Source organism: Lactuca saligna, chromosome 9, assembly GCF_052625555.1.
Source record: "Lactuca saligna cultivar CGN05327 chromosome 9, ASM5262555v1, whole genome shotgun sequence".
Lineage (NCBI taxonomy): Eukaryota > Viridiplantae > Streptophyta > Magnoliopsida > Asterales > Asteraceae > Lactuca > Lactuca saligna.
The window spans coordinates 5,220,140-5,342,035 of NC_136425.1; the positions used below are offsets into that span (position 1 = coordinate 5,220,140).

At 34.0% G+C, this 121,896-nt stretch overlaps 14 protein-coding genes and 1 long non-coding RNA gene across 22 annotated transcripts in view; 4 read left to right on the plus strand and 11 right to left on the minus strand.

Moving 5' to 3' along the window:
- The window catches only part of LOC145015523 (putative F-box protein At2g36090), a 2,519-nt gene extending 850 nt beyond the window's left edge, over positions 1–1,669 (plus strand). The window contains exons 2-3 of one of the 3 annotated variants that reach the window (XM_078974007.1): positions 88–652; positions 899–1,669. In XM_078974007.1, the coding sequence (XP_078830133.1) occupies positions 121–652; positions 899–1,491 (1,125 nt within the window). In that variant the 5' untranslated portion in view covers positions 88–120 and the 3' untranslated portion in view covers positions 1,492–1,669. The remainder of the gene's footprint in view (positions 1–87; positions 653–898) is intronic. The other 2 variants (XM_078974006.1, XM_078974008.1) reach the window with 2 other exon arrangements.
- A 1,875-nt stretch (positions 1,670–3,544) lies between these two features.
- Positions 3,545–4,484, minus strand: LOC145017530 (uncharacterized). Its single transcript, XM_078975549.1, has 2 exons — positions 4,001–4,484; positions 3,545–3,913 (listed from the first exon to the last, which is right to left on the minus strand). The coding sequence occupies exons 1-2, from the start codon at positions 4,430–4,432 to the stop codon at positions 3,743–3,745; spliced, it is 603 nt and encodes a 200-aa protein (XP_078831675.1). The 5' UTR covers positions 4,433–4,484; the 3' UTR covers positions 3,545–3,742.
- A 5,021-nt stretch (positions 4,485–9,505) lies between these two features.
- On the plus strand, positions 9,506–12,627 carry LOC145017738 (uncharacterized). Of its 3 annotated transcripts, XM_078975709.1 has the most exons (5): positions 9,506–10,061; positions 10,137–10,641; positions 10,720–11,040; positions 11,581–11,715; positions 11,793–12,627. In XM_078975709.1, exons 3-5 carry the CDS (start codon positions 10,822–10,824, stop codon positions 11,985–11,987), a joined length of 549 nt encoding a protein of 182 aa, XP_078831835.1. In that variant the 5' UTR covers positions 9,506–10,061; positions 10,137–10,641; positions 10,720–10,821; the 3' UTR covers positions 11,988–12,627. The 3 variants fall into 3 exon arrangements, with proteins under 3 accessions (XP_078831835.1, XP_078831836.1, XP_078831834.1); XM_078975710.1 differs by having other exon boundaries at positions 9,506–10,641; XM_078975708.1 differs by lacking the exons at positions 9,506–10,061; positions 10,137–10,641; positions 10,720–11,040 and adding exons at positions 11,141–11,270; positions 11,345–11,485 and having other exon boundaries at positions 11,793–12,625.
- A 24,023-nt stretch (positions 12,628–36,650) lies between these two features.
- LOC145016574 (uncharacterized) lies at positions 36,651–37,762 on the minus strand. The gene is made up of 3 exons (XR_013666242.1): positions 37,475–37,762; positions 37,148–37,198; positions 36,651–37,054 (listed from the first exon to the last, which is right to left on the minus strand). It is a non-coding gene; the product is annotated as an uncharacterized LOC145016574 (long non-coding RNA).
- A 1,391-nt stretch (positions 37,763–39,153) lies between these two features.
- On the plus strand, positions 39,154–42,213 carry LOC145015367 (protein trichome birefringence-like 10). The gene is made up of 4 exons (XM_078973833.1): positions 39,154–40,060; positions 40,649–41,038; positions 41,131–41,289; positions 41,369–42,213. The coding sequence occupies exons 1-4, from the start codon at positions 39,663–39,665 to the stop codon at positions 41,736–41,738; spliced, it is 1,317 nt and encodes a 438-aa protein (XP_078829959.1). The 5' UTR covers positions 39,154–39,662; the 3' UTR covers positions 41,739–42,213.
- A 6,597-nt stretch (positions 42,214–48,810) lies between these two features.
- Positions 48,811–53,211, minus strand: UVH6 (RAD3-like DNA-binding helicase protein). Its single transcript, XM_078974233.1, has 12 exons — positions 52,521–53,211; positions 52,037–52,317; positions 51,853–51,935; positions 51,376–51,779; positions 51,113–51,306; positions 50,863–51,043; positions 50,670–50,794; positions 50,093–50,182; positions 49,564–49,642; positions 49,385–49,461; positions 49,174–49,282; positions 48,811–48,978 (listed from the first exon to the last, which is right to left on the minus strand). Exons 1-12 carry the CDS (start codon positions 53,052–53,054, stop codon positions 48,865–48,867), a joined length of 2,271 nt encoding a protein of 756 aa, XP_078830359.1. The 5' UTR covers positions 53,055–53,211; the 3' UTR covers positions 48,811–48,864.
- An 839-nt stretch (positions 53,212–54,050) lies between these two features.
- LOC145017302 (non-structural protein) lies at positions 54,051–57,186 on the minus strand. Of its 2 annotated transcripts, XR_013666463.1 has the most exons (8): positions 56,938–57,186; positions 56,101–56,158; positions 55,734–56,039; positions 55,197–55,245; positions 55,017–55,111; positions 54,763–54,890; positions 54,391–54,599; positions 54,051–54,305 (listed from the first exon to the last, which is right to left on the minus strand). XR_013666463.1 is itself a non-coding variant. In XM_078975354.1 (7 exons), the coding sequence occupies exons 1-7, from the start codon at positions 57,072–57,074 to the stop codon at positions 54,542–54,544; spliced, it is 831 nt and encodes a 276-aa protein (XP_078831480.1). In that variant the 5' UTR covers positions 57,075–57,186; the 3' UTR covers positions 54,051–54,541. The 2 variants fall into 2 exon arrangements, 1 of the variants encoding a protein (XP_078831480.1); XM_078975354.1 differs by having other exon boundaries at positions 54,051–54,599.
- A 1,435-nt stretch (positions 57,187–58,621) lies between these two features.
- SCY2 (SecY protein transport family protein) lies at positions 58,622–62,379 on the minus strand. The gene is made up of 13 exons (XM_078976359.1): positions 62,134–62,379; positions 61,217–61,720; positions 61,052–61,140; positions 60,901–60,980; positions 60,717–60,812; positions 60,563–60,654; positions 60,384–60,467; positions 60,172–60,310; positions 59,955–60,071; positions 59,654–59,783; positions 59,423–59,546; positions 59,189–59,295; positions 58,622–59,076 (listed from the first exon to the last, which is right to left on the minus strand). The coding sequence occupies exons 1-13, from the start codon at positions 62,216–62,218 to the stop codon at positions 58,987–58,989; spliced, it is 1,737 nt and encodes a 578-aa protein (XP_078832485.1). The 5' UTR covers positions 62,219–62,379; the 3' UTR covers positions 58,622–58,986.
- Positions 62,380–63,591: 1,212 nt separating this feature from the next.
- On the minus strand, positions 63,592–65,664 carry LOC145018081 (Pentatricopeptide repeat (PPR) superfamily protein). Its single transcript, XM_078976006.1, has 2 exons — positions 65,292–65,664; positions 63,592–65,034 (listed from the first exon to the last, which is right to left on the minus strand). Exons 1-2 carry the CDS (start codon positions 65,595–65,597, stop codon positions 63,778–63,780), a joined length of 1,563 nt encoding a protein of 520 aa, XP_078832132.1. The 5' UTR covers positions 65,598–65,664; the 3' UTR covers positions 63,592–63,777.
- A 10,113-nt stretch (positions 65,665–75,777) lies between these two features.
- On the minus strand, positions 75,778–80,327 carry FZL (FZO-like protein). Of its 2 annotated transcripts, XM_078973102.1 has the most exons (11): positions 79,741–80,326; positions 79,078–79,619; positions 78,910–78,978; positions 78,431–78,628; positions 78,230–78,361; positions 77,991–78,077; positions 77,440–77,859; positions 77,192–77,359; positions 76,676–76,906; positions 76,382–76,497; positions 75,778–76,179 (listed from the first exon to the last, which is right to left on the minus strand). In XM_078973102.1, exons 1-11 carry the CDS (start codon positions 80,243–80,245, stop codon positions 75,894–75,896), a joined length of 2,754 nt encoding a protein of 917 aa, XP_078829228.1. In that variant the 5' UTR covers positions 80,246–80,326; the 3' UTR covers positions 75,778–75,893. The 2 variants fall into 2 exon arrangements, with proteins under 2 accessions (XP_078829228.1, XP_078829229.1); XM_078973103.1 differs by lacking the exon at positions 76,382–76,497 and having other exon boundaries at positions 75,969–76,179; positions 79,741–80,327.
- Positions 80,328–83,120: 2,793 nt separating this feature from the next.
- Positions 83,121–84,949, minus strand: LOC145014279 (GRIP/coiled-coil protein). The gene is made up of 6 exons (XM_078972663.1): positions 84,806–84,949; positions 84,597–84,716; positions 84,387–84,509; positions 83,921–84,148; positions 83,669–83,833; positions 83,121–83,587 (listed from the first exon to the last, which is right to left on the minus strand). Exons 1-6 carry the CDS (start codon positions 84,851–84,853, stop codon positions 83,303–83,305), a joined length of 969 nt encoding a protein of 322 aa, XP_078828789.1. The 5' UTR covers positions 84,854–84,949; the 3' UTR covers positions 83,121–83,302.
- Positions 84,950–89,650: 4,701 nt separating this feature from the next.
- On the plus strand, positions 89,651–91,630 carry CSP41A (chloroplast stem-loop binding protein of 41 kDa). Its single transcript, XM_078974341.1, has 6 exons — positions 89,651–90,082; positions 90,174–90,295; positions 90,441–90,543; positions 90,740–90,878; positions 91,023–91,300; positions 91,375–91,630. Exons 1-6 carry the CDS (start codon positions 89,711–89,713, stop codon positions 91,555–91,557), a joined length of 1,197 nt encoding a protein of 398 aa, XP_078830467.1. The 5' UTR covers positions 89,651–89,710; the 3' UTR covers positions 91,558–91,630.
- A 253-nt stretch (positions 91,631–91,883) lies between these two features.
- On the minus strand, positions 91,884–94,366 carry RANGAP1 (RAN GTPase activating protein 1). Its single transcript, XM_078974340.1, has 2 exons — positions 94,209–94,366; positions 91,884–93,677 (listed from the first exon to the last, which is right to left on the minus strand). The coding sequence occupies exon 2, from the start codon at positions 93,664–93,666 to the stop codon at positions 92,038–92,040; it is 1,629 nt and encodes a 542-aa protein (XP_078830466.1). The 5' UTR covers positions 93,667–93,677; positions 94,209–94,366; the 3' UTR covers positions 91,884–92,037.
- A 1,106-nt stretch (positions 94,367–95,472) lies between these two features.
- Positions 95,473–97,276, minus strand: CYCP1;1 (cyclin p1;1). The gene is made up of 3 exons (XM_078972525.1): positions 96,967–97,276; positions 96,021–96,400; positions 95,473–95,944 (listed from the first exon to the last, which is right to left on the minus strand). The coding sequence occupies exons 1-3, from the start codon at positions 96,988–96,990 to the stop codon at positions 95,650–95,652; spliced, it is 699 nt and encodes a 232-aa protein (XP_078828651.1). The 5' UTR covers positions 96,991–97,276; the 3' UTR covers positions 95,473–95,649.
- A 4,325-nt stretch (positions 97,277–101,601) lies between these two features.
- On the minus strand, positions 101,602–106,702 carry LOC145017488 (ARM REPEAT PROTEIN INTERACTING WITH ABF2-like). Of its 2 annotated transcripts, none has more exons than XM_078975511.1 (19): positions 106,347–106,702; positions 105,618–105,778; positions 105,277–105,449; positions 105,078–105,198; positions 104,920–104,994; positions 104,717–104,811; positions 104,559–104,634; positions 104,315–104,422; positions 104,138–104,213; positions 103,742–103,794; positions 103,583–103,651; positions 103,391–103,450; positions 103,182–103,305; positions 102,974–103,116; positions 102,639–102,702; positions 102,464–102,543; positions 102,205–102,387; positions 102,002–102,126; positions 101,602–101,902 (listed from the first exon to the last, which is right to left on the minus strand). In XM_078975511.1, the coding sequence occupies exons 1-19, from the start codon at positions 106,591–106,593 to the stop codon at positions 101,824–101,826; spliced, it is 2,112 nt and encodes a 703-aa protein (XP_078831637.1). In that variant the 5' UTR covers positions 106,594–106,702; the 3' UTR covers positions 101,602–101,823. The 2 variants fall into 2 exon arrangements, with proteins under 2 accessions (XP_078831637.1, XP_078831638.1); XM_078975512.1 differs by lacking the exon at positions 106,347–106,702 and adding an exon at positions 106,061–106,142.
- Positions 106,703–121,896: the final 15,194 nt, after the last annotated feature.

Below are 121,896 nucleotides of genomic sequence, written 5' to 3' on the forward strand. Positions count from 1 at the left end.
TGTGCATTGTTGAAGTGAATAGTGATTGTTGGTACTTGAAGAATTAGAATCAATTAGCTTTCTTACGACTTGTTATTGGTTTTTTAGAATCTGATTATTTTTGATAGATGAACTACAAAAATGTCAGTGGCACAAATTGAAAATATGGGCACATTAAGCAGTGATCTCTTCTACGACATACTAAGACGCCTCGATGGTGCGACCCTAGCAAGTGCATCATGTGCATGTGCAGCATTTAGTTCCATGTCAAAAGAAGAAAGGTTATGGGAAGATGTATGTTCTTCAATGTGGCCTTCAACAAAAAGAGATGATGTGAAAAACCTGATATTATCAATTGGAGGGTTTAAAAAATTCTATGGAGATTGTTTCCCTCTTATTGTAAACAAGGAGGTTCCCGAATTTAGATGGAGTGATTATCCCGAGTATACAGAAGAACTGACTGAAGCCGAATATTATGGGGATTTTGATGAATTTGAAAATGTTTCGCCTTCTGATTTTGTTTCGATGGTGGATATTAAATATAAAGATAAAATAATCTGCTCCAAGGTTATTTGGGGCATACCGAATGCAAATGGTTTTGATGGCTGGTTTTCTAATTGTCCGTTTCGGATCGATTTGTTTGACTTCACGGGTCAAGGCGATGACCACACGGGTATGCTTGCAACATACTTACATTTCTTTCTTTACCGATAATGCTTATCTGCTTTATTTCTCACCTGTAAATTATAATTGCAATGTACTTGCATTTTGCTACCAATATAATTGCAATCATTTCATTCCTTCTTCCCTCATACCATATAGACAGTATACATATACACCACCCAAATCTTCTTATTTATTTATTTATTTTTAAATTTAACCCGTGATGAATATTATGAACTTGAAATGAATGAATCAGGTGGAGTTACTCTTTCTGTTACGGATGGTTTGCCTGTGGTGACCTCAATGGAAAGAGAGAGAAAAGACGGGAAACTTTGGAAACAGCTTTGCGATGGAATCAGGCTGAGTTGGATAGTGGTCAACACAAAAGTCAAACAAGCAGCCAATTTATCAAGCTGGAGTCCGTTGACCGGTCAAAGACACTGGCCCACAGACAAAGATTTCATGCTAAGATTCGGGTCGATCCTCCCAGCCAAAGACATTCTTCCATGTCAGATGGTGGAATGCATCCTCGCCATGAAGTTTCAGGTGACCGAAGCCACCACCGCTGGGGCCCACACGACCCTGAAACTGACTGAACTTTGTATGCAGTTAGAAGACATGGAAGGTGCGCATGTTAATGGGAGGAACAGTTTGCTTGTGCTTAAACAAGGGTTGAGGTGTGATAGAAGCAAGAATTATAGCTTGGCGCTTGAGTCTTGCTATTTGTATTCCAAAGCGCAGAGTGAGATTAAAGAAGAAAAGCTGCGATATGAAAGTTGGTTGGATCGATTGTGGATTTTTGGTGGCATCACCACGTTTTTCGCCTTCTTATGTTGCTATTTCATGTGAACTCCGAGGTTTGTTGATTGGGATTTCTTTTTGTTGTAAATTTCAAAATTTTATTCTTTTTCATACGATTTATCCCGCTTTTTAACATGTTTTTGGGGTTTATTGTAAGAAAGATAATATATATATATATACTAGCCGTTACCCGCGCACAGCAGCGGGGACAAATAGCTTCTTTCAACGATATTTTTTTTAAAGAAAAATGTTATGTTCCAAAAGAAAGTTCATGTCGTGGGTGAGAGGAAGGGCGGTAGTCATGATAGTTGTTAGTTGAAGGCGGAAGGAGGCAGAGCGGCTGTGGTGGTGGTGGTTATATTGTCTTGATTACTGGTTAGGGTTCTTCCAGAGAGTGTGTGTATATTTCTTACTTTGAAGGGATTATAAAGATAGATATTATGAGATGGCTTGTTACCAATGTGAGAGAAGAGATCCTCTATAAATTGTTGACATTGACCGCTTTAAATGGCTGAAGTGTTGAGATTGACGGGTTCAATTTACAAATGAATTCTTATATTAATTTGATACCAGATTTTTAGGGGATAAAAGATAGGGTTAAAGTTTTAATATTATTATATTATAAATGGGTTGTACTTCAAGCTTAATAGTTTGGACGTCTTAAAAAAATAATATTATTATATTCAATCTATTTATAGAAATAGTTAGATTTCTTTTATATATATATATATATATATATATATATATATATATATATTACCTTCATCAAAAGGGATAATGTCGCTTATATAAAGGGATAATGTCGCTTATATAGGACCAACTATTTTGTATGTATCCAAAAAATTATTCCTTTTTGCATGCGATAGCCGATAAGTTCAATTTTTTGTTATGAATTTGTTTTTGTTTAATGTTTATACAACTTTTTTCTGAAAATTCGCAGTGTATAACTTCCTTTTTTTTTTTTTTTTTTTTTTTTTACAAATTCATTTTTTAAATAAATGTTTTTATAACTTTTTATCTTTTCTTATAACCATCTTTAGAACTAAAAAAACGTTTCTACAAATTTGTTTTATGAATTCGTTTGCAAAAAGAATTTAGAAAAAATATGAATTTTTAAAAAATTATAAAACTAAGACAAAACTTCAAAAATGGTCCCTGTGGTTTCCAGAAATATCAAGTTTAGTCCCTAAGTTCAAAAAACCTCACAGATGGTCCCTGTGGTTTCAAAACTTTTAACAAATGGGCCCTCCGGCTCACTCCGTTAGCATTTCACCGTTAACTCATTTTTTAATAAAATATTGCAGGGGTAATTTCGTCATTTCAGTTGTAACTTCCACTCTTTAAAAGAAATTGCATGTCCGATTTTTGGGCAAATCCTTTAGCTTCATCAGTCGATCATCTCTCCTCCTTTCCACTGTTGCTCGACCGTTGCACCCTTCACGACATCCAATCGCTTCTGATTCAAAGATGGTGACTTGCAGATGTGGGAATGAAGCAACGAAGATCACTTCATGGACGGATCGTAACCCTGGAAGGCAATTTTGGAACTGTAAAAGATGTGGTTTCATTCGATGGTCTGATCCCCCTATGTGTGCTAGGGCATTGGTGGTGATTCCAGGTTTGATAAGATCAATGAATCGATTGGAGGAGAGGGTCGCCACTTTAACTGCAGAATTGTGGAACTACCAGCTGATGTTGTTTTGTTCATGGGTGTTTTTTTTTTGGTATTATTTTAATCTCTAAATATCTTCTGAAGGTTTGGATGGTAATGGAGTTTTGGTTTTTGGTTTGTAACCATTGCAGGGTTTTTTTTAATTTTAATCGGATAGGGGTTTTTTTGCTTTCAGTTTATGTAGGTGGTTTTGGAATTGGTGGTGTTGTATTTGGTTTATGTATCAGATTAATGTGTAATGCAGTGGTAATGGTAATGGTAATGGAATGTAGTTTGTTATAGTTCATTGTTCAATTTCTTGAATGTTTTTGAAATGTAATTGTTAAGTGTATTGTAATTGCATCTTGAAGATGGTTTTCATTTGCAATTGAAATGTACATTGTTATTAATTGATCTGTGAAGTGAAGGGTAGTACACAAAACATATTAATTCATCACCAAAAAGTGCATACACACCATTACATTCAAAGTTATAAAGTTCTTAACACAACCATGATCCAAAAAGTGCATACACACCATTACATGCAAAGTTTTCAAGTTCTTAACACATCTTCAAACAAGTACACATTACATAAGTTTCTAAATACCTACAACACCAACATCCTAATAACCACTAAAAAGTCAATTTTCAGCCTCCTCCAACTTCACCACTGCCTCCCTGCCCTTTACATGTTCTGGAATTGTGCCCTTTGTTATGACACTTTGAACAAGTGACTGCCAAATATTTCCTGCTCAATCTACCAGCTTGGCTGTTTGGCTCATCAACACCCCTTCTTCTCTTCTTCTTAGGCCTCCCAACCTACACATGTTGATATACTATAGTTAAAATTGAATTCATTCCATGTTCACATGTATACTATATATTTTGTGTACTTTAAATACAAACCTGTGTCTTATGTTTTGGTGGAAGTAAAGTGAATGGGCAGTCACTTTTAGGCCACATTGTACGTCCATTCAATGGATCAATTTTGTTGAAATACATGGCTTTCCATGTTGATAACCTATAGCAAGGATGGACCCATTCATCAACATGTGGGGCATTTTCACCATTTTCAATTTTGTCCCATATAGCACAAACAGCATGTCTACATGGGAAACCTGTAATCTCCCAAAACCTACAACTGCAACTGTGATCATTCAAATTTACCACATATTGGTCTTGCCATGTGCTTGCCACTTGGTACTTCCCTGCCCCATTGTATTTAGCCACATACTTTGATGCATCAACCTTAATCTTTTCAAACAGTGTAGTTGCAGTAGGGGTTAGAAGTCCTTCACACTTATCTATTTCCTTTTGCACCACACATAACCTCTTCATGAGATACTCTCTAATATACTCTAAGCAAGTGATAATAGGTTTATCCCTACCTTCATCTAGCTTTGAATTGAATACCTCACAAAGGTTATTCAACAAACAATCAGTATGTACCCTTCCTGAATAATATATATTAACAGAAGACAATTACACATATAGTAAACACACAAAAGGGAAGATTAAAAATTCTCAATAAATTTCTAGAAACTTACCACTAAAGTGAGATTTAGCCCAAGTGTTTGCTGGGATCTTAAACACCCAAGCATGAGCCTCTGCATTGATCTTCTTCAACTCATCCATTGCTCTGTTAAAATGATTGACTGTTGTTGCTCTACCACACTCCCAAAGCTGGTCACTTAAGTCTTTTCCTTTCCATTGCTTCTTCATGTTTTCCTGGATATGCCTCAAACAGAACCTGTGTTCTGCACTAGGGAATACTTTCTCCATTGCTGGTATTATTCCCTAAACAAAAGTCAATGTAATCAACATTAGTTAACCAAATGTATTTAGTAAAGGTAATAAAAAAGTTAGGTGGTACACACCTTTTGTCTATCTGAAATGAAGGTAAAGTTTGAATTTGGTCCCAGATCCAGATCTTCTCCTAACAGTTCCAAGAACCAGGTCCAGCTACTTGTTGATTCTGTCTCTACCACTGCATATGCTACAGGGTATATGCCATTGTTTGAGTCCAACCCTACAGCAGTTAACACTTGCCCAGGGTAAGGGCCCTTCATGAAAGTACCATCCAGACCTAGAAAATCTCTTAATCCAGATTTGAATCCTAACTTCAATGCACCTAAACAGACATATATTCTTCTAAAAGTTCTTGTGGTAACAGACATGGAGGTTTCTGGATACACATCAATCCTAACTGTTGTACCAGGATTAGTGTTGAGTAGCTCCAACACATAATCCCTCAAAAATCCATACTGTACTTGGTAGTCCCCACTAATGATACGCTCAGCCATTGACTTTGCCCTAGTGACCTTTTGCAATGACATTCCTACCTCCAGTTTCTTGCACAACTCTTCGTGTAAAGCTTTCACTGGAATTTTAGGGTTACTCTGTATTTGTTGAACAATTAAGTTTGCTACGTATCTGGAAGTGCAAGCTTTAACCGCCCTTGTTTGCAAACATTTATGCTCATCCTGTACTGTTTTCACCAACCAATCCTGATTTTCATTAGCCCTCGATATTTGGACTGCCCATGGACATGTACCTTTATTGGCAATTACATCTTTACCCTTGCACTTTGCCCTACTTCTGGTTGAGGGCCCACCACTATCAACTCCTGTAGAAGGCTTACTTACAACACCTTTACATTTCACCCTAATCCGGATTTTGTCATTTTTGGCTAGGTATAAAGACCTCCTTGTTGCTACAGCATGTGAGTTCATGTAGTTTTTAACATCAACCTTGGTTTTGAAGACCTGACCAATCTGAAATGGTTTAACATGAACCTCTCCATGTGAGCATGTACTTGACTTACTCAACTCTTTTAGCAGTCTCTTCCTATCATCTTCATGAAATCCTGCAAATTGATAATCATCAGTGGCAATAACTTCCAACTCATTATCAAAGTCAACCACACCAATCCCATCATCTTTTGAATGATTGTTCAAGATTCCATGTTCATCTACATCAACAGCATTATGGAATTCACTCATGTCTACATCTACATCAAATTGTATGTTAGACTCATCCACATTGTATTCACTGTCATCAGAATCATCTCCACTATCCTCAGAACCATGGCCACTCTCAGAGTAAAAAGCATCTCCACTATCATCACTCACCATACCCTCTAGATAATCCACTTCTGGTTGTTTTTCAAATGAAGTTTGAACATTAAACTCAGCATCATAATCAGCATAAAGTGAGTAATCCTCTACAAATGGTTCATAGTCATCAACTGTTGTAGTATTAGCTCCATTATCAGCTTGGCAGCTTGGTTCCTGTACATGGTAAGTTCCCAATTGTTCTTCAGTTTCAACTGCACTAGTGATCACTTCTTCTTGAGTTTCAATTTCATGATTCACCACTTCCTTTTGAATGACATGACTTTGTTTACCTTGTGACCTTATAAATGGTACAATACTCTTTGAGTAATCATGGCCTTCATCAACATCTAACACTTGTGACTGCTCATAATCAGGGTTCATAGACTTGTTTAGATCAAGCTTTCTACTACATGAGCCTGCTTCTCTCCTACAAGGTTTCTTTCTATTCATTTCAGGTGACACACTATCAGGCTCCAACTCTTCAATAACAACTTTAGAAGGAGACTTGTAATAACTACCTACCCTTGTCTGACCAGTTTCAATATACACCCTAATAAGTCTGTCTTTAGGGACATATGATACCATTTTAAGTACATCTTGATCATTACCTAAAGGCATTAAGCCATAGTCCAAAGGGTATTCAGGGATACAGAAATGGTAGTAAAGGGTTTGCTCAGTTTTGTACCCTAGTTCTCGAACCATGTCGTCAAGCTCATGAACTGAAAATAAATCAGTGTCAACATAATCTACATATGCTACAACACCATCAACGTATTTCCTTCCAGGTGCTTTGGTGAAGACACTACTGTAGTGTATCTTCAACGTGAAATAGTTCTCATAACCTTCTGTAAACACAAAAAAAAAGAAAGAGTAAAATCAATGATTTCCTTACGTCAACACAATAGACCAAGAAAAAACAAGTTTTGTTGTAGTATTGTACCGTATGTTTTTCCTAAGTCCTCCACGGTTACAAATTTTTCTCGAAAACACCATATTGATAGCACCATTGCAATTTCTGCAGCTTAAAACCCTAAATCCCAATTTCTGTTCTTGCTTCTACGATGGGAATGAACCCGATGACTAAACCTGTAACTGGTTATCTTCTTGGGAGAGGGACGGGTAGTGATGTGCAAGCAAGTAATCATTTCATATTAAAGAGAGGAGGTTACAACTGAAATGACGAAATTACCCCTGCAATATTTTATTAAAAAATGAGTTAACGGTGAAATGCTAACGGAGTGAGCCGGAGGGACCATTTGTTAAAAGTTTTGAAACCACAGGGACCATCTGTGAGGTTTTTTGAACTTAGGGACTAAACTTGATATTTCTGGAAACCACAGGGACCATTTTTGAAGTTTTGTCTAAAACTAATTTGAAAAGATTGAAATTATTAAAATGGTTATAAAACATGACTTTTTGGATAAATACAAAATTCTAAGTTTAGCGTGGTTATAAAAGGTGACTTTTTTACATGAACACAAAATTCTTAACTATCATAATATGTTTTATGTTTACTTAAACTAGCAACCTACTTTAATTTCTTCAAATGCTATAAACGGATAATCCTATAACAATCACCGACTTTTAAATCCTGATTGGACGCCGTCCATTGGCGACTTATGATGTCCATTGGCGACTTATGATGTGGCGTATGTTTTAACACGTAAGCATAGTAACCGATAGAAAATAGAGAAAAATACAAAACTAATCATTTTTCCTAATTACTTATCCAAAAATAGCAAAAAAAGAAAAAAAAAACTCACTTAGCCAAAAATAGCCCACAAAAGAATAGTCAACTTTAGGTTGACTACAGAGGATGACTATTCTTTTGCCCTAATGGGCTACTGTTTCAAGGGATCGTTTACTTTTTCGTGGCCTATTAATCCAAAGTATATAATGATTTTTTTTCTTTTTAAATTAGGTCATTTTCATATTGTTTTTTTTTTTGTTTGGCTACATTTTTCTTTCAATGAAGCATCCGAAGAACAACCACGTTTATCAATTCTTTTTAAAATTTTTACCATGTCTGTGATTAGGTCATTAGGAGTAGGTTGTGTTTATGGGGATAATTTTTTTTTTGAAAAAAAAATATAAAACCGTAGGTTTCATATGAAACCTACGGTGTACAAGTGCCCAATGCACTGTTTGTGCAGTGTCGACTTGTACAACGTAGGTTTCATATGAAACCGTACGGATGTTTTTTTTTTTTTTTTTTTTAAAAAAAAATGTATCAATAGAATAGGAATTGGATGTATTTTTTTGTGGTATAATTTTTTTATCAAAAAAAAGGGGAAACCGTAGGTTTCACAACAAAACCATTTTTTTTTTAAAATTTAATAGCCAATAAACATTTGTATCCCCTTGTGTGTATCTTATAATTTTTGTTTGGAAAAAAATCATAAGTTTCCTAAAATGTATGGTTATATATATATATATATATATATATATATATATATATATATATATATATATATATATATATATAGGGAAAGGATCAAATGAGTACACCTAAAAGGTTGAGAACGCGAGAACAAGTATATTCATTTATGATTCCATGTATTTATTTGTGGCAAAATGATAAATTTTTATGCACAATCAATATGAATATGCTTTTTCTTTTCAATTGAATTGAAGCCGTAAAAATTTATCATTCCTCCTCCACAAATGAATACATGGAATCACAAAAGAATATACTTTGTTCTCGCTTTCTCAACCTTTTTGGTGTTCTCATTTGATCCTACTCCTACATATATATATATATATATATATATATATATATATATATATATATATATATATATATATATATATTCAATTTTCTTAAAAAAAAATTATTTAAATGTATTTGTAACGATTGTATCCCCTTATATGTATCGTATGATTCAATGTTTTGCATGTTGTTAAAAATGATGTTATTTTCTATGTCTCAATTATAGCATACAATAGCAATGTACTATCTATGTCTCAATTATAGCATACTGTATTGATAAAATAACATTGTGTTTTGATAGTTTTGGGTTTATTATAAAATATGTTATTGTCACTTATACAAGTAGAATAGAAAAGACAAAAATTTGTGTGAAATAATTTACTTTGGTATTTTATAGAAAGTAAATAAATTATATGAAATGTTTAACTGTTTTATTGTGTGATACTCCAACACTGTTTATATATATATATATATATATATATATATATATATATATATATATATATATATATATATATATATAACCTTATTTAACTTTATTTTTTATTTATTTTGTAGCTTCCTAAAAAAAGATGACATGCAAAATATATGTGAAAGCTTCATGTCACAAGTTGCATGAAGTTTTGAATCTGTTGAATGGGCCGGTTCGAGAGATATTTTCAAGGACTAGCTTTGGTTATCTCTTGGATCTACTAACTCAGTCCGAAGACAGACTACTTATTCATGACCTATTACTTCACATGTTGCGTCCTACCCCTGAAAGTGATGCTGCTGAGCATCTACATTTCATGTTTTCTAGACGTTATTTATCATTTGGGCCGGAAGAGTTTTGTATTGTCTCGGGACTTTACATGGGCCATTTTCCTATTTCAAGGATCGAATTTTCAACCATTTATAATCACAGATACGGTGATAATACATTTCGGTCCAAAGTCTTCCCGTGTCGCACGGCCACTACGTTACTTGTAAAACATTTAGAGCTACTTATCTTGAACCGACGGTTCAATGAGATATCGACTGACGATGTTGTCCGTGCGATTTTGCTATATATCCTCAATCAAGGTTTTTTGGAAAAAGAACCCAAAGACAAAGTCACGAAGAAAATTTTGTGGGTGGTGGAGAACCTGGATAAATGGAACATGTATTTATCAATTTAATCTTATAAAAAAAATACTATTTTTTATACGTTTAACTAATAGTTTTGCACATAATATAGGTTCTCGTGGGGGAGTTACCTATGGAGTAAAACATACCCTAGATTGTCGGGTATGTTTAAGAAATTTGAGGATCATATGTCCAAACATCCAACAAAACCTTGCGTGTATACACTATCCAATTTTGTTATTCCGTTGAAGGTAATAATATAATTTTAAATTTTTTTGTTTTTATTTTTTCATAATCCCTGTTAGTTATTGCTAACTCTTATATATTAATGTATATTTATATTTATTACATGATATGGATATGAGAGATGTTCCCACTAGCTCGGGGGAATGCTGCGTTACGACGAAACAATTTATATCCTCGTATGTTGCGGTGGTTTCACCTTAGGAGGTTAGCATGGGAGAATGTTTGCAATCTTTTCGACGTTGACCAGGACGAGGCACATCAACCGAAAAGAAAGATGATTGCCTCTGAGGTCGAGTCATCTACTCCACATTACTTGACATATATTACTAGTCTGAATCCAGAAGTTTGTACGCTACAACTTTAGAAAATATGTAAGTAAAATACTAAAAGTAGTATCTACTATATTAAAAATTTTCAACTATTGTTGATATATAAAAAAATTTATATAGGGAGCATCTTCATCTGATCCATCATGTGGAAACAGCCGATCTACCCAGTCCACCGGAGAAACTCATACGGTGGGAATTAATAGGAGAACAGCCCGAGAAATAATGGCAAGACTTCAAACTCATACGGTGGGAATTAATAGGAGAACAGCCCGAGAAATAATGGCAAGACTTCAAACTCATACGGTGGGAATTAATAGGAGAACAGCCCGAGAAATAATGGCAAGACTTCAAAGCTTGGAGGAAGAAATCCGAGGAATAAAATGTAAAGAGCGATTTGAAAACTGGGATGACAATAATGAATTTTTTGACGCAACGTTTGGGGTAAAATATTTCATTTTATAAATTTACTATTAATTCTTAACGAAGGTTTCGAGGTAAAATAATTATTTGTTAAATTATTTTTCCTTTAAATGTTGGGGAATGAAGATGTGGGAGGTAGTTATTGGATGACAAGCCTGGTGAACGAACAATTCGGTAGTCCACCGAATTCAAATCGAGTAAACGAGGATAATGATGTTGGTCGTAGAAAACAAAAACAACACGTGAAGGAGGTTATAATTTTTTTTGTATATTACTTTTTATATTTTTTCAAAGTATATTAAATAAATTAATATGTATTTTGTAGAAGAAGAAAAAGAAGATTGTTGCCAACAACATCGTGGATGCGGAAAATCATATACCCATGCCTCCTGTTGCAAAACCACGTTGTCCGGTTAGGGTATTGAAAAGGGATGACAATAATGAATTTTTTGACGCAACGTTTAGGGTAAAATATTTCATTTTATAAATTTACTATCAATTCTTAACGAAGGTTTCAAGGTAAAACAATTATTTGTTAACTTATTTTTCTTTTGAATGTAGGGGAATGAAGATGTGGGAGGTAGTTATCGGATGACAAACCCGGTGAACAAACAATTCGGTAGTCCATCGAATTCAAATCGAGTAAACAAGGATGATGATGTTGGTTGTAGAAAACAAAAACAACCCGTGAAGGAGGTTATAATTTCTTTTTTGTATATTAATTTTTATATTTTTTTCAAAGTATATTAAATAAATTAATATGTATTTTGTAGAAGAAGAAAAAGAAGATTGTTGCCAACATCGTGGATGCGGAAAATCATATACTCGTGCCTCCTGTTGCAAAACTAGGTCGTCCGGTTAGGGTATTGAAACCTTCTCAATATCTTTGCTCTCCATATGTTTCTGTAAGTTTGTTTAAAATAATATTTACTATAAATTTTTTTTTAAAATATATGGATACTTATTGACTACGTGTATACTGTATGTTCAAAATGCTCCCCGATATCGTCCGGTGGGGTAATACGCAATGAACCACCACCCCCCGTTTCTTTTATCGATATTCGTAAGCACTTCACGAACATCAATGCTTAGTCTAGAAAAATTTGTGCAAAATTTGACAACGTGTAGGATTTTAATGTTATCCAGAACAAAGTTTCCAATGATTTTTCAGAGCCTACTCTTGTGCGTAAATAGTTTTGCACGCTCTTACAAGTGTAACCACGATAAGAATCACTGAAAACATTATCTACGCAAGAGCTAACGCCATTGTACATATTGGATATGAACGCTATTTCCCTACCCTCTCCGAGACATTCTTTTAACCTCATCAGGAACTAGGTAGAATTTACCACATTATTTTCAACCGCCATACCAAACGCTATAGGGAAAGTCAGATTGTTCCCATCTTTAGCAATAGCTACAAACATTGTTTTTAGGTAGTCCCCTCTAAGAGGGACGGTACCTATGTAGAGGACATGTAAGAAATAATGCACGAAGGGATGGACCTGTAATTTTTATTAGTGCACACCAATTACTTTAAATGTACAATCATTATCAAATGTAAAAACACAAAACGGATTTGGAAAATAATTATACCACCCATCCAATAGCCACAAAATAAGATTGGAGACGATCCATCAAATTCGTTTTGATGTGAGTGTGAGTATGCAGGTTGGTTCGCCTTAGGTTATGAAGGTAAACAGGCAAGTTGTTGAAGCTTTCTTCATGGTCAGTGTCTGAGAAACTCATTTCGTAAGAATTGTAAGAGACAATTAGCAATTACTTAGTGTGCGTAAGGTTGTGTGGGTTAGGGGCTTTCCACATGCGGACACCTAAATAAGCAGGAGCTGTAAAGGCAAGGTCAATAATGTATCGTCTTTTTGAACAACATATTTGTCGTTTCAAAAAGTATCTCCGTGTAAGGTATCTGACAATCGGACTACTCTTTGACATTATTTTACTACGTTTCATAGACTTTGACTAATACTTTGTAGCCTGCATAATGTATTGTCTTTTCGAACAATATATGTGTCGTTTCAAACAATATCTCCGTGTAAGGTATCTAACAATCAGACTACTCTTTGACATTATTTGACTACGGTTTCATAGACTTCGACTAATACTTTGTAGCCTGCATAATGTATTGTCTTTTCGAACAATATATTTTTCGTTTCAAAAAGTGTCTCCGTGTAAGGTATCTGACAATCGGACTACTCTTTGACATTATTTGACTACGGTTTCATAGACTTTGACTAATACTTTGTAGCCTGCATAATGTATTGTCTTTTGAACAGTATATTTGTCGTTTCAAACAGTATCTCCGTGTAAGGTATCTGACAATCGGACTACTCTTTGACATTATTTGACTACGGTTTCATAGACTTTAACTAATACTTTATAGCCTGCATAATGTATTGTCTTTTCGAACAATATATTTGTCGTTTCAAACAGTATCTCCGTGTAAGGTATTTGACAATCGGACTACTCTTTGACATTATTTGACTACGGTTTCAGACTTTGACTAATACTTTGTAGCCTGCGTAATTTATTGTCTTTTCGAACAATATATTTGTCGTTTCAAACAGTATCTCCGTGTAAGGTATCTGACAATCGTACTAGTCTTTGACATTATTTGACTACGGTTTCATAGACTTTGACTAATACTTTGTAGCCTGCATAATGTATTGTCTTTTCGAACAATATATTTTTCGTTTCAAACAGTATCTCCGTGTAAGGTATTTGACAATCAGACTACTCTTTGACATTATTTGACTACGGTTTCATAGACTTTGACTACTACTTTGTAGCCTGCATAATGTCGTGACAACTTGATATTTTTCAAACCAATGTAACATTCAAAAAGTCAAACATAATGAACTATTTAGAATCAAAGAAATCAACATAAAAATGAAGTGTTCTAAAATCTAAATTGGGATGCATAAAGTGTTAGATATCGTGCCAAGGTTTCCAAAAATATAAAGAACACTCAAACCTGAGTTATAACAAAAAAGTTATGATCAATCGAAAATCCACGACACACCTAGTAAAACACTGATAAACGTAAAAAGTGAAACTTCAATAAAATACTTTTTAGCCCTAGACACCTAAACGAAAATCGTAGATTACGTTAAACCGTGAGCATGCATAAAAATAACACCCAAATCTGACTTCGTATGAAGAAGTTACAATTTTTCTAAGTTTCGGAACAACGGTAGACAAACCCAGTACAAATTTACAAATCATTTATGGTGACAAACCCAGTACAAACCGATATACTTTGTCACGAACGAGTTGTTCGCCTCAATCTACCAAGCGGCAAAACTCTTGTCATTTATGGTGACAAACCCAGTACAAATTTACAAATCATCTCCTGCGTCAAAGCCCAAAAATACCTTCTCAAAGAATATCATGCCTTTCTAGCCCACGTGGTAGACAAGAAATGAGAATCGAAAGACATTAAAGACATTTCGGAAGTCTGCAATTTCCCTGACATCTTCCAGGAGTCCCACCAGGAAGTAGAAACATTAGTATCTTTCATCTCAACATCCTCAGTTGGCCCTAATTGTTCTGTCTTAACTGAAGCTGGAGCAAGGGTTTGGCCATACTGAGCAGACATTTCTTCCTCATTGGTCTCAAGGGGTGGGTTCTAGTTTTCATTAAAAGGAGGTGGCACACTGTCATACCCTAAACCCTTGGTTTGATTATCTTTAAAACTCAATTGTTTTTCTACGAAGGACTCGAATGTCTTACTTGACACGGTATAATTTTTGAAACTAACATCTATTTTTCCCCACTTAATTTTCAAAGTGTTAACTTCTTCAGTTACAGCAGCAAGTTTGCTTTTAATGAGATCGTAATTTTTACACTTATTGTTGTAATCTTCCTGAAGCTTTCGGAAATCCTTGATTTTGGCTTCTAATTGAGCTTTTAATGGTTTTTGACATTTCATAAGTTGATATCTTTCGTATTTTAGGTCCTCATTTTCCCTTTTTAGCAAATCAATTTGTTCGCGAAGAAATTTAATCGTAGCTTCACAAGATAGAGTACATGAAACTTCATTTACCGGAATAGATGAGGAACTCATTTTTATAAAAAAAATATGCCCTTTGACTAAAAACTCAAAAGTCAACCTTAAAAGTCAAATTTAAAAAGTCAAACTTGAAAAGTCAAACCGAAAAGCTAAATGAAATTTGAAAGTTAAATGAGAAAGTCAAAGTTTAAAGTCAAAGGTCAATCTTGAAAGTCAAAGTTAAAATTTTAAGTAAAAAGTCAAAATTAAAAGTCAAAAATTAAAAACTAATTTTGTTTAGAAAATGGAATTTAAAAATAAAAGAAATTTGAATTTTGGGCTAGAAGTGTCAAATTTGCGAAATTAGGTGCGAATTGGAATGGTTTAAATTAAAATCAGAAGGATTAAATCAAAAGGTAGCTTGGCCCAAGTGGTAACATGTGGTCATCAATAGAGAGTAGACACGGGTTCGAACCCCGACACCCCTAATTTCGCTTCCCTTTTTTTAATAAGATGTTGCTGGGAAGCTTGTTTGCGAAGACGCTGAGATGCGAGGACGAGAACGAAGCGATGCGATGCGACACTGAGAGCGAGACGAGGTGCGAACCGGAAACGCTGTTGGACCGCAAACTCTGACCGTACACGTGCGAGCTGTAAACTTACCGGGTCGTAAACTCTTCGCAGATTACCCCCTTTTTGCTTCAAAACTCGATCAAAAACTCATTTTTTATCAAAAACACGAAGAACAAACACCCCCCTATTTTTCCAAAATCTATCCAAAAACGCAAGAATCCTTCCAAAAAAAGATCAAATAAGCTCCAGATCTGACAAAATTAACTGATACAATCCAAGCTCTGATACCATTTGTAAGTCCCCAAATTTGCTTTTGTATCAATCAGATTCGTTTGATGGTGCTGAATCCCAATCAAACAGATGATGCCAGATCAAAATAGAAGAGAACGAGAAGAACAATAACTGGAATCTATGATGTATTGAAAATATGAATGAAGATCCTTATAATATATTCACACACATTCTCTCCTTCTGTCTTGTTTCTCTCTCTAGAACACACCTTAGAATACACACACTTAAGCTCCTTGTCTGTACTCTCCACACTTATCTTCTCTCCTCACCCTTACACCTATATTTATATGGAACATGGGCCAAACACGAGTTCACGGCCGTGAACGGGTTTACGGCCGTAAACCCGTTTATGGCCGTACACACCAACCTGTCCATGAACACAACCCCAAACACATATTCCACTATAGACAAATACAGTTGCCTAGAAAAGCAAAGTATAAACCATAATTTTGATCCAACACCTCCTGTTTCTGGAACAAGCTCCACGAGGAACTGGGCACGTGGCTGCATTTTAGCACAGTATATCATCCGTAGACCAACGTTCAGAGCGAGCGGACCATTCAGACCCTCGAGGACATGTTGAGGGCGTGTGTCATTGACTTCGGAGGGAGCTGGGACTCCCACATACCCCTTGCATAGTTTGCCTACAACAACAACTATCATTCCAGCATTTGCCCTCCACCTTTTGAATTGTTGTATGGGCAGAGATGTCGCACCCCGATCTGTTGGGGTGAGGTTAGACATAAGGTGATGGGACAGACCGAGGTAGTCTTGCAAACTACCGAGAAGATTCAAAAGATTAGACAACGAATGCAAACCGCTTAGATTCGGCAAAAGAGTTACGTCGAAAGACGCCGATCTAAGTTAGAGTTCCAGGTCGGTGACGTGGTACTCCTGAAGGTCTCGCCCTGGAAGGGTGTGATTCGCTTCAGGAAGAGAGAAAAATTGGGTCCCTAATACATTGGGCTATTCAGGATCGTTGCCAAGGTTGGCAAGGTGGCATACATGTTAGAGCTACCAGAGGAGCTTAGTCGGATCCAAAACACTTTTCACGTTTCACAATTGCGAAAGTGCGTTGTGGATCAGGAGTCAGTAGTATCGTTGGATGATATTCAGGTCGATGAGCATCTGAATTAGGTGGAGAGGCTTGTGGCCATACTGGAGAGGAAGATAAAGGTTCTACGGAACAAGGAGATACATTTTGTAAAGGTACAGTGGGAGTATCGGAGGGGATCCGAGTGGACGTGGGAGCCCGATTCCGAGATGCGGGAGCATTACCCGGATCTATTTATTGCAGCAGACTTCAAGGATGAGGTCTAGATCAATTAGGGGAGAATTGTAACATCCCGAGATTTTGCATATATTCTGAACCCTCTTTACTATCATTATTGGTCATTTGTAGTCCTTGGGGTTGGAAGTGTAGAGCCAAGATAGGTTTAAGGGCTAAGGTTGCAACCTTGGATCAAGAGGGAGTACGTTGAGCATGCATAAGAGTAAGCTAAGCGTACTAAGGTCCGCCTTAGTACGCTGGGCGTACTTATTTCAGGATGAAACCCTAATATTTAGGGTTTAGCGGCTATATAAGCAACATTATGAGCACATAACCCTCCCTTACCTTAGCCTACACTACTTAGAGTCGTTTTCCCCAAACCCAAGCCATTTTCTTGAGTGTGTGAGCTTATAGAGTGTATTTTCAGTGTTTTGAGAAGAAGGTGTTGCATCAAGGAGTTGGAGAAGAATATCAAGCTTGTAGATATGAAGTTTGTTGGTGCCCTAGAAGCTCCAGAAGGTAAAAAAGCTTCAAACTTTATACATGTATTTTGTAGATTTTGCTATTTTGGCTTTAAGGAACCATTTCTTGTCCCAAAATTCCCAACATGGTGCATGATGTGATTTGGACAAAATAAAATGCCCTTCTAGACTCATAAAGAGGTTTTGAGTGATAAAAATGAGGTCCCAATCGCTTAAGATGTCTCATGCATGGACTAGGAAGGTCTTAATGGATTAATACCATGTATTAAAAACTTTCTGGAAGTCCAAAGTGATAAAGTTCGTGACTTTATGGGTCCTAGGCACATTTGGTCACTGGATCTGAAATTTGGGCTTAAGTGCTTAAGCCATTAAGCACTTATTAAGGTTTTAGCAAATCATTACGTACACCCAACATATATCCAGTATGCCCAGTGCACTGGGTTAACCACCCCGATGGTGGTCAACACTAGGACGAGTACGCCCATCATACGTCCTCTGTTAGGCTTTTGACAATCGGCTTCGGGATTTGGGTTGTTTATAGACTAGTTGGATTTGGGCCTTTTCTGGACTTTATGAATATGGTGTTTTGGGGAAGTTTTGAATATGGAGCTTGGAATGAGGCCCAATTAGGGAGTTGGGCCCAATTTGGAAAATTAGGCCAATAATGGTGTAGCACCTGGTTTCCGGTATGTGAATTTTGTTTGAGCATTGCCCTATTTTAGCCTTGGACTCGGCGAGCCATAAGGTCCGACTCGCCGAGTAGGGACGAGACTCAGGACACGTTTAAGTGGGCGACTCGGCGAGTCCATATCCTGGACTCGGCGAGTCACCGCTGCTGGATGAAACCCTAAGTTTCAAGGGTTTGCACCCTATTTAAACCCTCATTCCGACCCAACTCGTCCCCATTCACCCCCAGAACTCCCCCAACATCGTTTTCCCTTATTTCCTTGAGAGATTGAAGTGTTCTTGGTGTGTTCTTGAAGGTTTTGAGGAGAAAGAGGAGTAGATCAAGAAGAGGAGAAGGAGATCAGCCATCCTTGTGTCATTTCAACATTTTCCTTGAGGTATATCTCGTTTTTCCCCTGTTTCTATGCTTAGGATTTCATTGGGGACACTCTTGAGCAATTCTCCAAGCTTGTTTGTGCTTAATGATTCGTAATAAGTGGATTAACCTTTAGATCTAGGCAGGATTGAGCTCCAGGAGCTCAGATCTGTTGGCTTTATGGCCCCATGTGGCTTGTTCATCCTAGATCTACCCTTTTGAGGCATTTTGCACCCTAAAATCCACATTAGTGAATATCCACACGTAAAGTTGGAAACTTTACGTGTGATTTGTGTCCTAGAAGTCCAGATCTATGAATGGCATGGACTGAAATCGAGTAAATCGGTGTATTTGGTGGATGCATGGCGACGACTCGGCGAGTCGTATAGGTGACTCGGCGAGTCTGGTCGCGAGTCACCGATTTGGTCCCTTCATGATGTGTCGAGTTGAGCTGTGAGTCACAGGGGGTGACTCGGTGAGTTGGGAGCTGAACTCACCCACGTTAGGACTCGGCGAGTCAATGCCCTGACTCGGCGAGTCCAAGGCAATCTTCATAGATCAAGAACAGACTCGGCGAGTTGTTCATACAACTCGGCGAGTCTTAGCATAAAGTGTTCTTCGGATGAAGATGAACTCAACGAGTTGTTCATACAACTCGGCGAGTAGGATGAAGGAGTTGAATGACAGTAAGAAGGTGAACTCGTCGAGTCATAGCCCGACTCGACGAGTAGAACCAGGGACCCATGACAATAGTTTGCTAGGGACTCGGCGAGTGGAGATCCACTCGGCGAGTCGGGTCAACTGAAAGTTGACTCTAGCTTTGGCTTAGAGCTAGACCGGGGGTAAAATAGTCATTTTACCTAAAGGACAGTTAGCAGTGTTTGATTGAGTATGTTGTGGGAATTGCAGCCGGAGGACTCCCGGAGCAACAGCAGTCAGTTAGTTCCCGATCAGTTCAGCAGCTACTTTGAGGTGAGTTACCTTCCAGTAGCGGTGGGTCTAAGGCCACAATGCCGGTCCACCAGTAGGAGACGTATGATAGATGATTGTCTTTGTGAAATCATCTAGGTTTGCTATTACCTGTTATGTTATATGCTATCATGATACGTTATATGCAATAGTAGTAGAGTTCGGTTGTTAGGACCGCTGGGTAGTCAGACACCCCAGAATTATCTGACTGTATGTGATGGTATGCTTGTATGTTGGTCTGTTATGTTATGCGATAGAGGTAGCGGGAGGGGACCAGTCCCCGAGGATCGGTTGTTAGGACCGATGGGTAGTCAGCACCCCAGAATGGCTTGACATGGGTAGTCAGCACCCCAGAATGGCTTGACCCGGGTAAGACGGCACCCCAGAATGGCCGTATGGGTAGGTCGGCACCCCAGAATGGCCGCACCGGGTAGTCAGGCACCCCAGAATAGCCTGGCAGTACGTATGTTATGTGTTTGTATGGTATGTGGTATGTTGGGGGAACTCACTAAGCTTTGTGCTTACGTTTACAGTTTTGTTTTCAGGTACCTCTGCACCGAAGGGGAAGGAGCCGGCGCGGTAGCGGCACGTCATACACACACTCTTCGGTTTCCGCATTTACGAGATTTCCTGGGATTGTACTCTGATATTTTGATGGGATGTATGGTTTGGCCTTTTAGAACATGGTTACGATGTGTTATGGTGTGATCAAACAATGTATTTATTTATTAATGTTTTCTAAAGTAATATTTTAAAATGAAATTTTCGGACGTAAAAATTGGGTCGTTACAAATGGGCTTTGCATAAGGACTTTCAAGATTATGGATTTGGCATTGGGACTAGGCCCAATAAAGAGAAAGGATATGATGGATTGTGTGGACCCTTAGTCAAGACTGTTATTTTGTGTATTGACTTGGTATTTATTATGTGATAGTTTGGGATTTCCGGTGAGACAGCGATCAGAGATTTTTAGTACTTCGGCACTACTTGCGAGGTAAGTTATCCTCACTATACTTAGGGGTCTAAGGCACCAAGGCGGACCCATTGGATATGATATCCTTGCAGTTGGTAGTATGTTAAGTATGAGTTAGTGTTTCATGCTAGTTTCTATGTCAGTTAGGTAGATCTGTAGGACTACCTGTATTATTATGTGATTATTTGTATGTGCATTAGTGGTGTTATATGTCGACATATTATGTGGGTTGGGTTGAGGTTTTATTGCATCGGGCGGTAGCCAACAAACCCTAGAGTATTCTAGATATGAGCTGAGGGCCAGGTGGGGCATGTTAGACTCGTACTAAGGGCTTGGGAGCATTCCAGATACGAGCTGAGGGCCAGGTGGGGGATACCAGACTCATACTGTGGGCTCGATGGCAATCCAGGGGTGAGCTGTGAGCCCAGAAGGCAATCCAGACTCACATTGTGGGCCCAGGGGTAATCCAGTATGTAAAGTTGTGGACCCAGTACAAGCTGTTATTTGTATATGTGTTATGTGCAATGTATCAGTATTTTGGAGGAACTCACTAAGCCTCAGGCTTACAGATTCAGTTTATTGTTTCAGGTACATTAGGTGATCGTGGGAAGGCAAAGGCATGATTGTACATCTCTTCATATTTATGTTTATGTTTATAGGATACTCTGATATTATACATTTTAAAAACAAGTTTTGTAATGATTAATGGTTTTGAAATGTTTTTAAAAGTTTAAATAAGGCATGATTTTTATGGGTGTTACATCATCGATGGATACGTATGGATATAAAAACGCCGAGAATGGAGCTCGTATGAAGAATATACGAATTTTTGAATAATATTAAGTTTTCGTGCACAGATAAGGTGCGCAACGCTCACAGACAGCCCTATGCAAACTGCCCTAAAAACTGCCATGTGTCAGCATCCATATGAAGCTACGTCACACTTCCTCGACAATGTGTGTGACATGCCTCCTAGGAATTCCTATGAATTGAAGCGCATGCCGGCCATTTCACTCACAATATTATCCGATCTCTTTCTCTAGAGAATTTCTATGAAAGTTCCGAAGTTTTAGGGTCTTAAGGGTTGGAAAATCCAACAAATAGAAGTTATCAGGTCAGAGTTCCGCTAGTATAATTTTCGGATTTTTGTGAGGAAAATCTCCGCTAGTCAAGCTACACTTATATCACTTTCAGTGTAACTTATATTTATATTTATAATTGTTATTATGAACCTATAAACAAGATTTATCAGTGATACCAAGACATTAAATTGATTGATCTACTTACGGGAGTGGAGTATAGGCTGGATTTTGTAAGGTGTTTAAAGTGGCATTTCGAAACAGTATACTCTATATACCAAACAGACCCTACCTTATTTATAATCTTACATGGTTATTCCTTACTTTATAGATCTTGATGTAGACATTGGGACTGTTGAGGAATCTAGATTGTCGTTAGTCATGAGGAATATCCTAGGTAACGTCAAAGGTGTAACAGACTGATTTTTACCATAAAATTGTTCATTTTTATAATAATAAGACCACCAATATCATAGGGACCGTGTCATAAAAATCCTAGGTACATCAATACAGTAATCTAATATCAGAGTATCAAAATCATGAAAATCATAAAATCTGCAAGTTTGAGTGTACAATTAAGCCTTCTCCTTTTTGCAATCTTCTGAAGTACCTGAAACACATTTAATCCACAACTATATGCACAAGGCTTAATGAGTTCTTAGAATATTACATACAGCTCAACAATATAAACAATTATAGGTTATCAACAACCCTGTGGATTGGCAATACATTTCAGGGTTATCAGCAGTCCCATGGACTCGCAACAATCCAAGAGATATCAGCAACACAATTTCAAAAATAATATCAGTCAACAAATAAGACCTAGGTAGTCAACATGCATACACTACTACACATGTAATATAGCTAGGAGACTCACCTTGCGAATAACATTTAGAACTAAAGCAGGTATCATACATGATAGACAGGTGCAACAAGATACTTAACAACAGTAGAAACATACCCCTTTCAGCCTACACCCTTAAACCCCAACTTGAACCAAAACTTAACCATGGTACAAAATTCAACCCTGGTCAAAAAGTCAATATTGGTCAACTCCAGGCTGCCATCACGTCGTGACCAAAAACATATCACGTTGTGACCAGTGAAAGACAAAATAGTTGTGACCAACTAATCTCATGGCATGACATGCTAATGCTCACGTTATGAGAACTTATCTGGATAGTTTTGAGCATTAAGCTCTTAATCCCTTAGGCTACTCTTTGAGGCTTTCTAGAGGTTCTTCCCCAACCCTAGAGACTATAAAATTCATGGATTTTCAGTCATGTAATTCCAATGCATGACTTGGACACTAGTTAGGTCAATAAGAAGGAAAATGGGATCAAGACTCATGATTGGAGTCTAGAACCAACACCAAACCTCATATATTTGAAACATATCCTAGAGAAAATGCCCCTATGATCCATAAAGTTGCTAACTTTATGGATCTCATGCATGCTATCCCACCAAAATATGAAAAGAGAAGCATAAAACTTAGATCTAGCATGCATAAGAGATAAATGCAATAGATTTAGGACTTATAAAGGTCTAAAAGCACTATAAGATGAATAGGTAGATGCTTGATGGCCAAAAGGATGCACCCACCAAGTCTTATTTTCTTCTAAGAGCCAAAAACCACCAAAATAGCTTTAAAGATCAACAATGGGGGCTAAGAACAATTTGGGTAGGAATGAAGTGATGGAGGCTGAGGGTGTGAAAACCTAGCCTCCCACTTCTCTTAAATAGGGATAAAAACATGGGATTATGGTTTTACCTGATCTCACATCGTGAGCCTTAAAATGGCCACATGTCTCAGACTGAATTCACATCGTGAGACCCTATCTATCACATCGTGACCTTCAAGCTTCGGGTTTTTCATTCTTTATTATCCTAAACATTGAAAAATCGAATACCTATAATTAATGTTACAAAGGGAAACGTCAATGTGCTAGGTGAAACGTTGCTTAAATTTCTAAGACATAGTTACTTTCAACTTACACATAGATATGAAGATCTTTATATGCTATATGTGCTTTTTATCTTTGTTCTTGATATACATGCTATATGTAATAATATTATATGATGTTACTGTATAAATTACTTTATCATATTTAAACTGGAATTGGGTTGTAAAAGGGTTTGGGAAGATAAAATAAGAGTGAGAGGCCAAACATTGTACTATATGTACTATCGAGACCAACCATCTAACAGAGTATATATGATAACCACTGACTATTCTAGGTAACCCACTGGAAAGCTAGCAGGTTCAACACTTGTAGGGGTAATGATCATACTTTTTAGGTGTTGGGATTAAAACCGTGATTGTGATTTGATGAACAAGATGCGAAAAATAAGAACAAACACAATAAAGAAGATATGTCAAATGATCACTCGATTTATTCAATATATGAAGAATAAATTACACTTTCAGAATAGACTAAAGAATCTAACTCTACATAAGAAACCTCACAATGTTTGGCGGCTACATTTTGCCTATCTTAACACTAATTATGAATAATACATGACTATTTATAGGGAAAAGACAAGTCTTGGGTTTTTAACCTACACTTAATTAAGGGAGTCCATTGCCATAATCCATGGAGTACTTTGAAATCCAACATTAGGGAAAAATGAAAGTTGTTTATTTGGGTACTCTATCCCCCTCAGGGTTGCCTTATTGACACATATTGTTACCGATTCCCCGAAGCAGTATTGTCTACTCACAAAGATCATGTAGGGTAGGTATCTCCAGATTAACATTTTATATTAGAGAGGGAGAATAACATAAATAAGTAATCGGGTTAATTTTTTTTTTTGAGAAAAATAAATAATATTATTTTAGGTTGAAAAACCTATGTGCTCACGAGGTTCCCATGTCCGACCCACTCAGTTTCTTTTTACCATAGGTAGTGGTATGAAGGTATAATCCACTGAGAGGTTCTAGGAGTCTAGGCTATTAGCACAATAAGTTAATGTAACGCATGTAAAGACTATATTCATGCTTATGTTTTGTATAAGTTATGACATCCCAAGTTTTAATAATCACTAGAAATTATTTTTTCGTAAATACTTTTATTAGACAAATTCTACACTTATAAAGAATAATCTATTTTAAAATAAGCATAAATAAAATGTTTTTTCGGATCGTGAAATTGGGGGATGTCACACTTCTTCATTCTCTGAATCCCGATTGTTTAGGGGCGGTGGGACCTCAACTGAAACGACATGTGTTTGACTGTTTTCCACTTTTCTAGTTTTAAGTTTTTCGATTTCCATTATCTAATTATCTTCTAGTTTTGAGTTTTCATGTTTTCTATTATCTCCTCATCTGTGATTGTGATAGATTAAGACCTCGTACTTTTGTGCACCTTATCATATCTATTTAAAGAGAAAATTATTACCAAATGTCACATACATAACACACCTCATCTGATAATTATTATTTCTTGATTCTAGTTGGAGCGGACTTAACTTTCACATACATAATGCACTCTATTCAAATGTCACATACATAATGCATATTCGCTACATTGATTCATGCATATACATTGATTCTAGTTGGACTCGATTTATTTATTTATTTATTCTTTCAGTTTTAGATATTTATGGTTGGAACTTGGAACACATTTGGATTTTTAGTTTTGAGTTTTCATTATCTTCTATACTCAAGGTTGTCAAGAACTCAAGTATCGCCAACTCATTGTGTCAAGCAGGCAAGCAACAGGTTTTTCCATCAATCCATAATCCATTACTTCCATTTACTATTTGTTCATTTGTAGTTGTCTTGTGATTATTATTATTAATCAAATAATCAATAATCATGTCTAAAAGGAAATACGAATCAAGGGCTTTATAAAAAGAAAAGAAAAATACAAGAAGTTTTCATAGAATAACAGAAAATATCATTCTTATCATTTTTACCTACAAACAAAACTATTGATAATGAATAAGAACAAACGAATCTTAATAATAATATTCATGAACAAACTAATATTGAAATCTAAAGAAATCTACAGAAAAATCTCAAATTTTTGGAAAAAAATTTAAAAAAATCATAATTTTTTTTAAAAGAAAAATCTCATTATTTTGAGAAAATCATATAATTTATCATTTGTTGTTTAAATATATAAAAAAAAAAAAAGAACTTTTTGTTAATTTGGACAAAATGTTAAATAATATGGACTCTTTTGTTCAAAAAAAACTTTAAGAATTTATTGAAACTTTTCCCAAAAATTTGAGATTTTTCTACGGATTTCCTTGAAATTATCATAATAAATAAAAATCATTTTTTTCCAAATGTCATATTCTCGTTGAATTTGACATATATCATTTACTAAGATTTTTTGATTTATTGTTTATCTAATTATCATTCTACGGTTTTTTTCATTTTATTAAATTTTACATGTCTTAATTGTTATAAATATAATAATAAATCTCCCTCTCCTAATAAAAAAGAACTGTAATATGTCACATGCCTCTATTCTACCATTACATATTGACACATGGTACACTTCTAAAAAATTCTTTTATTTCCCAAAAAAGAAAATAATAAATCCACAATTGTATTAAAAGAGTACTTTTAATTCCTCTATATATATGTCCCCTTTCTTTGGAAACAATATCAACGGGGTTCATTTTTTTAAAATACAAATCCTACCATTTTTTGAAATTTCTTTAATTTATCTATTTCAAAATCATAAATCGAGAATTATTAATAGTGACCCCGAAATTATATAAAAATACTCGAAATACATTCAAAAGCTTTTGTGGTAACAAAAGAAAATGCCATTAATTTTTGAAATTCAAATCCTATTTTATTTTGAATTTTAAAATTATTAAAATAATAACATTTTAAATCTTTCAGGATGTCAGTTAATCCCAAAATACAAATCCTATCTTATTTAAAATTTTGAATTAATTTCATTGCTTTTTTTTTATTTTTATGGTTATTCATTTTTTTGTCCATACAAAATATTTAATTACATCAACCGTGGTTTTTATAGATTTTAACATAATACATATCAATTTAATCAATGCAAGTTTCCGTTTAATTTTTAAGTTTTCTTAATTTAATCTAATTATTTCGTTTGCTTGTTTATTTAAATTATTTGTTTGAATAAAAAAAAAATCAAAATAACAAATTGAACATTATATTTTAATAACTCTATATATATATATATATATATATATATATATATATATATATATATATTAGTTATAAATTCAAAATTTCTACGGTGTTGTTTGTTTTTTTCTGAAGCAAAATGTTTGCAGTCTGCGGACCACATCTGTAGACATCTGCAGTAGAAGAGGTGGACCAAACGTCTGCAGTCTGAAAAAAGAAGACTGTTTGTTTTTTTTAACATCTGCGGGCTATTAAAATAAACTGAAATCTAAATAAGATGATTTTTTTAAACTTTAAAGTGATTTTTTAATATTTTTATAACTTTGTTAAAAATAATTAACAAATTTTGAACAACTTTTATGTATTATTATATAAAAAATAAAAATAAAAATGGTATGAATTAACGTATATATTTGATAAAAAACAACAACTTTGGTTGCAACGTTATAACTAAACATTATAATTAGTGATAAAAATTTTGATTCATAAATGGATGGAAATAAATTTCGATTTTTTTCAGTTAAATCCATTAAAAACGTATCATAAATATGTTCTCGAGAAATTGACGATATTGTACTAAATAATGTTTTATAAAATTTGGCAAAAAAATATAAGAATATATTATGATTTTTTTTTTATATTTCTATAAACAACTCCAAACGACTATTATTGTAATAAAATTTTTATTTATAAATTTGTTAAAAAGATCATTTTTGTAACGTCGAACGTTTTTTTTTTTTTTTTTTTAAGTTTTATAATTTTTTTTTCAAACTGTTTATCATTAATAAAGTTAGAAAAATTATATATTAAAAAAAACTTAAAAAAAGTAAAGATATATATGCTTTTTTTTAGACTAGAAGATGTCTGAAGATATTAGAAGACTCTAGTCCACATCTGCCCCAAGAAGAGGGCGCGCAAACATTTTTAGGTCTACAGTCTACAAAAAATCAAACAGTCTGCGAAAGCTAATGTCTACGCGTGGTCTGCGCAGCGCAGACAGAAGAGGTCACGCAGATCTGCAGACAAAAAACAAATACCACCTAATTTTGTTGATCTTTTTTTTTTTTTAATAATAAACACGTGTAGTACACAAATATGATAATTAGTTGATAGTGAACAAACAAATATCGAAAATGATAACGAACAAATTAATATTGAAAATAATAAAGAACAACTTAATATTGAAAATTATAAAGAACAAACTAATATTGAGTATAGTAAATGTCAAACCCGGATAAATGAGGAGAATTTTTAAAAGAGTAAATTACGCGAATGGTCCCTATAGTTTGGGTTAATTTGCACGTTTGGTCCCTAACTTATTTTTTTAACTCGGAAGGTTCCTACTATTTGTTATTATTACACATTTGGTCCCTATTATTTGTTTTAGTTACGCGTTTGGTCCCTATCTTACGTAAAAAGATAATTATTTAAATAGAGAAAAATGATAGAGTAGGTAAGGTAATGAGAGAGGATGAGATTGAAGGTGTATTTATTTAAATAAATTAAAAAATCAAGGGAAAAGTAGACTTTTTATGTAAGACATGGACCAAGCGTGTAACAAAAACAAGCAGTATGGACCTTCCGAGTTAGATTAAAATAAGTTAGGGACCAAACGCGCAAGTTACCCTAGACCATAGGGATCATTCGTGTAATTTACCCTTTTTAAAATTAAATATAGTAAATACCAAAATGCCCAAAATTTAAAGCCTCCAAATTGATTGATGCCCCTTCTCCTTTAGTTTGTTATTGTTTATAATTTGTTCTTATTAAATTAATAATAAGCAGACTTGAATATGCTAATGCTATCTGTATTGTATTATTTTTATAGGTTGGTAGAACCGTAGAAGTATAACGATTCTATCATTATTTTTGTATTATTTTGAAATGCGATTTGAGTTTCGTATGTCAACAAGAATATCGAATTTCATTGACATTTCAAGATACATTATACTATTATTTCTCATTTTCATTAGTCAACGAATTAAATGAATTACGACCGGTAGTTTCTTCTTTATTTCCGTGTTCGATAAAAAATAAATAAATAATTGATCAATGATAGAGTCAAAGTTAACAATTATAGATATGAGATGGTTCAAAAATGAAAAATGAGACTTATAAATTGGAGCCAAACAAAGGCTTCCATCAAAATATAATCGTAACGCATGAACAATGATTTTAACTAATAATTATTTTCATTAGTTCATGTCTATAACTATTTTACGTCGTATTTAAAACCAATTCAATCTTTAATGTATGATTTAATATTGTTAGATATGGGTTTTCAATGCAGGGGAGATGTTAAGATGACGGATTTTCACGCCGTAGCCATTCCTGGGAACACCGCCCTCTTAACACCTCGTTTGAGGATGATGAAATTGCAACGGAAACCACGCCGGGTCGAGGAGAGTCTATTTTTTTATAAATATTTTAACCTATAAATATTGATGTATCGTGAGTTGTGACTAACTATCGTTTCTTATGAAAGAAAATAAAGGAGTAAATTTCACGAAAGGTCCCTATGGTTTAGCGTAATTTGTACGTTTGACCATTAAATTATTTTTTTAATTCGAAAGGTCTCTATTGTTTGATTTTGTTACGCATTTGGTCCCTATCTTACCTAAAACTACTACTTTGCCCTGAATTTTTTTATTTATTTAAATAAACACACCCCCAACCCCGCCACCCTCATCTTACCTTACTCACCCCATCATTTTTTTCTATTTAAATAATAGTTTTTTTAGGCAAGATAAGGATCAAGCGCGTAACAAAAACAAACAGTAGGGACCTTCAGAGTTAAAAAAATAAGTTAGAGACCGAACGTATAAATTACCCCAAACGATACGGACCATTCGTGTAATTTACTCAAAATAAAATGATATGAAGAATGATATACCAATTTGGTTCACAGTAATGTAAAATATATGACTAATAATCATACCCACGAAACGTAATTCAACCTAATTTGTGGCTCTTCAATTCAAACTTAAAGGTTTTTTTATTACATATGATTCATAACCCAGCTTACTCCCAGATCCTAACCAAAGTCCATCGCTCCGTGTGTGTCTTTCTCGTACTAAACATTTATTTTTAAAAAAATTAGACATACTTTTAATATGAATTCGGTTAAAACTCATTTAACAGTTTACTAACTTTTTTGTTTTAATTTTGCTTTCATTTTTTTTTTATAATTTATAGTTGTTCATTTTAAATTTTTTATTCCAAACTTTTACTTTAGTTTACAACTGTCTTTTATATATATATATATATATATATATATATATATATATATATATATATATATATATATATATATATATATATATATATATATATATATATATATATGTTCAAGTTCATTTGAGACCATTTTAATTTTATGAGACCGTGAGACCATTCTAAAAATAATTTTAAAATGCAAAATAAATGAAAAAATCCAAAAATATTTTTTTTAAATATTATTTTCGGAACTTGAATTAACTAAAACATATATAAAAAAATTTAAAAAAAAATTAAAAAAATCCGTTTTTTTTTTTTGAAAAATACGTGAAATATTCTAAATAGAATATTACACTGACATATTCTAAAAAATAATTTTAAAATGCAAAATAAATGGAAAAATCTAAAAATTATTTTTTTAAATATTATTTTCGGAATTTGAATTAACTAAAAAATAAATAAATAAATAAATAAATAATTCTATTTTTTTTTAAAATACGTGAAATATTCTAAATAGAATATTACACTGGACATATTCTAAAAATAATTTTAAAATGCAAAATAAATGGAAAAATCAAAAAATTCTTTTTTTAAATATTATTTTCGGAACATGAATTAACTAAAAAAAATAAAAAAATACGTCTCACGGTCTCACAAAATATAGGTGATCTCAAATGAACCTAACCCTATATATATATATATATATATATATATATATATATATATATATATATATATATATATATATATATATATATATATATATATATAGAGAGAGAGAGAGAGAGAGAGAGAGAGAGAGAAAAGTAGGCTCATGCGAAAATATAAATATATTGCGAAAACGCAAAAATAGATTTTATCTTATAAAAATCAAACAAATGTAGTATAAAAAAATAAATTTATTACTAATAAATTAAAGATAATAAGTTTGTATTGGATGTGTTACGGTAATATAGATTTATAGACGGTTTTAATACATTTTTTTCCACGTCCTTAATCATTTTTAAATTCATGTTTTCATAAAAAAAATGTTAAAAATTATACTTTGCTAATATGAAACAATTTCTCATCTATCATCGATTATCATCATGTATTTCAAAGTTTAGATGAATTATTTTCCACAATATAATGTTGAGGTGACACAATATTATAGTTTTTTTCTTATTTTTACGTTTTCGCAAATTATTTGCATTTTCGCATAAACCCTCCCCTATATATATAAGTAAATTCAAATAAAAACAGTAAATAATAGAAAAAACGTAAAAATATTATGTTTATATTATTATTCTGCAACGAAGTTTGATTATTCGTATATTTATTATAATGTTATTATTCTATTATAAATTTATGTGTGTATATTTTTGTAGTAAATTCTAATTTTGGTTTTAACACGTGAGTATTCATTTATTCAATGTTAAATAATAACATAAAATTGTGCATATAGAATTCATTGCAAAATAATAACATAAAAATAATGTTTTTACGTTTTCATAATATTTATGGTTTTTATTTTAACTATTATATATATATATATATATATATATATATATATATATATATATATATATATATATATATATATATATATATATATATATATATATATATATATATATATATGGGAAAAGTGAATATACCCTTCAGGGTATATAAACTTAGGTACCCAAACTCACCATAGTACGTCGTTTTGTATCATATATATACATTGTAATTGTCTAATTTCTTATAATTCAACTTGTAACTTGATTTCATTCAAAAAAAATTTATAAATTTCACATTTATTTTCTTTTTACATAATTTTCACTTTGAACTATAATATATATAGCCTAATTGATGTTCGTCGAAAAGATGTAATGTAAGAGTAAGATAATAATGAAATTTTGAAAATCTTTAAAGTAAATCAAGTTAAGGATTCAGGTTGAAGAACATTATAATAAATATATCAAACAAAACGACGTATTATGGTTAGTTTTGGTACCTAAGCTTATATACCTTTAAGGGTATATTCACTTTTCCCTATATATATAATTTTTGGCATATGAACGGGTGTGTGTAGGGGGGAGGGGGGTATTATTGATATATATATATATATATATATATATATATATATATATATATATATATATATATATATATATATATAATTTTTCGCATATGAACGGGTGTGTGTAGGGGGGTATTGTTGTTGATGGATGAGGAGAAAGACCAAGTAAAGAGCAACATAAATGAGTTTTGGAAGCTTCTTATTGTACATGTGAAAACCATATCAAACAATTTAATTGGATAACCCACCTTTCCTCTAGCAAATGGGTCCAAAGCAAATCATTCAATATGTTTACACATTTATATATAAAATAAATATGTTTGACCGTTGAATAAAACATTATTTTTAATGACCAATTCAAAAGAGGAAACATTTTGCACGAAACTTGTGAAACAAAGGATATAACATGTTAAGAGTAAAAAAAATTATTACTTATTTTATATTAAAGAAAAATAAGAAATTTGATCATAATATTATGTAACAGAATAAATAAAGTTTTATACAACAAACATATCAAATTAAGAATGAATGACAAAACTTATAGTACATGGCAGAATAAGTAAATCTAATTAATCATCTTTCAAAAAATAAACAAAATTATAAAAAATATCAAACCTAACCATCAATTTTTGAGAGAGTATATGAGAACCGAATATAACATTAAATCACCAAATCATTTTAGATTTTAGTAGTTACAAATTGTATCTTTCTGTTAATGTTGTCAAAATTATGATCAAACATAAGATCATTTTCAAGTTTACAAGATTATGATTCTAAAACCCCACAAAAACTGACATAAAAAGATAATTAATCATGCATATATATATATATACACTATGTGTTAGACCTGTATATTATACGGGTTGATTTAAAAAATAATTAAACTTAAAATATATAAAAATGAAATATTTTTTAATATAGAACTTTAAAATAAGAAAGAAAGAAACGTATTTATTATAATTTAATATTATATTTATGATTTTTAATAATTTACATATATAAATATATGATTTTAATTAAAAATTAAAACAAACAAAAAATTGACAAGTGGATAATATTTATTTCAAAATTACCACAAAATGAAAAGTGTCAAAACTCATGAGAGATTGAATAGTGGTAAAAAAAACCTTCATTTATTAAGAATGATATATATATATATATATATATATATATATATATATATATATATATATATATATATATATATATATATGTTAAGATTCATTTTAGACTATTTTAATTTTGTGAGACCAAATCTAAAAATAATTTTAAAATGCAAAATAAATGAAAAAAATCCAAAAATTCTTTTTTTAAATATTATTTTTGAAGTTTGAATTAACTAAACAAAATAAAAAAAATCTAGTTTTTTTTTTAAATACGTGAAATATTCTAATAAAATATTACCCTGACATATTCTAAAAAATAATTTTAAAATGCAAAATAAATGGAAAAATCTAAAAATTCTTTTTTTAAAATATTATTTTCGGAACTTGAATTAACAAAAAAAATAAAAAATAAATAAAAAAAATCCCGTTTTTTTTTTTTTTTTGAAAAATACATGAAATATTGTAATATATATAAAATGAATGTTAACATATATATATATATATATATATATATATATATATATATATATATATATATATATATATATATATATATATATATATATATATAGATGAGGAGAAAGACTAATCAAACCATAACATAAATGAGTTTTAGGAGCTTCTTATTGAACATGTAAAAACCATATCAAACAATTTAATTGGTTAGCCGACCTTTCCTATCACAAATGGGTCCAAAGCAAATCATTCAATATATTGACACGTTTATATATAAAATATAACTAGACGAAATCCTGCGCGTTGCGCATCGAAGACTAAAAATGTATTGTTAAAATATTAAAAAATATATGTTTAAAATGGTTATGTTATTGACATTAACTTTAAGATAATATTTTTTCACTAATATATATATATATATATATATATATATATATATATATATATATATATATATATATATATATATATATAAAATCTCTATTATTTTGAGCAATAATATTCATTGAAATCAACAGCCGTTTATTTCAGCAAAGTAAGGACGAACTTACTGTGCTAGTACGCCAAACACCCACTCTTGAGGCAACCATCTGTGTTGCTAAGTCTGTCGAAGAAATGATCAAAGATAGGATCGCCAACAAGGTTAGAGTTGGCAAGAAGAGAAAATTTGAGGTGTTTATTTCAACAAAGTAATGACGAACTAATGGGCCCAATAAAGCCTAAAATGGCCTAAAAGCCCAAACATGTGACTAATGGGCCTAATGAAACCCTAATGGGCCTAAAGAACCTTAATTGGTCAAAGGACCTAGCTATTGGGCCTATTAGGCTAAGATGGGGTTGGAAACCCTAATTAGGGTTTAGAAAACCCTAATAGTGGATTTTTTGGGCTTGGACTTATTGGGACCACATCGAAATTATTTAATGAATTTAAAATATTAATAATCATAGCAAATTAACCTAAGGCCATGTGGGACTTAATGGATTAAGTCCTTTATGGGTTAAGTATGAAAACTTAACCCTAATCATCATTTTATGTGAAAACCCTAATTCCACTTGGGCCTTGAGTTGGGCCTTTCCATTGAGCTTTGGTAACTGGATTATTAATGGGCCATCCAAGAGCAAGCAAATGGACTAGAATAATTAATGGGCTTTGAGGTAAGGCTTATATGAGGAGTTTGACCTAATTTGGAAAATTAGGCCATAGATGGGTCATAGTTTGGACCTTAATGATTATATGATATTAGGCCATTAGAATGTCAAATGTTGGACTGGACTAAATGGATGAGCCTTTGATTAAGACCATGTAAAGGTTTGTGCCCAATTTGGAAAATTGGGCCATATGTTGGGCTTTGACTCATAATTGACTTTTGGGCCTTTGGATTGGGCCTTGGGCTTTAATAAAGCTAAGTTAGGGGTAAAGTAGTATTTACCCCCAAGTATGTATTTATGGTTATGTGTTGGGACCCAATTATTAATTGGGTGATGTTTTGACATTGACAGTTCGGGAATCTATCATTTAACAGCTGGGATTACGTCTGCGGGACTTCAGGAGTGTGAGGTGACTAACCTTCCAGTAGCGGTGGGACTACAACCATAATGTCAGCCCACCAGTAGGATTTGTATGTTAGATGATTGTCTTTGTGATATTTATCTAGGTTGCTGCTACCTGTTATGTTTATGTGCTAGCATAATATGATGTTATGTGATAGTGGTAGTAGGGGTGAAATAGTCACAGGTTACCGGTCGATAGGACCGAAAGGGTATATTAGTACCCAACTATGCTAGACAGATTATGATATATGTGATATGATATTATGTGGTAGTAGTAGGGGTGAAATAGTCCCCGGTTACCGGTCGACAAGACCTAAGGGTAGGCCAACACCCAGATATGGTAGACAGTATGTGATTTATATGTTTATGCTATGCTTTTATGTGGTATTGGTAGGGGTGAAATAGTCCCCGGTTACCGGTTGAAAGATACCGAATGGGAGACAAGCTCCCGGTTACCAGTTGAAAGATACCGAAGGGGTAGGTCGGGCACCCATATATGCCTGACATGGGGTAGGTTGAGCACCTTGGTATGCTCAGCAAGGTAGGTCGGCCACCCATATATGCCTGACATGGGGTAGGTTGAGCACCCCGATATGCTCAACAGGGTAGGTCGGGCACCCATATATGTCTGACAATATGTCATTGTATGGTATATGGTATAATGGGGGAACTCACTAAGGTTCATGCTTACGGTTTATAGTTTTGGTTTAAGGTGCTCATTTTTAAAGGAAAGGAGTCGGCTTGATCGCAACACATCACACTATGGTTTTTTGCACATGAGATCTTTGGGATTACACTCTGATATTGTTTTATGATAACATGTTTTGATTATTTCTACTTTGGTTTTGACATGACATAATATTATGAATGTTTTATTATACTGTTGGTTTTATAATAACGTATTTAAAAATGAAATTTTTAGCATGTATTTTTTGGATGTTACAAATAAGAGCTAAAATGGACAAGAGCTCAAAAGATCAAGGTTTTACAAGATATACCTTGATTTGGGATGTTACACGCTAATTATTATTTATTTTTGTTCTAACACATCATTTTTCACTCATTTTCATTTTAACAGAATATGACCCAATAAAAATTTGGACAAAAATAAGAATAATAATAATAAAGTGTATAATAACCTTATAGATGATTTAATTAGTGAGAATTTGTGTTAATAACAATAGTTATATAAGATTGAATGTATTTATATTATCAAACAACATATTTTTCTTTATCATTCTCATAGCATTCGATATTAGCATAATAATTAGTTAGAATACTTGAACCTAATTCTCTCTCTCTCTCTCTCTCTCTCTCTCTATATATATATATATATATATATATATATATATATATATATATATATCGGGGTCAAGGGATTAACAGGTTAAACGGAGATTAATCGGAGACCATTAATTATTGAAAAATTAATAAAAAAATAATAAATATAACATTAATCCTAAGACTATAACATTTATAAATATAAAATTATATCAATTAAAAAATATATTAAGATAACATTATAACATGAAACTATTATTACACATCTAAATAACCTTAAACAAATATGGGCTTTATGAGTTGGAAAACTAGTGCATCACCATCAACTAGTTTATGAACTTCAACAAATGTTTTCCATACTCCACTACGTCCTGTTTTCTTAGTGAGGTACTTTGTTGAACTTACCAACCAAAACCCACTTGAAACATGAGATATAAGCGTTGGTTTTAAGAAGCTAGAAAAATCAGGCTGCAATTTGGACTATAGTTCTTTTGCTCTTTCTGAAGTATACTGTATATCTTCATAAGACGCGTACAATCGATTTGATAAATCCCTTACTTTAATGTCATAACTGATGAATACATAACTCAAATAGTCAGGAACATGAATATGATTACTAAGTTATTTATATTTATAAAAACCAGACAAGAAAAAAAAAGTTCACCTTCTGCGCATTCCCAAGGTTCAACAAGGATCGGTCATAGCATTTCAAGAACTATCAGTTAATAATTGGTATATAACATGACAGATTAAACAGATTAGAACTGTAAATTTGAACTGGAAACATATTAGATTAAAAAAAATGCTTAAACAGACTCTAGAAATTGGTAGACGAGGAACAGAAGAAGGAGACTAATTTGAAATAATTTCTAGAAAATGCTTAAACAGATTCTAAAAAAACCATTAAACCTATTTTTTTCCCCAAATAATTTCTAGAAATTGCAATACGTACAGCAAATAGAAGAATGAGAAGTGGAGACTGGAGACTAACCTGAAGGAGAAGTCGGAGGATGAACAGAAGACGCTAGACGAGGAGCGGAACGCGTCGGAGCCTCACACAAAAGCTTCATCAGAAGACGACGAACTTCAGACGTTACCGGTGTGCTTCAGACGAACTTTAGATAAGGAAGACGGCGGTGTCGCGAACAGAGAAGAAGATAACGATGTCATGAATAGAGAAGAACATGGCGGCGTTTGTTCGTTCCTTCTTTAAGTCCGATAGAGAGAATTTCAAAACAAAAAAAAATTGAATGCGATGGAATGGGGTAATCGGAAGGAACCTTACCTTCAATTTTTTCAATTTGACATTTTAGCCCCTGAAAGTTTTTAATTTGTGTTGATCATCGTTGACCGATTAGAGCGCCTAGACCCGCCTAGCTGCTATAATCTCCGGCTTTGACCAATATCGACCACATCTGATTAGCTATAATCGTAATCAATCGAGGACCGCCAAGTGTCTAGGCGTCGATTAATCGGCCGCCTAGGCTGATATTTGCAACACTGATATATATATATATATATATATATATATATATATATATATATATATATATATATATATATATATATATATATATATATATATATATATATATATATGAGTAAAGTGAATATACCTAACAACCTTATATAAGCTTAGGTACCTAACCACATCATACTACGTAATTTTGTATCATATCTGCATTGTAATCACCCAAAGTTCTTAAAATTCAACCTCATAACTTGATTGCTTCCAAAATCTTTGGACTTTTACCATTATATTCTTTCAAATGACGTCTTTCTATCGGAGACCTCCTGGTGGGCTTATATACTACCGTTACAAATCAAATGGTATAGGAGGAATATAATGGTGAATCTTTGAAAATCTTGGAAGTAAATCAAGTTAAGGGTTGAAGTTTAAGAACCTTAGATAATTGCAATGGAAATATAATGCAAAACGATGTAGTATAATGTGGTTAGGTACCTAAGCTTATATAAGGTTGTTAGGTATATTCACTTTACCCTATATATATATATATATATATATATATATATATATATATATATATATATATATATATATTAATTATGAAAAATATTACTATAATTAAATTAAACATACATTTATTACGAAGATTATTAATGCATTTTATATTTTATTATTGTAATATTTTTATAATTAATGTATTTTACATTTAATTATGATAATATTTGTCATTAATTAATGTTTTTTTTATATGTGTTATTAGGATACATATTAGAAAATCATATATATATATATATGTTCTGGTTTTGGCGGTAGCGGTTCCAAAAAAATGAGAACCGAAACCGCATAAGGCAGTTACAGTTTCGGTCCGGTGACGGTTTTAGTTTTAAAAGTTGGTGCCGTTGCTCGTATGCCTAATTGGATCGATTTTATAGAAAACATGGTAACATCCAATTGTGAACACCTTGATCAGGGATCAAAACTGTAAATTTTAAAAACCACAAAGATACGAACTATTAATATTTCAAAATTTAGAATGAAAATGAAAATTTGAAAAAACCATAGACCGTTTCTGTAATTTACATGCAATTTTTAATGGTATTTACAAATACCCTAGATTTCAGTTTGATATTATGCCATAGGACAATTGTCGACATTTATGATTAAGCACCAATTGCGCGGAGACTCTTCAAAATTATTCCCACTATTCCCTCTCCCCACTAAACCCCACGAAATCCACCTCCGACAACATCTCTCTCCACTTTCTCAAGTCAAAAATTGCTTTCTTTGAACATTTCCCATTTTTCTTGATTCTTTATATGTTTGCAATAATTCACATAATTACAGGTTACAGGTTCATCACTAATCATCAAGAGGATTGATTATATATTATAAAGAAAAAAAATGAAGAAAACACACACTAGGGTGTGAAAACCATGAATGTTTGTCTCTCCTCCATTGGCCCCACCCATCTAATTCTGTCCTTTCTTTTCTCCATTCTCTTTCTCTCTCCTCCCAAAACAAAAGCCCCACCTCTCTCTTCGTTCCATTGCAAATTCCCTTTGATAACAGTTAACCAGTGTGTTGCTGGTCTTTATTTCGCTCTTATAAGAAATCCCCTTTTGAGTTTTGCCAATCCAAAACCCAAATAGACATATACCCTTCTTTTCAAACTCAGTTTTTGTTCTAGACTCCGAAAAAGGGTCCGAATAAAATGACCCATTTGGAATTGTTGAAGAAGTTCAAGAAATTGAAGCCTTCTGAACTTGGCTGTTTCTGCATCAGTCTTTGCTTCATCGTGTGCCTCTTTTTCTTGGATTATCGGTCCTTGAGCAAAGGGTTCAGGGTTCGTGGGCACCATGGGTTGGGTCTGTGGTCTGGGTTAAGTGCGTCTAGTTCTTCGAGACGAGATCTTTCTGGGTTTCTTGAAATGGGTCATGGTGAAAACTGTAACATATTTGATGGTAATTGGGTGTGGGACGAGAGTTATCCACTTTATGATTCTAAAGATTGTCTGTTATTAGATGATGGTTTTAGGTGTTCTGAAAATGGAAGAGTTGATAGTTTCTACACCAAGTGGCGATGGCAACCCAAAGATTGTAACTTACCCAGGTTCTAATTTCTATCTATCTATCTATCTCTGACTCTACTGTGTCTTTTTGTGTGAAAAAATAATCGGGTGTTATTCAATTTTAAGTTATAATTAGCTGGCGTGATTTAGATGATGGTTCAAGTTCATTTTTGCAAATTTTAGGTTTTTTCATCACATATGTTAATCGGGTGTGTTTGTATATGCAGTTTCTTTAACCATCTACTGCTAAGGGGAAGAATTAGATTAAAATAATCGGTTGCTTATTGTTTAAGCCTTAACTTGATGACGAGATACTAATCAATTGAATTGAATTAGCCTTTATAAACGTGGTACATGAGATAATGGTTGGACATGTTTTTGAGGTTGAAGTTGTGTGTGCTATAACCGAGGGTATATAAGTAATTGTACCTAGACTAGACTTTTTTGTAATCATTTTCATTGCCGCTACAATCCACCCTAAAATAATCATAAACATAACAACATCCAAGCACCAGATTAATAAGGAAGTTGATGGAGATTTTGTGTTTTTGGGTGATGATTTTGAATCTTCCAAATGGATTTTTGTTGATTTGATGATTCAGTGTATGAATTTCTGGTTTTGAATACAGATTCGATGCAAAAACTATGTTGGAAAGGCTAAGAAACCGAAGGCTAGCATTCGTTGGTGATTCGATCGGGAGAAATCAATGGGAATCCCTTCTGTGTTTGTTATCTTCTGCTGTTACAAACGCATCTTCAATATATGAAGTCAACGGGAGACCAATCACGAAACACATGGGGTTTTTGGTGTTCAAATTTTTGGATTTCAATTGCACAATCGAGTATTACAGAGCTCCATATCTGGTGTTACAGAGCAGACCACCTCCTGGATCACCAAAACAGGTGAGAACCACTTTGAAGCTTGATAAAATGGATTGGAGTGCTGCAAAATGGAAAAACGCGGATGTGATTGTATTCAACAGTGGCCATTGGTGGAATATTGAGAAAACTACACGCGAGTAAGACCCTGTTTCTTGTCTAAGTCTTGTCATGATGTTTATTTAAAAATTACGTATTTGGGAAAATAACGTGACAAATTTGAAATTTGTAGGGGGTGCTACTATCAAGAATCCGGAGATGTGAAAATGAACATGACCATAGAAACCGCATACAAAAAATCGATTGAAACGGTTTTGAATTTTATTAGTAAAGAAGTAGACACGAACAAGACACAAGTCGTCTTCCGGGGGTTTTCTCCGGTGCATTTCAGGTTCATTTTCATTTTCATTTTCATTTTCCTTGAAAAACTTTATTATAAGATTTTTGGTTAATGCTTAACTTACTTTTAGGGGCGGTGATTGGAAATCCGGTGGTAGCTGCCACCTCGAGACACTGCCGGACTTGAGTTCATCCCCGGCTTCATCGGGCACCATGTTTTTCACAAATATTTTCGGTTCGGTGTTATCGGAACACAAACACGGGAATGAGTCATTAGAGTTATTGAATGTGACATACATGTCATCAAAGCGAAAAGATGGTCATGCATCTCTATATTATTTGGGCCCAAAATACGGTGGACCCGCACCTTTACGTAAGCAAGACTGCAGCCATTGGTGCTTACCTGGTGTCCCGGATTCTTGGAACGAGCTTCTCTATGCAGTCTTTCTCAAACGAGAATACTCCCTTGCTGGGAATTTCACCACCCCGTCTTTGATATGATCAATGGTGGGGAAACCAATGTTGCCTCTTATGAATTTAAAAATCGAAGCTTTGAGGTGATAGTGAAATGGGCTTGCGGAGGAGGCAGTGGACATGGCGGTTTCTGATTGCCGGTGGCAGGATTCTATGATGAAGATTGTGGTGGTGGTTGAATGGGCTGAGACGAGCGGTTGAAGGCGGAATTGTTTTTGGGATTCAGTGCAAATTGCATTGATGAGAAGATTGATGTGTAAAGAACTAAAGATTGAGGGGGAGATTTTTGAATATACATAGTGGGGGGGCGGGTAAATACCGAAATTGAATTGAATAACAAAATATATAATATACATAGTTGGGGGCAATATTTGGGTGTTTTGTAAATGTGGGGGACTCGTTTGCAATTTAATGTTTTTTTTTTTTTACTGTAAAGGACTAAAGGTACAACTTATATTTGCATGCAGTACGAACCGAAAGTTATAAAATTAAGTTCACGTGACATGTAACCTTTTTTGGAGGATGGTTAGGCCGTTTCGATTGGGCCAAAACATGTTTTAACTTTTTAGGGAAATTTTTTGGGAAAAAAAACAAGAAGTTCGATAGTCGATAATGACTAGTGAGGTGCTAGAACATTTTGTCCTTTTCTGTAAACGGCTAGTTTAAATATTTACCAATTAATCATCACCCATAATCAAGAAGAAGGGGGATTATAATAAGGTAACATGTATAAAATATTTCATGAGTTTATAAGTGTGCTTCAAACGTAGTTTCCTAAGAAAATGACTTATAAGAATATGTTTACTAGATATTAGCTAAAATAATGAACAATTGAGTATTTATTCGCTGCTCAGATAAAAGTCTCAAGTTCAAACTTTGTGGGTTTCAATTGATGTATGACAAACATAAATTCGTAATGTAGTTGTAAAAGAAAGTCTTTATTATCATTGTAAAAAACAAACCGTTTCCCCCAAACCTTACAAAATCAGGGAGTCACAATAGATGATGGAAAACTCATCTTATGTAAAAATATGTATTTTTTGAGTTGATATTTTTTGAATAAATTATATAAGATTAATGGTAAAATGTGTACAAAAAGTTTAATGGTAAAATGTACACAAAAAAAAGTTTAATGGTATAATGTGTATAAAAAATAGTTTAATGATATAATGTGTACATAATATACAATAAAATCCACGTCAGCAGCCACATGGTATGCCACGTAGCATGTTACGTGGATGGTGACTTACTATTACCAGTAACATAATGGTATTTTTTGAACAAAGGTGAAGTTTAATGATCATATGTGTACAAAAACTATAGTTGATTGGTGATATGTGTACAAAAATAAAATTGAATGATATTTTTATACAAGTCTAATACTTTGTTACCCTTACAAATCATTTTCTCTTACAACAAATTTGTGTTGAAAGAATATTATGCACTTGTGAGTTTTGGTTGTTAACAATCATGTAGAAAATGCCTTTACAGATAAGTGCGAATAAAGTGTTCTAAGATAAAATTTGGATATTGTCCAAAAGTTTTCAAGGAATTTCAAAATCAAAGTTTTTTATTTTATTTTTATTTATTTATTTATTTATTTGTCTGTTTTTAGTGGAAAAGTTGATATTACTATTTTTTTATATATTTATTTTGGTATTTAAATAATTAAAAAAATAAAATTTCTCTCTCTCTCTCTCTCTCTCTCTCTCTCTCTCTATATATATATATATATATATATATATATATATATATATATATATATATATATATATATATATATATATATATATATATATATATATATATATATATATATAAAGATTAGGTACTAAAGATTACGGTTAATGGATTCACGATTAATACTTTAAGATGTAAATTCAAGATCGACACAATAGGGTTTAGTGTTTAGGGTTTAGGATTTAGGGTTTAGGGTTTAGGGTTTATGGTTTAGGTTTAAGGTTTAGGGTTTAGGGTTTACTAATGTTCACTTGGGTGAAGTAATAAACGATAATGGAGGAAAGAAAACGGAGTTGGTAAAACGATAATGAAAGAAAGAAATGTTATGGAGAATGATATATTTACCAAGTGAAACCAAACCGGGTATATTTAGCAAGTTAAAACGACATATTTTAGAGGTTTAGTACCTAAGCTTAGGTGGGGTTGTAATGTATATATATATATATATATATATATATATATATATATATATATATATATATATATATATATATATATATATATATATATATAGGTAAGTGCAAAAGTCAACATTCCTTTTAGGTTTTGACACAACATTAATTTCCACCACAAACCCTTGAATAAATATTCAACTAGGGATAAGATAGTCCCATGAAGGCACTTGGCACATCCATCATCATAAGCCAATAATCACCTGAAACTAAGTAGTCATAATGGCTGATTCATACCATTATATCTAGCCTAGCCTAGCCATGGTGGAGCTGGACTTATAATCATCCCATGTGTTAAATTACCATTACACATGAAAAAAAATAAAACATGATTTATAACCTTTTATTTAAAGCATTATAGAATACATATAACAATTGTTAAGAATTACATTTATTGTTAAAGAATAAAACTAAAAAACTTTCAAATTGGGAAAAAAAACATCAAAAACTAACAAATACACTAATTCATTCTAAAAGAATAATGTTGCTAAGAAACACTTTTAATTTTGTTAGACCGTTTTTCAAGCATCAACTTCTTCAAGCATCAACTTCTGTGAAAACAAATCCAATGGTAGTTTAGAATCCAATAATGCATTAGCAAATGATAAATAAAAAACTATATTCCTTTAGAAAAATAAGTGGACTTGTTAACTGCACCAAAACCAATAACCAAAAATTGTAGAACATGTATAATCAATGAGAAAAAATCCATATTCCTTTCCAACAGAATTAGAATTCGTGTTTACATTCCGATAAAATTTGAATTTGTGATTCTACTCCGATAGAATTGGAATGGTAAAAAATAAACAAACCGATTTAATGTTTTTAGAACATCAGAAGAGCATCTAGAAATGGATAAATATATTGATAACTTTTCCTTTAATTTGATAGATATTACCTTTTATGAATAAAATATATTGATCTAGAACTTCTATTACTTCTATTAGATAACTTTTAACCACTTGGACAAACTCAATTGGGTAATTCGAAATTTTAAATAAAATACTAAAAGTAGATATAACTTGATCGCAAACAAAAAAAGATCCAAGCTTTGTTCATCAAGTTCTTGACCCATGAAGAAATAACAACAACCACATCATACCCAGCAGAAATTGCACTAATGCTGACCAAGAATCTGTCAAAAAAACACAAAATCTCATAAAATAAACAAAATATTTCAAGAAATCTTGATGGGTGTAATTTGAAACATGTGAAAGAGATGGATAATTACTTGAGACCCTTGATATTACTGAACTCTATTTTGCCATACATTTTGTTATTCTTATGATTGGTCAAAGTCAACCACATAGAACCAAGACTTAGAGGAACCACAAACAACCTTAACGAGGAATCTATAACTTTAAGGGTATTCACATTTTCACCAAGAATCATCATTTTGAATCCAAGAAAAACCAACTTCCAATTTGCAGCAATAAACAGAAGTTAAAGGGGTACAAAAAACAACTTTCTTTTGGGATGAAACTGTCTGCAAGATCAAATTGTGAATGGATAAAAAAAAATGGGAATTTAGGGTTTTCTTTGGACTAAAGAATCATGACTTGAGGTTGGTTAACAGTGCAGAAAAATGATCAAGCTTTGGTTTTTTTACCTGTCGTTGATCGGGACTGCCAAAACAAGGGGGAAACACTGGGATTGTCGAGCAAACACTACCAAGACCCCTATTTGATTCCTTGTTCTAACCGAGAACTTTTCTGACTTCTTCATCTAACCCTCCCTGCTTCGCACTTCAAAGCCACAGAGGACGAAAGCAGGCTCGCTGCTTCGCCCCACGTCCTTCTTCGATCTAGACGACCATCGGAGCACGTCGTTCGGTATTTTCAATTATATTCGTCCTCCAACTTCCTCTTCAGGCTCCTTCTACTGGATTTAGTAGGTTGTTCATGGCGTCTCCGATTCTCCGCCATGAGAGATTGAATGTAGGGGTAAATTGGGGAAAGAGAAGTTACGTTTTACAAAAGGAGTGTGTGAAAGTGAAAATGAAATGGGTGTGGGTGGATTGAGTGTGTGTTTTGCGTGTGACTGGAATCGAGAGAAGGAGAGGGTAAGGTGGCGGCCGGTGGTGGGAGGCATAAGGATGGAGGTGACGGCTGGAGATGGTTTGATTAGGGATACGGTGGTTTTAAAAAGCCTAGTAGTTGAAGTCAATGGTTACCATAATTATAGGATATTATTTATGGAAACTAATTATCAAATTACATATTTACTTTTATTTATTTATTTATTTATTTATTTATTTATTTATTTTTATTTTAAATTTTATTTGGCTCACATTTATGCATACAATAACACAATACTTACTTAAAAGTAAAACATTTGAACCTATCTCTCTCTATATATCTCTCTCTCTCTCTCTATATATATATATATATATATATATATATATATATATATATATATATATATATATATATATATATATATATGGAAAATAACTCTTGAGGGTAATCAACTTTTGCGTTTGTACTCATTTGGTCCCTTTCCTTCTTTTTTGTATTCAATATACCATCGAACTTGTTGTTTGCATTCACCATAACCCTTTTGATCGGCTTTTGACTTGTGACAGCCGGTCAAAGGGTTATAATGAACACAAACAACAAGTTCGATGGTACATTGAGTATAAAAAAAAGGAAAAGGACAAATTGAGAACGAACTCAATAGTTGGTTACCCTCATGAGTCATTTTCCCCGAAAAGTTAAATGAAATTAAGTAGCAAAATTATCAAAGACTGCAACCTTCTTTGGCTATAATGTATCTGAAGAGCGTTTCAAAGGGGTAATCTTATTAAAACATGGTCTATGTTATGCTTACTGTGGTTAGCTGTCAACATCTCTCATCAAAAGGATATGATTGTGTATAAGAGGTATATTTATCAGCATAAACGTTTACCTCAAGGTATATAATGATGATGTGTCTACAAAAGCATCATGATATTGTACGTATTGTTGTTGTATCTTATCTCATAAATTCGATCTTAAAGCTAAGTAAACTCAAAAATCACAGTACTCGTGATTCCACTCGTTTGTATAGTTGTCTATATACCATCGAACTTGTTGTTTGTGTTCACCATAACCCTTTGATTGGCTATCATAGATCAAAAGTCGGTCAAATGGGTTATGGTGAACACAAATAACAAGTTCAATGGTATATTGAATACAAAAAAAAAAAAAAAGACCAAATGAGTACAAACGCAAAAGTTAATTGCCCTCAAGATTCATTTTCCCATATATATATATATATATATATATATATATATATATATATATATATATATATATATATATATATATATATACACACACACATATATATATATGTATATATGGGAAAATGAATCTTGAGGGCAATTAACTTTTGCGTTTGTACTCATTTGGTCTTTTTATATATATATATATATATATATATATATATATATATATATATATATATATATATATATATATATATATATATATATATATATATATATAATCCCAAAACAACGTAAACAAGTGCAAAAATCTGAACATGTGTAAAGTAGTGAACTACTACAACAGATTTACAGTTTACCTAATTACCTCTCTCATTCAGCCAACTTTTTTTTTTTTTTTAATTTCGTTTTGCCAAATCTATTTTTACATGTTTTTCCTTAAATCAGATTTTACATATTTTTTCATAAGTTGCTTTTACAACTTTATGTTTACATGTTTTTTTTACTTTGTTTTAATAAAACGTTTTCGGCTTTACAGGGTTTTTTTAGAAGTTTGTTAATGCTTCTGGAAACCCTATGGCTCCATAGAAGACACGTAGAACACATTAACTTGACCCAGGGCCGTTCCAAACATATTTTGGACCTAGGACGAAAGAAAAAAATAAACCCTTAAAACACATAAATGTCATCAAGTTTTTTATAATAACTCAATAATTTAAAGAAAATTACTTATAAGATCTTTTAAATATAACAATTTCCATAAAAAATTTGGGTCCTTTTGAAAGATAGGCCCTGTACGATCGCCTCTATCGCCCACCCTTTGAGACGGCCCTGACTCGACCTAGAAGAGTAGTTTGTGTAGGAATTGGGATGAGGCTTACACACAGAGACAAGAGCATCTATATTTATGGTTTGTGAAGAGTGTATGGTTTCTCACCCATCCCAATGAAGCCAGATTTTTAATATTAATATAATGATGTACAATAACTTCATAGGAATATATATGATGGAACAGAATTACCCTAAATCATAACGAGCGCACTTCACTTCACTTGTATCCAAAGCCCCAGACTCACATTGCCCTTCTCAATTGGGCACGTGTATATAAGAATGTTTAAGGTTGAATATGTAAAAATCAACCTTTAAAAAAAGTTTGGGACTAAATTCATAATAATAAAAAAAAAAAAACTTGGGACAAATTTGTAAAAAAAGGTGATGTAACATGTGAAAATGCTATAGCAGGTCACCAGGGTATGATGGCATGGATACAGTTTTTTAAAGTTACCAACAACATATGGGGGAGCAATATCAAGAAAGGTTAAATGGTCTAGGATTAGGAATGAAACTGTAAAAAATTTCATAATGTTTAGTGTCCGATACTTTAGTTTAGAATTTAAGTTGAAATGAAGCCTTAATAAATGGAAGCACCAGGGACCAAGAAGAGTGGATCTTAAGATGATGATTTTGAAAGAGTATAGTATAAATCATAAATTAGAAGCGAGTGTATTATTTTCCTTGCAATCTGGTTTATTAGGAATCTTGAAAACTTAATGTGAGGTGAGTTGTGTTGAAGATATTGTAGATAGTAATATAGTAGATAAAGCAAAAAATGTAAGAGAAGTCCATCCATATCCATAATAATAATAATAATAATAATAAATTAGCAACCAAGACAGAAAATGAGACTTTGAAAAGCGGATGGCAATAAAGTGGGCAAAACTTTTATTGTTTTTGCAGTTAGTTACAGTCAGAGTCAGAACATGATCCCTTCAGTAGCATTCATCTTTTCCAAGTCTTGTTGTGAGAGGAGTGTTTTCTTTCCACTACCACCCGTTTTATCATAAGGCTGTGCCATTTTCCTCAAAAACTGCATTTAAAATACAACTTTAATGGAGTGGAGTACACACACCATAACTTCAAAGGAGGACGTGTGTGTCTTTTTGGGCGAGACAAACAATTGCATTAATTGTCTCACTGATATCAACCCAAGTCCAATGCAAGTTTACGTTCTGTGTAACAAATAAATCAACTGCAACTACAAGATGTGTGTGTGTGTGTGTACCTCTCTTGCTATATGGACAGCCATATCTGTACTCAAGTTGAGGTGGGCATCACGCAGATGAGACAGAATCCACCCAGGCAATTTTGACCGTTTGTCATGTCGGGTATATCTACATTTTTTTACATATATTTATGAAATCAAAAAATATGGAAGAAATAAATATAAATAATTAACTATAAAAAAAAAAAAAAAAAACAAGGGAGGGAACCACCTCTTGTCAGCAAATATCATCATTCCATAATCTGCCTTTGAACGGATAACTCGTCCCACACATTGAGCAGCTTGTCTCTGTTTAGATTTAGACAATATATATTATTATTTTTTTTCCTTACAAACAATTCATGATTCAAAATAATAATAATAATAATAAAGGTATAAAAGTAAAAGTACCAAGGCATCGAAAGTCAAAAAGTCCCCTTCTTTTATCTGAAAAGTCTCTCGCAGGTACTCCAACCGAGCAAGTAATATCCTGCAACCGCATATATATATATATATATATATATATATATATATATATATATATATATATATATATATATATATATATATATATATATATATATATATATATATATATATATATATATATCAATCAGAATCCCCCACCTTTTATTTACAAACACACTTTCATTTATTATAGCATGTCCTACTTTCATTTGTTTCTATTATTAGAGCATATTTCTTTTCTAGATTGAATAAACCGTTTAAATGATCATTTTACCTTTGATAAAATGCAACAAACAAATTTTCACAAAATTCATTGACTTGAATGTTGGGAAAGGGTTGGCGTTGTGTCTTAATAGGTTTCTTGGCTTATTAAGTCAAAATGATACATGATACAGCCATGTATATGTATATGTATTGTGTATAGGGTATAACTATAGCATAGCCCCTCAGTTAATCTTGATTACTCCCTCACCTGCTTAATGTGTACTGGAAAGGAATGCCAAACATGATTACAAGTCTCCCATAATGTCGGTCAAAGTCTATACCTTCTGCAACTTTTCCCCTGCAACACAACATTGTCGATACAAATAATCATACATGGATTCAAACTGCAATGCTATAAGTATTAACTAGGTAGATTGAACAAACTTAGGTATGATGTTTGATTCCTCCTTAATAGTAGTACTAGTTAACAATAATGTAATGTAAGTAGAATGCTGTTGTTGATAAGCCCCAACTTTACTGGTTTATATAGCATAGGGGTATTTCTGTCTTTTATCTATTTATTTTCCTATTAGTGAGTCTACACTAGGTGGAAAACAACGTTAGTGGGGATATCACCTCGCTAAGCTGTTATGTTATTCCCTTTTGTCCTTTTCTTTAGTAGTAGTTAGAAGGTAGAATGAGGGAGCTAAGAAATTATATAGTTAAGAACTTTGTTCTTCATGGAGAGTCCATTCCTCTCAAATGAATGGGAGGGAAAACCCTCCCTGATCTGATCTATCTTATCAGTTCATAGTTTGATTATCAATGGGAATTCTATCAGTTACCTGGCAACAGAGAAAAACACAGCACCTCTCCCGCAATCACAGGCTTTACGATAATTGTCCAGTGCTAAAGTAGTTTCAACCACATCTTGTGTCTCAATGAACACCAGTTTACGTTGCATTATTTCCTGGACCATAACAAAATTAATTTCAAATAATACCAATAACTGAAAGAGAAGAGGGTTTTGTTTTGTACCTTTAAGATCCCTGTTTCATTCCAACTGTTGACAATGGCATCCATATACGAGTAACTCACAAAGAAACAAACAATTCCATCAGGAACCACTGACACCATCTCCAATAAAAGCCTTCCGTAATTTCTTTCCACTCCAGGGTCACTTCTCAAATCAAATTTTGTGCTAACTGGAAGCTGATCGCTGTCGTTCACAAGTCAACAAAAGTAATAAACAACTGAGATCTCAATCAAAATAAATACACACATTTACCTTCCACGTGTGAGAACCATGGGGCATATGCAATCCCTTGTCAAAGACATGGTAAAACTCCTACTAACCACTGGATTGAAATTAAGAAGCCGAGGATACAGATCAATGGGGCTTAGTGTTCCAGATGTGATCACAACCGATTGAAATCTCTCAAACACCGGCTTTATTGCAAGAGAAGCATCATGGCAGCTAAGCTGAAAATAATAAAAAACTATGATGCAACAGATTTTTGATTTCCTGATGTTGGAAACTTGTATAAATACCTGCAAAACCGGATCAGGAATATGGGGCATTCTCTCATCATAAGGTTCAATTATGATTGAAAACCCTCTGGTGTATGTCCCCACAAGTGTTGCAAAGTCGCAAATTGTTTGAATGTGCAGAAACTCATCCGTATCAGTTATTTCCAAAGTCAGCATAAGCGAATGCAGACGATCGTAGCAGAATTTCAGCATTTTTTGGTCAATCCCAACATGTGAATTCACAGCATTAACAAACGTAAGTGGGCCCTCCTTTTCAACATTGTCAGTATCCAAACGCCCTTTCAAATACTGCACCAATCTGCGCAAAACAGACAAGAAATGCTCTGCTCTCCTTATATTTCCAGGCACTGCCTCCTTCAAGATATCATCAGGCAACGCAGGATTTGCAAGCCACGTGTCACCAACTGTAAAGCTCAAGATTTTTTTATGTAAAAAAAAATGGAAAAGTGTTATGTAAAAAAGTTGGTGTGTACATACGGGGTAAGTTCCCTCTTTGTGCTAAACCATCAACAAGTCGGTTGTATTCAGCACGCAACCTACCAGCATCAGTGGCCTTAAACCTTCCTACCAAGTTGAACAAAGTTAAAATAAAGATTATCAAACAAAACAATTATCAATGAGAACTGCTGCCTAAATGATTTGAAAGTAATAAAAGGATTACCTTTCGATCTCTTGAGACATTTTATTAAGGTTTCTAGTCGCCCCTTCAAGTGTTTGTTTGCGTACACTCACACTTAGGGCTTCAATGCAGACATTATCAATATTGTGAGCCTCATCAAACACGACTACAGACTCTCTTTGCATCTCCTTTGATATGAAGCCAGCTACTTTCGGATCAAGCAAGTATTGGTAGCTATAAACCACCACATTTGCAAATTGGATCATGTGGCGGGCTAGAAAGTATGGGCACCACCCTTTCTCCTTCCCAAACATCCTCAGATCCTGCCACCAGTTTAAATCATCATCATAACATCCTCAAATCACACCAAGGTTAAGATATCGTCATTGCAGTGCATTCATGTGTTAAAGGTAATTCAATGTTTAATCTTAGCAAATTACAAGCTTAGTTATTCCAATTTCAGTACATAAGTGACACACAGGACTATGAAAATGCCTGCATCTCTTATGAAAAAAAAACTACAAACCTGTAAAGTATACACTCCAGGAGGCAAAACAGCATCAGAACCAGCCTTCTCGTAGGTCTCAAAGAACGAACAAGTTGGAATATTAGGGTTTTCAATAGCAAGCGCCCTAACCCAACTAGCGGTAAGTTTCCGACATCCCGCATCAACGGAATCCCGATTCTCCGCAGAAACCACATTGGGATTTATACACAAATTCTTTCTCGACGAAAGCCCAAGGGCAAGCATCCGAGCAGAAGGACCGATATTCTCGAGCTGGTACTTGTGAAGGAGCTTGAGCTCGGCTAGGGTTTTTTCCATTTCGTGAACCGTGCGAGTACAGTAGAGTAGTTTAACGGGATTAGATGGTTTAGAAAGAGTGTAGCTGGTGATTAATGAGAGAAGGGCGATAGTTTTTCCGGTACCGGTGGGCATTTCAAGGAGGCAATGGCCTTTGGCGTCTAGGGCTCGTTTGAGCTCGATCATGTAGGAGTACTGTTCGGGGTATATGTGATCGTAGGGGAAGTACACTGTTACATCTTCGATTTGGAACTTCATCTTCCCCCTATATTCACACTAGTGTTCTTTGATATGATAATGATTCTATTGTGACTGTTTGAGAGTGCGATCGGCGAGAGAAAACGAAGATTGCCGGAAATGGCGACGGACTGAGAATGTCTGACGGCGCCAGGGGATAATGAAAGAGTAGCCGCAAGCGTAAATTTTTATAGTTTGAGCGCATGGTGTTTTTTTTGGGAAAAAAGGTTGCGAGTTTTTACATCTTTTGTGAAAATATTGTGGAAAAATAATATTATTTTTAGAGGAAAAATCAAGAAATTGACTAATATAAATTACTTACAGAATTTTTTTGAAATTAGACACGACATTGGATGTAAATTAATTGGTTGAAAATATGTTTTCTAATTCTTGTACACTTAATATTTATTATTAGACTTTGTCTATTAGTTGTTTGATAAACATTAATAAGAGGTTGAGCAAGTCATTCAAATATCCAAAATAGACAAAATTTCGTATTTTGAATTGATAAAATATTGTATTTTGTCACATTAATATTGATTCAGTCTACTTCATATAAAATACAATGTAAATAAATGTATGTAATGTATCGCGTAGCAAACAAACAAAACCTTAGATTTTGTTTCGGAAGGGTGTGGTAACTAATAACTATTTTCTTACAAATATGATAGTCAAATCGTACAATGAAAACTTATTTACATTTTTTTTAACTAATTAACCCATATACTCTCATCTTCTACCAAGAGTATCATTTTATATTAAGCATTCACAATTTCACATAATTGTCTATCAAATGGTAAATAAAATTATCATTTACATATTCACTACCAATATGTGCAATATACTCTATTTAGTACATAATACTAATATCAGTAAGTAAATTGATATTATGGGTACAGGGAAATATAATTACATTTCTATTATAGTAAAGAACTAATTCACATATTGCTATTATGGTAAAAAGTAAAGTATATCGTTTGTATAGGTAAAAAGATTAAAGTGCATTGTGATTTCCTGCTATTTGCCCTTTTTAAAAGACATATCCATGTTTAATAAACAAACAACATAATTCTGATCCACAAACACAACTATAACTTTCCTAGTATTTGTTGGATTAATACAACTTACAAAATTAATTGACTAACAATCAAACGTCACATCCATCAAAGAGGGAATATAAGGAAAATAGATAAATGAATATTGCAAACCAATTACGCCATCAAACTGTACGCATATCCATGCACTGTTTTTACCATGAAATAAGTCTACACTCTGAAAGATATATTGGATTATAAGCAAAGATGCCAAACATATCATGCTTCAATTTACTGATTTAAACATATGATGAATACTAAACCTGTTGTTCTTCAGCTTCAGAACAACCCCAACAACAATGGTTTTGAAGTTGAATGAATTGATTACTTCTGTCAGTTCCATGTCATGTTTCTTAAAGTAGGTTTGGTTTTGTCAGAATGTGGGCAACATCAACCTCTGTCATGGCATATTGTTCATTCTTCTGGTGATGTCTTGCAAACCAAACCCTTGATAACATGCCGACATTGAAACCTACAAAAAAAAATAATAACAATTTTTTTTTTTTCATTTGGGAACAAGTAATGAGAAGATACTTGTAATTAGTAAAGATGTTTAAAGTATTTCTATAAAGCATATATTAAATGAAGACAATTATAATCAACTAATAAATTTCTCAATTTGAAAGGAGTGTTACCAGATGTAATCATTTGAAGAAGAAGAAGGCATCATATTATTGGAGTCTGCAGGTTGAGGGTCAGAGTTTAGAGCAGGAATTTGGTGATCTTGGTTTCTACACCTGATTCTTAATCTCATAGGCACTATCTGCAAATGAAGAGAAGAACAATATTTTATACTTGTAGCCATGTAGGTTTAGTCAGCAAAGACTTCACGGACAGACAGACAGAGGAATATAAAATATGATCTGCATGCTTCTTTATGAAATATTACCTTTTTATTGTATCTAAAGTCACGTTTGGGTAGAAAATGCAGAGGCATATTGAAAGAAGAATGAGCTTTGACCAACAAGAACAACTTGGAAGGGCCTGAAATGGCAAAGCTTCAACTCTCACCATTTCCAAGAAACTCAAGTTTTTTTTTTTAATGACAAAAGCTGATCCAAAAAAATACCTCCATAAGAAGCAGATCCAGCACCTTTGGATACAAGTGTCCTGATGGCCTGTTGCAAATGTAAAATATTACTATATTACCCCCCCTAGAATGCTGGGAATATATTATTGAGTAAATTACACGAATGGTCCCTATGGTTTAGGGTAATTTGCGCGTTTGGTCCCTAACTTATTTTTCTAACTCGGAAGATCCTTACTGTTTGTTTTTGTTACACGCTTGGTCCCTGTCTTACCCAAAAAGACTATTTTACCCTTGATTTTTAACTTATTTAACTAAATACACCCCCAAACCCATCCCCTTCACCTTACCTTATCCACCCCACCATTTTTCCCTATTTAAATTATAGTATTTTTAGGTAAAATAGGGACCAAACGCGTAATAAAAACGAACAATAGGGACCAAGTGCGTAACAAAAACAAACAGTAAGGACCTTCCGAGTTAAAAAAATAAGTTAGGAACTAAGCGCGCAAATTACCCCTAAACATAGGGACCATTCGTGTAATTTACTCTATATTATATGGAGCTGAGATAACATACCTTTCTTGAAATCCCTTCTCCTGCTTTAGTTTTGGTAAAATCACAAGCATCAGAGAGGGTATCCTGTCCATGTGAAAAGCAGAGCTCATATACATGTTGAGGTCGAGCAGGACTACCTCCAAGAACCAAAATGACAGCCTCAACATGTGGGATCTCACTGAAGACCAGCTTGAGGGCAGTTTGGGCATTACCAATATTGTTCATCAGCTTTTGGAGCCTTTTTATGCCATGTTTTACTTCTCTCTTTCTTCCATTTTGAACTCTACGTTGAGATGCTTTCATTTCTGTCTCTGCAAGAACTACCTCCTGAAAAGGAATTCTTAAATGAAATCATTATCTTTAAGAAAATTGTGCAAGCTTAGCATACCAGATCTTTATACTCCGTATGCAGTGCATCAAACTCAAGATTGACATCTTGTAAGATCCTGCAAAGAAAAAAGGTATAAAGGTTGACCATTTCTAGCATACAAAAGAGCACCATTACAAGTTTAATAGGAACTGAAGATTGAATTTATAGTAACTAACAGATTAAAACAAGTGCAGTTGTAACAAGAATCATCATGATTTTCCTTCATACAGCTTCAAGCAAACAAAAGAACGTTTTTTCATGCTTCAAAAGTCTTATTTGATGTGAGTGGAGAAAGAGAGAATTAACTTTTTAACTTTTCTTTTTAATCTAATATAAACAGGAAGCTTATACTTGAGAAACTATCAGCTTTCTTTGTCTTTTTTCACAGGTCCTAGGAACGAGCTGATACCTAAAACATATCACTTTCTTTCTTCCAGCTTGAGAGAGAACAATTTAAACAAGATTATTATTGTCATCTTTTACTTTCAATATCTATATTTCTCTCCCAATACACAAAATTAACAAACTTTATGACAAACATAAAGTTGCAAAATAGAGATGGAACTGGAACCAGAAATATTCACATTGTTGCAGCTCCACACGACCAATTACAAAATTCGGGACAAATTACTCTCATAACAGATAATCTTCCTTTTAATTATGCAAATAAGAGTCGAGATACATTATCCTTTCACACATACATCTAATTTTCGACTTCCTGAGACACATGCCTAACATATAATCTCAATATTTAGGTTATTCAAGCACGGATGTTCAACAACTCAATCAAATGTCAGAAATCATGAAATAAAAACTGATATGTGATAAGGAAAGTGGAATTGATATGGAACTTACGAAGGGATCTGTTGGTGCATGTAAAGGACAAACCCTAGGATATCCATAACGAGATGAAACATCACAGAGGCGTCGATAGAGTCCGCCGCAACTTCGAGGTCGGCGAACTCCATCTCCGAGCTACCTCCTCCTTCCATCGGTTGACACTTGCGTGCTCAATGCTCTGCTCCTAATTTTGAAAAAGCCAAGAGGCGGGTAAACATTCGTGAATCAAGATCAAGCTTTGATTTTCAACGTAATACTATAGTTTTTGTAACGACATTTTTAGAATAAGGTTATATTCGGCATTTTAACTTGTTTTTTTTTTTTTAATATATCAATGAAACGAGTTTATAAAATTTTAAAAAGAATTAAGACATCGTTTATTAATTATAAAAAATCATTACCTATCTTAATTGATGATAACGTAAACTATTTGAATATGAAATAATTAAAACATTAAATAAGTAAATAACAATTGTAATCATTTTCATGATTGTTCCTTAAAATCTAAATATCTTCTATATTCTGAAATTCACAAAATATATTTATATTATTTATTGAAGTTAATATAAATAAAAGAATAATCATTATATATAAAATATATAAAGATAGTATTTTTTATAAGTATGTCAGTTATCAAAATATATGAAGGTGACATTATTGATCGAGATTAACGACATGTCTAATTAGTGAATTCATATGCTATCATATTTTCATAAAATTGTATGATACTTCAAATGACGTATTTAATTTGATTATGTGTTTGCTTAGTTTGAATTAATTATAAAAATTCCCTCACATGTATTACATATTTCCCTTATAATGATAAATCATTTTTTATGATTTTTAAATGCTTGTTTATATCATTTTCCATTTAACAAATAAAATTTTTAGTTACATAACATAATTTTTATCAACTATTATTAGGTAGCAGTTTTTTAGCCAATCTGTAAAATATAATCTTGTTATTTTTGCTAACTATATCATTATCTTATTATAATTACTAAATGGTAAATGTAATTTTGAATCAGAACTTTCCAAAATGAAAAATATATATTATGAGAAACTTATTATACTTTTAAGATTTAAAAAAAAAAAAAAAAAAAAAAAAAAAAAAAAAAAAAAAAGTGAAATGAGGTATTTTATTTCTTCATATCTTCTGAAAAGATTTTTTCTTTTTTTCTCTTTTAGGTTATTTTAAAAAATATAATATTTTCTTTTTTTGGTAATGATATTAAAAAAAAAAATTATATTTTAGACCGTTAGACTAACGTTTCTAACATGATTTTTTTAAAATATATCATTTATTTATTAATTATAAAAGCCTTACGTTTCTAACATGATTTTTTAAATATATTATTTATTTATTAATTATAAAAAGACGTAATACGTCGATGATCATTTAAACTATTTGAATAGAAAAGTAAATAAACATTGTTATAACAAATGTAATCATTTCTATGACCAAAATTCTAAGTATATTTTTATATTCTAGAAATTATCAAATATCGTGATATTGTTGATTAGGTTAAAAAAAAAAAAAATAATAATCATTACTATACGTAAAGATAATAGTTTATCCTATCAAAACACATGTTAACACGGCGTTTAGTTTTTTCGAATGACCTATTTAACTTGATTACATGTCTGCACATTTTGTTTTTTATTATAAGAATCTCCTAAATAAAGACAAACATTGATGTAGATCCAAAATGGTCATACATACCTATGACAAGAAATTCATTTATACACAAGAAAATCCCCAAAACACAAAAAAGGAAGAATAGTAATAATGTTGATGACCCGATGAGATACTGGGACAACAATACATATACCAGCATATAATATAACCAGAGAGTGTGTTTGCCTCCACAAATGGTTCATATCCCAGACAGACGTGAAACTTTGTTTTTTTTATTGTCTGCTCAGAGTGGAGCCCTTTGTTGCAACACATCATCATCCATCATGCAATAAGACAATAAGACAATAAGACAATAAGACAATATGCATGCTGCTTCCCTTTTTGTGTGTTTCGATTGGTAGAGTATGTATCAATGTATGTGTGTATCATACACCGTATCGCTTTAAAGCTTTGGTTAAACTTGGCATGACATTGTAGGCTTCATAAGATCTTTTTAGTTCGATGATTGAACCCACCTGCACCAAGTCACCAACAACATGTCATGTCATTGTCTTGTCTTCCATTTTGCACAAACAAGATGTGGAATTAAGAGCTAAAAATTGAAAGTGGTATATAATTAAGACTTACGATGATTAGAACAGATGTAAACCCTATCGAAAATCCTTCATTTGTTTTTCGCAGATAATGATCAAGAATTGTTGATGATGTCGCCAATATACTCAACAGCAAACCACCTGAAAAAACAAACAAAAAAAAGTTTCAGTTAATTAATCATGCTATGCAACAAAACACATAACATAATTTTAGCTGGAAAGATTTGTTTGTGTTGTGGAGAGAGAGAGAGAGAGAGAGAGAGAATACCCCAGAAACGGGTTGAAGCTTGAATCTTGGTCAAATATTCAACAGTCGCCTTTCCAGGCTTTATATTTGGTATCCTTGCCCCCATTTTATTCAAGTACTCTGCAATTTCCTTTGGCATGTTCGCCTGACAATAACACAATTAGTCAATTAATTACAAATATATACGGTATATGTTTAAACTTTAAACACCCTTGTATCTATCATATTCATTGCTAAAACATGAGTACTTACAATATCAAATATGTTGAAAAGGAAAACAAAGAATGCATAGATTGTATAGTACACCCATGGTGCTGCTCCAAGAGATGATTCAGGATTTAGAATCTCTCTCACATTTCTCCAAAATCTTGAACTAAAAAAGCTGCCAACAACAGGGGTATGTATCAATATCGTCCAACTGATGGAGATGGATCAAATTTTAAATTAAAATCACCACAAAAACAAAACAAACCAAACCAAACCAAACATCAAACACATCCAATAACAATCAAGATGTTAGGATATTTATAATCATACATAAATATGATCAAACCTGGCAACAATTGCAGGAAAGCCTAATAGGTAGCTGGTAGTGAGGACAGGTTGCATTCCAGATGGATTGATATTGAATGGAATATATTGCTCCACCTCTGTAACTGGGGAATCTTCTCTGTCCACAACATAAATAATTTCACAAATTACTAATCTTCATTCTTTACTTGTACTACTACTCAAATCAAAGTATTAAAAAGAAAAACACACAATATGACCTTGTGGAAGATGCAAGTTTGAAGCCATAGTATTGCAGCTTGATTTTTCTGCAACCCTGAGTTACAACAACCGCCCACATAGTCACAACAACAAACACACCCGACACTCCAAATATATATTGCCACCATCCACTGCCACCTACACCACAAATTTTTATTTAATTTTTCATGCATTTCAATTACTACAAACACAAACAACATGTTGCACTCACCTGACAGCTGAGACAACATTTTATGTAATGTCTCTATGTAGCCATTCAAGATATTCACACATATCAGCAAAGATGATCCATGACCTACATCATGAGTCATGACATACATTCTATATCATCAAACACCTGAAAAATGAGAACCCAACACACACACACACACACACAATAAATTCACATACCAAAACCAGAGTCTGATATTTTGTCACAGATCCATGTTGTAGTCATTGCACCAGAAACCAACAAAATTGTTGTCAGCATGATGTGCTTCAATCTGCAAGTAAAATATTAATAATAAGCAACTTCCAAGGTGTGTAAATCAATACTAGAAATTACCTTTGACTTGCATTTGCTGCATAAATCGAATACGAAAGTGAAAAATAAGAAATGATCAGTGCCTCTACTATTGCAAACCCAAGCGACATCCACCATCTGGAATCAAGTAAGAAAAACATGGGATTATTAACCTTTCTATAATAATAGTATAGAACCATTTTTAAGAGAACGTGAGTAAACATACATATAACCCTTTATTTTCTCATTAGCATCCAACCCTTCTTTCCTTAGCTTGACCAATGAAGGAAGAACATAGCAAAGTACCTGATCCCATAATCACTCTCTATAATTAGCTTAAATATATGAAATCAAATTCAATTTCAATCACAATCAACCTGCATAACAATAGATGCTGCAATTTGGGGACTGATTCCAAGTTGGAATAGGGAAAGCTTAAGTTCTGGTGCCAGCTCACCAAGCTCCTCTGCCATTTCAGACAATGAAATTATAATAAGAAATGAAAAGAAAAGATAATGATGATTAAAATGTCATTAACATACCAACTGAACCCGAGACAAAACTAAGGTAATTCTCTGGTACTAATCTTCTATCAAAACCAGGAAGAGGAATAAAATATCCTACACGACTAATCACAAGTAATGCAGCAGTAACAAATAATCTCCTTCTTATCTCACTCTTGAAAAATGATTCAGCAGCATTATTGATGACTGAACCTACGCGTGCAAAAATAAGGAATCTGTTTTCATATTTGGGTTTTGGTTGTGATTTCTCAGGATTATATGAACTAACTTCAAACTCGTGTTCAGAAGCTTGCTCGATAAGTTCGTGGCTTAGAGACTCCGCAGATGCTGAATGGATTCTCATATGGCTTCTTTTGGGCTGATTGTATATGGACATTGGTGAATTGTGGCATTCACTTGAATGAAAAGGTTTTGCTAAATTTACAAAATGTAGTTTGTAAACTTCTGAATTCGTGGTCTTGAGGGAAAATCTTTTTCTATCATATGGTACATGCCATAACTGGAGGCTACGTGCATGTCTGCCTGTTCATCAGAGAAAAGGAATTACATATTACACCCATAAGAATAAGATAACAATTTAATTTAAACTCAGTAGTTAGATAATTTTAGAATTATTTTAATAATCAGTTTATTTTGATCACAAAAATCAGCAAATCCTAATTATATTCAGTTTTCCCAATCACTAGAAAGCTGAGAACTTATGCATCACTTTATAAATCCCCATGAGTAATCTTCAACATTTTTTAATGATGAAAATGCTCGGACAATTATCCTAAGTTCTTACGATTCTAAAAATTTGATCTTTGTCACATAATCAGAGCCTCTACTCAGGATAAGTCTTCTATTCATACCACTTACCCAACACAATTCATATAAATTCAAGAACATGATTATATGACAAAAGTCGATTAAGAAATAGGAATTATCAAAATTACCTGATACGCGTAATCCACGTTGTAGAGAAAAGCAATTAGCGGATAGTGATTTAACGTCGCTAAAACATGGGTTGATGCTCTGCATTTGCAAATTCTTTGAAATGTAAACCCTAGTCCTTATAAATAGTTCAGTAATAGCTATATCTCGTTAATTAACTATTGACGGCTTAGACCGGCGGCGAAAAGATTACACAAGGAAGTGGACGGATTGTGGACGTTGGTCGTACCTGGGGCCTGGGGTTTTGCTTCGACAGTATTGGGGTTTTAAGACGATTGTGATATTTATATTGTTGGTCCAGTACTTATATTTTTCATAGTTTTGCCACAGAACGTTTATCAAAGTTCAATAGAATTACCAAACTCCGGTCCCAATACAAAATAACTAACATACAAGGTCTATGTCATAATGATTTGGTTTGTTTTTGTTTTAACAGTAAAACGTTGCCCAATTAGGTAAGTTTAGTTTATAATGTTCCAAACCAAATCATGGATTTTACTGGACTAGTTTGGCTTGGTAGAAAAAAATATATATACCTACTTGAAAACTCAACATCCAACTTAGGTTTAGGTCATATTTGGAAAATAAAAATATACTTTATTGTAATTTAGTATTTGGTAAAATTATAAAAATAATTATTACGGTTTATAAAGCATATTATAAAATAACTTATTGATAAACTAATTTAAAAGAGTTTATTGATAACTTAGCTTATAAGTTGGTTTGTCAGCATGAATATATGACCTTAACTGAAAATCTCAATCCCAAGTTGATGACCGAAAAAAAAAATATGGGATCCCAAATCCGTACTCGTTTGTACTTTACAATATTAAATATTATAAGTTTATGGTTATAACAATAGAAACATAAGTTTTTCCTTGTTTTTTTTTCTTTGTGCTTGTTTTGACCCACAATCACCCCTCGAGTTGTATGATTTCCCTTGTCAAGTATAAAAGATCAAAAGTCTTATCACGTTTGCATATTTAGGTAAAAGTAAGCTCATAAGTTGGTAATCCCTTTATGTCGATGATCATGTTGGTTAAAGTGGTTTCTTTAATATTTATTATTTGCGTATGGTTTCAAGCGATTGAACTTTTTGGTTTAGATCAATCGTAAAGCCTTCTCCAGTAAGTCTTTTGATCATGTGGAATGGGGAAAAATCCTGTTGACAATTGGTGGGATTGTTAAATTATATTTAGTACTTAATTTTACGTTTATCATGTGGCTCCCAACACATAAACACTGCAACATAAGTATCACATCTACTCAATTGCATACACATTTGGACTGGAGCACCTACCATTTCTTCATATGCTTAGAGCAACTCTGAAAATAAAACCTATTTTATTCTACCAAACACGCTTCCAAACTTTACTAAGTCTCACAGTAAGTTTTACTCCTACTCACAAAAAATATATATATTACACGTAAATCTGCTGTCAATACAGATAACTCTCACATAATAAACACCATATAAATTCCAAAAAGTAGTCCCTGAGTAACTCAATGCATACACATTTGGAGCACAAACATATCCTTTCTTTCAAAGGATTAAAGCGACTACATGAAAATAATCTAAGCCATACAAATTAGTAACTTGACTGGAAAAAAAGAAAAAGGCCAATTTGCAAGACCTTTTTTTTCTACTAAAGATGCGTTGAAACTTCACTTACGCACATTTTACTTGTCACCTTTATAAGTTGATATGTTTCATCATTCAATTCCACTTTATCTTTCTTCATCCTCTCACCTACAATTAATGGCATTTTTCCAGCTTTCACATACGTCTTAAGAACCAAATTATATATCTCTGTGCTCACATAGCCAGCATCACGAAGAGTCGCCAACACTTGTTCAGCACCCTCAACATTACCATATTCTTCAAGCATTCCATACACTTTTCTAACAATCTTTTCATCCGGGTCCCACTTTTTCACTGACCCTATAGCTTTCTTGAAACATTCCAAAACTTTATCCATTTCCTTTTCATGTACATAACCATATGTAAGAAGCTCCCATGATGTGTAACTAGGTACAATTCCTTTTTCAACCATCCTTTTTTCAAAAAAGTTTTCAGCCATTTTCATTTCGTTTTTGTTGATGTAAGCTGCAAGGATCAAATTTGGAACCCTAGAATCGCCAGTTATAGATACAGACTCCCATTCTGTATATATATTCTCTGCTTCTTTAAGCTCGTTAAGTTTTATCATAGAAGATATCATGCAATTATATTCCGCATCATTTAGCTTCCGAAAGGTTGATTTCATCTTCTTCCATATGCGATCAACATCTTCTTTTTTCCCAAGACTTGTATAAAGACTGATAATTGAAGAATAAGCAACACGGACTTTTTTAGAAACCCTTTTCTCCATTTCCTTAACACTCAAGGAAGCATCTTCATGTCGTGAGTTTTTAAGATACAAACTGGTTAAAAGACTAAATGTTACCCAATCTGGATCCACCTTTCTCTTCTTGAGCTCAAGAATAATCTTTTCAGCAGTAATGATGTCATTCTGGGAGTTACATGCTGTTAACCATAGATTGTAAGTTACTATATCTGGTGAGGTATTCTTTTTCAGCTCCTGAAGAATTCCAGGAAGCTTTTGTAATTGGCCATTGGAGATGTAGAGTGACATCATATGGTTAAAAGGAAGAGGGTATTTCAAGAAACCACATTCTGACATTTTTGCCATTAAAGCTTCGGCTTTGGAAGAATCTTTATGCTGGACGTAAGTATGGAGAAGAGATGTACAGGTTGGCTGCCCTTTCATTTGATCTGGAAGATCTTCAAAAAACTTCTCTGCGCTGTTTACACCACGAATTTTTGCAATTAAGTCCAAGTGAACAGCGTAATCTCCTTCTACTAACTTGATATCTTGTTGTAAAGTCATCCATTCACAAACCTTCAGAATATTCAAATTAATGTTAAAAGAAAAACTTAATACAAATAATTTTCAAAACCAGCACATCGACAGTAGAATTAAAGCTATTATTCTTTACAAAAAGTCAGATATACTTCTATCTGAAGCTGATAACCATTTAATCAATCATAATGTAAAGACATACAAGATAATTCTTACTAAATTGACAGTGAAAACTTCAAATAGATTTATTCGAACTGTTGCAAAATTTTCGTAATGTAGACGAGAGATATGAGTACCTCGAGGGCGTGTTTGTAACGCTTTAGCTTCCGGAGCTCTCGTACTATGCGATTAAGCTCGTACTTACGAACTACGTGCCCTTCCTCCTTCCATTTCTTTATGGTGATAACGGCGCTGCGTTTCGTGTAAACCAGGCTAAGAAGCCTTCGACCTAAGGTGTCCTTCCCGGCACCGGTGTTTTTCCTAGGGGCGATGGTGATGGCACCAGAAGCAGGGGATGGAACTGGAACTTTCGAAGCCTCCGCAACCGCTGTGGCCGAGAAATATCGGACAGCGGCGAGTGATCGTCGACCAAGACGGAGCATGGCTTACACCGTCAACAGACCCAGGCAGAGTGGTGCGGCTGCAGCCTTCTGGGTTCCATGACCATGACCAAGAAACGGTGAATCAGGGGTAAATTTTGGGCCCCCATTTCAATTGAATATGGGCTTCGAAAGAAAAAGTTGGTTTTCTTTAGTTTGTTAAAAAATAAAATAAGTAGTACACCAATATTTATTATTATTATTATTATTATTATTATTATTATTATTATTATATCATCCAATATGATATGATTTACTACTCAATCATAATACATGAAATATTTAATCATAACAAATATTATGATTAAATATTTTTGTTATGTTATGTAGGTTAATCATAAATTTTGTTATGATTCAAAATTATAAATTTAGAATTTATATCGTCTCTATTTGACTATTTGTATAGAAAGTTCAAATACAAATTTTGATGTATTTAGTTATCTTAATAAGAATAATATTGTATAACTAAATAAAATTTGCTAAAAAATCGTTAAACCAACCACTAATTATGCATAATAATTAACTGACTTACGATCTGATATTTATTAAATTAGTGGTCGAGATTAGTCATCGAGTTCCAAAAAAAAATGGATAATTAGGATATGTCCAATGCACATTTGACTATTTTTAGCATTGATTTGGTGGAACATCCGGATATAATATATTGACTTCAATTTTGTAATGTTTCATTTTCACAACCAAAAATTTTTTATTTTATTAAAGTAAAACTTACCAAATATAAATCCATTATAAAGAAAACCGTTTATTATAAAATACATTTATTGAAAATCATAGTAATATTAAAGCGCAAAATCTTCATTGTTGCTAATGAATGTTTACATTCACGCATTCGTCCTCCCATGATAACCGATAATACCTGAAACAATAAACAACTAGGTAAACACAAACCTTAGTGAGTTTCCCCCAAAGTACTCATACGATAAACATACAGGCATGCACAACGGTCCCCAATCATCGGATTGGAATGCTCAGGCCCCATAAGTCACCGGACTTGAATGCGAACATGCAACGGGTCCAATTAGTCATCAGACTAGAATACCCAAAGTTTGTTGGCTTACCGCCTCAAGCCAACTGCTGGTCCTGAGCCTCCGTACCTACGGCTTACAGCTGGCCCGCACCAGGTATGTTGGCCTATAACACAAAGCAAGACCCCGCACCAGATATATTTTTAGTTATTTTAATCATTTGATGAGTGTTTTTTAACGTCATGGTATATTTTTTATAGGTAATGCAGTGTAATGTTTTTTTTTTGAAGTAATGAAATGAAGTTTTTATTGTTTAAAATTTAGTTTTTTTTATAAAAAAATAGATTCTTAAAAAATAAGTGTGGCAACACTACTTGGGTGTGGTACCAAACCATATTTTTTTTGGTAAATACTGGGGTGACGCCTACATGGCAGTGTGATAACATGAGGGAGTGTGACACAACTCCTTCCACCCTAAAGAGCTTTTGATAAGAAGGGTAATAAACCTTTTTTGTAAAATGATTTGCTAGAAGTCTCAAACACCTATAAACTTTTTTTTTTTAAATGATACCTAAACATTATTTTTAACTTATATAGGCTATATAGGTATGAAACCGATAATAAGTTAAAAAAATATATATTTTTTAAGCTTAGCCAAACCCTCTCTAACCCACCAAGACCCATTTTTAAATCTTGAACAAAGAAAAAGAAAAGAAGTGTGCTTTTGGCTCCAAAGTATATAAAACTATAATCTTCGTGTGCTAACAGTTAGGCTGAATCAAATTAATTTAATTTTAAGTTGTATAATATTAATTATAACTAGAAAGGTTGGCCAGAAGCTTTCAATGTTGTTTCCGAATCGATAAATATGACAGACGTAGAAAGCGCAAGAATGACAAGCCCGGTCTTTGCCACTGACCGTTTTGTTCATGTTTTTATGAAAAAATGTAAAAGTTTTGACTGTAAGGACCAGAAGTGTCAAAATGACTAAAAAATTAAAGCGGTAGGAATTAGCAAGTTTTTAGAAAAGGATCAAAGTTGTCAAACCGTTAAAGTTTTGTGGCCAAACTTTAAATATTAAAAGGTTCATAAATAGAAAAGGGATCAAAGTTGTCAAACCATTAACGTTTTGTGGCCAAACTTTAAATATTAAAAGGTTTCTAAAAATGTAAAAATATCGATTATAAGGACCAAAATTGTCAAAATGGCTAAATAATGAGGACCAAAGTTGTCAAACCGTTAAAGTTTTGTAGCCAAACTTTAAATATTAAAAGGTTCCTAAATAGAAAATGGATCAAAGTTCTCAAACCGTTAAAGTTTTGTGGCCAAACTTGAAATGTTAAAAGGTTCCTAAAAATGTAAGAAAATATCGATTACAAGGACCAAAAGTGTCAAAATGGCTAAAAAATGAGGACCAAAGTTGTCAAATCGTTAAAGTTTTGTGGCCAAACTTTAAATATTAAAAGGCTCCTAAATAGAAAAGGGATCAAAGTTGTCAAACCGTTAAAGTTTTGTGGTCAAACTTTAAATATTAAAAGATTCCTAAAAAATGTAAAAATATCGATTACAAGAAACAAAAGTGTCAAAATGGCTAAAAAATAAGGATCAAAGTTGCCAAAGTACAGGGACCAATTCTGCCAAAGTAAACAACATAAAGTGCGTTAAAGTTGTCAAACCGTTAAAGTTTTGTGGCCAAACTTTAAATATTAAAAGGTTCCTAAATAAAAAATGGATCAAAGTTGTCAAACTGTTAAAATTTTGTGGCCAAACTTTATGTAACAACGAATTTTCAAAACAAATTTTTCATTTTTCAACAACCAAGTTCATATAAAAATATTCTCAAAAGCATCCAATAATAGTTATCGAATCATAACATATCCGAAGATCACTAAAATCAAATCCTCTCTCTAGTGTGTACGGGTCACGTAGGCGCCTTTCCACGGTCCTCGCTAGTACCTGAAACACATAACACAACAACTGTAAGCACAAATGCTTAGTGAGCTCCCCAAAATACCGCATACAACACATACGCCACTCGAGGTTATAGCATGACCCTCCGGTCGATGTGTCTCAGCGGGACCCTCCAGTCCCGTAGCTAGTTCGACCCTTTGGTTCGGTCATAGCTCGTTGGACCCTCCAGACCGTTCTGTATCGTTGGACCCTCCGGTCCGGTCTATAAAATCATACAACATACATATATCACATAACACATAATCTCATACATAGCACATAAGACCCCCTGGTCAACACATAATACCACTCTAGGTAATGTATAGTGAGAAGACTCACCTCGTGTAACTCGGTAACTCGGAAATCTCGAACTCAAAGAAATAAGACCTAGCCTTCGCCTAATCATATGAAATAATCACTTATCATCAACATAATTCCCAAGGGTAGACCATTTCCTTTAATCACTCTCAGGAGAGGTAAAAGACCATTTTACCCCTTGGCTCAAATACACTAAAGTTGACCAAACCCTAAAAGTCAACAAAAGTCAACACTCAGGGTTATGCTGCGCGTACCAAACGTGTACGTTGGGCGTACCCGGAGCCTTCACATAATCGGGGTACGCGGCCCCTTACGCCGCGCGTATTACGCAGCGCGTATTGGGATTACGCCCAACGTAATACCCAACTTCCTCATCCATCTCATTCAGGTCTTAAATGGTTAAGACTTGCATCCAAAATTCAGATCTGACTCCTCTAACATGACTTAATCCATAAAGTTGAAACCTTTAAGCCTTTGCATGGCTGTAAAGGTCATTTTGCTCTCAAAACACCTTTCCTCTTTCCATAATGAGGCTATAACTCATGCATGGCACGAGATCCACATCCAAGACTGGATTTTTATGAATCCTTAACACAATATACACTAGAAAAGGCCAGATCTAAACTCATGGAGACTCTTTGCACATAAAGTCTCCAACTTTGAACCAAAAACCCTAAAAATGGTCCAAAAAGCAAAACTTATGAAGAACCAGGAAAGCTTTGAGCTTTTTACCTCAGAAGTGATCTCCAACCAATGTAGAACTCGGATCTACACTTGTTCTTCAACTTCTAGCTCCAATAATGGCTCCTTCTTCTCCTTCTTTACCTTGAAAAGGTAACTTCAAGCTCAAAAACACACACACAAGCTAAAGCACGGATCTCAACTCTCTAAGGACTCACTCAAGGAGGGGGGGGGGGGGTTTATGGTGGCTAGGGCAAAGGACTACATGTTCCTTTTATAATTCACAAGCCAGAAATTTAGGGTTTACATCTGGGCTCACTACGCCCAGCGTACTCGGGCGAGTCCGCATTCAAATTAAGAGCGCGAGTGCGCGCGACGTACATCTCAGTATGCCCAACGTACTCACCAATCTCACATACAACTTTAAGGGCCTAATTTGACAACTCTCCAAAATAGAAGGACCATAAAGCTTACCTGGATTTCGGGCTGCTACACTTTAAGTATTAAAAGGTTCCTAAAAAATGTAAAAATATCGATTACAAGAACCAAAAGTGTCAAAATGGCTAAAAAATGAGGACCAAAGTTGCCAAAGTACAGGGACCAAATTTGCTAAAAAAACAACATAAAGTCCAGGGACTAAAATAGACAAAAATTGTAGAAAATGGATCAAAGTTGTCAAACCGCTAAATTTTTGTGGCCAAACTTTAAATATTAAAAGGTTCCTAAAAAATGTAAAAATATCGATTACAAGGATCAAAAGTGTCAAAATGGCTAAAAATGAGGACCAAAGTTGTCAAACCGTTAAAGTTTTGTGGCCAAAGCTTAAATATTAAAAGGTTCCTAAATAGAAAAGGGATCAAAGTTGTCAAACCGTTAAAGTGTGGCCAAACTTTAAATATTAAAAGGTTCCTAAAAAATATAAAAATATCGATTACAAGAACCAAAAGTGTCAAAATGACTAAAAAATGAGGACCAAAGTTGCCAAAGTATAGGGACCAATTCTGCCAAAAAAATAAACATACAGTCCAGGGACTAAAATAGACAAAAATTGTGGAAATTCACTATTCATAAGAAACAATTTCCATACTATATATAATAATGTAATATATGATGGAGTAAAAAAAATATTAATAACGTAGAGTGTTGATCATTTCTAAAAGTTTGTGGTGTTGTAATAAGGATTAGTGAAAATGATGTATAGACGAGGCATCACTTTTTTAATAAACATGTAGTGATCATACCTCTTAGCTTGACCGTGACCACAAACGGTAAGTGAGTGGTAGATTTTGGTCCCTATTTCAGTTGAATATGGAATTCACAGGAAAAGTTTGTTCTCATTTATATAAGGTTATACTATAATAATATGGGTAGATTTGTAACAAATAACAAATAAGGCATTGAGTAGTTTAAAACCTTCTTTTCCAACAAAATTTATTTGATTATAAGCAAGATTTTATTTTTATTAAAATAGTAATACACCAATATTTTTTTTTGTTGTTGTTGTAATTTGAATCATATCATCTCATAGGATACAATAACTATTGTTATGATTTGACAAACATGATAAAATATTTTTGCTATGATTTGCCATTTAATCATAATTTTCATTACAATTAAAAATTATAGATTATAAATTTGTAATGTAAATATGTTTTCTATTTGTATAACTAATTCTGATGTATAGCTAAATAAAATTTGCTAAAAAACGATCAAATAACAACTAATTGATACATAAATAGTTAATTGAGTTACCAAAAAACACAGTCAAAAGATTTGACATTTATTAAATTAGTTATCGAGACAAATAGTCGGTTTCCAATGAAAAAAATGGAAAGTGATTATAACCAATGTTGAAAAAATGGATAATCAAGGTAGTCCAATGTTTGGAACTTATGGCCCACACATTTAATTGTTTTCGAGTTCATTTTAGGAGGGGAGTAAAAGGGAAAAAAAATCCAACATGTTATTGGTTTATTTTTAAGGATAGAATGGAAGGGAAATGAAAGATAAAGGGAAAATGACTTATGTAGGTAACTAACTATTTTGATTGTCCACATATAGGTAATGTTCTTTTTTTGTTCTCATTAATGAAACCAACTTGTTATTTATGTTCATATTTAGGTAATATGACCGGCTATTACCTGTTTTTGCTTATGTGGCAGCCATCTGGCACGTGACTAGAATACGTTGCACCTATGTGGCATTGTGCATATATTCTCTTCATTTACAGTATAAGAAGTCATTCAATTACACCCCTGATTTTGAACCCTAGATCGACGAGGGCTTCTTCTTCCTCATCTTATTCTTCAAACGACAAGATGAATTTCAAGTTGATCATCCATGTGATTGCAACTTACCATCTCGTGTGAAGAGTTTAAGAACCCCTAACAACCCTGGAAGAAAATTTGGAGTTTGTCAAAACTCGATGGTAATCAGTATTGTTGAATACGTTGCAACTTTCTTCTTCTTCATCCTTTAATTTAACTTTTTTTTTTAAATTTTCTTCAAGAATGGAAAAAGTTCAAGCTGTAAATTCTGGCAATGGCTGGATGAGGATGAAGGGAGGACAGATGGAAGAAAGCTATACTGGATGAAACCAGAAGAAAGCTGTAATTTAATCTTGAAATTTTGCACTTTGAAGAATGAAATCAGCATATGTAGGATGAAGATCGAACAAGAAAACAACACCAATTTGGTTAATAGACAAGAATTGTACAAAGTCAAGTGGAAGTTGTTTACTCACAAATTGGCACTGATTTTGTTATTTGTATTGTATGTGAAAATGTTGGCTTGATTGTTGTTCATGATGTATTAGGGTTGAATGATGTATTTCATGATTAAAACTTGATTGGTATGCTTATGTATGTAATGAATGGATGGAACTTTTGTTACATGTTTTTGCTTCTGATGTTTTTGTTACATGTTTAAAATGAAAAACAATTAAACACTGAAATGGTATACATTGAAACATTGGGATGTAATATAATCTAACATGGGAATGTAACATTGTATTCCCAAGAAACATTGTTTACAAAACATTGGAATTTAACACAGTTACACATGCATTACTGCCAAAAGGTACACACAAGATTCCAAAAGTAACATATATAACTAGACATAAGTCCAAAAGTTACACATATTACTAGACAAAAGATTCCCGGTCAATGATGCCATAAAATAACCAATTGTCAAATTCTATTCCAATTCCATTGGATTTTCACCACTACTCCCCTGTTTCCCATCTCACTTCTTTCTTATTTGAATTTTTGTGATTCTTTCTGAAGGTTTACTTCTTCTCTTTCCCTGTAGAACTTGAAATGCTGGTAGTTCCATCATATGCTCGTCTTCCACTGGATCTTGAACTGCAGCCTGTCCTTGGTCATCTTGTCCAACTGGATCTTGAAGTACTTCAAGTTCTTCACCTTCTTGACCATCACCCTGTCCTTCAGCTTCAACTTCTACTTGATCTACAACTGCAGCCTGGTATTCACCTTCTTCAACTTCAACTTCAACAAGTGCTTCAACTTGTTCTTCAACCCCTCTAACTTCAACTTATTCTTCAGCTTCAACCTCAGGTTGGTCTACATCTTCATATGTATGATTACCCTCTTCAAAATCAACTTCATAAGACTCCACCTCACTGTCAGGCTCCCTTTGAACTTCACTGTCACTATCACTTTCCACATCAACTTCTTGATTCCATTCAACCTTCACTTTACCTGTTATGAAATAATTCAAATGTTAGAATTAGAAGCTGTTATATTGTAATCAAAAGGTAAAGGAGGAGAAATACCCTTTTTGTTGCCTTTTTTATTTTTTGACTTTGGCTTTGGATTAGATGATTCTCAATTGGTTTTTGATGACATTTTGCTTTATTATGCCCTGATTCTCTGCATATGTTGCATCTCATAACAATTCCCCTTTTTGAGACTGTATGCTTATTGCCCTTTAGTTTACTCTCAATCTGATCCCATTTCCTGTTTGTTGATGGTCTTCCTGGCATCCTTCTCTTTTTGGGAGGCAATGGCTTGATGTAATCCACATCAGGCCACATATCACTACCATTTAGTGACTTAATGGTGTACATGTAGGCATTACAAAACATTGTTGTGGTCAGCCATGGTGATACATAGTCCTCTAGATCCCTATTGAGGTTTGAAATTGCAGCAGATGCATGTACACAAGGGTAACCAGTTAATTGTCAGCCTCTACATCCACATGTTTTCTTACCAAGGTCTACAACATATGCATCTTGTAAAAGTCTCAATTCAAATTGTTGATAACCAGATGGTACAACTCTCCAAAATCTGTCCACACACACTTAAATGTAAGTATATACAATTGAATGTCAGACACACATATATATATATATATATATATATATATATATATATATATATATAAGGTATTCAACAACTAACCTTTGAAGTTCCTTAATCTTGGACAATTTCAGTCTAATGGCAGGACATATGTTTAAGTCTCCCCAAGAACTTCCCTTACTTTTTTGTCTACAAAGTCTCTCCATCACAAATTCTAATTTCCTTTAACATAGTGATTAGAGGTCTCTTCCTGGTAGCTCCAATGATTGAGTTAAAACTCTCAGAAACACCACAAATCATACCCATTCTTTACCGCATAATTGGTTAGACATAGCTTCAATTACATTGGGTTTGCAAACTTCATACCTAGAATTGGCACCATCTTATCCCATTCTTGATTCTCATCATGGACATGGAATACAACCTTATCATCTTTTCCATCATTAGGTTGATCATCATCACTAAGCTTACCTGAAAGTTTGTTTAAAAAATTGTCACCAACAATTTTGTTAAAGGTATGGACTTCTTCATCAACTTCATGCTCATATGCCATAATATCATCCAAGTTATCATCTTCATTATTGTCATCCTCTTCTTCCTTGTGATCCTCTTCTTCATTGCCGTCCTCTTCTTCGTTGTCATCCAAGTCATACCAATTACCATCTGATAACACCTCATTTTCAGCCTAATCAAGGATTGGATCATTTTGGAGGTCAATGTAGACATCCAACTGAGCTTCAGGAGTATAAGTAGCTTTAACAAACTCTCAATAATCAGCATCACTGTCGATTCTTATAATACCCTCACCCAATGTTTCCTTTCTACTACAGTAGTACACACTATCACAACTTCCATTGGTTAAATTCCTAAGCCACAAAAGAAACTCTTTGTACGTAAATCCTCCAAAATCGACATCACGCACTGTTATCTTTTCGAGATCTAAGTATTTCAACGGATTTCGGGCAAATACTCCATTGTAATGAACATCTACAGTTAAATACTTACCTGTAGATGATTGGGACGCCATCTTACAGTCGACTTCAACACGTAACTTCAACTCCAAACTCTAATCTTCAATTTGGTGAATTGAATCTAAAATCAGGAGATGATTATGGTGAAAATGAAAGTATCGAACCCTAATTAAATAAGAAATGGGAGTAATGGTCACGTAAGAATCCACGTAATTAGCTTTAACCGAGTAAAATTGATGCAACCGATTAAAACGGGCAAAAACAGGTAATAGTCGGTCATATTACCTAAGTATGAACATAAATAACAAGTTGGTTTCATTAATAAGAACAACAAAAAAAAAAAAAAAAAAAAAAAAAAAAAAAAAAAAAAAACATTATCTATATGTGGACAATCGAAATAGTTAGTTACCTTCGTAAGTCATTTTCCCAAGGACAAAATAGCATTGAAATCTATCCTTCAAGTTTTGAGTGAATTAGAAGGGGAAGATAGAGGAATGTTCATAAGTTACATTTTTACCCATGTAACAAATCTCTTTTCTCTCAAATGAAGGGCAAAACTATAAGAATGTTGATTTCCTTCTCTTTTCTAGCAGCTTAAGAACACAAATTTTCTTCTATTTTTACTTCAACTCAAGAACACAATTATTTACTTCTATTTCCCTTCCAATTCCTTTCTTCCCTTCCCCTCCCTTACCTTTATTAAAAAACTTAATAACATGGCGATAAGGATAACGTTTATATTTATATATGTGTAAATTATATAAGCATGTCAAACTCGTTTGGCTTGAAAAGTTAAGGTCGAGAACATGGCGATCATGTTTATATTTCAATATGTATAACTATATAAGCTTGTCAAGAAAACGTGAAACGAGCTTTCAATCCATCTCAACTCAAGCTCTTATCGAGCTTCTCAAACTCTATATATCTATATATCTCAGATTACTCTGACTAACAGAAATTACCATTAAAATTAATCAAATTTATTAGCTATACCAAAGCTTGTTCAATTGCATCTCACAACACACGCCTCAAATGCAAACTTATAAAGATTCAAGAATAGCATTGCCTATGATATCATAATGGCATATGGAGGTTTTGGACATCAATCTGTAACCCTTTGATTCTTTCCTCCATTTTTATCAATTCTTGTTGAATCATCACAAGTTCATCTAATCTAGTTTGTGCTGAATCCTGATATGGTTTACCAACAAGCTTAACATAGCTTTCAAGACTCTCACTTGTCTCCAACAAATCTCTCTCCATTGCTTCTTCAATTTTACGTGCCAAGTTATCCGCAGTCCTCTTCACTTTTTCCACCACTTTTTGCCTTCGAAACGGAAAATTCGCAATCGCTATGTAACTATCACATGACCCAAGAAAAAAATAAAAAAAAATTATTATTATTTTGGTCAGGTGATTTTACATTGGGCAAAATGCAAGAAATAGCAATCTACTTTTATTTATTTTTCATTTCTTTCTAGTATTACATCAACAAGTAGCAAAGTAGGATGCTAATAAGCAAATGAATGAAAGTATGTTGCTATTATTGAAAAATATAATACCCGCCAGCAGAGCAAAGACCAAGAGCAAGAAGATCTTCCAAAGTGGTTGGTAGGACAGATGTCAAAAGTGAAGCTAATAAACTAGCTGTTCCTATTCCACCAAATGTCCCTAAGAACTTTATTAACCCAAAAAATAAAAAGATTAATTACCACCAAACCAAACCACTTGTACAGAGACATGAGTAAAATGATAGTGTTTTTTAAGTGTTTACAAATAAATTCCTAAATTGCTTTATTCATTATAACCGGATATTTATTTAAATAAGAGTTTTAAATTTATAAAAGGAAGCTGACCACTTCACGGATTTCTTGCTCAAATAGTTTGGAAGCAGCAGCAGCACTGAAGTCATCTAATTGTTGGACACTGAATTCATTTTTACTCTCAACCAATTTTCGAGTCTCAAACAAATATCGATTGCCCGACTTCATAAATGATGCCCATCTTTTCTCAAAACTTTCCTCATAAAATTTTACTTCACGCGCATTATTTGATCGGAGCCATTCACCATATTCCCCTAGTAATTTCTGCAAAAAAAAACATAAAATCAAGAAATCTGAATAAAATGCCAATTTCTAAAACCTTATTCTTTTCGTTCAAACTCATCTAAAACTGGATTCAAAAAACAAGAGCCAGCATTTTTAGATCATGATGTGTCAATAGATTAAATTTCAGTTTTGGTCCTTGAGTAAAGCTGATTTTTGCAATCTTGGTCCTTATTTTGATGTTTCTTAATGATTTCGGACCTTGTTCCATGCAAAACGACTATTTTCACCCTTTATGAAGAGAAAAAAAAAAAAGGAAGTGCATACCTGTGATTCCAATAGTGCTGGAGCAATGATGTCATTTCTAATGGTTGTAGCAGCAGGCATTGGGGCAGTATTACCTCCTCTAAAAACATACGACACCACAATATCAAGATTTGATAACCGCAGAGTTGACATAATAAGCTGCACAACGCGTGCTTGCGTTTTATCTATCTGCATTTATTTCAACACATCAAACAGATTCCAAAATATAAACTTCATTCATTTCAAAGAAAATAAAATAATAAATATACCAGCGATGAAGATTGTTTCTTCCAAGATATGCTTTCGGTTTCCATCTTGGATGCATAGTCTTTTACACTGCTTATTAACTCATTAATTGAAACCAAGTCTTTTTTCGCCTGTAAGCATTCTCTTTCCACAAGCTTTTGTGATGCTGAAAGAAGTTGTTCTGCAATTGCAATTGGTGTTTCCAGTTTGAGTTTAATTCTTTCGGTTCCTGTGCTTGTTGACACATCTAAGAAGCTGTATAAAAACTTTTCAAGCTCATAGAAACTAGTTGTTTCCCAATAAGAATCCTTATCTTCATGCCCTTCAGATATGGTTGACAGTTTTCGTTTAAGGGCAGATCGGGCAGATACAGGAAACAACGTTACATCGGTGCTTAACAGCTTTTGTGTGTTCTCTTTGATGAATCCAATTGCTTCCTGAAGCTGCAGCAGATCACGTAAATGTTTCAGAATGATTTAAAATTGCGAGTTGAAGAAACAGAATGTGAATGGTTGATTAGGTTTGGAGTTTATCAATATACGCTTCTAAATGAGACAAAACGGACGTATGATACCTCAATGGGAGTTTGGTATATATCGGATTTGTTGAGTACAAACACGACCTTTTTCTTCCATTGTTGTGTGTAACGCAGAAAAGAAACCTGAAAAAGGAACGGAATGATAAAAGCGTAAGAGTTCGATACAAAATATACAATTTGATTTACAAAAGAATAAATTAAAACATAACGAGAATATCTCAAGTAAGATAATAATAAATATATTTTCTAGTTAGTTTCAGAAAAAAAAAAATTACCTCGCTTTCAGTCAATGGACGATCAGCAGAAAGAAGAAAAAGAAGCAAATCTGCCCGGGGCACAAATTCTTCGGTCAGGCGCTGCTGTCTTTGAAGAATCACATTGGTCCCTGGCGTATCAACAATGATCATCTGTTTCACCAAAATTACATTAATATTTTCCAATAAATTGCAATTAAATATATATAATTAGTGTCTCACATGCTCAAGTATTGGTGCAGGTAAATAGCATATGTATTGCCCATCTGGATGCCTTTCACAGCGCTGCTGTTCGTTAGAATCAAGCTCTGAATATCGTAAAAAGGTTATCTCATTTGTTGTAGGGACAACTCCGTCTTTTAAGTACTTTCTCCCAAGAAGAGCATTTATGAAAGTTGATTTTCCAGAATTGAATTCACCCTATCAAATCATGACAAGATGAAAGAAATCTTAGTGAAAATCGTACCAAACTGTTAATACTACTTACTTAAGTCTACATACATCATAATACAACTCTGTGGTTAAACTTAAACAACAAAAAAAAATTTAGAAATTTACTACGTTGCAAATTCCCCGGTTTTAAATGAGTATTTGAAGGTGATTTTGTAACAAAAAAAAAAAAAAAAATCATTTGAAATTCAGAGCTAATACCAATTTATACCCGCGGAATCAGAAGTTGTTGAAGTTCAGCACACAATTACCACTATAACCAGTAAGAATGGCTCACTGAGGTGTGAAACAGCATCCCTGAGAAGTGAAACTTCCTCCATCTGACATTTATTAAAAACCAATGAAAAAGTATTATATATAACTCAAAAAATATCACCAAAACCAATTTGGCTACCAAATTATAAGATTAAAAAGATCACCAGAGGCGAAGCTCTCTGGATAAGATCAATGGCTTCAAGCAGCATCGATCTCTCGCTTTCTATCAACTCTACTTCTCTATCCTCCAAATTCACAAACCCTGTGAACCCCTTTTCACCCGAAACACCATTTTCTGACTCCAACACCAAACCATCGCGTAAAGCTTCTGTTCTTTTATCAGATGCCTGCATGCTATAGATCTTGTTCAAGGCATCGTTGCCTAGCAACTTTAGTCCTTCTAATGAAACAACTAATCCACTTGCTCCAGATTGTAACAAATATAACATTTCGTTGGATAGTTTATCCTTGTTATCGGGGTTGACACTGAAAAATGTTGGAATTTTTGTCTGATTGATAATGGAAACCGATGGTTCTTCAATGCTTTCTTCTCCATTGTTATCGTACATTAGAAAATCCGCACCTTCAAAGCTAGAGGCATTCATGGCAGCATCTAAACTTTGCACTTTTCTTCCAATCAGAGGAAGAAATACCGAATCTGATTTTGAATCCATAATTGTATTCCTTGCAACAATGGCAGGTAAACCTGTTTTTGAATTGCAACATACATAAATTAAATTATTTCAGTTGTCTAAAGCTACACATAGATAGGCATCATTTCAAAATTAGGGTAAAATCAGTGACTAAATGCATCAAAAACTTCTAACCTTGATCAGAAACCACAACACCACTGGCATTAACGGCAGTAGCAATATCAACCCTCTCTGCAATCAAAAAGTAAGCCCGATCCCTAATCACCGATTTCAACAAACAGGCAGCATCATACAAATTCCTCCCACTTCCATTACCACAATTCAACACCACAACCCCAACAAGCCCCGAAACCGCCTGATCAACAGCATCAAGAACAAGCTTTCCGTCATCCAGCACGTCTTCGGGATTCAATTGAAGCACAACATTGGGGATTTTTATTTCCGGGCGCTTGTACCCACCAGGGAACAACGTTCTTTGGGGCTGTTGGTCATTGTTGCTTGAGATAAAGGAGCCGTTCTTCTCGATGCAGGTTATGAGGGAAGCGGCGGGGTGACGATGGTGGAGATTCAAAAGAGAGGGGGTACGGTGGCGGTGGTGGTGGTTGAAGTGGGTGAAGAGAGGGAGGTGGGATGGGGTGTAGAATGAAATTGAAACTGAACGGTGGAGGAGGGATACCATTTGGGTTTTCGGATCAAAAGGTTGAAGAAGATGTGCATACAGAGATAAAGTGTGTGTTATCTTGAGATTTATGTGGAGGTGGTCTGAGATCTCTGTTTTTCTTATCTTTCTGTAGATTTGTCGTTAGTAGAAACCCTCCATTCCCGCCACTAATTTCACGTGTTTTTTGATAATAAAATATACAAATCATAGATCTAGTTAGCTGTGAGTTCAATTTGGTTTCTTAATCAAACCAAACCCCAATTAAATGGTTTTCTGATATTAAATGTCTAGTGTCTTTTCATTTATCATGTAACTAAATTTAGGATAAATTTTCAGAAATTTTATTACATGAAAAACCACCATTTTACTAAAAAAGATTTAAAATCATTCATATTTACAAAAAGTTTTCTTAAAAATCATTTATATTACAAAAATGTTATAGAAAAGCAAATCTTTTACCGGATGAAATTGGTTAGCAGCTTTGAAATTGGTTAGCAGCTTTTTACAAGTTTACATGAACAAACATCATTAAAACAGCTTCTATCTTAGCAAATATACGTCCTACGTATACAAAAACTTGTATACTAATTTAGTTTCGCCTTTTTTTCATTAATCGGTCGACATTCTTCATACCATGACTTCTTTATCAATTCAAGCATATGATTTAGGAGCCAAGGTTGTTAGGTCTTTATTTTTTTCCAGACATATGATCGTTGCAATTTTTACTTGAGCAAAACATAGACTACAACAATAAGTCTTAAATTCAAACATTTTCAATTGCTTACCTCATAATTATGGAGTTTATAAAACTTTATACCTTGAATTATTTCTCAAAGGTTTATTTTTTGTAAAACATGTATATCTTATTGAAATCTACAACTATATAGAGGTGTAGAAGTTGAGTTAACATAACTCATGGAACACAAAAGATCGAGTCAAAAAATTCTCGTAATCTTTATGTTTGAAATTAATAATGGTCTCATGTGTAAATCCACAATTTGGGTTAAACGTTTTACCCTTTAAGTGTAAAATTTTAGCAAATAAATTAGATTTTTTTGTAAATAATATTGAAAGTTTTAAAGATAAGAATTGACTTTTGGATGAAATTTTATTTGAGGTGATAGTATTTTAGAATTTATGAAAATTAGAAGTACCATAATATTTTATGAATTTTGGTGATTTAAGTTGAAAACTTTGTGTTAATATACGTGAGATTAATTTGTATAAATTGATTTAAAGGAATAAAATATTTTGATAAGTGACGAATTTGTCATTCATCTTAAGTTTGGGCTTACTTTGTGGTTTGCGTCAATCTTATGAAGGTTTGTGACAATCTTATGAATTGGCCGTATCTTGGATTTTGGCCATTAAATTACTTAGCCTAAATATTTTGAATGGTCTTTGGTAATTGGTTTAGCTTGCATCATTGATCGAGTTTACTCTAATGTTAGGTTTATTCTCTTGTGTTGGATGCGTCTAATTGTATTGGGCTTATTATTGGGTTTATTCTAGGCTTATCTCTTTTAAATGTTGGACCCATATGCCTTTAGTATTTAAACTTACGGACTAAACGAACATTAACCTATTCATTTAGGTACCACTAATGTTAAGTATGTCCCATCTAGGGTATATTTTACATAATATAGTCGGAGTAGAGGGACTAGTCTTGTCCAAGGGATAGCTATGGATAATTAAGCGTTGGACTTGTTTTTCTTCTTCATTTGAGTATTTGACAATCTAGAGAAATAGAGAGGGGAATAGGATTCAATTCATGAGGAGAATTCAAAATTGGAGTATGATTAATGTTTTCTTTCAAGTTTCAACATCAATTTCATGAAAAGAAACAATTGAGGTATATCATTATCCATTATAAGTTGTGTGTTGTATTTTTAAGTTCCAACAATGGGGTGTCGCCCAAATTATTCATATATTACAAAAAAGTGGAATAATCACTAATTTTATATCGTTTGCACATGGATTTGATTGCTCCATATCCATTTGATTGAAGTAAAATTCGTTCAAATGGTGGTGAATCATGAAGTTATGAAACGTTGAATTACAAATTGAGTTATAGACTTATAGCAATGATGGATCATCTTTTGATCCATTTGAAAAATATTATAAAATGGAGGGTGTGATATGATTTGGATATATTAAAGTGTTATATGTTCAAATCATTGAAGGAAATCCAACTTAAAGGTCATTAACGATGTGTTAAAGCTTGAATTGAAGTTGAGGATGATGACCTTCTTCATTGTTGAATAAATCACATTAATAGTGTTAATTAGGATGGATTTTTGATGCTTGAAAAATGTTTTGAACTCTACTAATCCATTTTAAGGCATTACAAATCGATTTCAAAGTGTTATAATTGAGTTGGATGAGTTTCGTTGTTGTTTTTGGAGGTTAAGGGTTGTTTGCACGTCGTACGGTCGTGTAACTGACCTATTATAAATAACATAGTAAAAATGTGTATGACATATTTGAAAAAAAAAAAAAAAAAAGGTTGTTAATATCAATCTACAATGCATCTACAACCCTTCATATTCATCTACAATGCATCTACAACCCTTCATATTCATCTACAATGCATCTACAACCCTTCATATTCATCTACAATTATAGCATTACTTTTTTATATGTTATATTGTACTATGTGCATATTTATGTACTAAATATGTTGCATTCACTACATTCTTTTAGTATGATCGAATGAACATGAATTAATTATTTTCAAAAAGAAATATTGTAGATCCGAAATGATTTTTAAATAATTTATCCCAAACTAAATAATTAAATTCGGACCAGAACTAGTTATGTTCCGTTTTGAAGTTTATTTTACATTTGTATTCTTGAAAATTATAAAAGAAAACTCATTGTGGAACTAAAAAAATTATTTTCAACTGGAATAGGTTATTTTAAATTGATAAAACTGACATATAGTATTTCACAGGAATATGCACCAGCTGGTTAAAATAACATATGAATGATTGATTCATTGATCATTTTGATCAAAATTCAAAAGCACTTTTTTCGTTTATAACAAGAAAACCATTTTTGGTCAACAACCCCATTCTATCTTTCGTCCTCCTCATAATTGTCGGAGATCCCATATCTCCCTGTTTCCGGTAATTCTGAGGCATCATCTCCGGCGAGATCCTCCTCAAGCTCCGAGAAGTCCAAACACACACCCTTAATCACCTTTTCGTAGTCCTCCTCCTCCTCCTCTTCATCCTGTCGCGAAGTAAGTTGATGATACTCCACAAGCTGTCGGAGGCATTGGTTTTCTCTCGATAGGTTTGCGTTATCATTAGCCAATCTCGATTTTTCACCCAACAATGCCTCTAATTGAAGCCTCACCTGGACAATCGACAAATTTATTTTATTTGTTCCACAAAATTTTCACCCAATAATGTGCGCATATATATTATTATAACGTACCAAATCATCTTCCTCCGGTGGAACTCCCTTCACAAATCCGTCACGAAGCCGCCGGTTTTCTTCTTCAAGAATGCTGCATCGTTCTTGCATAAAACAAAGATCCGATTTCATTGATTTCATTTCTCTAGCCAAGAATCCTGCTCTTTTTGCCATCGAAATTGCAATCTTGATGAATCAAAGATAACCATCAGAGACTCAAAAAAGTTTGCGCTTAATATAATTATTCAAGACTCAGGAGTTTAGTTTACTCACATTTTTGGCTCGGTTGAGTTTCCCAAATTCTTTCGTGTCATTGTGGTTTTCATCAGAAATTTCCTCGGAATCCAGCTTCCTTTTCATCCCTCTTCTGTTGGGATCTAAACTCTCATTATCATCTTCTTCCTCTTCGTCCTTTGATGAACTTTGAGCTCTTTTTGCTTGTTCTAAAGAACTATGAAGAACATCAGATAGTGTTGGTGGTCTGGCAAGATCTTTTGCTCCCTGTAAATTTTTCAGAAGTGACTCAATTTCAATATGTTCTTACGACCCACTTAGAAGATGAATTCCATAAGCGAAATAGATAACTCACAAGAGACAAGATTTAGGCTGATTCTTTTTTGGCTTTTGAAAACCGAAAACAATTATTCGGACAGATAAAAGAGTCCTTTTTTCCCCAATTTTCAGATTCCGAAAAGAAATGAAGTAAAGACGACATGATTTGGATGTATTAAGTTCGTACCTGAAGTGCATTGTCAAGATTGTTAGAAAGCTGAGAAAGGGAACTAGCAACAGAATCAAATCCCCTTAATAAAAGCAACGAGTCTTCCTTTAATCTTTTCGCACGATTCTTCCCTTCGTAATTCTACAACCAAATTTCCCAAAACCAACAAAAAATCAAAACGCAGAAACAAAAACACAAAATCTATCAAATTCGACCTAACCCTCTTACCAAAGATGGACCTTTCTGGTTCTCAAGAAGCGTATCGATCCGATTTCGAAGAATGCTCCAGAAATGCTTATCAGAGATCGGACTGATGATCGGGGACGAACCCGTGATGTTAGTTGATCCCTGCTATTCGAAAAACAAAGGACATTAATTAGTGGGTTGGTTTTGTGAAAAAAAAAAAAAAAAAAGATGACAATTCGATTAAAACAAACCTTAAAGAGGGGATCTGGAGATGGGGATTCCATTGACGCAGCTGCCATTGAATTGAAGCTTTTGTTGTGAGAAAGTGAAGAACAGAGAGAAAGAGAAGAAGTAACGGCTAGGTTTATGAGATGTAAAAGTGGGGAGTGGTTTTAAATAAGAGGGTTGTAACGTTATTAATGGAAGGAGATTGGACTTCGTGTTTTGGAGCTTGGATACCCCCTAAAGAATCTAACGGCTCTAAATTATATTGTTTTCTTTTATTTAGAAATTCAACTCTAAATTAGAGTTTTTGACCCTATAATGTTTTTAAAAAACTTATTTATCCAATAGTATAGTTTTTAACATATTTACGGGTTATTTACTATTTTCCTTTATTTTTTAAAACTAGATTATGATCCACGTTGAACGCGGAGAAAATAAATTAAATTCATAATACATTAATAGGTGGCAATATCTTAGGTGAAATTTTAATAAAAAATGTTAGTTAGATTCATTTTTAGACGTTTTGAACCAAACTAATTAAATAAAAATATTTAATATTTATATTAGAGCAATTTGTTTTTTAATACTATAATTTTTAACATAAATGATCCACATGATCTTCGTTTTATCACAACATGATGCGACTTCTTAATTATAACATGTTGTGTAGTAGCATTTTGAATTGATTTTGTCTGGTGTACCAACCTCCATGGAGGCTCACATGACTCTTTTCATATTGGCCTTGTAAAAACCAAAAGCAACAATAAGTTGTTATATGTACCAGCAACATTAAATTCTGTAAAGAAATTCGATAAACATTACAGTTTAAGTGCATTGTCATAACCATAAACATCAAATTCATATATTTTAATTTGGTAAATTTATAAAGTATTTTTTCCTTATAAGAATTAAAATATGATTTTTCAGGCTACACCCAATCACATATACATACCTTCTGATCAAAGAAGTTATTACAAGAAAAAAAATGTTATGAACCAAAATATAATATTAGTTTCATAATTTGCTAAAAGTTAACACTAATAAATAATAATGAATTTTCACAAATCTTGTATTTTGGTTACTGCATCCAACGAACAAATGAAATTCAGTTTAAAGGATTGATTCAAGAAGTGCATCCATGACTTCTTGTAGCTAAATTTGGGGAAATGCTAAGACCTACCAAGATATGAAGGAACAGTCTATGAGGCTACATCTTGTTTCTGGAGGGCAATAGAAACTCAAAATTGTTAGCACATATCTTTCTTGCCTACTTCAATTATTAAATTTAGACCAAATTTATCAAAATCAAATTACAAAAAAACCCAGATATATTACCTAGCAATCAAACAACATATTTTTCATAGAAATAAATATAACAACTCCGCAAGAGTATAATAATATGTCTAAAAGAATTATTGAAAAACTTAGAATAAGATATATGTATTTGTTCTTGCAAGTTGAAGTGTAACAACAAAAAACTTCTTCATATTGCTTTTGGTCCGTTCCATGAGTTTTGTCATCATACGTTAAAAACGACTTTTATGGCTTTCTTTTGACAAACATAGGTTACCATATTAAAAAAATTAATATAAATGATATAATTTTGTTTCTATAACTAAATGAATGAAACTAATATACTTAGAGTAGATTGATTAATTTTTTTCATGACCTCTTAACATGAATACAATAATAACAAGTAATAAGAACAAAGTAAATACAAGAAATTGTAGAAGAAGAAGGAGAATTGGGTAAAGAAAGAACCTAGAAAAAAGAATTATAGAATAAAACCGTTGAAAATGAACACTGTAAATCATAGGGCTCAATCTAAAATCGTAAGAAGAACAACTTCAATGTAATCTTTTATATAGGATGTTTTTCAATAAGGAAATTATTATCTTAAAAAAAAATGGGATCCTAAATATTATCTTAGAGATTTTCGGTTATTTATCTACAAAAAATTATATCCTTTATATTGAATCAAAATTTCAAATTAATTGACTTGCTTAATTAATGAGTTTTCAATTCAAAACCATAATCTCAAATTGATTTATTTTACGTGAGATATACCGGGAGATAAATTATAAATAGACTCTTAAATATTTTGCTAATTTAATAGGATTAGATTAGATTTTATAGTTTAATGAGCAAATTATTGATATGATTATTTAATGAGTTTTTACAAAAAAAAAAAAAAAAAAAAAAAAAAAAAAAAAAAAAAAATTAAGCGGGTTTGAATTTTGAAGCCACGAGCTATAAATAAGAGAGTTAAATTATGAACAATATTAATTAGAGAAACTAATATCTTGTATATAAATAGAATAATATGTTGTAATTGATAATGCAATTATTGAATTTAAAAATTCTATAATTATTAAAAAAATTATAATTAAATATAATTGAGTTTGATTTAATTTGAAGAAAATTATGTCAGCAATCTAATCTAATGGTAGAAAACATAGGATTAAAATGCAATCAAAGGTTCTGATTGCTTCATTGGTGAATTAAAGGTTCTCTTTTAATAATATTTAGATATTAGAGATGTGTCATATGCTCCAGTTTTTTCTTCTGCCGCATGATATATAAACCAAAACATAAAGCACATAATAAACCACACAAAACCCATTCACTGTAACTTATTGTTTGTTTTTTTTTAATATTTTTTCTTTTGGCTTTTTTTTTTAGATTTTGCTTTTAGTGCTTATTAATTGTTTTTACAAGCAACATTATTCCTAACAAATCTTCTTAAAAATCCAAGAAAAAACTTTTTAAATTTAAAACAACAAACAATTTTTTAAATCTAAACCAACAAACATCATAGTAAACTAAAAAATTTCATAAGGAAAATCTTTAAAGTACAAAGCAACAATTGTTTGTTAGAAAAAACAAAAAGAAAATACAAAACATTTGAAATAACTTTGATTTGATAACCATTATTTACAAAGAAAAAAGATAGAAATAATAAGATATAAAGTTTTATTCGAATGAACCAAAAAAATATTGAATGTCTTCATTTACCATGGTTTAGATGGATATTTTTTCGATTATGACCACTTTGCTTACAAATTCCACAAAGCTTCGTTTTTCTTCCTTCTTTAATATCCATTCCATTTCGAAGTCTTGTTGAGCGCGAACAACCTTTTTTATTCCGTAAAAGCTTAAAATTTGGAAGCAATTCCTTAAACAATGATTGTGGCCAATACGATTCATGAGGAAGTGGAGAAAAAGCAGATGCCCAAGTATCACAATACTTTTCAATTGAGTAACATTTATCAATATATTGTCAAAATCAAATTTATAAAATATTTTTTGAGTTGTTTAAGTTAAACTAAAATTTATATTTAACTTGACCCTGTAATGTTATATTCAAATTAATAATTTAAGTATTTTATACAAATTGTTCCAAAATTATATCTTTAAAATGATAATAGTTTACATCCAACAATAATTAAAACTAATAAATTAAGTATAATATGTTAAAATTTAAAATAAAAAAAATCACTTAATAAGTAGAAGTAAATATATTATTTTAATATGGAAATTTAATTTATATATGATTACACTTTAGATTTGATATTTATTTAACCTTATTAACCAACTTATAATTATTATTATAAAGAAATTAAAAAGTCATAGGAGTTTCAAATGAATATGGTAAAAGGAAAATTGTTTCCTATATATATATATATATATATATATATATATATATATATATATATATATATATATGGGTAAAGTGAATATACCTAATAACCTTATATAAGTTTAGGTACCTAACCTCATCAAACTACATCATTTTGCATTAAATTTTCATTGCAATCATCCAAGGTTCTTAAACTTCATCCCTAAACTTGATTTATTTCAAAAAAATTTGGAAATTCATCATTATATTTCTCCTACATCCTTTCATTTGTAGCGGTAGGATATGAAGTCCATTAAGTGGTGTTCGATAGAAATACATGATGTAAAAGAAAGATATTTGTGAAAGTCCAAAGATTTCGGAAGTAATCAAGTTATGGGGTTGAAGTTTAACAACCTTAGGCAATTACAATGTAGATATGATACAAACCGATGTAGAATTATGGAGTTAGGTGCCTAAGCTTATATAAGGTTGTTAGGTATATATATATATATATATATATATATATATATATATATATATATATATATATATATATATAGGTTCAGGTTCATGTGAGACGATGCTAATTTCGTGAGACCGTGAGACGCATTTTTTTATTTTTTTTATTTTATTTTTATTTTATTTTTAATTTTTTTTAGTTAATTGAAGTTCCGAAAATAATATTTAAAAAAAGATTTTTTTTATTTTTCCATTTATTTTGCATTTTAAAATTATTTTTAGAATATGTACAGTGTAATATTCTATTTAGAATATTTCACGTATTTTTCAAAAAAATAGGATTTTTTTTATTTTTTTTAGTTAATTCAAGTTCCGAAAATAATATTTAAAAAAAGAATTTTTAGATTTTTCCATTTATTTTGCATTTAAAATTATTTTTTAAAATATGTCAGTGTAATATTTTATTTAGAATATTTCACGTATTTTTGAAAAAAAAAACGGGATTTTTTTTATTTTTTTTAGTTAATTCATGTTCCGAAAATAATATTTAAAAAAAAAAAGAATTTTTGGATTTTTTCATTTATTTTGTATTTTAAAATTATTTTTAGATTTGGTCTCACGGTCTCACAAAATTAGCATGGTCTCAAATAAACCTATATATATATATATATATATATATATATATATATATATATATATATATATATATATATATATCGGACAAAATAATTTTTAAAATTAATCTTTTAATCCATAACAAATAAAAATAAAAGAATAGTGTTGGCTCTCTCTCTCTCTCAATTGATTGTATATTAGATGAAAAACTGCTGGTTGTGAAGAAGGGCGAGTATCAATGGCCACTCTTCTTTCATCTTCTCTCGTCTTCTCCAATCTCTGTCGGCCTTCTCTCTCTCCCTCTATCTCCTCCCTAGCTCTATCCTCCTCATTTTCCTCCTCGTTTTCTCTATCTTCCTCCATCTCTGTCGCTCCTCACACTCTGTCATCTTCATGGAGAAAAAAACCCTCTCTTTCTACCTTCACAGTGAAGGCTATTGCTTCAGAGAAGAAGAAAGTTGTGATTGTTAACACAAATAGCGGTGGGCATGCTGTGATTGGCTTCTATTTCGCTAAGCAGCTTTTGAGTTCCGGGCATGATGTTACCATTGTTACCGTTGGTGATGAGAGCTCTGATAAGATGAAGAAGCCTCCATTCACCAGATTCTCTGTTAATTTTAACTCCATTGTGTTTATTTATATATAAAAAAATTCATCCTTTTGTAGCATTAGTCAATAAAGTGAGAGATATTTATTTACAGGAAATTGTGGATGGTGGTGGTAAGACGGTATGGGGTGATGTTGGTGCAATTGGGACAGTTTTGGAGGGATTGACATTTGATGTTGTTTTGGATAACAATGGCAAAGATTTGGATGCCGTGAGGTTTGTTTTTCCAACATACACAAATAATAATTCAGGCTTAAAGTCAATTAACACAAACTATATGGATTTCCGAGTAAAACATACAACCAATCAATCAAATTCGATTCTACTGGAATTCAATGATGATGGAAATGATTACTTGCAGGCCAGTGGCAGATTGGGCTAAGAGTGCAGGCGTAGGACAGTTTTTGTTCATAAGCAGTGCCGGAATTTATAAGCAAACCGAAGAGCCACCACATGTGGAAGGGGTGGGTACACACATCCTCATTCCTCAACCTTGAATCATTGCATATACTGTTTCGTTTTTAGTTTTTACACAACATGGGTTTTTGTACCCAAAAAAAAAAAAAAAAAAAAGTAGTTTTTGTTCCATTTGTCAGAATAACACATGTTATGCAGAAGTGTTTAGTCTGATAAGTTTATAATGATGAATAAATATTACAGGATGCGGTGAAATCCGATGCCGGTCACGTTTTGGTAGAAAAATACCTGTCGGAGGTTTTCGAAAACTGGGCCAGCTTTCGCCCACAATACATGATTGGTTCCGGCAACAACAAAGACTGTGAAGAGTGGTTCTTTGATCGTAAAACCTCTTACCTTGCCTACTCAGATTTCTGGGCATTTGCGTATTTTGGACAAACAAACCTCTAACCAGAGGTTGAGGGCTAGTCTCGTGTTTGTCCTATTGACATCTGTTTTGTGTTGTCATGTCATGGAATTTCCACAGGTATTGTGAGGGGGAGGCCGATTCCGATTCCAGGGTCGGGAATGCAGCTAACAAACATCTCACACGTAAGGGATTTATCGTCTATGCTAACAAAAGCGGTCGAGAATCCAAGTGCTGCAAGTGGGAATATCTTCAACTGTGTTAGCGATCGAGCCGTGACTCTAGACGGAATGGCTAAACTATGTGCTAAAGCAGCAGGATTGCCTGTTGAGATTGTGCACTACGACCCAAAATCCATTGGGAGTGATGCAAAGAAAGCTTTTCCTTTTCGTAACATGGTAACCATTCCATTTTTTAATGCACAAGGTACAACTCCATTTGTCTAATTCATGATTTACTATTTCTTTTGCAGCATTTTTATGCGGAACCCAGAGCTGCAAAGGACATTTTAGGATGGGAAAGCAGCACCAACTTACCGGAGGATTTGAAAGAGAGATTCCAAGAGTATGTCAAGATTGGGAGAGACAAGAAGACCATCAAATTTGATATCGATGATAAGATATTAGAATCCCTTAAAATCCCGGTTCCTGTCTGATCACCCAAAATTCTAACAGTTTATGTTCAAATTTCCCATTCTTATAAATGTCATCACATTGTTTTTTGTCTAATATTTCATCAGGTCTATGCTTGTATGTGTCAAATTCTACACCCAAAAAAAAAATTCAGCATAACAGTTTTGAACAAAGAAAAGTAAAGGGTAAAACCGCAAAAAACCATTTAATTATTTTTATAATACAGTCATTTTAGCTTTTTGACTTTTGAAAGAAAATCGGTGACCCTGTTTTCTTTTAGCACAACAAGCCTGAACCAATGACTTTAGGATGGGTCTGACAAATTTCATTTCTAGAACAAAATTTCAAATTATAAAACGACAACAAAAGTCACAGTAGAGTTGTAATAATAATAATAATAATACAAGCACCCAACTTTATAGGTTTGAATAATATATAGATAGAAAACATATCATTCATCCTAACTCTTGATTAGATTCTAAATATACTGAATCCGTCTTCTCCTACTCTTCCTGCTTGATTTCAAGATCCTTAAGCTTAGACTGCAACTCATCTTCATTAGCATCATCACCATCTTCATCATCATCATCATCATTATATTCTTCTCCTTCGGGGTCATTTTCGTCCAATGGACCAAGAACACTAGGAAAACTCTTGAATATCTCTTTCACGTTATCAACCCCTTCATCCGATAAAAAGTTACCATTAATGTTCAGTAATTTAAACCCTGGTTTACCCACAACAGCCTGAGACAATGCTCTAGCTCCAACCGTTCTGATTCCGTTTGTGCTCAGGTCAACTTCGGTCAACTGTCCAAACTCTTCTTTAAGCGAGTTAGCAATCACTATCGCACCTTCATCCTTCAATTCATTCTCAGATAAAACCAATTTAATCAAAGTATTTTTCTTTGCGGTTATAACAGCCGCCAAAGCCGAAGCCGATTCCGACGTAATATCGTTTCCGGCCATCTCAAGAACTTCAAGAGGGGAATCGGAATCCTTGATTGCATTCACAAGTGCCAAAGTCCCCTCGTCTTCCAAGTTCAAGTAGCTAAAATACACCTCGGTGAGACTAGTAAACACCGGAATGGCTTTGCTTAATGCGATTCCGGCTTCGATTCCAAACATATTGTCACGAAGATCGATCTTTTTCAGATTGGGACAAGTTCCGAGTGCTTTAGATAATGCAACCCCACCTTCGGAATCAACCCTCGTGGAGGAACACCGGAAGTCCTCCAGAATTGGTGATTCCTTCACAAGTCCGGAAATGGCAATGGCCCCTTCGTCTCCGGTCATGTTGTTATGAAAATGAAGGACTTTGAGTTTATTTGTTGATGGGATTAATTCACATACTGCCTTTGCAGCTTCCTCTGAGATACCATCATTCATCAAATACAACTCTTCAAGGTTACTTTGTGAAGCTAAAAGCTTTTCAAATGCCCTTACACCTTTTTCACCTAAAGCATTATTTGAAAGGTTTAAATACCTAAGATTTGACCCTTCAAGAGCTGAGGCAAAAATGGTCATGACTTCAAGAGCATCAGCTTCTGGCCTCCCGGCGATAAAATCGGATAAGTCAGCTTCAGTCAACTGTTCTTTCAGAGATGACAAAATGGGTCCAGCAATTCGGGCAGCATCCAGACCGAAACTTCTATTGCTAAAACATATCTTTGTGTATTTGTTTCCAGGTTCAGATAAAGGTTTTAGAAGTTCTTGAGCTTCATCTGCCTCAATGAAGGCTCGCTTTCCTCCAGAAATGTCAAAGAAGGTTTCATGGTGTGGTGTAACTGAATCTGGCATGGGTTCAGGTTCTTGATCTGTTTTTGGTTTAGGGCCTCTTTTGACGGCTTCCACCATGAGTTTACTGGATTCTTTAGCATAAGTTTGTACAGCAGATCCTCCATCACCATCGGGTTCCTTTTCAAAGTGTTGGTTTGCAATGGCAAAGGCTGATGCCTCTATTTGCTTTGCCTCTTCTTCTGCTTCTTCCTTGCTTAAAATACCATATTTTCTAGATAGAATAGATGGAGTTGTGAGATTTTTAACTATACGTTGCACAAGAACAAGCCTGGTGCCATGGCTTGGAGGCCACAGTTTAATTGAGCGCAGTTGATTTGGTGCAGTAGACTCCATATCAAACGAACCTGCAACAACACGATAAAATACAGAAGATATAAATCTTGCGCTCGTAGCACGACTTACTTAAGAAAGTTATCACAACTAATATATCACACACCCTAATCTCTAAAATAAAGGAAATGAACTAGCGAAATAGCTTAAATGATAACACTTTCGAACAAACGGTAGCGCTGTAACCTCGATACATAAGCCGTCAATGTCGTTTATCTGAAACAAATGATATATATTTTCTGTAATGCATAAATTCAACATCGATTACATTTACTGATATCTTACGATTAGCTGAACTTTCATCCATTGCATAAAGGATTAAGTTAAGATTCTTCGGTTAGCAACAGATTAAACTAAAACAGCAAAATCAATGGATAAGATAAAAAGAAAAACAAATCCGATACAAAGTGCCCTAGTTTCCAGCGTCAACGGTCGTGTAGTAAAAGGATCCGGTCATTAAATTCATTAAACACAAACAAGATCTGAAAGAAATAAATGCTCTTTTCAGTGTAATAGGGCAAAAGAAATATGAAGAAAAACTTTACCGGTGGTGGTGGTGGTGCTCGTGGATGTGAAAGAGAAACTTTCTCCTGTTGAAAACCGTCCGGAGCGGCTCTTTGCTCCGCCGGCAAAGACGAAAACCCTTTGAAGTATGAAGAGGGCAATTCGAACTGCAAAGTGGGGGACTGTGATTGTTTCCCCCGTGATTATGTTTTTGTATGGAAGAAGGCACGTGGGCCCTAATGGACTTGCAGAAGAAGCGATACGCCGATACGAATACGATTTCTTCTCTAGGCCAGGCTGCTGTCTTACAAGCCCATTTCATTTTTTAGATATGGCCCATGGGCTATCCAACTCAGAAAAACACTCCACTACCACTAGGGTGTTGCTGCTTGTTTTCATTATTTATTAATATAATATTTCTAAAGAAAGTGTTTGTTTATGTAAATTTGATTCCCTTTTTATCCCGGTCCGATTCTAAAGAAAGTGTTTGTTTATGTAAATTTGCCGTAACGGTGAAAGTTCCATGTACTTTTTATGTCCATGGCTCATTTAGCTGGAGTGGTCACCATAACTAGTCACTTCTCTTGGATCCCTTGATACCCATGTTTTGTCCCCTGCTACGCATACACTTTAAGCATCTATTTGAGATAAGGGTATTTTGGGAAAATCATAAATAAGGAGCATCTTATTTGTAGATGGGTAATTTAGGTATTTTACTTATTAAGTTTGTTATGCCAAAGTATTATAAGAGGATGGTTGGAAGGTTTTGTCAAATTCTGGTCTTAGAACCCTTGGGAGAGGTTAAGGCTCTCGAATCTCTAGCAAAATATTCGAGTGTTTTAATTCAATACGGAGAAGCTTTTGTCATGGTTCTTGTTTATTGAGTTTATTGAGATATCGATTCATATCATCATCCTCATTCAGAGATAAGGTTTGGACTTTGGAGCACGCGCATGCCTCCTTGTCTCTTTATAGTTTATTCTCTCTCATTGTCCCCTCTTTGACTCATAACCTGGCCTATAAATAAAAAAACACATCTCCGCCATTAGGAGGGACATCATATTCGTCCATACTCAACTCTCCCTCCCACATACACTTATCAAGATGGTTCGCTTTAGTCTGGAGAAACCATCTTCGTTTATGTACTGTACATATCTGATTTAATCGTCAAAGTCTGCTCTTAAAAGGCAACATCGGTCAATACTTTTACGGCTAATTTTTGGGAGTACAACAGTAATAAAATATGGAAATCAAACTCTAAAATCTTTTTGAATTTTGACATCACGGAGAAACAAAGATGCAATCTTTTGCCGAATAAAATGCAACTAATATTCATTATTAGTTATATTAACTAAACAATAATATATAACATAATGGTTGATAAATAGATCAAACCATCTTGATACAACAGCTACAAACAATTTTCTAAATGGTTCGATAAGTGTTCTGGTTTCACCTGTTAAAAAAAAAAAAAAAAAAAAATCATTCGATATGTATTCCAATAGTGGTATGATAACTGGAGTCATTACTGTTCTTCGACCAGTTGTCTTTGATTAATCCGCATGCACCGTTGATCACATGCAATGGCCGTTGTACCTGAACCTCCTCCTCGCCTGGAGCTGGAGCCACATTCATCAACGCCGAACAATACCTTCCAAATGTAGAAATGTCAACATACAGTCGAAAATCAATTCCAAACAGAAATTTCATCTCCAGTCTGTTCAATTCTGCTGTTGTAACTCCTCCCACTTTCGCATAATACGCATTATTAAAAAATCTGTAATAATTGGATTATTAAGAAGGTCGATTAGGGATTTGGGAAGAAGAATTAAGAAGATCGATTAGGGACTTACGCTTCATCAATGAACTTTGTAGCTACCAATATGCTTGTGATCAAAAGACGATGAACATTAAGAGACGTCAAAATGATATTTTGAGATTGGATGAATCTATCCATGTATATATGTGCAACAATGAAGCAAGAAGGACTGCAGCGAGAGTATTTAAAGATGCGATCCATGTATTGTTGAATGGTGAGTGTAGGTGCTCTTGAGCCATGAAAAACTGTAATATCAATGTCTTTTTTAGTACTTTGCCCGTTCTTTTCAACCGATTTCTCAAGACATGAAGAAACAAGGGATACAACTTTTGGGTTTCCATATTTTTGTTTGAGGCCTAAAAAATGGCAGACTTTTGAGCCAATGATGTCGTTTTCAAGTGTTAAAGCTGCTTCCTGCATTTATGAAAGCGAAATCTGTTACCATATATGGAAGAAAAATTAAAGCCTTCTAAAAGAGCCGAGGGAAATTCGTTTATGACAACAAAGCAATGTCATGTCAAGAAACGATTTCATATTTAGAAGAAAAAACAAGATTAGCTTGACCCATATATGTTGTAACAAACCATAAACTGATGATTAAAAGCAAAACACACAATTAAAATTGCATAAAAATTCGGCAATGTGTTGCAAAAAACATATAGAAAGGAAGACGAGAGATAATCGTGACCATTTAAGCAAGTAAATAAGTAATTTTACTCGTAGTCTTGGATTATAAGATTCGTTGCAACTACTATGACTATTGAGACTTAATACCAACCAATCATCTAACCCTAATGGAAGGAGGTAGGTTACTCAACACAATTAAAGTCACAATGATCATCAAATAAAAACACATCCAAACACCACTAAATGAACCCAGATTGATTAAAAAAGCAAAACCCACATAGATATTTATAAACGTCAACATGTTACAAGAAATACCCAAAAATGAAAAACAAGAGAGAAATCAAAGAACATACAGAGGAGGTCCTTGAAGCATCCATGGTTACCACGCCCACTAACCAAAAGTCAAATCATCGATCACCTATACATCTTGATGTTCCATGTATGATGATGATGCATATGAGTAATCCTTTACTTGAAGCAAGCATAAGCATAAACCCCTTTTATCTTCTTATAATAAGTTTGGTCACTTTCTCTTTCTCCCTCGAGATTGGCTGTCTAATTTTAGGTCAATTCACGTTGAAAAAAAGGTTTTCTTTTTTATTGATTGAATGATTTGTTGGTTTGCAATAATGGAATAGAATGGAGTTGCATTTTGGTGAATCAAGGAACATGAAAGCCGGTGGGTGTCGGTGGCCTTTATATTTTATAGGGTGAATTACAAAAATGGTCCATGTGGTAAATAAGATATATATATATATATATATATATATATATATATATATATATATATATATATATATATATATATATATATATATATATATATATAAAAGTAGAATTTTACCACGTGTCATTCTCCAAGCCCCTCTCCAATCGATTTTTCCCGCTCAAAATACAAATGTGATTTTCCCAAGTGCCCTCTGCTTCAACTATAATATATTGACGTTTGAATTGATATACGAAATTATCGGCAATCAGTTTCGAATTCGATTGCAAGATATCAGGAATTTCATAGCAACAAATAAGGAATCTTAATCACCAATTCTTAAAGGTAGATTTTCTATTAAATCCTAATTCTTTTTCTCGCTGTTTTCTTTCAATGAATTCAAACTTTCAAATCAATAGCCTCAGATGGATGATTTTATCGACTTTAGGACTAGATGTTTAGGAATCATTAATGCAGCAATAACCGTAGCTTCAATGGATTATTCCGGCAAGCTCAATCATCGTAGAGATAGAATTGTCGAGCGATTTAACAACAATGGAAGAAAAAAAAATTAGTACTGGATGTTTAGGAATCAGTGGGTAAGCTTCCTCTGGTTGGCCTTATAAGGTTGGTTTTAATCACGTCCATATAACACTTCAATGGAAGAAAAAAAATTAAAAGAAAAAAAAGAGGCTCTAAATAAAAATGGTTTCGTTTCGTTCTTTATCCTAATTTTCATTTCTTATCTGTTAAAAAATATTCCTTCAATGCTGATTTTTCGTTTGCAATTCTCCTTAATGTTGTTTAAAAAAAATTGATAAGCAAGGAAAGATTTGAGTATCTAATTTCTTTTAAGAACAATTATCCAAAAAAAAATTGTGAATGAAGATAAAATTTACCCAAATCTACTTTCATAGATCAGAAAGACACTTTTGAAGTTGTTTTCTAGCTTCTTGTATTATTCTTGTATAGTTTATAAATATGTTATCCGTTGCTATATAATTACAATTTTTTGTTTTTTCAGCAAGTGTCTTGGTTGTGTATATGTTCAGAGGGAGTCAAAATCATCGAATACAAAGGGCGTTTCAGGTATATCTAAATGTTTGATGTTTCTTTGTTACTTGACATCTGTGGTGAACGAGAGAATTCAGGAAGCCCATGAAAATAAATCTGCACCTATGATGATGCTTTTTCCAGATTATTATTTTATATATGTCATTATTGTTTCTTATTTTCAAATTTATATCAAGTAAAAGATGTATAATTTCTTCTGTATATTTGAAGAGTGTAGGATTTTTTATTCGTATATTAGCTGCAAATTATTAATTTTTGACCCCACCTACCTGTATATAATTTAGTTTATTTATCTTTGTTTTTGTTTATACAAAGGGACAACTACAAATGGGGATTATATACTTCCATTTAAAAATAGTGCATTTTTGGCAAAAGCTCATGCTCTTCCTGTTATTTTGAAATATCCTTATGAATGATTTAGCCCTCTATGGGATTCCATATCTGGGGTGAGTGTTTAAACTTAAATGCTGATCTGTCTTCTAAAAGGGCGTTTTGGTCCGCAAAATGTTTTGGAAGGAATTGAAATTGGGTGTGTGTTTGGTTTGAGATTGAATTCAAGATTCCATTCCATGGTTTCCAATTGGACAAAATTCAATTCCATCGGAATCCTTGCAATATACCTTTTTTATATATTAAATTACCAAAATACCCTTGTAAGTAGAAGAAGTTTGCTTTTGCAATTCTAGGGTTAAAATGGTGTATTTGATTAGTTTTAACAATGAGAAAATGCATGGAATAAGGTGAGCATATCCTATTTTAAAATTCAAAATAATTTATACTAAAAAAATCCCTTTAAATAAGGTGAGCATATCTCTTTTTAAAATTCACAACCGTAATATTAAGAAGTTTATATATTTTTGATCGGTTTTCTTGGATAAATATTCTTACATTTCTCCATATCATCTTCACACTTCCATGCTTTCACAGACCCATTGCAGGAGCAGAGAAAAAAAAAACGTTCTATTAGCAATCCCTTTAATACCTGTAAGTTAAAAATCTTTCAATAAACAATCGTTAAAAATGTCAAAATCGTCATCTTAATATAATAACATCCTACTTTTCGTGTATCTTATACTTATTAGTTCATATATGTGTTTCAAAAATTTATGTGCTGTGTATGTGTTTTTTTACTCTATTCTTCTTTGTTTACAGGTTATTTCTTTATCTCATCAAAGGTAAGAACTTTTATTAACATATTAATGGATTTGAAAAAAGTTTTGGATTTGGATGAAAATGCTTTTTTTGGAGACTTTCTAAAGTACAATCGGATATGGGCTAAATAATGTAACACAATTAAAATTGAAACATATATTGTTTATCTTATACTCATTTAACTTTGTGTGTGTATGTGCTTTCTTTACTCTATTCTTCTTTGTTTACAGGTTCTTTCTTTATATTGTTTAAAGTACCAATAATATCAATAAAATACATAACTTTTCTGTATACAAAAACTATTTTTATTTTTCTGCTTAATCTGTTACACTGTTTTTTTTTTTTTTTTTTTTTTGCTTATTTTGTTACACAAAGTTTATAATTTAACACTTTACTGTTTGACTATAATGTAACCATGTTAAGATTTATGTCTTTGCCCCTATTACAGATTCATGGCTGTTTTGACAAATTTTTCTAACTTATGGGGCTGTTTTGTCTAACCACATACCTATTTTGCATAATTACACAAAAAGGTAAAAGGTTTTCTTGTACTTAACTAAGAACAAATAGTAATATACATTCAATTGTTTATCTCTAATAGTGTTGTACTTAACTTTTTTGTATACAAAAAACTGTTTTTCATTTTCTGCTTATTTTGTTACACTGTTTACGTTTTATGCCTATTCAGTTACACAAACTATTTAGACTTAAACCTTTGGTGGATCTTCATTGTTTCAATATTATGTTAATTGGATTTAATCCCTTATGTTTCTTCAAAACAAAGATATCCATCTCAAACTAAGAACAAATAGCAATGTACTTTCATTTAACAAAAATTTTACATTTTTAAATTAATAAAGTACCATATTATTTCTGTTGTCACAGTTGTACAATATAAAAAAATATATATAATTTTTTTAACGTTACGTTTTTTAAAAACGTCAGATACTTAATAATTTACTTTTTTGATAAAAAAAATATATATGTATAAACAAAATTTTATTTTATATGTATATTTTAATACAAAGTTTCATAACCAAAAATGTTATTACTATTATGTTAATCTTTGACAAACATATTTAAAAAAGTAGATATATTTTTTAAATAATAATAAATAAAACAAAATTGTTTAATCCTTGAATGATTTTTTTATACGACACTTTATTCATCTTTACTTCCATGCCAAGTTGCAATTGTATAATACTATAATTTGATCCGTGGGTTAAGATTACCCATACGGAAATCGTATAGTTTCAATTTAGAAACAAAAGTAAAATAAAATATAATATTAAATTATAATATAGATATATATTCTCAATGTATGATACAATTCATTTGTAGGACAAAATTGGAAATGCATTAATATGAGTATAGGTTATTTTGTTTAATGCTTTTTTTTCCCCGAAAATTTTACCACATTAAATCATTTATTTTTTTAATATTTAATACATAAACTTATTCTCTTGTTATCATCGAAATTATCATGTATCCTTACAATATAAATACAATTGATATATTCTTGAAAAAAATAACTATTGTGGTTTAAAATTATAGTACAACACATCTGTTCAAAATACAAAGATTATGAATTTATTATTGTTATCTTTTATGCAGCTTAGTTTATAAACTAATTATTGTTATACATTTACCTTGCAGACATATAATGCATTCATTTAAGTCTAAAAATAATGCAAAATTAAATAGTTTCTATTTAATACAAGTAACATTAATTTGCATACTACATTAAACCATTAATCTTCAAGCATTACAACTGTTAAAATTTCTGCTTACAAAGGTATTTTCTTTTTAAATGTTATCTTTTAAATGATATTACAATTTATAAATTTTCTAAATTAATGATATATTACTTTATTACATAATTAAATAAATTTTTTTAATTCTATTTATTATTAACATCCATGAATTCCACGGGTTTTCACTTAGTGTATATATATATATCGTGATTAAATAATGTATAAAATATATATGGATTGAGAAGCGGATTTACCGTGACGTTAATGTGTGCACGTTAAGTTTTTACCAGAAGAGTGTTCCGTTAGAGTAATTAGTTAGGGATCTAAGTCCCCTGTCGACTCTTTTATAGCAAATTAGCAATAAGGGCATTAATCATGTTCGGAAATACACATTGTTTCTGTTCAAGAACTATAGCTGTGATGCATGATTCATTTCCCTTGAAAAAGACAACATAAACTGATTACTTTTTGTACATTTTCCCTTGAAAAAAACAAACCTAAATCTAAACCATATCTCTCAAATTTCATTTCAGTGGTTTGCCAAGTATCTTCATAAAGTAATCACACATGTCTGGCAATATCCGCTTCATCAAACCACCATACCTGAAATTGAAATTTCCATTGTAAGTTTTTAACTAACCATCGCAAGTATTATTTATTTTTATTTTTTAAATGTTAAATTGGTTAATTACTATATGTTACCATGGTTTTGAATTTAATTTGTCAAAGTGTTCCAAAATAAACAGAATGCAAGCATCCTTTAAGGAGACGGCATTGAAGGCCTCTGATAAGTCATACATAAATGCCACTTTGTCAACCGTAATATCCTAATTAACCAAGGATACAGAAACAACATGTTAGCCAACAAAATCCATAACTGATGGATAGTGATATGAAAAGGTTACCTGTGCAATGGTGTATTCACAAAGACGCTTGAGCCCATCTAGAAGATATTGGTCGGCAGCTCTAAGGAGATCCTGGGCTATTCTCAGATCCACCTCCACTGATCCAGTGTAAATGTACCTCATCATTTTCTCAAATGTCTCCCAACTTATATTTGGTATCTCAATATCTTTTGCATCTCTCTCCTACAATGCAACCAAACCACATTTATAAACACTAAACACATATGATACTATTATATGTTTCTAGTTTGAGACTAACCCTGTAACCACCATCAAACATTGCCCGAAACGCATCAGAGGAAGCAAGCAGGCAGATTCTGTGAGCATAAAACCGTTTGCCTGATTGATATCATACCAAACAAACATTCTCAGCCACATTCATTACTTAATTTTTACTTTTTCAAAAAACATATCATATCATATGTAATGTGTACCTTCAATCAGGAAAATTACATCAGAAAGTGTAGGGTTGTTCACATACTGCTCACCCAAATATACCTGCAAAGCAAAATTACAATTATTATGCTTCTAACTTAGAGAATTTAACAAGTAGAAGAGTAAATTGCAATTTTTTGTCCAAGCATGTAGCTTTTTTTTAAAAAAATTGTTCCCAAAAGGTTGTATTACAATTTTGGTCCATACCTGTTTCAAGTAAAATGACTTGTTTTGGGACCAATTATGCAAAATTCAGTTATTCTCAGAGGCCAAAGACAGTCATTTTACTTGGAACAGTAAGAACCACAAGCAATGATCAAAATTGAAAGCCAACCTGAGATATTGGAGATGATGGTCCTGCTGCATCCACAGGATTAAGTGAAGTAGCTTTTTCAGCCAGCTTTCGCAAAGCAACACAACTATCTTCTTGATGTTTTGAATTGCTTGATTGGAAAAGCTCCAAAAGTATATCCAATCCTGAAAGAAAATGTGTAACTACCAACATGTCACTCAAATTTTAACAAACAACAGGGTGTTTTTACCAATGCTATCCACAAATATTGATTTCTGGTCATCAGGCGAACAGAGATGTGCAAGAGCCAAGGTGACTCGTCTTTGAACATTTCTCTCAGAACTACGCATTATGTACAGCAAATGACTCAACACCTGACACAACAAATAGTAATACATACCATGTCATGTGATTGAAATTTTCAATTAAGAATCCTACAAATTTTCAACTAATAATTACCCTTCCATGAATCTTCTCCTCCAACCTCTTCAATGTCTTTGCTACACATTCCCGTGTTGGCTGCACAAATAAAATATAAACTCATGAATTCAACCAACCAAGTAATCTGTCACAAAAGTCAGGTTTATTATTTTAAAGGGTGTGGAAAGACATTGGTGATGACTGATGATAATTGATAAGTAAAGTAATTACTTGAACAACGAATACACCATCCAGCAGCTTTTGAACACCACCAACTCTAATCAGATCAGCAACATTATCCTACAAAAAAGATTTTACCATAAGTTGAAAGGTAACTATTGGCTACAGAGATTATATTGCTCTAACTTTTTACAGTGTTCAAGGTTTTACCTCATTATCTGCAAGTCCATACAAAGCAAATGCAGCATTGTGTTGCAGGGTACCTGTTATGCATCAACTTATGTCACATAGGCTAGATAAGGGCAATATGGGAAATTCAATAAATAAAGAGAATCTCATTAGTTCAGGGGCAATTTAGGTATTTTATATTATTTAGTTTGTTAGATCACATAGTATAAGAGGGTAGTGGGAATGAGGAGTGAGGTATCAATCCTTTTGTGAAATCTGGAATTTATTCCTTGGGAGAGTAGCTATCTCGAATCAGCTAACCTATCTTTAGTTTTTGTAATCGTTTGGGTATTCTAGAGTGTTTTCAATCAATATTAGAACCATTTGGTTGATTTTATGTTATTGAATCTGTTCTTAGAATCCAGTTCATAACAGTACCATTTCTGGAATCTAAAAGTTTCAATAATGGAACAATGCCACCACTATGTGCAATACCAGCTTGATTGTGAGTGTCCTGTAGATGACAATAAAAGCATCATTTTAAAAAACAGATTTTTTTTATCAAAAATGTTATAGCAATAAATATAAAAGAAAATAACTAAATTCATGATTTACCTGTGCCAACCTCCCGAGTGCAAAAGCTGACATTTCCTTCAGTTGAGCTTCTGGAGACTGCAGCATATCAATTAGGGGACCAACAGCGCCTCTTTGAACTATATGTACCTGAAAATGTAAAGCTTTTGGTTATGTGGGCTATGGTGACAACTAAATTTAAGCATAAAAAACAATTTTTTTTATTGTTGGATATACAGTTACAACACAATAGCATCATTTGATAAATGATAAAATGTTGAGAAACCTTGCAGTCTGTATCAGCAGCAGCAAACTGTCCAAGTAGTAATGCAGCTTCTCTTTGGCTCTCTGAACAAGTTGAACTGTTGACAAAAGATAAAATTAAACAAGGCCAAAAGAAAGTGATCAGAGGTTGCATTAGTCAATAGAGGGGTATTATGGTACCTAAGCAATTCAATTACAGGCTGCAATGCTCCAGCAAGAAGAACTTCCTTCTTTATATTTGGGGATGAGTGCACAAGGTTGCCAATCACACCAACCTAAGAGACCATTCAAAAGTCAATAGATAGTCAAAAACATACTGAAATATCTAATGCAATATATGTATGCACACTAATTGGTATTTAAGAAATGGTACAGAAACTAACCGCTTCATAGTGTATAGCAGCATCTTCTGAATGAAGCATTAGAACAAGGGTGGGCAGAGCATTACATTCCACTATCTGCAAATGTTTCATGGATATATTAGAAAAATTTTAGTTCTTGATCCCAAAAACAAGCTTCACTAAATTATAAAAGCATCAACCTGGTTTTTGTTTTCATCATTTTTGAAAGCTAGTGTACGCAAGGCCCCTGCTGCAGCTCTTTGCACTTTAGCATCACTGGATTCTAACAGTTCAACAAGTGGAGGAATGCCACCTTCAACCCTAAACATGAAAACATGTGATGGAACTAAAGGTACTAAATACATGAATAGCAGCTGAAAAGGATGGAGAGAAACAAACCTAACAAGGGTCTTGATGCTGCTATTTTCATGAGCAAGGTTGGTGATTGCATCAGCTGCTTTCCTTATGGCACCGTTCAGTGCTCGAGAACTTTGGCCACCCACGTGTCTCTTAAGAAGACCAACCAGATGAGGTAAGGCTCCAGCATCCACTATGCGTTTTTGATGCTCAGGCTGTTAAAACAATAGGAAGGTTTTTTGAAAGTGTTCAGAAATTGTTTGTGAACAGATTCAAGAGGAAACAATCTATCACCATTAATAACAGTAATCTTATCAAATATAATCTTTAGGATTCTCCTTTATTTTAATTGACAAGGTTATGCAATTCAAATGAGTACCTACCTTAATTGCAAGAAGTCCAAGAGTAAAAGCACTTCCTTTTTCCACCTCATGTTCATACGGTATTGTGTCAGTAACAACCTCTTCTGGTGACTGTGGCGCTTGAAGATGTCGTACTAGGGCTGGAACAGCACCAGATTCGACGATCAAGTTCACAATATCCTCTGAAAACAACATAAAAAATCTTAGCGAATAATAAATAAAAGCAGGGGTACCATTAACTATTCAACTTAGCAGCTGTGCTAACACAAATCATTAGCAGTTACTCAACAAAAAATCAAAACAATCAAGAAATGCAAAATTAAATATAGACGGATCAGTAATCACACGAAGTAAGAACAAAATCTAAAAACGAAATTTAAGAGAACATGTAATAAATATATTAAGATCTCGTCGGCAAAGTATTCAATTTATTTGCAGTAATAACACAAAGCATCAGCAGCTACCTAGTCGCCGAAAAGAAATTTTCGTTGAGCAACACGATATTAAAAGGTGATAAGAACGGATAAGCATACCTATATGTGTAAATATATATCACACGAGGTATGAATAAAATCTAAAAAACGAAAACTAAGAGTAGGTGAAATGAAAGATATTAAAAATTCGTCCGCGCGTTAAAACAAAACTACAAATCTAAAACTCGCACAATAATTACTAAATTATAAGCAAACGAAATCGAATCAAATTACGCTGCGTAAAGTTGAAAACAAACTCAATAAGAAAAATCCAAACCATTCTTTGCGAACTCGGAGAGGATGTGAAGTGAGCGTTTGACTAGGGCACGATCTGCTTCACTCGATGAGAAAGTAGAATCGAGTACTTCAACCTGAGCACGAATTTCATATAATAGATCTTGTTGAGAAACGTCGTCCGTAGAAGAAAACTTATGATCTACGATTAATTCATCCTCCAGCTTCCTCTTCAGGCTCCTTCTACCTGAGTTAGTAGGTTGTTCATGGCGTCTCCGATCCTCCGCCATGAGAGATTGAATGTAGGGGTAAATTGGGGAAAGAGAAGTTACGTTTTACAAAAGGAGTGTGTGAAAGTGAAAATGAAATGGGGAGAAAGCAATTTCGGAGGTTAAAATAAATGAATTAGAAATTCAACGCCCGCCCTTGAATAATTGTTTTCCCCTCTCTTTTTTGAGATTTTCGTGCTAACGTGCACTCCCGCTCTAAATATGTTGCCGAATAAGATGCTAATCTGCGCGCTGCATTTTTTGGCAACTTAAATAATACAATTAATTTTCATTTACTTGGTTAATGTTAACCATTTGATACACTTGTATCATATGTTTACCATATCTCCTCTCATCTCCTAATAAATAAGTATTTTCATTGATACATGTCATTCTCTTAGCTCCCCCAAACGATTTTTCCCGCTCATAATTTTACAAACTAATATGCCTATCTTGCCCTTTTACTCATTAAACTGCATTAAATTCGGCCTTGATTTGGTTCTTATTTTCTTCAATCCCGTTTTAAATGGGGAATGCATTCTTATCAATTCTACAGCTTCTGTATGTTCATTGGTACCCCTCAGTCTATCTACCATGATTTCTCTTTCTTGCTTTTGGAAACCGAATCAATTTTTATAATTGACAAATGTTTTTATCAGAAAATGTTCTTCTAAATAAGCAAAACCCATCAAAAGCAAAGCAGTCGACGACAACAATGACAAAATCGTTTCTCAAAATCCACCTTGCATTGCAAATCGTTTTCTCAAAATCCATGTTAAGTGTTCATCAATCATCATTCATACATCTATCTAATGAATTTGTTTATTGTGAATATAAAGTAAAAAAACGTGTGTAACGGATTGAAAACTCCCCTCGTTTTTGACATCATCGCTATATAGTTTTCAAGGTATGTATTGCTTTATTATTCAATCTTATTTGTCTATTAAATCTCAATACCACTGTAGTTTATTAGTATATGATTGATTCTTTCAATAAGTATTTAACTTTGTATGCACAAACGGATTTTTTATTTTATTATTTTTTTCTTTTTTAAAGTTCAGGAAGCAAGTATTCCACTCCATAAAGGAATCTATATTCATCTATTAATCTTGATTGCTATTATGATATCTTGGCTTGATAATGTTTGTCATTGGGTTCAATGTCTATATATTTATATGTACAGGTGTGTGTGCTTGTGGATGTATGTTTGTAATGTGTCATTGTGTAAAAGTTATAATGTTTTACCTATTTAGATGCTTGATTTTGAAAGTATGTTGCTATGCCAAACATTTATGTTTGACTATATAGCCAAATATCTTCTTTTTAAGCTAGGAAAACAACCTCAAAAACCACCAAAAGACAATTATACCTAACTTTTCCAATGGAAAAGAGCATGATAAAGATCAAATAAAAGAATAAATCTTTATACATCCACCATCAAAACAAACATTTAATCAATTGCATGTTTGATTCAAGCGATTATGATTATTTAGGATTAAAATGAAGATATCCGTAGAAACAATTCAACAGTTAATCAAGGATAACCAGTAAGAAAATTAATTATTGAGATAAATTTAAAATTACTAAACTGTCCTTAGCTTTAATCTTTGTTGCAGTGGTGGCTATGGATGATGAGAGGATTGCATATTGTTGTCGTGGATTTTGGCACAAATTGTTTAACATGAGCTTTATGGTTGACCATGTGTTGATACTTGATACATGTGATGGAATATCCACATTTCCGTTATTTACATCATCTTGGAATCCACCTAAAGCGAACAAGATTTTGGTATTTTTTATTTTTTTTCAAATTGTTTACTGAGTGATTGAATTTTTTGAATCATCATATTTCACTTTTTCATTGCATACCAAGCATCATTCTTGTGAAAATATAGAAATACTCTACAATATACATGTAGTACCTGGTTTCTGGTATGTATGACCTATCTAAGTAATTTACATTTTTAGCCTTGGACTCGGCGGGTTGTAGGCCCGACTCGCCGAGTAGAGTCGGGATATTGAGCACGTTTAAGTTGGCGACTCAGCGAGTCCCCCCTGTCTGGATGAAACCCTAATTTCAAGGGTTTGCACCTTATTTAAATCAACCTTATGCGCCCCAAGCCCGACTCCTTCACCTTCAGAGCTCCCTATATCGACCTAACCCCCTTTTCTTGTGAGATTGAAGTGTTTTGGTGTGATTTCTTGAAGATTTTGAGAGAATAAGGAGAGTAGTTCAAGAGGATAAGAAGGAGGCCAAATATCTTGGTGTTATTTCAAAGATTCATTGAGGTATAACTCAGTTTCCTTCTGTTTTTATGGTTAAAGTCCCTTGAAGCACCATTAAAGTCCTTCTTGAACCATTTCCAAGCTTGATTGTGGATTAGGGATCGTAATGAGTTGATCAACCTCTAGATCTATGCATGTTTGAGCTCCAGAAGCTCAGATCCATGACCTTTATGGAAGTAAATTGCTTGAATGTCCTAGATCTACCGTTTTAGCCTTTATTAAGCCTTAAATCCCCATCCTATGCATGTATACATGTAAAGTTGGAAACTACCCTAAGAGCCCAGATCTATGTATGGTATGAGCTGGATTCAAGCAGAATCGAGTATATGGTAATTGCATGTGAACGACTCGGCGAGTCGAGTCGCGAGTCCCCGAGTTTTCCCCTTTTTCGTGTTTGCTGAGTGGAGTTGCGAGTCATGGGTGAACTTAGTGAGTTGGAAGCCAGACTCATCCATGGAGGGACTCGGCGAGTCAATGCCATGACTCGGCGAGTCCAAGGCAATCTTCTTACCTCAAGAACAGACTCGCCGAGTTGTTCATACAACTCGGCGAGTCGCAGCATAGAGTGTTCATCGGATGAAGATGAACTCGACGAGCTGTTCATACAACTCGGCGGGTAGAATGAAGGACCTTTGGATATCAGTTTAGAATTAGAACTCATCGAGTCAATGCCTAACTCGACGAGTAGAGACGGGATTAAGGACAATCGAATGGGTAGGGACTCAACGAGTTGGTAAGCCAACTCGGCGAGTCGGGTCAACTGGAAGTTGACTTTGACTTGGACTTTGACCTGGTCAAGGGTAAAATGGTCATTTTACCCTAAGTACATCTAGCAGTGTTTGACTAAACGTTTTGTGGGAATTATAGCCGGAGGACTTCTGGAACAGCAACAACAGTAGTAGACAGTCAGTTCCCGCTCAAATCAGCAGCTACTTTGAGGTGAGTTACCTTCTAGTAGCGGTAGGTCTACAACCACAATGTCGGCCCACCAGTAGGAGTGGTATGTTAGATGATTGTCTTTGTGATATCATCTAGGTTTGCTACTACCTGATATGTTATGTGCTGGCATGGTATGTTATATGTGATAGTAGTATAGTTCGGTTGTTAGGACCGAAGGGTAGGTCAGGCACCCCAGCTATGCCTGACAGTATGTGATGATATGTTTATATGCCAGTATGATCTGTTATATGTGTTAGTGGTAGTAGGAGGGGAGCAGTCCCCGAGGTTCGGTCGTTAGGACCGAAGGGTAGTCAGCACCCCAGAACGGCTTGACATGGGTAGTCAGCACCCCAGAATGGCTTGACACGGGCAGAACGGCACCCCATAATGGTTGCACAGGTAGGTCGGCACCCCAGAATGGCCGTACCGGGTAGGTCGAGCACCCCAGAATTGTCTGGTAGTATGTATGCTATGTGGATATATGGTATGTGGTATAGTAGGGGAACTCACTAAGCTTCGTGCTTACGGTTTACAGTTTTGGTTTCAGGTACCTCTTCGTCGAAGGGGAAGGAGTTGGCGCGGTAACGACACATCATACACACACACAGTTTTCCGCATTTATGGGATTGTTCTGAGATTTATACTCTGACATTTTGGATTGATTACATGTTTTGGTTTTTAGACATAGTATATGTTTATGAAATGGATTGATCAGACAAGGTTTATTTACAAATGATTTTACTAAATATTGATTGAAAAATGAATTTTTTGGACGTGAAAAATGGGTCGTTACAAGTTGGTATCAGAGCCCTGGTTTGAGGGATTCGGACACACCTTCGGGGGTGTCTGAACTCAAATCGAGGGATTAAAAGATTTTGAAAAAGAAAATGTTTTCTCAAAGTTAAGTAAAGAGTTTTGAGAAAGCACGAAGTGTGTGATGTGCGCGACCGGCCGAACTCAAGTAAGTATTCCCCAAAGTACCCATACAAGTTTATGTTATGTTTATCAGTTTCAGTAGAACAACATGCTAGAATAGGACTAAGGATCTAGGAGTGATGCCTTATGTGCCTACTTTATGTGCTTCAGTGTATGAGAATTGCATGTTAGAATTGAGTAGACAGCAGTAGGATAGCCTATTTAGGTTATGCCTGATAGTACGAGTTTAGCATTGCATGCTAGTGCAGTTCTCCATGTGAGAACGGATTTGATTGAGATTGTGTCCTTTTTTCTGAATGTTGCTTGCTTTGTGCTTCATGGGACTCTGAGTGATGGGAGTTAGCCATTAGGTGAATACGTCACGTGACATGTGATCAAGGTTGAATAATCTTAGAGTGTTGGATTTGGCCGTATTGCGTAGCTCTTGTTTGAGTCTAACTTTTGTAGGGACGAGTCTGTTACTCGAAGGATTATCTGAGCCTCATCACATGTGATGGTTTTCTGTCACACCCTCAAACCAGAATGGCGGAAACATTCGGGGGTGGATGACTCCACGTAGTACCATAACAATTGAATATTGTAAAGAAAGTAACACAACCATCATATATATATATATATATATATATATATATATATATATATATATATATATATATAAAACGTACATTGTTGCGTCATACATGTTTCCAAAAGAATATTAAAATATGATGATTCAAAATGTTTGATAATAAACGCCTTAGTGTTCCTTCTTCAAAAGCTGGTAGTTACCTGTATTACTGATTTCCTGAGAAATACAAGTGGTTTCGAAAAAGTGTCAACAATAAAGTTGGTGAGTTCATAAGTGTTTTTGTACTGAAAAAGTATGTCCTTTTTGGAAGAAGGTAGGTGAACGTAGTTTTCAGAAAATCCAATATTTTCCACATATAGTTTGAAAAGTTCCCAAAGTTGGAGGGTGTTAGTATCTTTCGTACTTAAATGATAAAGATGAATTTTGTACTCAAAATAATGTGATTACTGAATGCATATATGAGTCTCGTAAATCAAACATGTTTTTATACTTTCATGTGAGTCTTATAACCATATTATTGACACATACTGCCTGTAACAACATTCTTCAGGTGTTGTAGTGTTATGACATTTGTCACCCCAGACATGTCGGTCTAAATGTAGCTAACAACTTAGGTGCGGGATTGTCAATCTCGTATAGATCTATACACAAGTATCACGATCTTCCTCTAGGAGATTATGGCTTATAATACAGGACTTGAAATACATACTTAAGAGTACGTTGAACTTGAATATCTCACATCACTTAGTATAAATAGATTTACGATAAGAAAGTCTTTATTACACTTTAGGCGAAAGTATTTCGTTTTCAAAATGTATATGTAAGAATGTATGAATAACTCGCAAACTATACCCATTATAGTTTTTCAGAAAGTATGTTCCATTTGGTGAAAATAACTTGGTGAAATACTAAACTCTATACGTAAAGTAAGATGTTGGCATCGGATAATAATAAGATAAATGTTATATTTATATAAAACGAGACGTTTTCTTGTATTGTACTTGTATTCCCCCCCTAAAACATGAAAACACTTGAAAAGTAGGGGTATGAACTCACTTGTTCGGTTGAAGAGAGTGAGACTAGAATCGAGCAGAACTTCAACTGCGGAAAGTTGCGTCTTCGAGCTTCTCGGGGATCTCAGTAGCGTAGAACCTTCGTCGGGGGCTCGGGTGTGGAACCGAGGGTTTTGGGATGGTCTCTGGTGCTTAAAAGTGTGTGAGAGTTTGAGAAAAGCGTGCCAAAATCCGGAGTTCATGCCTTCTATTTATAGGGTTGAAGGCGTGAGTACGCTGGGCGTACGCGTTACGTTGGGCGTACTTCGGTTACACTGGGCATAACTTTGCATCATGGCTTATGACTCGGGTCTAGCTAGGCGTAGAGTTTGCAGCCTATGGGACTCGACCCTGCACCTGAGTACGGTCGGCATACTCTTGAATTACGCTGGGCGTAATCGCGAATTCAATCTTCTAAATTCCGTAACTTTTGCGTACGGGCTCCGTTTTTTGCGTTCTTTATATCCACGCGTAGGTGAGACTATGATCTACAACTTTCATTTAGACTCCGTTGGCTAGTTTTGACTTTATTTTTCATACTATGTTTTTAATAGGCCGAGACTGCTAAAGTCCGTTAAAAATTCATAGTTTCTTTATCCGACGTCTGTTTTCGTTTGTCTTTTTATCATCTTACTCCTAATGTGGAGACCTTCAACTCTCGTTTAGGTTCCGTTAGCTAAATATCGTTCGATCTTCAATTCGAGTTTTTAGCTCTCTACTACTGTTACGAAACTTTGAAAATTCGTAACTTCTTCATACGAGGTCAATTTGGGCGATCTTTTTATGCACGTTCACGGTTTAATGAAATCTATGACTTTTGTTTAGATACCTATGGCTAAAATGCATTTTATTGGAATTTCACTTTTCACGTTACATAATGCTTTACCGGTGTGTCGTGAATATTTGAGCGGTCATAATTCCTTCATTATAACTCGGTTTCGAATGTTCTTTATGTTTTTTGAAATCTCGGCACGATATCTAACATTTGATGCATCCCAAATTTAGAGTTTTGAACACTTTATTTTTGAGGTTAATTTCGTTGATTCCAAATAGTTTCGTTGTACTTGGCTTTTGAGTGTTAACAATGCTTTGGATAAATATAGGGTTGTCACATCATCCCCCTGTTAGAAGAATTTCGTCCCGAAATTTAGTCTAAGATAGAGTTTACGAGTTAGGAAAAAGATGCGGGTATTTTTGTTTCATCTGATCCTCGCGTTCCCAGGTGTACTCAGGTCCTCGCTTAGCGTTCCAGCGGACCTTTACAATAGGTATGCGGCTTTGTTTAGTTCTTTTAATTTCCCGATCCATGACCTCTACTGGTTCTTCTATGAATTGGAGATTCTCATTTATTGCAATTTTGTCTAGAGGGACGACGAGGGTCTCATCGAACAAGCACTTCTTTAGGTTTGATACGTGGAAGGTAGGGTGTACGTTGTGGAGTTCCTGAGGTAATCGAAGTTTGTAAGCCACCGGACCGATCCTGGCAAGGATCTCGAATGGTCCGATGTACCTTGGGTTCAGTTTCCCACGTTTTCCAAAACATATTAATCCTTTCCAGGACGAGACTTTTAGTAGGACACGGTCTCCAACCTGGAATTCCAAGGGTTTCCGTCTTTTATCCGCATAACTCTTTTGTCTGTCCGTTGATTCCTTCAGTCGTTCCCGGATCTGAACAATCTTCTCCGTGGTTTCCCTTATGATTTATGGCCCAGTGAGAGTGTTGTCTGTTGCTTGTCCTCTTGCTAGCTGTGTGTCACCCACTTCAACCGAACACAGAGATGATCTGCACTTACGGTCGTAGAGGGCTTTGAACGGGGCAGCCTTGATGCTAGTGTGGTAGCTATTGTTGTACAAAAACTCGACTAATGGTAAATGGGTGTCCCATGCCTTGCCAAAATCGATTACGCAAGCTCTCAGCATATCTTCTAGGGTTTGTATGGTTCTTTCGCTCTGGCCGTCGGTTTGTGGGTGATACGCAATACTCATGTCTAGTCTCGTGACTAGAGATCTTTGCAGCGACTGCCAGAACCTTGAGGTGAATCTAATATCTCGGTCCGAGATGATGGATATTGGCACACCATGCAATCGTACAATCTCCCTGAGGTAAGTTCTAGTTTGCTTTTCCAACTTATTTGTTTCTTTGATTGGTAGGAAGTGCGCAGATATAGTTAATCTATCGACAATCACCCAGATGGTGTTGAGTCTGCTTGCCGTCTTGGGTAATTTGGTTATAAAATCCATGGTTATCTGCTCCCACTTCCATTCAGGTATTTCTGGTTGTTGTAACAATCATGAGGGCTTCTGGTATTCCTCCTTGACTTTGGCGCACGTCAGACATTTGCTCACGTAGGTAGCAATTTCGGCTTTTATGTTCGGCCACCAATACAGTTTCTTGAGGTCCAAATACATCTTATCGGATCCGGGATGTATGGAGTATCGTGTCTTATGGGCTTCGTTCATGATGACTTCTCTAAATCCGTTAAACTTCAGTGTCTAGATCCGATCCATGAAGTAACGAACTCCGTCATCCTTGACTTCAAGATTCTTAAGGCTTCCCCTGTCACATTTTCGGATTTCAAGGCTTCTATTTGGGCTTCCTTGATTTGCGTAGACAGGTGTGAATGGATTGTCATAGTTAGAGACTTAACTCGGCGGCCCGAGTATTCCTTTCGGTTGAGTGCATCAGCCACTGCGTTAGCCTTTCTGGGATGATATCGAATTTCGCATTCGTAATCACTTAGTAGTCCCACCCATCGTCTTTGTCTCATGTTAAGTTCTTTCTGGTTGAGGATATGTTGGAGGTTTTTATGATCGGTGAATATTGTACATTTCGTGCCGTAGAGATAGTGCCTCCATATCTTTAGAGCGAAAACGACTGCTCCTAGCTCAAGATCGTGCATCGTGTAGTTTACTTCGTGCATCTTTAGTTGTCTTGAAGCGTAGGCGATGACCTTCCCTCGTTGCATCAGGACACACCCAAGTCCTTGGTTTGACACATCACAATAGACCATGAAGTCCTATGTTCCTTTTGGTAAGGTTAGGATGGGCACACTACATAAGGCTCGCTTTAGTGTTTAAAACGCGATGTCTTGTTTTTCTCCCCAGTCGAAGGTCACACTCTTCTGAGTTAGGGTGGTAAGTGACTTAGCAATCTTTGAAAAGTTTTGTATGAACCTTCGGTAATATCCGGCGATTCCTAAAAATTGCTGGATTTCTGTTGGGGTTCTTGGAGCTGTCCAATTCTCTATTGCTTTGATCTTGGAAGGATCCACGTGTATCCCCTCTTTGCTTACTACGTTACCTAGGAAATCTACTTCCCGGATCCAAAACTCGCACTTTGAAAATTTTGCGTATAACTTTTTTGCCCTCAATGTTTCCAAGACTTGGCGGAGGTGTTGGCTGTGTTCTTCATTGCTTCTTGAATAGATGAGTATATCATCTATGAACACGATCACGAATTTATCCAGGAAGGGACGACATACACGGTTCATCAAGTCCATGAACACCGCTGGTGCATTTGTCAATCCAAAGGGCATCACTACAAACTCGTAGTGATCATAGCGTGTTCGAATGCCATTTTGGTGATGTCTCCTTCCAGTACTCGTAATTGGTGATAAACAGATCTTAGATCGATCTTTGAGAAGTAGCTCGCTCCTTGTAGTTGATCGAACAAATTGTCTATGCGCGGTAGGGGATATCGGTTCTTAATCGTGAGTTTATTCAGTTCTCGGTAATCGATGCACATGTGAAAGGATCTGTCCTTCTTCTTTACAAATAGGACCGGTGCTCCCCATGGTGAGAAGCTCGTTCTGATGAAGCATTTGCTCAGCAGCTCGTTTAGTTGGCTAGACAGTTCCTGCATTTCGGCTGGGGCTAGACGGTACGACGATTTTGCTACTGGAGTAGCTCCGGGAATTAAGTCAATTCTGAACTCGACTTGGCGTTCTGGTGGGATCCCTGAAAGATCTTATGGGAAGACGTCTGGGAAGTTGTAGACTTCTGGAATGTCTTTAATGTTCCTTGATTCTCGTTTCTTGTCTGCTACGTGGGCTAGAAAGGCATGATATTCCTAGCGAATATATTTTTGTGCTTTAACACAGGAGATGATTTGTAAATTTGTACTAGGTTTGTCACCATAAATGACAAGAGTTTCGCCGTTTGGCAGATTGAGGCGAACGGCCCTTTCGTGACAAAGTATATCGGCATGGTGAAGGCTTAACCAGTCCATACCGATGATGACATCAAAACTTCTTATTGAAATGGGCATAAGATCGATTTGAAACAAGTGCTCGTTTAAATTTAATGTGCACCCTATGTATATATAACTTGCGCTTTCCGTTTTACCGTTTGCCATTTCTACAGTGAATATTTTATTGAGTGGTTGGGGTTTTTGATTTAATAGGCGTTTGAATTTATGACTCACAAAACTTCTCTGCGCACTGCAGTCAAAGAGTATGCATACATAAATGTTGTCGAGGAGAAACGTACCCGTAACCACCGTGGGGTCATCTATTGCTTCATTTTGTCCTATCGCCAACACTCTTCTAACACCGCTAGCATTCTTTACTTTGGGGCAATCCCTCTTGAAGTGCCCAGTTTCTCCACACCCATAACATGCCTGGCTTACTCCAGTACCAGGAACTTGAGTGATTGGTCGCGCTGGTGCCTTATAGAAACGGGCAGTGTGCCCTTTCCTGTCACAGTTTTTACAATGCATTTCTCTGCAATTACCGTGGTGATGGTAATTGCATTTGTTGCACTTTGGCAGGTTCCCAGCATATTGTTTCGTTGGTGTAGGGGTAGCAGGAATTGTAGTGGGGGCAGTAGCGGCATGGACCGCCACCATCTGTTTCTTTGAAGGTTCTTGCGAAGTTTGATCTTTTCTCTTGTTCTAGAACTTCTTCTTGCTGTTGTTGCTGGCATTTTAGTCGTTGTTGTCGCTTCCTTTGGTTGGTTCGGCGACGACGGTCGTGACACTCTGACAGACACCATGATCAACTAGAGATTGCGCCAGTTCCTTGGCGTTGTCGAACGTTGTGGGTTTGGAGGCTAACACACTCCCTCAAAGTTGGGGTGATAGTCCCCAGATATACTTTTCCACCTTTTGGCTTTCCAGGATCATCATCCCTGGGCAAAGTATTATCAGGTCACTAAATCTGTTGGTATAGCCTGCAATGTCCGGGCCATCGTAAGTCCCCACAGCTCCTGTTCGAGCTTCTGAATCTCGCCTCTTGGGCAGTACTCTCATAAGAGCATTCGTTTCAGGTTTTCCCAACCCATGGAGTTTGCCACTACTAGGGTTAGTGTCTTGACATGGCTGTTCCACCACGTTAGGGCTCGTTCGGAGAAAGTACAGACGACAAATTTTACTTTGCTTTCTTCGGGGCATGTGCATATTTTGAACACAGCTTCTGTTTTCTCTATCCATTGAGATAGAGCCATTACTCCCCCCAATCCCATTAAAGGGAATAGGTTTGCCATTGGTGAAGTCTTTGTAAGTACATTCCCCGGAACGGCCTTGGTTTTGGCTATTTGTAAATCTATTCATTCCTCCTCCTGACCCGTTGTTACTCATTTGTGCCATCGCTGCGGTTACAGCGGCCGTTACAGCAACTTGGAACATAGTTGTATCCATAATTGGAGGGGGTGGTGGAGGTGGTGTTGGAGCTGGGTTTCTGCGTGGTGATCTGCGAGGAGGCATGTTCTGGTAGAGAAATAATAATGAAGACTATAAGTTTCTAATGTTTTGACAATCCTGCACTAGAGGGTTAGTTATATCTTGTAATTTGTTTTGACTTTAGTTGATGGTTTCGAAGTAGACATATCAATTTAGTTAATTCTATTAGTTTTGGAGAGGTATTTAAAGAAATACTTCATATATATATATATATATATATATATATATATATATATATATATATATATATATGTCAAACATAGTTATGTTACATTTTTCTTGGTGAATAGGAAAATTTGACCTATCTAAAGGTCTCCGATTTCAAGTTCGAAGAAGGTAAGAAAAACTTTTATCTGAGTTCCTAATTGTTGGGGTTGGGCAAGTCCTACTTGCGGCGTGTTGTGCGATTGGAGCTAGATTCTGCATCTGATTGCTTGACTCCCATTAAACGCCTCTCAAGGACCGCTTGTTGTCCCTTCATTTCTCTTATTTCTGCAAGTGCTACCTCCATTTGGTTTTGAAGCACCCCTGTGTGGAGTTGGTATCTTCGTGTAGTCCATCCAGACGACGGATGTTTGCGGCGTTACCCTGTGCAGCAACATTGATCTCGCGGATTTTGGCCGCTTGCATGTCTGATTGTGTGACATCCCCAAAATCACGGCCAGAAAAGACCGATTTTTATTTATGCTTTTAAAATAATTTCATAGTAAATCCATTTGATTTGAAAGAGTTGCGGAATTTGTTCCCAAAAACAAAGTATGATAAAATAAGATTTACCAAAGCATTTCTTAAATAAATGTATTTTTCATTACATTACAATACTCGGGATGTCATGTTCCGATAAACAGACCAAAAACATAAACATTTAAATATAGTCCTTACAACAGTTATTTACAACAACATGTCTATAATCCAAAAATAACTTGACAAGTCATCCAACTTATGCTCTTGCGCCACTACCTATAATACAAAGAAACTGAGTGGGTCAGGCTTTGGAGCCTGGTGAGCATATAGGGTTTTCAACCCACAATAAATAATTATATTTAATTCCACCAACCAACAATAACCCAATTACCCGTTCTCGTTATTCTCACTTTACACCTTAAGACAACTAACATAAGGGACCTAGTCTAAGAATATTTCATCGTGGCGACAACACATGATTCGGGGGTTCCTCAGCAATATAAGTCAAATAAGGCAACCATGAGGGGGATGGAGTACAGCGAATGAACACCCAAGTTCATTAACACCTACAGGTGGTGAGTCTGCTAGTGTTCCACAAGACTATCTAGAAAAGTCCATGGTCGTCATCTAAACTCCGCTAGATGACTGAATCAAAACAACAATGAGGTCTCTCATCTGTTTATTACACACCAACTATCTACCCATGTTCTACCCAACATATTAGTAGATAAAAATATACATTTTTATACATAGTTTAAAAAACCTGTATAGCATGCTTTAATCAATACATACTCCACATAACAGATGAGGCACACGCACATAACACATATTTCATAGAGAATAAATCAGATATATGAGATAGAAGAGAGTGAATATACCTTCACACATATAACAACAAAAGATATACACAGAGCACGTATTTTATATAAAATACTTCATAATATTGTATTGGAAGAAAATAACTACACACTCACTTGATTAGAAGATGATCGGACAGCACTACGGCTTACAGTAGTAGTAATCCTCAGCAGATCTGGAAGATCTTCACAAAAATCGAACTTCTCGCGGGTAGAGCTTCGGCTCGGGAATCGCACTTCTCGGGATCTTCGGGGCTTCGGCACTTGCTTCGGGATATTTATTGCACGTAAATCGAGGTAAAACGGGAGAGAGAGGAGAGAAAATAGCAACCCTAAACGGTTGGCCCTTCAAATCTATTTATAGGGAAAATTTGGCCCTTGCCACGTCGTGGCAACCTTTTTCCACGTCGTGGGCTTGGTCGTCACTGTAAACGTCATTGCAAGTTGCATCTGCGGGACTCCCAGAGGTGTCAGAAGACTTGCCACGTCGTGGCACTGCTTGCCAGGTCGTGGTATCTGATAGGTTTGGGGTTTCGCGCCCCGAACTTCAGAAATTCATAACTTTCGCATACGAACTTCGTTTTCGACGTTCTTTATATCGACTCGAAGGTGAGATTATTCTTTACATCTCGCGTTTAGACTTCATTGGCTAATTTTGACTTTATTTTTAATATATTATAAGTGTATTACTTATATATTATTTTTAATAGGCCGGGATAGGAAAACTGTGTTCGAAATTCATAACTCCTTCATCTGAACTCCGTTTTCGTCTGTATTTTCATCGTTGGACTATTATCAATGAGATCTTCAATTTTCATTTAGAAAATTTTGGCTAAATATCACTCGATCTCTATTTCGAGTATTCGGGTTGCATACCGCTAAGTCGAAACTTCGAAAAATCATAACTTCCTCATACGAAGTCAGATTTAGGCGTTCTTTTTATGCACGCTCTGGGTTTAAAGAACTCTACAACATTCGCTTAGATCACTAAGGCTAAATATCGCACTAATGTAAATTTCACTTTTTACGTCATTCAGTGTTGCCGGTTCTGTCGCGAAACTTCGACAGGTCATAACTTCTTCGTTAGAACTCGGATTTCGGCATTCTTTATATATTCGGAAACCTCATTTCAACCACTACAAACATTATCCATAGATATCGGCTTTATCTAACATTTCATTTTGATGCTTATTTTTATTCTTAATTAAATTAAGTCACACAATTAAGCAAATAACACATAATACTTAAATATTTCATCATTAATACTTCAAAAAGAGTTACAAGGGTTAACCTAGACTATTGCATCAATGATAATGCCTAGACTGGAGACGCAGGCGTTCTAGATTGGTAGGTATGGGTGGCTATTTGGCCTACAAGAACGAGAAGCGCTCGATCAGCTGAGCCTCCTCCACTGACATTGTAAAACCCCCGACACATGCCGAAGGGAGGGCGTACACCTTGTTGACGGCTCCAATAGTAGAGATGGATCCCCCAAATGGGAATGGGACCTTGGTAACCCATTCTAACTTTGGGAGGACGAGGAGCGGGAGGGTTGATTATTTTCGACTCGGAGTCTGTTCCATCCGTAACTTCCTCTTCCTCCTCTATAGTCTCTTCTTCCTCTTCGACTTCCTCGTCGACTTCGAACTCCTCTTCGACTTCCTCGGGGTCTTCTTCCGGATCATCTTCTATCCATCCACCGTTACCTTGGTTTGGGTAGTAGGGATCTCCTGGTGTATGGAATCCGACCAGTTTGTCTGTACTAGGATAAAAGTATAAGATTTATAAGAAAATAAATTTCTATTTGACGGCATCCTAAGTTTAACCAAAATCTTGAGGTGTGCATGATATTTATTGTCCTATATATTTCATAATATACTCTTATAGTATTTCGAATTTGCAAGTTTAGTATTTTTATTTGGTAAGTTTTTGACTTGTTGTCCACTATGACCATTCCTTGACGTACGTTGGTCAAATCCAGGATAAATATAGTTGATCAGGCTATATTTATTCTTGATTTGATTACATACCTCGAGGCCCAATCATAGTGTCGCAACTTGTCTTAATACTTTTTAGAAATCTTTGTTATGATACGAGACCGATGCATGCGTGTAAAAATATATATTGTTTATGAAAACGTTTTGTCAGAGGGTTTTCGGTCTCCTTTGCATTTATAGTTTGTATATCTTATGTGGTTCAATATACTTGGTTCACTATAAACAATGCTCTGATACCAATCTGTCACACCCCCAAACCAGAATGGCGGAAACATTCGGGGGTGGATGACTTCACGTAGTACCATAACAGTTGAATATTGTAAAGAAA

Excerpts from the sequence above, each read along its gene's own strand:
- LOC145017488 (XM_078975511.1), bottom strand. The coding sequence starts at position 106,593 with ATGGCGGAGGATCGGAGACGCCATGAACAACCTACTAACTCAGGTAGA. Across the intron at positions 104,423-104,558 it reads CTGCTGATACAGACTGCAAG|GTACATATAGTTCAAAGAGG; the intron begins GTTTCTCAACAT and ends TTACATTTTCAG. Across the intron at positions 103,117-103,181 it reads AATATTTGTGGATAGCATTG|GATTGGATATACTTTTGGAG; the intron begins GTAAAAACACCC and ends ATTTTCTTTCAG.
- CSP41A (XM_078974341.1), top strand. The coding sequence starts at position 89,711 with ATGGCCACTCTTCTTTCATCTTCTCTCGTCTTCTCCAATCTCTGTCGG. Across the intron at positions 90,544-90,739 it reads AGCCACCACATGTGGAAGGG|GATGCGGTGAAATCCGATGC; the intron begins GTGGGTACACAC and ends TAAATATTACAG. Across the intron at positions 91,301-91,374 it reads CTTTTCCTTTTCGTAACATG|CATTTTTATGCGGAACCCAG; the intron begins GTAACCATTCCA and ends TTTCTTTTGCAG.
- SCY2 (XM_078976359.1), bottom strand. The coding sequence starts at position 62,218 with ATGCAGAGCATCAACCCATGTTTTAGCGACGTTAAATCACTATCCGCT. Across the intron at positions 61,721-62,133 it reads ACGTGGATTACGCGTATCAG|GCAGACATGCACGTAGCCTC; the intron begins GTAATTTTGATA and ends TCTGATGAACAG. Across the intron at positions 60,311-60,383 it reads AATGTTGTCTCAGCTGTCAG|GTGGCAGTGGATGGTGGCAA; the intron begins GTGAGTGCAACA and ends TTTGTGGTGTAG.
- LOC145017530 (XM_078975549.1), bottom strand. The coding sequence starts at position 4,432 with ATGAAGAGGTTATGTGTGGTGCAAAAGGAAATAGATAAGTGTGAAGGA. Across the intron at positions 3,914-4,000 it reads CACCAAAACATAAGACACAG|GTTGGGAGGCCTAAGAAGAA; the intron begins GTTTGTATTTAA and ends CAACATGTGTAG.
- LOC145018081 (XM_078976006.1), bottom strand. The coding sequence starts at position 65,597 with ATGCTCCGTCTTGGTCGACGATCACTCGCCGCTGTCCGATATTTCTCG. Across the intron at positions 65,035-65,291 it reads GTTACAAACACGCCCTCGAG|GTTTGTGAATGGATGACTTT; the intron begins GTACTCATATCT and ends AATATTCTGAAG.
- FZL (XM_078973102.1), bottom strand. The coding sequence starts at position 80,245 with ATGGTATCCCTCCTCCACCGTTCAGTTTCAATTTCATTCTACACCCCA. Across the intron at positions 79,620-79,740 it reads TGTTGTGGTTTCTGATCAAG|GTTTACCTGCCATTGTTGCA; the intron begins GTTAGAAGTTTT and ends ATTCAAAAACAG. Across the intron at positions 77,360-77,439 it reads AGAAACAATCTTCATCGCTG|ATAGATAAAACGCAAGCACG; the intron begins GTATATTTATTA and ends AAATAAATGCAG.
- LOC145017302 (XM_078975354.1), bottom strand. The coding sequence starts at position 57,074 with ATGGAAGGAGGAGGTAGCTCGGAGATGGAGTTCGCCGACCTCGAAGTT. Across the intron at positions 56,159-56,937 it reads ATGCACCAACAGATCCCTTC|GATCTTACAAGATGTCAATC; the intron begins GTAAGTTCCATA and ends TTTTCTTTGCAG. Across the intron at positions 56,040-56,100 it reads ATACGGAGTATAAAGATCTG|GAGGTAGTTCTTGCAGAGAC; the intron begins GTATGCTAAGCT and ends ATTCCTTTTCAG.
- UVH6 (XM_078974233.1), bottom strand. The coding sequence starts at position 53,054 with ATGAAGTTCCAAATCGAAGATGTAACAGTGTACTTCCCCTACGATCAC. Across the intron at positions 52,318-52,520 it reads CTGGAGTGTATACTTTACAG|GATCTGAGGATGTTTGGGAA; the intron begins GTTTGTAGTTTT and ends AACTGGTGGCAG. Across the intron at positions 51,307-51,375 it reads TTCCTGATCCGGTTTTGCAG|CTTAGCTGCCATGATGCTTC; the intron begins GTATTTATACAA and ends TATTATTTTCAG.
- LOC145014279 (XM_078972663.1), bottom strand. The coding sequence starts at position 84,853 with ATGGCAGCTGCGTCAATGGAATCCCCATCTCCAGATCCCCTCTTTAAG. Across the intron at positions 83,834-83,920 it reads AACTCAACCGAGCCAAAAAT|ATTGCAATTTCGATGGCAAA; the intron begins GTGAGTAAACTA and ends TGATTCATCAAG. Across the intron at positions 83,588-83,668 it reads CACCGGAGGAAGATGATTTG|GTGAGGCTTCAATTAGAGGC; the intron begins GTACGTTATAAT and ends TCGATTGTCCAG.
- LOC145017738 (XM_078975708.1), top strand. The coding sequence starts at position 11,166 with ATGACAAGCCTGGTGAACGAACAATTCGGTAGTCCACCGAATTCAAAT. Across the intron at positions 11,271-11,344 it reads AAAAACAACACGTGAAGGAG|AAGAAGAAAAAGAAGATTGT; the intron begins GTTATAATTTTT and ends TGTATTTTGTAG. Across the intron at positions 11,716-11,792 it reads AAAAACAACCCGTGAAGGAG|AAGAAGAAAAAGAAGATTGT; the intron begins GTTATAATTTCT and ends TGTATTTTGTAG.
- RANGAP1 (XM_078974340.1), bottom strand. The coding sequence starts at position 93,666 with ATGGAGTCTACTGCACCAAATCAACTGCGCTCAATTAAACTGTGGCCT.
- LOC145015367 (XM_078973833.1), top strand. The coding sequence starts at position 39,663 with ATGACCCATTTGGAATTGTTGAAGAAGTTCAAGAAATTGAAGCCTTCT. Across the intron at positions 40,061-40,648 it reads AAAGATTGTAACTTACCCAG|ATTCGATGCAAAAACTATGT; the intron begins GTTCTAATTTCT and ends TTTTGAATACAG. Across the intron at positions 41,290-41,368 it reads TTTTCTCCGGTGCATTTCAG|GGGCGGTGATTGGAAATCCG; the intron begins GTTCATTTTCAT and ends ACTTACTTTTAG.